Source organism: Pungitius pungitius, chromosome 13 (genome assembly GCF_949316345.1).
Source record: "Pungitius pungitius chromosome 13, fPunPun2.1, whole genome shotgun sequence".
Taxonomy (NCBI): domain Eukaryota; kingdom Metazoa; phylum Chordata; class Actinopteri; order Perciformes; family Gasterosteidae; genus Pungitius; species Pungitius pungitius.
This window is the reverse complement of record NC_084912.1, coordinates 14,096,892-14,237,872: the sequence shown is the minus strand read 5'-3', so window position 1 is coordinate 14,237,872 and position 140,981 is coordinate 14,096,892. Positions and strand designations below refer to the sequence as shown.

At 44.3% G+C, this 140,981-nt stretch overlaps 8 protein-coding genes across 21 annotated transcripts in view; 4 read left to right on the top strand and 4 right to left on the bottom strand.

Annotated features, from left to right (window-relative positions):
• The window catches only part of LOC119213881 (serine/threonine-protein kinase 32C-like), a 51,968-nt gene extending 10,461 nt beyond the window's left edge, over positions 1-41,507 (top strand). The window contains exons 2-12 of the mRNA XM_037465080.2: positions 2,715-2,770; positions 18,262-18,413; positions 25,262-25,435; positions 30,093-30,130; positions 30,959-31,048; positions 31,506-31,609; positions 31,737-31,853; positions 34,062-34,187; positions 34,440-34,568; positions 36,835-36,902; positions 37,658-41,507. Of these exons, the coding sequence (XP_037320977.1) occupies positions 2,715-2,770; positions 18,262-18,413; positions 25,262-25,435; positions 30,093-30,130; positions 30,959-31,048; positions 31,506-31,609; positions 31,737-31,853; positions 34,062-34,187; positions 34,440-34,568; positions 36,835-36,902; positions 37,658-37,847 (1,244 nt within the window). The 3' untranslated portion in view covers positions 37,848-41,507. The remainder of the gene's footprint in view (positions 1-2,714; positions 2,771-18,261; positions 18,414-25,261; positions 25,436-30,092; positions 30,131-30,958; positions 31,049-31,505; positions 31,610-31,736; positions 31,854-34,061; positions 34,188-34,439; positions 34,569-36,834; positions 36,903-37,657) is intronic.
• Positions 41,508-55,669: 14,162 nt separating this feature from the next.
• On the top strand, positions 55,670-64,304 carry LOC119213879 (L-threonine ammonia-lyase). Of its 2 annotated transcripts, none has more exons than XM_037465077.2 (11): positions 55,670-55,973; positions 58,694-59,021; positions 59,263-59,379; positions 60,130-60,371; positions 60,901-61,066; positions 61,878-61,977; positions 62,089-62,164; positions 62,372-62,497; positions 62,783-62,950; positions 63,031-63,088; positions 63,717-64,304. In XM_037465077.2, the coding sequence occupies exons 1-11, from the start codon at positions 55,678-55,680 to the stop codon at positions 63,813-63,815; spliced, it is 1,776 nt and encodes a 591-aa protein (XP_037320974.2). In that variant the 5' UTR covers positions 55,670-55,677; the 3' UTR covers positions 63,816-64,304. The 2 variants fall into 2 exon arrangements, with proteins under 2 accessions (XP_037320974.2, XP_037320973.2); XM_037465076.2 differs by having other exon boundaries at positions 55,670-56,546.
• A 1,778-nt stretch (positions 64,305-66,082) lies between these two features.
• inaa (internexin neuronal intermediate filament protein, alpha a) lies at positions 66,083-70,810 on the top strand. Its single transcript, XM_037465079.2, has 5 exons — positions 66,083-66,388; positions 66,750-66,980; positions 67,060-67,587; positions 69,465-69,589; positions 69,683-70,810. Exons 1-5 carry the CDS (start codon positions 66,098-66,100, stop codon positions 69,873-69,875), a joined length of 1,368 nt encoding a protein of 455 aa, XP_037320976.1. The 5' UTR covers positions 66,083-66,097; the 3' UTR covers positions 69,876-70,810.
• Positions 70,811-70,900: 90 nt separating this feature from the next.
• pcgf6 (polycomb group ring finger 6) lies at positions 70,901-75,501 on the bottom strand. Of its 2 annotated transcripts, none has more exons than XM_037465081.2 (10): positions 74,913-75,501; positions 74,713-74,812; positions 74,151-74,247; positions 73,810-73,865; positions 73,671-73,730; positions 73,352-73,469; positions 73,018-73,045; positions 72,690-72,788; positions 71,637-71,723; positions 70,901-71,540 (listed from the first exon to the last, which is right to left on the bottom strand). In XM_037465081.2, exons 1-10 carry the CDS (start codon positions 75,066-75,068, stop codon positions 71,490-71,492), a joined length of 852 nt encoding a protein of 283 aa, XP_037320978.2. In that variant the 5' UTR covers positions 75,069-75,501; the 3' UTR covers positions 70,901-71,489. The 2 variants fall into 2 exon arrangements, with proteins under 2 accessions (XP_037320978.2, XP_037320979.2); XM_037465082.2 differs by having other exon boundaries at positions 70,905-71,540; positions 74,982-75,495.
• A 625-nt stretch (positions 75,502-76,126) lies between these two features.
• On the bottom strand, positions 76,127-94,409 carry LOC119214447 (RING finger protein 122-like). Of its 7 annotated transcripts, none has more exons than XM_062566722.1 (7): positions 93,644-94,409; positions 81,879-81,986; positions 80,855-80,998; positions 80,423-80,465; positions 80,271-80,312; positions 79,760-79,842; positions 76,127-79,215 (listed from the first exon to the last, which is right to left on the bottom strand). In XM_062566722.1, exons 3-7 carry the CDS (start codon positions 80,962-80,964, stop codon positions 79,095-79,097), a joined length of 399 nt encoding a protein of 132 aa, XP_062422706.1. In that variant the 5' UTR covers positions 80,965-80,998; positions 81,879-81,986; positions 93,644-94,409; the 3' UTR covers positions 76,127-79,094. The 7 variants fall into 7 exon arrangements, with proteins under 7 accessions (XP_062422706.1, XP_062422710.1, XP_062422709.1 ...); XM_062566726.1 differs by having other exon boundaries at positions 81,893-81,986; XM_062566725.1 differs by having other exon boundaries at positions 93,648-94,409.
• Positions 94,410-100,263: 5,854 nt separating this feature from the next.
• Positions 100,264-121,437, top strand: xpo1b (exportin 1 (CRM1 homolog, yeast) b). Of its 3 annotated transcripts, none has more exons than XM_037465609.2 (25): positions 100,264-100,625; positions 102,098-102,229; positions 102,482-102,583; positions 105,622-105,694; positions 108,336-108,397; positions 109,154-109,198; positions 110,707-110,888; positions 111,289-111,337; positions 111,430-111,549; positions 111,832-111,960; positions 112,041-112,199; positions 112,330-112,527; positions 112,917-113,055; positions 113,193-113,374; positions 114,885-115,041; positions 115,157-115,320; positions 115,428-115,562; positions 115,672-115,864; positions 116,306-116,412; positions 117,324-117,518; positions 117,710-117,878; positions 118,255-118,389; positions 119,122-119,281; positions 119,390-119,486; positions 120,046-121,437. In XM_037465609.2, the coding sequence occupies exons 2-25, from the start codon at positions 102,104-102,106 to the stop codon at positions 120,190-120,192; spliced, it is 3,225 nt and encodes a 1,074-aa protein (XP_037321506.1). In that variant the 5' UTR covers positions 100,264-100,625; positions 102,098-102,103; the 3' UTR covers positions 120,193-121,437. The 3 variants fall into 3 exon arrangements, with proteins under 3 accessions (XP_037321506.1, XP_037321504.1, XP_037321505.1); XM_037465607.2 differs by lacking the exon at positions 100,264-100,625 and adding an exon at positions 101,010-101,252; XM_037465608.2 differs by lacking the exon at positions 100,264-100,625 and adding an exon at positions 101,017-101,252 and having other exon boundaries at positions 115,672-115,855.
• A 925-nt stretch (positions 121,438-122,362) lies between these two features.
• sanbr (SANT and BTB domain regulator of CSR) lies at positions 122,363-132,054 on the bottom strand. Of its 4 annotated transcripts, none has more exons than XM_037465942.2 (21): positions 131,860-132,054; positions 130,603-130,754; positions 130,273-130,444; positions 129,781-129,880; positions 129,083-129,321; positions 128,832-128,890; positions 128,291-128,451; positions 127,706-127,792; positions 127,471-127,581; positions 127,219-127,342; positions 126,944-127,096; positions 126,078-126,220; positions 125,897-125,993; positions 125,762-125,794; positions 125,471-125,570; positions 124,682-124,767; positions 124,258-124,286; positions 124,072-124,145; positions 123,541-123,629; positions 123,285-123,360; positions 122,363-123,211 (listed from the first exon to the last, which is right to left on the bottom strand). In XM_037465942.2, exons 2-21 carry the CDS (start codon positions 130,750-130,752, stop codon positions 123,129-123,131), a joined length of 2,166 nt encoding a protein of 721 aa, XP_037321839.2. In that variant the 5' UTR covers positions 130,753-130,754; positions 131,860-132,054; the 3' UTR covers positions 122,363-123,128. The 4 variants fall into 4 exon arrangements, with proteins under 4 accessions (XP_037321839.2, XP_037321838.2, XP_037321840.2 ...); XM_037465941.2 differs by lacking the exon at positions 131,860-132,054 and adding an exon at positions 131,283-131,782; XM_037465943.2 differs by lacking the exon at positions 131,860-132,054 and adding an exon at positions 131,283-131,782 and having other exon boundaries at positions 129,781-129,877.
• A 179-nt stretch (positions 132,055-132,233) lies between these two features.
• Positions 132,234-135,818, bottom strand: pex13 (peroxisomal biogenesis factor 13). Its single transcript, XM_037465945.2, has 4 exons — positions 135,631-135,818; positions 134,405-135,102; positions 133,523-133,645; positions 132,234-133,210 (listed from the first exon to the last, which is right to left on the bottom strand). Exons 1-4 carry the CDS (start codon positions 135,702-135,704, stop codon positions 132,864-132,866), a joined length of 1,242 nt encoding a protein of 413 aa, XP_037321842.2. The 5' UTR covers positions 135,705-135,818; the 3' UTR covers positions 132,234-132,863.
• Between the last annotated feature and the right edge of the window lie 5,163 nt (positions 135,819-140,981).

The window sequence follows — 140,981 nt, the reverse complement described above, 5'->3', positions numbered from 1 at the left end:
ACTGCACTCGTCTGAAGGGTTTGGTTGTCTTTTTGGGCAGCATCCACCGCAACCAGAGAGCTGCCGATGGAGCCAACACACTGACTACAACTTTCTGGTTGAAACGACATTTATAGCATCGGCAGTGTTTATTCACTGTTGTTTCGACCAAACACCTGGAGCTGTCTGGAGCTCGACCGCTCGAAGCGTTGGAAAACAAAATGCTTGTTGACGGCACCGGAGAAAACCTGCTGTGAAATGTTGGCGAGCAGTGAAACACAGGGGAGGTGTTTGATAGAGTCCGAGTACCGACAGAAAAACAAACATACACCGTTTGTGCTGTTCTCTAACCCACAACGTGATTTGAGTCGATGTAAAAAGGCCTGATGCGGCGGTTAAGCGGAAACACTGCGTCTGCTCTGAAGAGCTGCTCATGTCACCGTGCAAAAATTAAGGGGAGTGTGGGTTAGAGGTGGGGAAGGAGGGATAGGGGGTTTGTTGATGACTCAGACTTTGAACCGTGATATTGAGGACAATCGATGTCTGCAAAAAATAAAAGAGTTGATGTGGTTAATGGTGCTCTCTGTCGAGTAGGAATCATGTTGCCGTGCTGCCGGTGTCTGTTCACTTTTAGGCCACACGGCTGTGCTCAGGGTCAAGTCATCGCAATCATTGTGTGTGTTACACAGAATTAGTTAAATTTAAAAATGTAATTGACACCACAAGCTACATTTTAATGGATCCAGCCATTCTCCTCAAATCTGCAGGAGCTGCCGACGATATTGGTTGTGGATCTTGAGGGATTTTATAGGTCAGGTTCTGTCAACCCTCGATCAGATCTGAGGCATCAGTAGCAGAGTTGCCAGATCTTGTTACAGTTGACTTTGTTCAAACCCGCTGCCGGTCCGTCCGCCTCTTCTGCAACAACGAACAATTTTTCTTCTCCATCATATTTCATCACTTGTCGCGTGTTCACAGGCGCGGCGTCTCCGTGCGTCGGCACCAGGGGTGCAGCCGGAGCCGTGCCATGCGAGGGGATTAGCCATGTACAAGAGACTGAGCGGGGAAAATCCCTGCTGGATTAGCTTCGGACAAAAACCTAAACTATGCCTACCTTGTGTCTTTATGTCTGTGAAAAAATATTGGGAGGAGAGGAGGGGGGGGCGCCTCCCTCGGCCCGGGGGTGCGTGAGCCTCTCATGATTGCTCCTTGTCTACACAGACAGGGAGCTGAGCAGATCGGGATGTGAGCTTCACAAGCTGAATGGCTTTTAAAGAGGAGCTGCATGAGCTAGCAACGGGCACGCTGTGCCAACATCTGCCTGTGGCACACACACACACACACACACACACACACACACACACACACACAGCAGAGGCAAGTCTCAATCAGTAACACAGGGAACCAGGGGGAGGTCAGTCGGTGGCAGCCCATCAGCCCACATGTACGTGCAGCACATAGTAACAAACTTATTACTCTGTCTTAAATCCGTACCAACTGAAAGTTTTTATTAGAAAGCACCTATCAACCACTGCAACTTTAATCATAACTTAAGCAATTAGATGTGTCTGAACAAGCTGTAGCAAGTGAAAGCTAAAGTTCCCCAACTGTCGCCACTGTCACTCAGCTGTAGCTAATTACCATTTGCCCTGTCAAAATAATTCACTTAATTCCCTATAAATTAGACACTCAATAGCACGCAGTAAATTAAGATTGACTAAAGACTCAATCTTGGTTATCTCTCATCAAAAACGGACACATTATTTAGCGTTCTGCCTTGTACTGCCTAATTGAGCTGTGATTAGCTAGTGCTCGCTGGTACCACTGGTACCGCTGTGGCCAGTCCCAGCACAGCGTGTGTGTTTACTGCTTTAATGCATTCCTGCAGGTTAATGAATCGGTTTCCTTAAAAGGTTCTTTTTTTGGGGGGTTGTTTTCTCGCTTAGCCAGTCACAGCACAGTGGCTCGCTGGTGATGGTAATTAGCTCCACTAGTGTGTCCACTTAGAAAGAGGGGCAGGTCTGCCGTGTGGATTCTTTTGCAGTAGCTGGTCCATTGTGTGAGTGGCCTCATTGTTGTGTCTGTGTTGAAATCTTGTATTTTCCGTATTAAAACTGTGGCTAAAGTTTAGAAAGCTGCTTATTAGAGTTTCCACCCCACTGCATAGTGGAATTAACACAAAAGTAAATATATTATCTGTTGCTTTCTGTTATCCGGTGTTTTTCCTCAAACTGTTTAAGCTCTGTACTACGTACTTTTCTGTCTGTAAGCAGAACAACACTAACAAAGACGATGAACCAAAACAACCGTCTGCCATTACATATGTTGATGCTTCCAGTTTCAGTCAAAAGTTTGGAAACATTTTCTTATTTGATGAGAAAGTGTTTCCAATCTTTTGACTGGTACTATATCTTACGTATATTGATATTGTATTAAATAAAGATGATTGATTGCAGTACTGTTTTTCAGAAATGAGTCTCCTCTATCACTTCCCACTGTTCTTCCACAAAATAACCCGAAGACCCATGTGTTGATTTTTTACTTTAGCTTGACGAGTGTTCAAATCCGTGTTGATGTAACCGTGTAGCGTTCTACAGGATGCCTCTGCCACTTGGTTGATCACCACTTTGGTCCGGACTAAAATATTATTTTAGGACAGACTGTCATGGCCTCTAGAGGATAATCACTACTCTATTGTGATCCACACTGACTGATTTCCCTCTCTCTCCTCACAGTGACCTTTGACCACTTTCAGATATTACGTGCCATTGGGAAAGGAAGCTTTGGAAAGGTAATGTAACCTCTTATTTTTACTGTGTGTGTGTGTGTGTGTGTGTGTGGGGCCCTTCAGTCACCCTGCACAGTCATTAGCTCTGATGAAGACTCAGCGCAGGCCGGGATAGAGTGGGAGACATTACACTCCCAACATTACGGCGCTTGGAAGATAAATAATCTTCCTCTTTTAATAATAGTTATAAACGCGGGTTAGGCAATTCTCTCTGTGAAGTCACCCTGAGGAGAGCCAATTTAGTTTTCATATCAAGCCAGTGGACCCCTCAGGAGTTTTGACCCCACTCGTTCATTTAATTATAAAGATGTTTGTCATCATGCTCCGCGGTTGGGCTGAATGCAGCAGGGAGGAAAACCTGGATGGTTTGTGTGTGTGTGTGTGTGTGTCTGTGTGTGTGTTCTCCATATTGTGGAAAACTAATTCAACCTCGTGCCAATATCGTCATTGGTGGCCGGTGGACATTTTGGATTGATCTACAGGGCAATTTTTATATGAAGAATTCCTTTTGTGTTCCCATTGAATGCCTGCATGAGACTTGGTAAATGAATTGGGGCTCAGCGGTTGTGTGCGTGTGTGCGTGTGTGCGCGAGCGCCGACACACAGTCGGGCTCCAGAGATCATAATAGTTTATCTTCATTTTCAATCACAAAACATTGCGGCTAATATTTGTTCATTACTCTAGTGTCTGCACACGCATTTGTAAATTCCTTCTGCTTTGCTCTCCTCAAAAAGACAATATTTTTTTCCCTCGAAATAAGTTCCCTCTGTTATACGGGGATCCGTGGCCCGACGCAGAATACATTACCATTTGAATTTATGTAAATGTTTTACTTATTGCTTCGTTCCCTCAAGCTGCTGCCACTTCCTCATGATATTAAAGGGGAATCTTTAGTAAGCCCCACGCAGGCCCAGCCTCCGAGACTGATGTTTTCTAGGGTTTATTTGCACATTAGATCATTTACATTACGTTTCAGGTCAACGCAAAATGGAAATATTTGTTGACTCGTGTTTTTGGTGTCAAACGTTCTCACGCACAGAGCTTGAGATAAGCTGCTCTCCTGGCTGAGGACGATGCAGGAGGGGGGCGGAGCCACAATACTGACTCCCACTTGTGCGTCGCAATCGTGTTTGCGCACATTTCTTTGTGTAGACGGGGGAGCTGCTGCGCGGGCGAGCTGCACTCGCGCGGTCGGCAAGATGCTCAGAGAGGCGTCCATATAAAGTTTGTCCTCGTTGGAAGTTTTCCTGTCCCGGTGTTTTTGGCCCACTGTGGTCACGAAACACTCTCTGTTCCTGAATACTTAACAGCGTGAGTCTTGTGCTCTCGCTGCTGTGAGCAACAGGGGATTTAGTAAACGCAGACCTCCAACGGCACATGACAGAACTATCATTTTGAGATTTGAATGTCTTCTTTTTGCTCTCATGACAAACGGCATCATCTGAACTATTACTAACAATGAAATGATGCTAAGCACGTTTCAGCGAAATGTGAAGCGTGAAGGACAGAACGAAGAGAGGAGTTTACCGCACACTGTGAATCATGATCCGTATATTCCAGCCTGTGTAGGTGCTCCGACAGCATGGGCTCTTTGGCGCGTGTATGTATGTGTGTGTATGTGTGTGGCTCCCATTTGTTAGAGACTGTGCGTTGCCTTGCACAGCGGCATCTCGTCAGGGTAGGTTCGACTTGAGAAAGAAGAGGCTGTGAAAGGAAACTTCCTGCTAAAGCCATCTGCAAACCTGGCTACTCAAATGCTCAGCATTTCTCCATTCTAGTTCCTCTTCCCTTCTCTCCTTTTTGCTCAAAGTACAATACAAGAGTGTTTATCTTTCTCTTCAGCTTTTGTTGTGTCTCGCTCCTTCAACAAAGAGATTTTCTGTGATTTTCCTCATGTCATCGAGACTAAAAACCTCACAATAGCAGCTCGGCTCAAAGGGCAACACATTTTCTGTCCACGGCACGCAACTATTCCCCAGGTCCCTTATCACAATGCTCCATTTTTTAGGCTGGCCCAGATAAAAGTAGATGTTGTGTGGCAAACCTTCTGACTGCAAACGCCTCGCCCTCAAACTGCTTCACCCTTTACTAAGCTAGTTATCTATAGCTGTTGGGATGTAAGCGAGCTATTGAGCATGTGGACCAGGAAGTGGGAATACTTACTATTACTATACTATCTGGTAATAGCTGCACCTGTAGCGATGGGTCGCTGTGTGATTATCAATTCACATATCCAGGGGCGCACTACAGGGCTTCTGCTACATCTGTACCACTGGACATGCCTCAAAATCTGACAGTCCTGATACCGGCCATGGACTGTGTGTAGTATGGAGTTGGGCTTTAACACCTCCCGAAGAGATGAGCCAAAACATCCGCAGGCTGGCTGCAGTATACGTCGTAAAGCCCGCCCCCACCACATGGGCCAGAATAAAAAATGTCTGAGTACACATTGAATACACTTTCTGTTGATTTATGCCGTTGTTCACATGCTGATGAATGTTCAAGGTTAAATGGTTCTGGTTGTGTTGCTTTAATTAGTCATTTGATGCTTACGTGATTGACAGATGGTCTAATTTAAGTAGTCAGGTAACCGGAGGCAAACCCTCAAGACTATGTTTGTGTGCTTTCCATAAATCACTAGTTAGCTTTCCACTGGTTAGCCTGCTCTGTCGGACCCATCAATCAATTGAAGGAGATCTAATCTTCAGCTGTTGTGTCTTTCAAGCCAAACATGATGCTAAATGCTGTGGCTCTTACTCTCACAGGCTGCGGCCGTGCTCGTGCTCGTGAGTGGACAAATGGGACACAATACCACAGCTCCATTTCTGGCGCACACTCGGGCTCCAGTTTGCTTTTTTTTACCATCTCATAGTGTGACATACACTGAATTTGTGAGATAGTTGTAATCACACAGTGTGTAGGTGCATTTGGACAAGTTGTACTGATCATTCCATCGACCTGTAGGCGACTTTGATGGACTCAAAGTACAAGTGCGTCTGGTCTCCGTCTGAAAAATTGTGTCTGAGGCAGCTCATGTCGAGATCCGAAAACCCCTCGAACCTGATGGACTGTCATTGCATGAACGCGCACAGATTTCTGTCCAATAAGTCAAACACCTGCACGGAAAAGGAAAGCTGCCGTAGGCATTACTTGTTCTCTTATGTCTCCTTTTCCCTCATTCCTTCAAGCTCAGCTCCGATAACTCTCTCCCCTCTCTCACCCTCTCCCTCTCCTTTTTAATAAAGCAGGCCTACATTCCCTCTCGTAATCTAATTCAAACGGTTCTATGGCCTCAACAGTTAAGACACCTATTTTGGCACAAAGCAATAAAATAATATATAAGAATAAAAGATGGCATTAATAGTGCTTAAAGCATTACGCTCTCCGATAACGTTTTTGCGCATCTGGCTGAGCAGGGATCGTAGCTCGGTGTGAAGATATGGATCATTTGTTACGTGCCTGCCAGAGGGCCTGATGGCCGGAGTCAGGGATAATTGCTCACTGCCCCGTTGCTTTATCTCTCACCTCTTTGCTACCTTTTCCTCCAAGAGCACTTCTGCACTCCACCCGCCTCTCCCTCATGTGGCTCCATCTCGTTGTTTTCGCCACGGGTCTCATTAAGGTGGGGAGGAGTCGACACTCAAAGGAGGTCGTGACAGTGATGGGCAGCGATGGCAGTCGCCAACAGTCTGATGGACGGGCAAACAATCCATTCAGAGAGAAAGGAGGGGAGGCGCATGGAGAGAGACGAGACGAGTCAAAGGTCGTGCAGGAGCTCAGCTGGTGGGTTTCGACATCTCAACACCCTGTAGCGAGCGCGCGCACTTCAGCGGGACGAACCCTCATTAGGAGTGTGATGGAAGAAGAAAGACGGCTGGAAAATAAGTGGCAGTGGAAGAGCGAAGGAGAAGATTGGGGCGGAGAGGTCACATCATATCGGGAAAGGCACCTGCGTCTGTGCCAAAGTTCGAGATATAATGAAGCCTTAGTAGCCTATTTCTTAGTTTAAAAAAAAAATAAAAGCAAGTTGGCCTTGCAGGGCAGCCCGCTCTATAGAGTCCTCTTGCCTATAAAGACATCCATGCACTTTTCCTTCTAGCCGCTGTGAAGAGCTCATGAGAGTCGGGTTCACAGAGTGCAGCCCAGCCGCAGTGTAGCACTCTGCGACCTATTGGCACAAGTAGGTGTTCCTCCAATTAGAGTTCTCCTCTTTTGGCTTCACAATGTGAAGAAGGAAGAGAAGAAGAAGATGGAGATAATTAAGGAGCTAAGGCTAAACAAATCAAATTGTTCCAGAAACTCATTAAGCTGCTTGAACAAAGAGCTTTAAAATGTGAAACTGTATGTTGCCATCGCACTACTTATATGGTCAAATTCTTGCTTGTATTTGTTATCATTCGAAACGTTCTTCTGCAGAGAATACCACACGATTTAAGTATTCACATGGACTGTGTCATTATTTAACTTTGCTAAACAGGACAGAGTTTATTTCCACCTTTGAAGTTTTTTTTAAAAGTCTTCTCAGCTCCACAGAGAATCAATTGCGAAAGTGTGACGGCATCCAGTATTCTCCTTTGGATCTGGTTACATTTTCTAATGAAAATCTGATAGAGAGCTCAATGTCCTTTCATCCTCAATAGAACCACCCTATCCTGGACATCTGGATAGATGAGGAGATATTTGAATTATATCCTTTGAAAATACAGTACTATAAATTCCATTTTTTAGGTATAATTGTTTTTCAGCATAACAATCGGATAGAAAGTGCCACGGCGCATCAGGAACCTTTACAAAAAGGTAATACATAACGTCATGGTAAATCTTGTTGTCTTTTTTTTTCCGGTGAGATACTTAATAGTTTTGTAAGATCTTTGTACCAGTTTATGGAGATGACTTTTTATTACCTGGCAAGCCACAGGTGATAACATCAACTCTTTATGATCATTGCAAATTGTCACCAACTAGAAACAAGAAGCGGTCTTCGTCTACTGTTGCTGTTAATCTTCTGGTTATTGTAAACTGCTTGGTGTGAGAACGGAAAGCTTGTAACTAATGGATGCAGAGCTTCGTGATTCAGTCAATAACCTGTGAGAGCTAAAGTGCTCATACATTTGTTGGAGGGTATATATATATATGTGTGTGTGTGTGTGTGTGTGTGTGTGTGAGGGTTGCAGTCGGTCCCACTGACACACTGGAGTGACTGATGCTGCCTTTTAACAAAGAGCTCAAGGAGTGAAACCTTCCAAGCTGAAAAAGGAGCGAGTTGTCAGACACCAGAACTGAAACATGCGTTAGTTAACAAGACGGAGATCAAGGTAACAAGCCAGGTGTCAATCATTTTAATGGTCAGTTGTGAACCTTATATCCCCTTCTGACTTCCGCTCTGCCTTAATTGTGAAAGAAGTGCTTGCTTTAATAGACAGTATCTGATACCGGGGGTGTATCTGTATCATGGTGATGACTATGAATAGGATGTATTACCTTTTTATGAAACAAGCAGTCACGCCTCTTACAACCTCCAGTGAATCTGAAGGCAGGTTTACTACAGAAAAGCATTGAGGCGCTGGTTGAGCATCTTAACTCTCCCCATACGTTGTGGGGTGCATGTAGTCCTAATGATTCACCACCTTCCTGCACTTCAAAGTCAAAGTCTATTTTTAATCGTGGGGGGTTTTCTTTTTTTGCCACACACAATGATTAGGAATCTGCCCTTTTCTCTGGAAAAAATAATTCTAACTAAAGGTCTGAGATATGTGTATGGTATGCGCCACATGGATACACAGAATTGGGGCCAATAATGAAGTGTATTAGTCATTAATATCAATAGATAAAATGACGCAATCAAAATCGGTTTGAATCTAAAATGTTACAACACGAAGCCGTCCTTCGTCACACAAAATTTAAGTCTTGTTAATGCTAATTCCTGCTGTGACGGTGCCTCTTTGAGCTGGACGGAAAAAAGGGCGGCTGGCCTTGGTAAACACTTTGATTTTCCAGCGGTGTTGACAGCAGCCCGCCGTGGAGCAGAAGACATCCGACGCAACGAACCAAATGAAAGAGCAAATGATTCCCTCTTCTATCCGGAATACGTGTTCATCAGAGCCTGAAAGCGCCTTTGCCTCCCACCGTCCTCTCTCAAAAGCACTCTGGCCCCGAAACGCAGCACTGGCGGGGGTTCATGCGAGGACTAGCGGGTTTTTCAGGTTACCCGGTGCCACCGGCAGCAAGCGCACAAAGTGAGGGTTCATCTGGGGGAACGCTGGATGTCAGCAATGCAGGGTATTTCTGCTGAAGTCTCAAGCAGTGGTCTTCTGTCTGTCTGTGTGTGTCTTCCCCCCCCCCCCCCCCCCACCCTCCCACCACCCTCACGACTTGGCAGTTACCTGACCTAGAAACTGGAAAAAAATCTGCAACTTCCTGCCCGGGTCCGCTAAATGTAACACTCCGCCCTCTTTTTCTCCTCCCTGCAGGCCATGTGCTCTCAGGAGCTTTAGGCCCAGTGACAACTATTGATATGACTGCTAACTATAGCAGTGCAGTGGAGGGGATTAGAGGGAAGGCAAACGGCACGCTGGGATCTAACATGCGATGCTCCGCTTTGACCAAGCGACATGTAAAGTATTTATCTCTCTTCTTGTAGTGGCCCTTGTGAAATGTTCAGCCGATAATGATTTGGAGCGTGCGTTTGTTGCAGGAGGGAGGAACGTTGGGATGAAGCAGAGGGAGGTCGGGTGGCTGGGGAAGAGCCTGCAGGCTGAGTTCCCGCCCGCAGACCGCTATTACAGATCACTGTTTCCAAACGTATGAATGATTTAGAGCGGCAGCAAGGGAGTTTGGGCTTTATTTTTATTTCTTCACCCCCCCCCCCCCCCCCCCACTCTCCCACAGAGGACAGAGATGACCTATCAGCACTTCAACTGATACCGCAGGAAGGTGGTAAAAGAGTTGTGTCACCGTTTTTCATCCCTCGGACCACTGATTTGTGTTGCTGTAAATAACAAACATCTAATGTATGGTTTGAAGTTTTTGCATAGTCAGCCTTTTTTCCACAGCTGACATTTAGAGAAAGCGTTTGTAATGACATCACTGGTGGATCTGTTCTGTCCCAGAAAAACCTGAACGCATGACATCGAGCTAGCATGTGCGATACCAAGACCCCCGAAACTGAAGCGGCTAAATGGAATTCATGCCTCATTCACTTCATCATTTTCCTGTGTGCTTTCCCTACTCTGAACTGAGAAGGGCTTTCAGAAACTAGATCTCTTTGGTATTGCTCAGACTCCTGCTCTTCATCATACTGAGAACAGTTAGCTCTAGATTTTCAATTTAGTTTTACGCCGATAAGGATTCTGTCATAAAATATATATCAAAAAGATGATGAAATCAAAAGATAATTCCTAAGCCCTTCACGAGCATTGAATAAAAAGGTACATGCGATAAATTCATGCAAATTCATACCGCTGAAACTCTTTTTCAGCCTCTGTGTTGTAGATAGTGATTGGGTGATGTTGGTGGCTTGAAAAAACAATTTTGCTAAAGACACTTTTTTAAATGACGTATTTGTAATCATCAATGATGCCAGTGTGATGACCAAGACCAGTTTGAGTCTGTTCAACAACAAAAGCCAGAGTCAGTCAGAATGGTTTTTACTCTTTAACCAGCCTTTAAGACTAAGAAAAGACAAAAATAACCACATCCTTATTGTACACTAAACCAAACACTGTACAACAATGTTGTGTTACGACATACCACAGATCATCTGCTTGTTTACGTGTTATTCTCTGTTTCAGAGTGCCCTTTAACAAGCACTGCACTTTGACCCGTTACAGATCAATGTGGGATTGCACTGCTAGGTAGGATTTAATATCGCCTTTGTGATGGATGAACCACATTATTAAAGGCTCGTAATGAACTTCCTTGCTTCCTATTTTGAGGCGAGTTGGAGGCTCTCGCCCTACAGGCCTGTCGGTCTAAAGCAATGTTTTCCTTGTGGTACTCTGTCAATAAAAGAGCACTGAAGGAGCAGTTCCTCGTTGTTGTACCTCAGAAGGTATTTGGTATTGGCACTATTGATGCCTTCGTTGTAATGAAACTGAAGCAGACCGGACCGCTTGGGTAAAATTAAGTTGAGCTAAAGATTTGCTTTCATGACCTGACAGATGTTTTGTCTTATTTCGGTGTGCTTCAGTTGTTCTTGTCACTTTCAGAAGAAAACAATCTTAGCCCAACTAAATAGGATTCTTTTTTTAATAAAGTGACTGTCCTTTTTATTTATTTTTTTAATGTTATTAATCATTATCCAGCAACGGGCTGGAGTTGGAGCAGGACAGAGCGTCTCATGTGGAATATAGAATTATTAATTAGTCTGATCGTTTCACCCATTGGCTTCATGCACTGTAGTTTGAAGATCCACATTTCGGCCATCGCCTTCTTTACTTTTTGTAACCAGAAGAGGAGGAACTAACAACCTACAGTGAATGAGACCATTTCAGGCACCCACATGGCTTACAATTGACTTTCATTAACTGAAAACGCACAGTGGAAGCGTTAAAGTTGTAATCGAAAAGCACAAACAATCATAAGGTATCCACAGGGACTGAGGATCATTCACTAAACAAACCTCATGCTGTATTGAAGTAGACTTTAGAACTTACCCTTTGCAACTGTTTGCAGGTCCTTCTTTATTAATGATGTGTTGAATATGAATTGCCAACTTATGAATTACTGTTTCCTTTTTGAAAACAGGCTTACTTCTCCTTTCAAACTTGGTTTTACAAGTGTCTGCTCATCACGGGCCAGGTTGGATCTGCCATTGTTATCCTCTAATTGCCGCTCTTATTACCTCATTAGAGCTCCTAACACGTTTTAGAACATATGGGTGAATCTGTGGCTCTATTTAAAGCGCTAAAAGGTGTTGATGAATCACAGGAACGTGTTTCTGTGCCTGCCAGGCGCCCCGGCTGACCCCATGGCGATTAACTCCAGCAAATGGCTTGCATCGCTGTTTGCGCCGCTCTCCTATATTAGCATAAGTGAAGAAAATAATGATTATAAAAAAACAACAAGGTCAGTTTAGAGCTTGAGAGCTCAGGACTATTAAAACAGGGTGTCAAGGACGAGACGGACACACCCCCCTTTTTTTTTTGTAGCGTGGCTCATTGTGTCGTCCTAGAACACAAAAAGACACCTTTCACAGAGCAGTGGATGGGCTGGCCATTACTTTACATGGTGTATGTGTGACCACCTCTAAACGGCTCCTTTGAGGTGATATACAAAGGCGCTCTGTGCAGCTGGTGGTCAGAGATTACAGCCAACGTTGTGGCAGCGTCTCACCCGGGGATCGTCGTTCCCAGCCGCTCTGAGCCCAGTATAAACTGGACACGGCCCACCCGACATCAATTGTGTCCGTCCGTTTAGCACGACACAGTTCCCTGTTGCACGGGACCAGGGCCGCCTGACAGACGGCGACACGGCCGTCATTGTTGCCTGAGCCGTGATGGCGGCGTTCCTGCGATGCAAATACAGCTGCTGAGGAACCCTGGTGAACATTTGGGGCTCGTCCTCAAACAAGGCCCCACTCAAAATCACATCAGTGAAACGGGTGAATAGGGAAGAAGTAATATTGGTGATATTGCTCATTCAAATGAAAAGTCCAAAAACCAGCCATGTATTAAAATTAACAAATATTGTGTGTCTTAAGCCACATATGCCTCAATTCCATTGTTGTCCAAAAATGAATAAACACCCACCCCTCCCCCCTCTATTGAACTGTGTTCCTCCATTACTAAGAACACAGGCACAGCAGTGTGTTTTAAATATGCCAGATGTGGTGGATACTCCAGTTCTTTAGCCAGCTCTCTCCACAGATGCATGGTTAGCCAGCTGAGGGACTTGGCACCGTCCCTGGACTCGTCCCTGGCTTCCTAAAACTAAATGACCGTTACCTGTCACATGAACTTCAAATGCAATCTAAATCGCAGGTGTTCCCTGAAATGGAAGTTAACAACGAAAACCTCGCTGGCAGGTCAACATTAGATTGGCTCTCACCCACCATTTGCCTTTTTGTAGAAATTATTACAGATATAATTAGAACCACTTTAGTGTCTTTTACTGCTCGGACAGCCAGTGTCTCGGATGCCATCACCCTGTCGCTGTTTGGGCCCCTTTTGCCGGCACAGCGACGGCCACAATGTGCCATCTCACAGGGCCTTCACTCCAGATAAAACATCAAATGCAAATAGCTTCTATTCTCTGTATATATTCTATATTCTGCCTCCTGCCCCTCAAAAATTGTTACTTTCTTTTGCTCCACACTAAACGGGTCTAATGCATTGAAATGCTAATATGCCCAATGAATACATGAATAAATCCTTTTCAAAAGTCGTAATTTCAATCTGCTGACGGGCTGCTGTGGACTCGATGGGATACGATGGGGCTGGCGGGAGATGGTTGACAGCGTGATATCTGATTGGGTGTGAAACCCCTCGGTTTTACATTGTGCACAGCTGCCACAATCATTAGTCTTCAATAAAGAATCTAAATTTAGCTAGACGTGATTCCGTATACTGATAACATGGTCAACACAGTATAATTAGGAAATGCATGACTGCATTCCAGATGAACAGGAGTTAATGTATAAAGTCTACCAGTATACAGTCAAACTTTGTGAGGGGAACTTAAAAAAAGGGACGTGCAAGAAGATGTTTGAGATGTGCTGCTAGTTATTCATAGATGTGCGAAGAATTTCTGTAACAAACATTCACCGGTTGGCTTCCTGCTGACTCTAATAATTTCTCTCTCTGCCTCCGTCGACATTCTAATGCCATTTTCATCGTTGGTAACCACAGTCAACCATTGGTCCTTTTACAGAGCGAGGCAATGCGCTCAGAACCTTTTCTTTGTTACAAAACCATTTCAGTAACATGCTGATCTCCATCCACCGATTTCTGCAGGAGGAAGCTGAGTCTTCGCCATTCGAGCCGCCAATCACGCTCAAGCTGTCTTTGGTTGCGTGCAGGCGGACTTTCCATCGCGAGGCGGAGCGCATGGGGCCGAAATGCAATCTCACCTAAATGGGCTTTCGTTGATGCGCTGCTTAGGTAAAAAATGAAGTGGGGGTGGGGGGCGGGGGTGTTAGTTGGCTACTTGTGAAACAATTCAGTTGTAGAAGTCATCTCTCAGTTCGAACTTTCTTTTAAATTTCAGATAAGGGTCTTATCAGCCTTAGCTTTCGTCTGGCGACACTGCAGCCCCTTTAATATTGGCTGTGGATGATTTGGAGATTTGGTAACATGCAATTATAATTTCCTCATATTTGAACTCTTCAGACATACTTGTAAATCAACCAAACCTGCAGAGCAAATCACATACATTAAGTGCATAATGTTCTTTCACAATCCAAGATGATGAAAGGTTTTGAATCCCTCTGCAACTTCATCTTCAAAATAATAGAACGCCTAATTGAGGTAATGAGTTGACTAGGAGTAATTATGAGAATAGGATAATGATACAGTTGATGCGGGGTGATAATATGATTTGGATCAGAGGGAGCCATAAAAGGGACAAATGGGGCGGCAGCCTCCATTGCCACTTCCTGTGTCTAATCAGGAATCAGTCAGTAATATGTAAGACCTACAAGGAATGTAACCTGGCGGTTGGTGCATAACAGACATTTAGACATTGGACAACAAGACAACATAGATCAAGGAATAAATTATAATGCTATGGGTTACTAATCTAAAGCTATGGGTTATTTTAAAAATAAAGGAATAGAAAAAAGTGCACCAGCAAACAAAGTGACAAGAAAGTTAAAGCCACGTCAAAAATTTAAAGGGGATGAAAGAATGAAAATGAAGGATGATGCTTCATGACAATCCCCTCAACTGCGAATACGCATAGACTTTATAATACTATTGACATTTTCCAAATAAGAGATTGTACATTTTATTTCCATTTGTCTCTGTGGGCTCCAACTAAAGGATGGCTTTAAATATAATCCACCACAATGACAAAAAAAAGCTCTTCTCATATTCCATTTGGTTGCAAAGAAATGGAGTTGCGAGCAGGGTACAGTTCTTTAAAACACTCAGTTGTGCCCTCAACTTGTTGTGTAGATTCTGGTTCTGCACCAGTAATTGAAAATGCATATGATGTCCACTGAATACTGTACCTTTACTGCAAGGAGAGCATTTTAGAACGATTAAGAGGATGTTGTGGTTTTCATCTTCATATTACAATCTGGAGAGCTATTTCAACACACCATTGATGTTTCTCACTTGCGAAAGTTATTGATGTTAATATTGATGTTGCATGTAGTGTGGACAATGTAGGTCTCTTTGGATTGGCTCTCTTAGTTGTATGTAAGACTTTCTCTGTTATAAAATGCTTTTGTTCCCAACAGAGCCATAAATACAATTTCCCAAATAGGTCTGTGCCTCCTTATATAGAAAATACGGTGCATATGGGAACGAGGCTTATTTGTCTTAACAGCAGAAGGCAGAAAATGTGTCAGATAACCTTTTTGGATTTTTATTTGCAGGATCTTAAGGGAGTTTATTTAGTCTACCTTCTAGCACGGTGCAGATGGTGGAGACTGGCCCGGCTGACAGCAGCGAGAAAACTGGGTCTGTGCTGAGCTCAGCGAGGGAGGCGGAAAAAGGGAGAGCCGGGAGCAGTGTGTTATCACGCCAAGGGCTAAAAAAAGTCAAAAATGAAAGTGTGGGTTAGGTTGAATTGATAGTGAGGTTTGTCAGAGTTATAGACCGTTAACGGGCAATATGCAACAGTTTGTGCCAATATTCCAAATTTCTAAATGGAGGGATGTTTGGCTTTCATCCTCTGGAATTGCTTTGTTATATAGTGATATTGGAAGTCTTCTGCTTCAGCATCTAGCCCATTTGACATGACAACCATATAGACAGCAATGTCCTCACACATTTGTTAATACATCTGAAAGGGTAAGGAATGCATTAAGCATCTTTCTGCTTGAGCCATAACCGATTCAGTAGCAACCTTTTTTTTGTGTGCACGTCGGCATCACATATTCTGTGGTGTTTTATCTCAAAATGTATTTTCCTGGTCGACAATGGGGATCTAAAATGTATTCGTCTCTACCCATTGACTAGAGTACGGATTCTTTACCGACGGTTGGTGAACTGGAAGGGACGTCATACTATGTTTATGAAGTATGAGGAGCAGGCGGGTTTGATGGATCTCGGCTGTGATGAGCTAATGAATGTGACAGAAGTAGAGGGCCTCTGGTCTTGGAGGAGATCCAGATGGAGGAAACAAGTGAGAGTCATTTTGAGCTGTGTGCTCGGGGAAACCAAGAGCACAATCAAATAGATGGTGTTTTACTCTGTAATGTATTTCCTGCTGTCTCATTTCCAAAACTATGTCTACATTCCAAAAGTCTTAATTGTGCCCATTTAATTCATTAAAGGATGGTCACATGCTACCTTCGGTGCATCGGGGAATCCCGGCTTTACAGCCAAAACACCTGCTCAGGATTCATTACTTAAAGTGAATAATGTTGTCAGCTTCTTTTCTTTTGTGAGTGTTTCACAATAACCACATTAACACGCACACAATAGCCCCCTCTTGTCAGCAATCGAATGTCTCAAAATCAAACTTGAGTTAACCAGATTTCTCAGTGATCTCTTTCCCCGATATAAGAAACCAGGATCCATGTACGAAAGAAAACAGGTCAAAGAAATAAAGACCCAACAATCTGTGTGTGTGTGTGTGTTTGTGTGTGTGTCTTGTTAGTCATTTTGTATTTGAAGCCACTGTAAAAGTGTGTTTTCCCTGCGGCCCACTTAAGCGTTTTTACTGACAGCACAGGGCGTTGGTGGTATCCCTGCTCCACAGTCATGCAAATGAGATCTAACCACCCTGGGGAGACTGCTGAGAAGCCACATTAAAGGATAGATTTTTTTTTTTTTTTCATACAACTGTCATATGCATGTGGCTGGATTTGTTCCCTCCTCTCCAAAACGTCCATAAAGCTGTCACCCTGCAGCGTCTATAACCCTCTCTGCGTACATTTAGCAGTTTCCTATCAGTCCAAACCTACCCTATCCTTCTTCATTTCATCGTTTCACTCATTTAATCTATTAAGCAAGGAACTTTGCATATCTCCAGAACCATTCATCCTTGGGGGGGGGGATGTATCGCTGGGAAACCATGGATGAGCAGTGTTCAAGTTGGTGCAATCTGGAGATGACGTTTCAATCACCTCGTTGACTGCAGCTCACTTTTTCTGCAGAATGGACTCAATTTACACGCCATACCACGTGGCATCTGTTCCCTTCAGCAATTTGGGGCCAGAACGGGCCATGCCCTCCTCTGCTAGCAGCTACAACATTGATTAAACCTAATCGGAGGCAGGTTCACAAAAAGAAGATTTCTACTTTAATTTGTCTGCCGAGCAGGTTTTTCTCCACTGTCGTTTAACTGTAGAAACACTGACCCCTCCGCCCCCCTGAAAAGTCTGTACCGTATTTTTTGCAGTATATAGGGCGCACTAGATTACTGTCAATGAATGGTCTATTTTTGATCTTTTTCATCTATAATGCGCACCGGACTGTAAGGCGCATTAAGCAAAAAAAAAAGATAAGTCAGTCAGTCAAACATAAATGGGTTCACAATAACTCAACATTATTCAACCGTTAATGAGCGTATTCACAATAATTACCAACCGTGTTCAGTTGTAACACGTAAAAAACTACACAATACACTCACTTTCAGCTCATTCCTCGTCCACAAATCATTTTGGGGTCCTTATACACACACTGTAATATTATGGTGACGCTCCTGGCTACGGTAGCCGTAAAGCGGTGCGGCTTTGTAGTTTACCAAAGTCGTACTAAAACATTTTGACTTCGCCCAGTGAGCGCCTTGTACCACGCACACAGGCGCACTGTTGTTTAGTGAGAAAATTAAAGGCTTTTAAGTGCGCCCTATAGTGCAAAGAATACGGTAATTCAGTAAAAAATTAAAAAAAGGTTACATTTTCAAAAATGTCAGTTCAACAGCGGGGGCATAGTGACTACCCTCGCCCCCCCCACCACTTAAGTGGTAGGGGAAACAACCACAAGCAGATCTGCACACTTACTACATAACCAGGTGATTTGCTTGGGTAAACTGGTCAACTAAACGTACTAAAGAAGTTCCCAGGAGTTGCTCAGGCATGTCAGCATTTTTCACAGCATGGGTTATCAGGCGTGTGGCTCAACAATCGCATCAAATCCACAGCTGAAAGATGCCGGTGGGCTATTTTGAAACCATTCATTTGCATAACAGCGTGGCTGCGTTTGTTGAGCCAAAACTTGGCACCGGCACTTTAGCGGTGATGTAATACAATGCTGCAATTAGCACTCGGTTGTTGTTTTTATGAATTCACATGAAAATGTTGCACCCAGACTGTCTTAAAAATATTTATCTTATACCAATCTCCTACTCTTTTTCTCTCCCTTCTTCTCCTTCTCTGCAGGTATGCATTGTGCAAAAGAGGGACACGGAGAAGATGTATGCCATGAAGTACATGAACAAGCAGCAGTGCATAGAGAGAGATGAGGTCCGAAACGTCTTTAGAGAGCTTGAGATCCTTCAGGAAATTGAACATGTTTTTTTAGTAAATCTCTGGTGACTATCCTATGTTTTTACACTTTCTATGTGGTCTGCACTGCCTGTATCGGTCGCCTGCTGTGTCTGTCTATGCAGTTTGCATATTTATTATATGTTCAAGTGCATGCTCGCTCGAATATCAATGCACTCTTTGTGAGTAGTATTCTCCTAGTGTTGCATTTTATGTTTCCCTATTTGGCCGTTTGTGAAATAACAACTATTATTTGATTCTTTAAGGTTCGTCGAATATTTCTTTTGAAACCAACTGCTGTTAACTTTAGGAAACGAGTTCAGAAGTATTTCAGGATATTAATTCCGACTCCGGGCCTGTGAAGCACACTTTTGGTAATTACTGTGCTTTGAAATGACCTTATTCTTCCCATGAGTCTGATATGTGGGTGAATGAAGGCTTCTGTCATTATTCAACGCTCATCTCCGAGCGGACCACATTTCTAAATGTAATTGGGGACCTGGCACAGCATTCACGGCATATTACACAAAGCACTTTGCTCCTTAGTAATTGGTGGAAAGATATTGCACGTGTTAGTCTTCTCTGGGAAACGCTGGAGGAATATTTAATGTTTTTGCACATTCCACGATGGATTGATTATGTGCTGATGGCGAGTTGATGAAACCAATGTCGAGCTCTTTCCCCTCAAGTAGTGTAAGGTTTACGTATAACCTGTTTAATCTTTTACTTTTCCTGCTTGAGAAGCCGCTCTATTAGTAAAAACTGAAGGCATTTTAATGAGCATACAGTACTAGGCCTGTGTGTATTTTTTATCGTGTAATTCCCTGAAGGAGTGTGTGGCTGCCAAAGCATTCTGTGTTCTAGTTTTGCATGTGTTGCTCTGCTTTTTCTGTCACCCTCTCATACCATGCACTATCTATTTTAAATTCCCCATTAGTGACAAAGATGATGGTATCACACCTCCTGCCTCTGCTCCACACAGGGCCGGCCCACCGCACTGGCAGCATGTCGGAAACATGAGCTCAGACGGACGTTTTAACGTTTTAATCGCTCTCAGCTGCGCTTGATAATCCGCCGCCTTGTTCACATCCATAAGTTTAACAATAAATATGTTTAATGTCAGAAACATGAAAGGGTCTGTTCACAGTGAAAGCACAAAAACAAAAGTATGTTATGCAGCCGTGGTGATATTCATACACGGTTTTGTTTTTCTGGTACTCGCAGCATTGAGATTGGCCTTAGTTTCTCTTTATTGTCCTCTGTACAAACTGTCAACGGTTCAAAGTGACAAATCTTTTGGTGGGAGCAATTTCAGTGGCAACCGATTATTGTTGTTAATCACCTCAAGAGTTAGCTAATAAGTTAATGTACCAACTATGGGCAGGTTATTTCAAATGAGTGGCCTTAACATTATCAATATCAATAGGGACACAATTGTTGTTTCTGGATGCAGACAATAAATTATTTAAATGCTTTGATCCCCACAAAAATAAATCCATTGTATTAATGGGAATAGAAATGTCCCGATGATTGTGACCCAAGCTATTTGCAAGGCTTGATACCGCAAAAGATGGATGTTTTTCCTGCAGGTGGGCATTTCAGCTGTATGAAAACAATTTTGAAATCAATGGCTTCCCGATTCAAAAAGCTCTCGTTAGTGGGCCGTCTATCGTCGTCTAGTCCAGTGTTGGTCATCAGGACTTTTGACGTCTTTTCTTCACAACAAAGTTCCCCCTCGTTGCTCAGAGCTTGTGTGCTCGTACAGTATTTGACTGGCCCTCAAATAGCATGAGGAAGCTGTCAAAGCCGAACGAAGCGTCCTAGTGAGGCCCCAACAGGCTGTCGTCACTGCTGTCTGATTGTGTGACAAGAGCGGGATGGAACGCAAAAACAGCTGTGTGAAGATGCCAGAACGCAGCTGTTTCTATAGGGATCTGTCCACCTTCAGCAAACATAGCCAGAAATTGAGTGGCCGAGTTGACGTTGATGTTTTTAGGGGTAATACTGCATATGGAACAGATTCATACGGTACTCTCTTCTCTTCGTCTTCTGGCGCTAAAGCATTTCGGGCGAGTTTTCTAGCTGTACAAACATGTATTGAAGGAAACACGGTGCGACATAAAGGGAATCAACTCGCAGCGCTTTGATTTACTTTAAGCCGACACTCCGGCACAGCATCGTTTGGTGTCGCACCTGAACGCATCACACAAGCGGTCTTCTCCACTTGAGACAACGTCTCAGCCAGGCCATGAGATGGGAACGCCGAGAGCGCCGCTTCATCTTCCCATCGTCTCCCCCTCCTGTGCGCCAACGTGGTCCCTAATTGGTTCGGTGCGTGGGCATGTTGTTGAACCAATCCCCTGCAGGTCGACGAGTTGCCAGTGTCCATGGGCTCGTCAAACCAATCATTTCTGACTCCCGGCGCCCTGCGACTTGGCACCTCGGCGTATTATTAATGGGTGTGCGATCGACCAGCTGGGGTTTTTGGGAACTGCTTAAAGCGAGCAGCAACAGCAACAAATAAAAAAAAGTAAATGCAGTCACGGGAAACGCTGGCTTTGATGGAGCTTCATAGGAGTGTTTTTTTATTGATAGAGTGCCAGGAAGGACCCGGAGAGACGCAGCCGGAGACCGAGAGAATGGGAAAACCCAGCAAACAGCTGTCAGAGGAAGTAATGATTCTTGCAATCACAGCGAGACAATGAGCGGGTGGAGGGGGGCACAAAGACAGAGCGAGGGAAGCATCGATTTGGTCGAAAGAAAAACAAAATGTGCAGACTTAGAGGATTGTAAGGTTTTCCTCCAGCTCTCACCTACACACAAAGACACGCTTACTGTCTGGAAGCAGAGGGTTTTGTTTGAGACGGCCAGAATTCCCGCGTGCTTTTCAGCAGCCTCGTCCGTAGCTTCAGAGAAAATTCATTAGGACGCAACGTGGTGAGAACCCACACTGAAATCCCATCAGCCGAGTTACGTCTGCCTTAAGCTGGGCGGATGTCAAGTTTGCAGCCAACAATAATTGGCGCTACGCATTCCCTCGCTGCATAGATATGATGTGTAGGAGTCGAGGGTTCACTGAAAGGATTACCCCGCAGGAGGAAGAATATGCTGCGCACACTAAAATCCACACAAAATCTTGAAAGGGTTTGTGACACATGTGAAAACGCAGACTTCCTTCTTTCCGTCGCCTGTGTTTGAAACCCACCCCCCCCACCCCAGGAGCGGAGAAGACCCAGCAAATGCTGATATCCACTGCTCCGTGGAGCATAGTGCATCGTTGTAAAGGCAGCGTCTCGCCCTAAGCGTTACATCACAACAGATCACTCTCAAGCAGCCCGTTCTCCCTGAGGGCCACACGACGCAGCAGTGAATCATGGACACAATGGCGACGTGGGACACTAACGAGCCGCAGAGCGGCGAGGGCAGCCGCGCTTTGGTTGCAGCAGCTGTGGTTGCGAAAGGGTCCGAGCTTTAAGCAGTCCCTCCGGATCGTCTGTAGAGCCAAAGCAGTGGAGAGTCAGGAGTGGTATCGGGCTCTGCTCTTACCGTCCATCCCTTCATGCGAGTTTAGACAGCGGGCAAAAGGAGCAGTGAGGATGGATGTGGCGTGTCCTGTTCAGCCTCCATTAGGAATATTGATCTCAGGCCTGCATGAGAAACTGCGATACAAATTAGCCTCTCCACGGCCTGTCAGCAGCTCTTAACAGGGCCTGTGAGGGGGCTTAGCCTTAAATCATCCTGGAAAAAAATTGCATCATTTCCAAAAGCACCGGAGTCTTGTCCTCTAATATAGTGCTGTGCGTCTCCAGATGATTTTGCCCTGTATTCGCAGCCTTGAAGCACTTTAACCAAATCTGCCAGTTTTGAAGAAGAACTTTCTTTTGTGGGACGCTGTGTACCTTGTGAAAGTAGGCCAGTGGAGGTGTGTTTTACGACCTCTGGGAGGAGACGCAGCGGTCACTCACACCATTGTCGCTGGAATCCACAGAGGAGCGGGACGGGGGGGGGGGGAGGGTTGTCTCGCGATCCAGTTCCAGCCAGCCCATCGCTGTCATCGACTTTATGTAGGCCTTTAAAAACTTCTGCAGACCACCCGCAGCCAACAGGCAACACCTGCTCCTGTATCCCAGTTGCTCTTTTTCCTAAAAACTATTCTCCTCTTCCGCTGTCCCTCTCTCTTCTCCGCCTCCCCAGACTCATTAGTCATCGTGGCCTGATTATTTCAGACTTGTGCTCCTCCCAGCCGGCCAGCCTTACCTCTTATTTGCTGTGACTGTTCCAGCCTAGTCCTGTCCCGGCTGTTTGCACGTGGCCTCCTCCCGATTTTGGGTTTTGGACTTCCCTCTACTCAAGGATGCATCTCGTCTAATGTGTTAGAACAAAACAGCAGGCAAGCAGTGATGCATTCTACTTAGTGCTGTCCCCAGTTTCCTCCAGCACACACTTTTAGGGGGGAGGAGGGGGGGGGGTCAGTACCTCCAGGTCTGAAGCTGCGCTCCTGATTGAAAACAGTGCTGAACAGTATCAAGTACCTTTACCCGTTCATCTACCTCATGACCCTCACCAATGGGCATGAGCTCTGGGTTGTGACCAAAGAGAAAATGAGCTTCTTCTGGACTCTGCATTGGACATGGGGAGAAGTTGAGACATCTGGAGGGAACTGGGAGGACAACCGTGGTTCACTGCTTTGAGCTCTAAAAGCTTAAGAGGCCTCCAAAAGGAGCCATAAAGTGGTCTCTTATATTTCAAGGATTGCTCTATGCATTTGGACATTTATCTAAACAATACTGACATCTGTCACAATTCATCTCTCTTCCTCTTTGTCATCCACTAATATATGCAATCTCCTTAAAGTAGATGAAATCCTTGAAAACCAGCATCTGAAAACACATTTTCTTGAGGGGCGCTGCCATCTGGAAAGAGAAGTGTTGACCCGTCATATAAAGGAGCCAGTTGAGGTAGTTCTGGACCCTGATTAGGATTCTTCCTTGACACGTCCTTGAAAAGGCATGTCCATCTGGGAGTAGACTAAAGGTTAGGCCCTGAGAATGCTGGACCCATTGTATATCTTATCTCAGGCCTGTCATGTCCTCAAAAAACCTTTGGATCCCTGTGGAACATGCTGGAGTCAGTGGAAATGGGGGCGAGTAACCTGGACTACTTTGCTTAAGGCTGGAGGATGTTAGAAATGGACTAGCTCATACAATCAGTCACATGACCTTGTCAGGTGGCAAAAGAAAGATGGGGGGGGGGGCTGCTTTCATAAAGATATATGCACAATAGAATAGATGCACAATAATATAAAAAGACACTTTTTAAACACAAGGGAGCTTGAGAGAAACTTTCAGCCAACTGCTGTGTGAAGAGGGGTTCAGATTTGGTAAAGTTACGTTTTTACTTTTACTTTTTTATTTTTTAATCAGTATTTTCTACTCCCAATTAACAGAAGAATCCTTTAGTTTTGTCAAACTATTTAACTTTCTTTGGGGCAAAGAGTTCCCAAAGATCAGGGAATCGCTTGTGTTTTGTCCCGTCGTCGTGTCTCTAAGGGGCCTGAGGCCTTTTATTTGCTCCCCTTGTTAGCCACGCGTGTGACGTCTCCTCGTCACCTTAGCAAAAGTCGCTGAACGAATTGACAGTCGCATCGAGCAACCGCAGTCTTTCTCATGAGCACAGCCGGGTTTTTTTTGTTTTTGCGGAGCTCCGAGATGGCGAGATGACGCCTCGGAGGCAGCTCATCCATCAGCTGGATCCTGTGAATCCGACTGTGACAATGAGGTGATAAAAAGGTGACGGTGAGGAATCCCTGCCAACGGCAACAACATCCCGGGGGCCGGCCATCTGCCGGGGATGCTCTGTGTTTAAACAGCGCGGCTGGTCCTTGAAGGGTCCGAGGGCAGGTTGACTCACTGTGGCGTGACGTAGGAGGCTCTCCTGTCATTTCTCACCCAGCGCTTGCTCACAGGACGGTGGTCGCTTGGCTGATGAAAAGAGGGAAGCGCCGAGTCCTGAGTTTCTGATGGAATGATTTTCTCTCTCTAGCAAACATGGCCCCCTTTTCTTACTGATGGAGAGGAATGCACCTGGATATGCTTAGTCAGTCTCCGAGTCTTAAAGGCGAAACCTGCAAGACACAGAGGGAACCACAGCTGGCTCAGCGACAAAATTACAACAAGAGTTTCGAGAGAAGAAACCTATAAGCCAGAATCCGATTCCCCTCCTCAGCAAATGGCCCCAGGGGACCTATTAAGATATTTTTCGACCCTTTTTTTTAGATGAGAAATTGATTCTGTTATATAAACGGATTGTTCACCCGAGTGGCTTAATGTTTTTGTTGAGCGTCTGGGGCAGAGTGTTACAAAGCCCCCACCCAGATCACCGGGAGGCAGTGTGCTGCTGTGATGTGCATGATTAGTAAGCCTGATTGACAAAAATGTGTAGCGGACCACAAGCGGCCGCGAATTATATCCCTTCATGCCAAGATGGGCTGTTTTCGACAATCACTTTCTTCTCATTTCATTTCATTCAAAGTCAGAGCACAACAACAATGTCCATTCAGAGCCTGCTAGGAGGTGCACACTCACAAAGAAACCATCTCACGCATTCACCGACAAACGGAACAATGCATCATGCAGATGGCTTGCCGATATAAAGGTATTTAGGTAGGAGGCACGACGCATGAATAGATGGTGTATTCCCCAGGTTGCTCGCATGGCCTTTGTGCACGTTGTTTCTATAAACATGCATGTGTGTCCGTGTGGCCTTTGCACACGTTACCTACTTTGTTACCGCTTGCTGGTGCACACAAGCCCGTTACATTGTGTGTTTATGTCTTCTCTTACCACACTGTACAGTGAGTGAGCACTGCGTCCTCTCTGCCATCCCCCGGTCCTAGGTACTCCTTCCAGGATGAGGAGGACATGTTCATGGTGGTGGACCTGCTGCTGGGCGGAGATCTGCGCTACCACCTGCAGCAGAGCGTTCAGTTCAGCGAGGACGCCGTCAAACTCTACCTGTGTGAGATGACGCTGGCGCTCGACTATCTGCAGAACCAACACATCATCCATAGGTATGTCATCCTCAAGTCAAGGTCTCCAGCTTCTGTGCCTCTTTGGGGATACGTACTGAAAAACACAGCTTTCACAAGGGTCATCCCACTTCACTGTATCCTACCTAGAGAGGAAAATTCACATTCATGGATTCCATAGACAAAAGTCAACGTAGGAGTAATGCAATATTCGAGTATGGATAATTACCTGTGAGTAATGATTATAGTGACCCTTTTGCCTGATTGATGTTGTCTTTAATTGTAATTTATTTTGTTCTCCAAACAACAGTTTCTTGAACGTTCACCGTTGCTATTCAAAATGAAAGTAATTTAGAACCGTTTACCACTAGTGACACCATCAAAAGATCCTAAAACGTACTTCCACGGTCAAAAAACTATTTGCCTCCAAAACCCCCACCTGTGGCAGGTGATCCTGCTGATTATATGGACCTTGCGACCTGATTGAAACATAGCGGCACACCCCCAAGTGGTGCGAGGTTAACAATCACAACCACAAAATGGCTCTTGCCGTGATCATGCTTTATTTAGAGTCATGATGGACTGACTGTCTACCTTCCAGCCCCAATATTTTGAATTCATGTACCAAAAGAGAGACAAAAGCACAATAAACAAAATTTAACTGAGCATTATTGTTCTTTCCAAATTCTCTCTAGCTATTGCGATGATTTTGTCATTGCAAAATGTTTTGATCTTCATAACCGTGCAGTGAAAAGCATGACAGCTCCAGTAGCACGGCCTCTTTTGGTACCTGGTAGAAAGTGAGTCACTCAGGACAAGACAATGACACACCCAATGTGGGAACAGACCTCTTAATCTTATTCTCTGGGTTTTGATTAAATCTTGCAAACAGCAGATCAGAGAGAGACATGTTAGACTTAGATAAGCTTATTAAAGTACCACTAGCAGCACTTTCCAGATACACCCAAAGCACCAGTGTCAGGCCCTTACATCATTATGCTTTGTTTCATCAGATGCACTACACCTCAGTAGCAGTTCAAAGCATGGACTTGTTTCCGCACTGAAACAAATCCGAACATCCTCAAGGTTGCGTCTCTAACTTTTAACATTCAACACGTTTCCTCTGTTTGTTTCTCCATCTTGCAGCCTTGTTATCAGGGCTTCCAAAATGCATGAGCATTGAGAACTACAAAGTCACAGAGCCTTTCTAACTAGCATCGTGGGCAGTTCTTTAGGCTGTTTATTTATTTACACCCTACTTCATCATGTCCTCTTGACTAATCCCACCTGCCTCCACTAGCGCAAGTCAGGTTTATGCGTTCAAACATTCGGGAGCGGAAGTCCGGAACGTGAACTTCTTTGCTCGTGAGGCTGATCTCTGCTCGCGCTCAAAGGTGTTTCCTGCGCGCCCTGTTGTTCTTTCGGACAGTAAAGGGGGCGGAGCCAGTCACCAGATATTCACACATTCTGAGCAGATATCTTGCGCCAGGCGGTCTTTTGCTCGCGGGTGTTTTATGAACCCTATTTGCACTCTCAAATTTTGACAGTGATTTGCCGCTGTACTCCACTTTGACCTCATCAGTTAAGACCGCGTCCAGAGAAGGGCACGATGCCCTGCGGCTTTAGAAAGTATAGTAGAAAGGATTGGTCATGTTTCGATTTATTACTAAATAACTAGTTTTTTTTTATCCTGCTGTTGTACTCACGCTCTCCCGATTACAGTGCAAAGCCTGCTCTGTTTGTTATCTTCTATCTACACGTTGAGACAAATATATCAAAGAAGCGGAAGGAGCTGCCTGTCTGAAGGCTTTTCCATTGTCCCGGTGTGGGCTGCATTACCTCATCCCTTCACTCGAGTATCCCTGCTTTTATTTACGTTCCTTTTCAATAATAAAGACGGCCCTTGTGTTTGTTCTAGTAATTGTTAACATCCATCGTCTTAACCAGGGTGGGACACGCTGTCCGTGGGTCACTTTGTCCAAATATGCTGAGCATAGCTGTATGTGTCTGTGCAGCCTGTAAGTGAAACAGCCGGATCCCTGCGGACTGCAGATTTGCAGCCACAGATGGCTGAAAAACGATTTGAACCCCACTCGAAATCTCATTTGGGCTGCATTTCTTCCTTCAACAACTGTGTGGTGTAGGCGCGTGTGTGTTCGCGTGTGTGTTTTACCTGACTTGTGGGGACATAAAGCTTGCCTTCCTTTTGGAGACCAAAAGGGGGAAGAAATTGAACGCCCCCATTACGTAAATCATTATATTTTACTGTGGAGACTCTATTAAAGATTGGGGTTTGTTTAGGTTAAGATCAGGTCATGGTAAGGCTAGATGTTCGGATTAGGTCGGAGGCGTTTATGGTTACGGTTAGCATAACGCTTCAGGAAATGAATGGAAGTGAATGTCTTAGCAAGTAATTAAGACACAACTGCGTGCCTGTATGTGATAGTGAAGTATACCCATGTTTTCTGATATGGTTACACATAGCAAAGTAACAATAAAAACTTGAATCATTAGACACAAGGCCTGCATTCATCAGAGTGTTTGACAGTATTGAAAATAACTAAGAAGCAAAGCATAATTGTTAAATGGAATACTGGAAATGTTCTAGCTTAGCAAAATGCTAGCCTGGCTCTCTTTTATTCAAAGGTAAAAAATAGAACCACCAGCCCCCCCCAACTCCTTGGTTTGGATGTTTAGTCTCCTTTGTCTAATCTGCCCAAAATCAGGGACAAAAGTGTAGGAACAAAAAACGTCTCGGCTGTGAGGAATACACAGGTTGCCAGGCAACTTCATTGCAAAGTCAATTTTCCATCAAGACTCATTGATTGATCTTCTTGTCTAACGAGAAAGCCCATAAGTGTATATTCCAAAACGGTCACTCTAGTTAAAAGCATTTTAGGCATCACAATCATCACAAAAACATGTTTTCGCTTGTGCATTTCCGGCCTACATTTAGAAGTTGTTTGTGTGCAGCTGCATGTGAGTCACCCGTCATCTCATAATTCTCCAGTGTACCATGTGTGTGAGGAACTGGCGTTGTTCTTTGGGTGACGCTTATCTCGTGGCTCTCTATCCGTCCACCCTCCCCTGGACATGGACACTGCCTTTGGCCCCATTGCGTCTGCTCTCAGAGCCCTAATCCGATATCTGGGGATCCATAGCCGACGCCAGCTCTACAATTGGGTTCCACCGCTGTAAGTTTTTGACAGGAGAATACTATACAATTATTTGTTGCACCAACCGAAGGAACAGAAGGTCTCCGGTCTCCTAGCAACAGTCAGCCGCCACCATGCCCAAAGAGGTAAAAAAAAACGGTCCGATGATGATGAGAAGTAAAAGTCCTCTCTCCGCACGCAGCGCACCGAGCTGCTTTGTGTGTCTTCATCATGCATACACTCCACGTATTTGCTCACTCGTGGGGGGGGAAATGTTCCTGTACAAAATTAGAATTCCATTTAATATTGTTTCATGTTGGATTGGTGTTTTCCCCGCTTGCTGCGAGATGAGTGAATGTGTTGTACATCAAACAAAATGGTGCGCTGCTGTGGCTGGCACTCGGTTTCAGGCTTCCTGCTGTGAACATGTAAGCACCATCCTCCAGACCCCCCCCCCCACCACCACCTACTCCACCACTCCCCTCTAGGAATTTTGGCAGACGATATTAGCATCAGTTTAGCGTTGCACAGCCTGCTACGGCGAGCAAATGCGTCCTGCGGGAGGTGCCGAGGCTCTCTGCGGACCGTGTGTGTATTCTCCACACTAGCGAGAGGCGCGGCATAATTAAATAAGCTGTGCGCACTCTGTTAATTGCCTGTAGAGTGCTCGGAGGGACTGGGAAACATCCAGGTGTGTGTGTGTGTGTGTGTGTGTGCGTGCACGTGCCTCCGGATTTGTCGGCCGTTGGCCCTGTGTAACAAGCATGTGAGACCAGTGAGAGCCTCCAGGGGCATCGGCGAAGTTCTGTGATTGTGAAATGCAGGAAATGAAAGTGCGCTCCCCCTGTTGAACCAACATGGACAGTGATTCACACACGCATGAGGCCACAAACACCTCCTACAGGCGCTGCACACTTCCTGCACACAGCTCATCCTTCCTGCCCACAAGTCTAGGATTTAAGGCTGTTCTACTGAGGGACAAAAAAAAGCCCTGAATCTGAGACATTTTTACCAATGAAGATAATCAATTTTTTTTCTATGCGCATTTAATATTTGGAAATGCTACAGATTGTAAATATATAATCACAAAGGGGTTTGTGTGCTCTGACTGTGGTTGAGAGGGAATGCTGCAAGGAGTAGGTCGTCTGTTTGTGCTTTGGGAGGGAGGCCAGGAGTTGGTTCGAATAAGGCACCAGTTTACATTGTATTTAGTGTGTTGACATACTAATTCTATGCTATACTTTGTACACATTTTTGAACAAACACTGTTTTCAACGTTCACGGTTTGACTGCTGCCTTTTCAATTACATCCTCTCGTTGCGGCGTCTTCATTCTGCAGGAGTATAATGGTACCTGACTGGGGAATTAGCCCCACCAGCTTGAAACGGCAGACTAATAATATTCTCATCACAGCAGTGAATAGAAATGCACATGAATTCTGTTCATAAACGTTAAACCTCGTTTATGGCATAACATTTGGTTGTTTTTCTGCATCGATATTTCCTTAAGTGCTAAATCTTTCTTTTGTGTTATTTCTCCTTTAGAGATGTGAAGCCAGACAATATCCTGCTAGATGAGCAAGGTAAGGATGTGAACTGTTTGCAATCTACATGAACATTATTATTATTTTGTATATTTGTTTCAATGCAGATTATACAATATTATGGATGACCTTAAGTCATGTCAATATAACAGTATGCTTTTAACGTGTATATAAAACAGACAAACTTCAATTTGTCCTGAATGCTCATTGCCATCACTCCATTATGTTAGTTTGTGAACGCATCCTACCAAAGCTGCCTCACTGTATTACATCTCTTTAAGTAATACAGTAATAAGAACTGCTGTTCATCAGAACAGATCCTAAAACTCTTAATAGCAACCTCCCCGCATTCTGCACTATAGAAAAGGAATGAATAAAAAACATTTAATTTCCTGTGGATGGATTTTAACGTGTCATTATGAAACCTGTTTTTGTTTCTGATGCTGTTTGAATGTGCTTGTGTGTAACAGACATAGTTGTTTTTTGGCTGACATTTTTATACTAATATGTCCATAATGCATTCAAAAATCCATTCAGTTCCATTCTGATATCTACTTGTAAGTGTTTAGTCCTGTTTCTAAGTGATTCGTCATCAGGGAAAAGTGAATAGCCAAAACCTTTTAAGTACATGGTGTACAGACAGGATTGAGATGGAAATTTGGCACAAAATGACATTGAAACGTACTAATGAGGCCCACGGTCAGAGGAGTCAGGGATGTGAGCCTGACGGAACACAATCATTTATTTATTTTCTTCTACTTTGATAATGTGATCAGAGACATGTCTTTAGAAGTTCATCTATCAAAAATAAGAACATGATTTCTAATGGATTTAGTCCTGATGGATTTTGTGGTTGCTTCTTCTCAGGTCACGCCCACCTGACGGATTTCAACATAGCAACAATAATAAAGGATGGAGAGAGAGCTACGGCCTTAGCTGGAACCAAGCCTTACATGGGTGATGTTGCTTTGCTGCCACCACACAACCACCATGTCAACCAGGCCATCGCGTCAGACAGCTTTGTGCCAATAATTGTCCCCATTGGACATAACAAGCATGAAAAGGGTTGTATTCTTGAACTACATAGAATAAGATACAGATAGTTAACTGTGAGCGTGAGGCAAAGGTACACTGTCCAAATGAGGATACTGCTGGTAGGAGTTGCCAGACATGTTTTTAATGACTCATCATTAATTGAATGAAAAGAATGACCGTGTCTATTTTCGTAAAAGCTGAGGCAAAAATGTGACACCTTGTCTTGTGATTGTGCGTCACAACTAAAACAAAAAATAAACAATTTCTGCTGACATTTTGCGAAGGACCACTTTCTTTTTCTTTTTTTTACCTCATATACCTGCAGCGGTTTGAAAAGCTTTTTACTGATCCAGAAGTGGTTTTCCATTTGTGCTTTCAGCCCCAGAGATCTTCCAGTCTTTTGTAAGTGGGGGCACGGGCTACGCCTTCGAAGTAGACTGGTGGTCACTCGGGGTGACGATCTTTGAAGTGCTGCGTGGATGGGTAAGGCATCATTGGAAGTTTTTATGCTGCGAGTTTACAAAACTAAATTGGCCTTGATACACCCTGTCCCCTTTCTCTTCCTGATCGGTGTATTTCTCCTCTTTTTGTAATGCTGCTTCCACATCAGAGGCCCTATGACATCCATGCTAGTAACTCCGTGGAGTCCCTAATTCAGCTCTTCAGTACAGTCAGTGTCCAGTACAGCCCGACCTGGCCCAAGGACCTGGTTTCCCTCATGAGGAAGGTAAGGCAGACACGGCCGGGTACCATTCGTTGTATTTACTTCATTATTCAATCTCTTCTTACTTTGAAATCATTAAAGAGGTTTGTGATGGTGACTTTTATTTACCTCACCAATACAAGTGGCGAAAGTCCCTTAGATTAAGTAGAACTGCTTTTATTGAATGAACACAACTAGAAATGCCCCTCAGTATAACATCTTTGTCTTCATTATTTGTTTGTTTTCTCATGATCTTGTTTTAGAGGAGGACTTCCTTTCAGTTATTTGTCACACAGCGAGTGCCTTCTTGGTTCATGCAAGTGTAAATTTGCAAGGTACATTTTTCCTTTGACTAATGCGCCTGTTGTTAGGCAGCTGAAGCAGAGTTGTTTTACACCAAAGAGCTAAAACAATCATCCAATTGATGTAAAAAATATATATTTGAAGCCAAATTCTCCAAATCCTTCCAACTTGACATCTGGGAGGACTTGTTGCTTAGTATTAATCTTCAGTAATATTATATATACAAATATGCAAAAAATTGTTCATCTTTGAATTTTGAACTGTTTCAAATCATCACCTTAGACTTAAGGAAATTGCAATGAGCATTTTATATATCCTAATTTGAGGAAATATATTTTAATGTTGGTTAATCAAATTGAACCCGGACTCCTCTGCCTAGACACAGATGTTCTTCCCTTGAAAGAAGAGGGAGGCAGGGAGAGATGGGGGGATATAGAGGTGGTTTTGGGATTCAAATTGAGATGAAAAGCACTGAAGCCACAGGATGCAGGTACTGCTGGGGGATCGGCGCTGGAGGAGGGAGGATGAGCCGAGACCCCGGGGGCAAAGGATGAGAAAAATGACAGATGGGCATCTGAAGGATGGAAGCACAGAAACTAAGCAAGTGGCTGAGAGAGGTGTCTGTGTGTGGGTGTATTGCTGCTGATAATATGCATCTTGAAAAGTAATTTAACCTTGTATCGGCTGCTTTTGTATGACAAGTGAAAATCTGCCAGTTGAAGATAATTCCCTTTGCGTCAAACAGTAATGAATCTGCTGAGCGATTTTCATGACTCAAGTGGACTCTGTAAAAAATAATCCATTTTACTTATCCGAAACAAATCTTCTCATCTCCTTTGGTAGTATTTTTTAACACTGTTAAGAGGCATTGTTTTTTGGCCGAGTGAAAATGAGAGCATGAGTGCACACATGTGCTCTGTGTCTGAGCGACTGAGCGTCCTGGACGCAGCGTCGGTCCCTTCCGCTCTGCTGCTGATCGATTCCCGTGTCTGGACTCCACCGAGACAAAACCCAATCAACCTGTGATCAAAGGAAGAGAACACAGGATGAAGGTTGACGTGACACAAACGACACAACCTGTTATTGTTTCCAGTGTTCGCCCTGAGGATAGGGATGAAACAGATGGTACCATTGCATTAAAAATACCAGTTTTCATTTCCTCGCTTGACTGAGATGCTCCACTCGTGTGTGTGTGGCGTTCATCTGTCTTGATCCCTTCAACAATTAGACTACACACCTGATGAGCCCTGTTGGTCACTCCGTCCTAAAAGCTTGTTCATTTATACAGCATTCCTGTTTGGGTTTTGTGGCAGTGTCATAATGCACATCATAAAAGGTAAGTAACTGTGGAAAAAGAATAGTGTACAACATAAATAAATGAACAAATCCTGCATGTTACTTTTTTTCCAGTGGTACTGTTATTTCATATCACCTTTTTGTGTCAAAATACCACCTCATTACTGTGTTCCCTGGCTCTCAAGCTATCAATTTTAGCATGTTAGCATCTGTTAGCACACAGCACAGCAAAGCATTTCATGGTCAAATATATAGATTTACCAACTAGCAACGGCACTAAATAAACCGTCCACAGGCGCAATATTTAAAAGTTTGCTTTGATGCGGATTATAAGCTGGCGAATTAGGAATTCAAAGACATTTTTTATTCTTAAGTTATGTTCACTCAAGCCCAGACAGGCACTGTGGCACATCATTTTTATGAACTCTGCTGTAACCCCCCCCACTGCCCTCCACAAAAAACTAGTTTTGTGTTTTTCTGCATGCAATTTGTCAAGTGTATTTCACCTCCCAGAGAGGAGAGTCTGGCTTTGAGCGAGGAGAAAAGTTGCGAAGGTGTTGTGGCTACTCTGAAGGTGACATGAAGTATGTGACATTGCGTGTGTGTGTGTGTTTTATCCCTTCTTCCTTCTAGCTTCTGACAGTGAACCCAGAGCATCGTTTCTCCAGCCTGTCCGACATGCAGGCATCTCCGTACCTCGCGGACGTCAACTGGGACGCCGTGTGCGAGAAGAAGTTGGAGGCGGGATTTGTTCCTAACGTCAGTGCCAGGCTATCAGATATCCACATACACAAAGATATTCATTAAACACTCCAAAGTACACCGCAACACTCCTCGTAGGCTGATCTCAATGAGTATGTGTAGCGACTAAATAATCCAAAGGAATCCGACGCATCTGCATCATTGTATTCCACTACAGTGCAGACTCAAAGTAGCTTTCTGCCTGCATGGGAATGCATCCATTGGTGTTATTCAGACCAGTGTGTCTCCTGTGCACCTCCCTCCCTACAGAAAGGCCGCCTCCACTGTGACCCCACCTTTGAGCTGGAAGAGATGATCCTGGAGTCCCGTCCCCTACATAAGAAGAAGAAGAGACTGGCCAAGAACCGCTCTCGTGACAACAGCAAGGATTCTCAGTCTGTGAGTGACTTTGTCCTCGACACATCGATTTAATTATCTGAAAAAATACATAAAACGTGACATGATTTGGAATAAAACGACAAATGTCAGTTGTCATTGATCCTCGACTACAGGAGCACTCTCAAATATTTATTTGTCCTATTGGCTAATAATCTTCATATTTCTTCATCTTGAAGAAATGCTGAAATGATGCAGCCTTAAAAGCTGTACATTCATTTAAGCTGGGAGATAAAATGTCCTTTTTATAGCATTGATCATCTAAATGCTTATTTCCCATTATGCAATGCGGTGATTTGCTGTTTCCCTGTTAATTTCATATTTGTAGCCTTATGCACATTAGGTTAGTGTGCTTTTCAGTACGCGGGTATTAAAAGCAGCCGATTGTACATCATACAACCTGCCACATAGGAGGGATACTGGTTACAGATAACAATGCAGCCTAGGATTTACCTCATGCTTTCAGTTTCTGTCAAAACTGCATATTTTTAGATTGGAAGTGAGCCAGAGCCATGCATATTTTCTTTTCTCTGCTGCTGTGAATTCCCTTAGCTCAGCAGACCAAATCAATACATAATTGTGCTGCTGAATACAAAAAGAGATTTAATATACAAGCATGCTAGCTGAGGGCATGCTGTACGTAGGCTGATTAGTGGGATCTTTTGAAATCATTAGTATTCCCAAACAGGCATGTAAGTAGCATTGTCTCCTGTCATACTCACATTACATCCGTATTATTATATTATTATAACAAAATGTAATGCTAAATGACATGTTATTTAATGTAACAAATGGAAAATGGAAATCCGATTCATGATTCGGAAATTAGAGCCTCAACAGCACACCGGTGCTATGAGCAGCAACAATGCTAACGCAGCCAACAGAGTTCAGAATCACATTACACCACTGTTATATAGTTACATAGCCAATAGTTGTCTACTAGCATTAGTCATATTTATATTAATCTGAATTTTGGATTAAGTACTATGAGAAAATGTTTTACATTTGGAGGCTTTATGAGTTGGATGAGAAGTTTGCACTGACTATTCTGTCTGTCTTTTTCAGACTTAAAAAAGTCATTTAGAAAACGATTCTCACTGGGTTATGTGCCAGACTATTTCTTGGCTGGTGGCAGTAAGTTGGGCTGGTTGCATGGCAACGGCTCATTGAAGTGAATAAATTGTACATTATCATTTATACACTTCAGGTAAAAAGATAGCAAGATCCTTTGTAGGAGTTGGTGAGCTTTAGAGGTGCTGCTGGGTGATTTGTAACCTTTGGGAAAGGTAGTTCTATCACACTCCTCCTGTCCTTATGCTAAGCTAAGCTAGTTATTAGTAGCAGTAAAGGCGTTTCTCTCGTCTGATCTAATTCTCAGCATGAAAGCAACATTTAACAGCCAAGGATTAATTTATGGTAAAAAGAATGAGATACATCACCAACAATGGGAAAAATCCTGTTACAGTAGGGTGCAGCATTGTAAATGGTTTAAACCAAAGGAACGAAAGACCCCTTTACATTAGAAATGACGAATGACATAATTAATACATGATGAAGCCTGGGCCCGCCTGTTTCTTCTGGGACCAGAATTAAATACGGTACCAGAGTCTCGTGGTCTCCTTCGCCTGCTTCTGTTCAGTTGAGACGTTATTTACCACAGACAGGAAATATCCTTTTTATATTTATGAGAAGCGGCCCGTTCCCTTCAGACAGTCATCATGACATCAGTGTTATTAACGTCAGTCCTGTGTGTGTGTGTGTGTGTGTGTGTGTCACAAGCTATCAGCGCTTATCGGCGTGTGAAAGGAGTGTGTACCTCTAACAATAGCAGGGTTATGAGACTTGCTGTGTGTGTTTGAGTGTGTGTGTGATTTGAGTGCAGCACACAGGGTTGTGTGTGTTTGCGTGCAGCACTTACGGTTGTGTGCGTCTGCTCGTTTGTGCCCGTACTCTGTTATGACCAGATTATTAAATTATGAAACCTTCACTGCTGTTGTCATAGCCTCAAGTGCTTTCGGAAATATGAGTTTCTATTTTTGTCTCGGGCCAAACATCCAATTTGAGGAGGGCTCACAAACAATTCATGACTTGTTAAGAGGGGGGGGGGGGGGGGATGGAAGAAAAGAACAGTCATGGAGAAAAGGGGAAGAAAGGAAATTAAGACATTTTCACCTCAGGGTCGTGTTGAGGTGAGGTTTCATCTGTAGTTCTATGATAACAAGAATGATGTTGATGTGGGAGATGATGATGTTTTGTTGACCGCCTGCAGGAGAATGACTACCTACAGGAGTGCCTTGAAGTGGTGCAGCAAGAGTTCATGATCTTCAACCGCGAGAAGTAAGCGCACCTAAGCATATAAGTTTTCCCTTTAGAGCAACTTATTCATAATTGCAAAATATTACAAGCATTACATCAACAAATGAAAAAAGAAACTGAGCCAGGAACTAAAGCGTGGCTGAACTCATCTGTATTGGCTGCAGCATGCAGAGTGGCACAGCAAATTGTAAATTATGTCCAGTATGAAAACAGAACCATAGAGCATGCAGTGCGTCTAGACAAACTGATGATTGCAATTTTTTCCAAACTCGTACAACAGCTGAGCTCTTTTAATGAAATAACTTTGATATGTGAGTGTTTTTCAAAGCTGGCAGATGATTTTTTTAAGAGCCCATCCTTCTTTGGCGTTATAGGAGGGATTTCATCTTTTATCGGACAGTATACACAGTACATCAGATCTATGAACTCATCTATCGTTGAATGTGTGCTCTCTGCAATGTAAGGAGAGGAAATATTGGCTCGTGCTGCTCTAAATGATTGCCTCATATATTATTGATGGAATCCTGCCACTGCAGTGTTACTGAAATCCTTCAGTTTGGCAAAAGGCTTATTATATCTTTTTGCTATAATTTATGGCAATCCACTTCTATTTATAATCTATTCGTGTGTTGAATTAGAACTATATAGAACTTTCTCCCCGTCCAAATTACAATTAATTTAAGAGGGGTCCAGATGGTGCATGTATACATATACATATTCATGCAGATCGCGTGATTAAATATGTTTTTCTGTGTCTGTTTCTCCAACTGCCTCAGGTCCAAAAGGCGTCAGGAGGAAGGTCAGTCAGAGGCCGGCGGCGACGACGCCACCGACGACGGGGAAGCCGAGGCCGGGGCCACCGACGAGGATGCGCCCGAGCCAGAACCCGAGCCCGAGCCGGAGGCCGAGTCCTCCTCCAAACTGAGCATGTGTGGCTCTGTCTGCTCCTCCCCAGCCAGCTGCTAGCGCCGCACCTTCTCGCAGGTGACGGTGGTGGCGGCAGGTCTCTCCCTGGCCGCCCTGCAGTGTCCGCGGCACGTCGATGGATGCACCTGCTGTCGTAGCTGGGAGCCCAGGGGGCGCGCAGCCGGACCCAAAATGGCTCCCACTATTTCCCTCCTCTTTTTTTTTTCCTTTCTTTTTTTTCGGTAGCATCTCTCCGGCCGTGAATGAAGCAGATTTCCAGAGATTTCCCCGCCCCAGACTAAACTCTATCTTCTATGCAATCTTACGGAATAGCATGACAAATAAGGTATTATTTACTAAGAGTTGTCCTTCACAAGCATGATGACATCCCAAGCAATAGATGTCCACGAGGTTGCCGTTTTGGTGGAGAAGCCTTCACTCTTGGCCTCCATGTTCAAAATCTGGCTGAATTATTCAGCATACGCAGCAGGCACTCACTTCATGTTGTCACCCGTGTCTTTTAATTCACTGACCGGCCTTCCCCCCCTCCTTCACCCTGGCCTCCTTCATTCTCCTGGAGCTCCTTCATCCGGTTGCACTTTTGCAGAAAGTGTCCACGTGTTCATGTTGTAAACCTGTTCAAAGTGGTGCCTGCTGACGATAATCAGTATTGTAGCCAAAATGTTAGTTTGACTTTAAAAGCTTGACAAATATTGTTTTTCCGACCGTTATCTTTTTTTTAGGATGGTAAGATACTGTAATTTAAAGGAATCCTTACAGCAAACCGACTGAACAGTTTTGTTTGTCATTTGTTTCCCAAGATGCAGCATTTAAGCCCCGCCCCCATGTTCTGTGTGGACTCAGAGGATTCAAAAACTCGGGGGTCATCTGTAAATGCCAATCATTAAGAATCTATTAGCAAAGCACCGCTTACTTCTTTTAGATGTTGTGATCTCTTTGTGCTTTGGTTAGCGCCAAGGATCATCTCCCCGTAGAGCTTGTTCCTGTACTCTTAATGTGTAGCTGTGCCCTGTCGGTACATCAAATTTATATAGATGAGTTAGTCTATTGCTGCCACAGTGACAGTGGTACATTTAAAGTGACACCGTTGGATCTCAGTCTGATCGCCTGGGAACTTGTAGCAAAGGTTCACCTTGAAACCCCTAAGGCCTAATAAAATGAAAACAATGTAAATAGCATACAGAATAGGTTACTTAAACTCACCACAGTTTTATGTGGGATTGCGAACTCAACATACAAACTAAAGGAAGAGCTACGTGAAGCTTCACACTGCTTTGTTCTGCTCTTTTTTCCAAGTGTGCAGGCACAACTTGTAGGCAAAATATGCCAAAGCTTTTCTACCATTTGCATAACCATTTCTAAGGAACTTAAATGTGTGAATGTGCGTCTCTTCTTCTTAGTATAACGTAAAGTCAATTTTCCTTCTGCGAGTGAAAATGCTCTCATTTATACAGTCATTTTGTGATTATGTATAAAGTATCTATTTCAGGTAAGGTGGCGGGGGGCCTTAATATAATAGGTAACAATTTGGGAAATACACCCAGCATTGCCAGATATGATAGTCATTACATTTGTTTGATAATTGCCTCTGCTACGATAGTTGAACATTTCCCATCTGGCAACGCTGAATATGCCTATTAGTGGTTTTTACAATTATCAAATGAGAAGGATATCACTTTCATGTCTGTGCGACAAGAGGCGAAGCTTCACATGAACACCGGGAGCAGGGGAAAGCAGCTAGAATAATGCATTTAAATTATGCACAAACCGTAAAGCTGGGCTACACATTACAGAACACTTATGATTGCCTCCAGTAGCCTAGAAGTTACTTTCTCATTTCTCTATTGTGACGTATTTAAGAGGGGTTGCCCACGAAAAGACAAGCCAAATATATTCTAACATGACAACAAACTCCTTTTTTTAAATTAAAAATAAAACCTAGAAAAGAAGCTGAGTATGCAGCACGCTGTTGTCTACATTGTGATGGTTGTTGTAATGACAATAACTTGTGTAGGAGCTTGTTTGCTGGCTTAACAGTAGCTCCACGTAGGGTTTGTATTGGTTTATTCTCTCTGCGTTCGGTTGGCAGAGCGCTATGCTAGCTTGCTAGCTTGCTACCCTGCGGGATTATTAGCCTTTAACAAAAGAGGGTAAATGTGACACTAACTCACTGCCACAAGTTGTATTATTAACTTGTTGTGTGTTGTGCGCTGAGTGAGGCTAACATTAAGCTACCTAGCTAATATTTAGCATGGAGTTGTTGGAAGGCCCATCTGAGTAAGTAATACGTTATGTAGCTAATCTTCGCTGTTGAACAGTTTTTAAGTTATTGTAAATATATTTGTTATATGTGATTATTACATTTCATTTGACTAATAATAGTTTCTACCACCAATGTAGCAGCAGAATAGCTGTGAAACTGTGGTCCTGCTTCCAGTCCTTTTGCTGAGCTCAACAAATGGCTTCATTGCCACAGCTTCAAACTTAACGCACAGACACGGGAGTCGGCCCCATCTTCCCATCTCACTCTTTCAGAAATAACTCAAATAAGCGTATTTTCCAAAAGGTATGGGTATAAAACAAGATAAACTATTAGATTAAAAGTTTCTTTAAAGGGATATTAAGTTGCATCTATCAAGTTCGCCAAAATATTTGATGAATTGAGTAGTTTTGAACCCTGCACTTTTCTTTTTTTTCCTTTTTTTTTTGTTGCATGTACCTTTTACAATATAAGCCTGTTTTTGCCAAAGCCTGGAGCTTCAGCCTTACTGGCTTATTTGTGCATGCAAAAGCTTTTGGTAACACCTCACCTGATTATAGAAACAGTCCAAATCAGTATAACTTGGCCTGCATAATGTCTCTGAACATTGAGTTTTGTGAAACTGTACAACATTGTATAATCCCAGTGTTATATGGACGGCATGATATTGTTAGATGATATGCAGTACCTATTGACATCCTGTAGGTTGTCTTAATGCTTAGTTCAAGTACCCATGCTCGTACCCTTGTAGGATGAGTGGAATGAGGTCAGCGGTTGTGTCTGAATCTCCGTTGTGCATTAAATGTTGCGTTAGAAGAAGATTTGGAACTGGGGCAGGTTTTCACTTCACCCCAAAACTGCATTATTAAAACGTTAAAAAAAAAGAAAGTATGACTTTAAGACGGAATAAAAACTGTTAAGAGTCGACATAGGCCTGCACTGGATATGTAGTTATTTGAATCATCTCCAAGTGGATAATACGAGTTTGTTCATCTAAGCGTAGCTTTTATCTTAAGTTACAATACTAATCAACAGTTTTAACAGTTGTTCCTTGATGTCAGTGATTATTTCCTAATTGGACCGTGCAATTCCTCCCAACGTTTCTTTATCTGTTATAATGTCCTTGAGGCATTGTGTTAGTATTTGACAGCAACAGCATGTCTCCTATTCCATTTCCCCATGGATGCTCTCGTGTTGTACCATACTGTAGATGTCTTACCTCTGTGGATACAGTCTGAAACTCAGTGCCCTGTTGAGGAAACTCATCAAAAAGAAGATGTGATTTTTTTCCTCCTCTTGGTCCTGCTTTATGCTGCGGGATTTTGAGGCGGTAATCAGTGAGAAGCGTTGTTAATGTACCAACGGAAACTGCTTTGTGTGTTTAGAAAAATAAATGCTGCTTTAACTGCTTTGATAAAGTAATAAATCTCCTTCCAATATTTTGGATTTGCTGTGTCTTTTGTATTCCAAAATATAGCATCAGAGGCACAGTTTACCAGCAGGCACTAGAGGGCGACAGAGAGCAGGGGTATAAATTTACTGAGTAAAGAGAATTCATCTCTTTGAATGGCATAGTAAACAGGGTCTGTCCTACCATGGACGGCAGGGGTAAATGGGTCTAAAGCTGGAAAAAAATGAGGCTGTTAATGGATTACTAAGAGTAAAATAACGCAGACAAGCTTTCCTTTGGGCCTCCTCTTTTTAAAGAAAAAGAACTTCACTTGAAAAGCGTATGGTGAACATGAACACATTTTGCATTTCTGCCATCAAAACAGTTTGAACCATTAAAGCCCAGGTTTAAGAGCCCACTTGAGTGATGTCTGGTTGGTTCAGGACCTCTGCCCTGGGTCATCCAAGATATCCACCAGCACATATCCTGTATTGTCCAACACGGGGCGCGACTCTGGGGCTTCAACGGCATCCAGAAGAGCAGCCAACTCAACCTCCAACTTCTCAACCCTGTCCTCCACTTTCTGCAGCAGACAGAAGACACAGTTGTGTGATTGACACTAGAATGGTGCATTAATAATAAGTCCTCATAGTATAAATAATGGAGTCACCACCCACGAACAGTATAATTTTATTGATATGAATATTTCAGTCCCCCCAAAAAGCTGCTAAGTTCGAGGTAAGCAAGGCTCTTTGTCAGATGCATGGGGAGTAACTCATCAGCATTATTTAATCAGGATTTCTGGACAGTGGTGTTGCACAGTAAGTCACTGTGGTATTGGCATTCTCTTTCAACTTGTTTCGTGCAATATTTTTTGGGGGCTGAGTAAGATGGAAAGAAAGCCAATATTTAAGAATGAAGCCAACAAGGCCGTGGGCACAAAGATCCCGAGCCCTGATGGTTTCAAACCACTGAGTGCTGAATGTGAGTTGTATTAAAAAATCAGAAACCGCACCTTCTCCACCACATCCAAACGGCTGTGAAGGTTTGTGTGCTCTTGACAGGCACTTGAACGCACCGCTCGAGGCCGCTTGTCAGTCTCAAGTCCTGCAGACAGAAAACATGCACATCAGAGTGATTTACAGTGTGTAAAGTATGCAAATACACCACTTTAAACGAGAATAAAAGCAAGTGAACATGTGCTTTAGCAATGCTTTTCATGTTCTCCCCACATTTATTGAACAACCTATTCTGCAGACATTTATCTGAAAAACAAAATATTCCAAACCTGCCCACTAAAATCTAATATTGGATGTTAAAGGAATAACTTCAAAAACTATTTAAATTATAAATATTATTATATAAATATAAAATATTACTATTGAAAAATGTACTTTTATTTTATTCTTGACAAGAGTTTGGAGGTATGAAGCTAAAGCTTGTGTAATTAGGACCAAATGTAGCATAGCTTAGCAAACACTTCAAAGTTAACCAACATATCTCAACTGTTTAGTAAGAAATTAACTAAATGACCAAAGCCATGGCCACTTGATAGAATATATATTGATATAATATATTTATATATATATATATACTTATATTTTTTACTCACAATTGGTGAGCTGAACTGTGTCTGAACTTTCAAACAACTGAGACGTTCAGGGTTACAGTGGGCTACCGAGCTTAAAGCTAACGCTAGGGCAGTTATTTGTGGGCAGATAAACTGGTTTGTAGAATCGGTCAAATGTGCGTGACTGACTGAAGACTAACGCAAGCTGTCCCCAGTTTTCTGTCTTCATGCTACTGAAATTGAATGAAATTGAATCTTTGTTGGTGCTATGTTGGAAAAGTAATATGGAAGTAAATAATCAAACGTGAGAAACCGTTTTGTTTTGTATATATTTAACTGAAATATGAATTTCATGTGTTGCTCTTGATTCAATCGAGTAACTTTGTACGTGTGATGTTGCAGATCATTAAGACTGCAGCTGAATCTCAGATGGGTATTTGTCTGTGCAAAAGTACAGAGTACCTCCATAAAGCTGTGATGTCAATTACATTCAGAGGGAGGGGGGGGGCAGATGCATTATTCTTGCTGTTTTCCCCTCACAGTTTTGTTTTCAATTATCTGTTTCCCTTTGAAACCCACATATTCTGAGGGGAAGCCTGCTTTCTTTGGCAGAACTCTTGTTTCCTTTTTCTAGCACCTTCTGAGTGGCAGCAAGCCAAGCTCCCATTGATAGCTTTTATACTTTAGAAAATGAGCGAGCCTCTCATTTATCTGCTCAACGCCGCTGTTCGTTAAGTGAAATACTTGGAGCTTATTGGCAGCTGATGCCTGAGAATGTGTGATGTTATCAGACATTGATACCAGAAAGTCTGCGTCATAGGTCGCCTCAGAGCGCCAAGGCCCACGCCAGGATGTCAAAAAATAGAGAGTTCAATTTTCTCTCCATACCAACAGTCATCTGGTGACTTCCAGTGAACCACCTTCAGGTCTTTACAACTACAAAAACTTAAACCCTACACTCCCAAACGTCTTACTTCTTCACAGTTTTAATGGACACTTGTTTGCTTTCTGGGTTAATCCCACAGCACATTTCCCCTCCATTTCAAACCGTACTTGTTTGTCACATTGATTGTCCTGATTGGACAACAAGCTAAACGTGTGCACAAAAACACTCATTGTCTGCTACTAAAAAAACTCAGACTGCAGCTTTGTTCAGCTTCAGCTGTTAACTTTACCAAATTCGTGTCTGGCATATAAATAAGATAAAGAATTGTTTTTTTCCCCCTATATTTATCCCATTTTGCTGTTTCCTCGCCTGATAAAGCTATAGGAATTGTGTATTTTGCTGACCACACGTTCTAAAGTATCCACCCTAACAAGTCATTTAACCCAACCACCGGTCTGAAAATGGTTTCTTCCTTAAGTCATAAAAGCTGTCGGCCTACGAAGGATTCCCGCATCTTATAATTTGCGCTTTGTGCTCCTAGTACAGCCGCAGCTTAGTATCAGGCTGGGCTGATTTTACAGAGATATCCCATGGAAACATTTTACAAGCTCCATTACACCGACCGAAGGGGGGCCAAGTTTAGTACATGCAGGACGCAGGCCAAGAGGGAGGGAGGGAGGGATGGACCGAAGGAACAGCATGTACCGCCCCGGTGTGTGTGTTCGGTGATGGAGGTTTGGCCGACTGTGACGGGAGATTGATCAGCATTTCCCACACAACATCATTTTTGCATGATCGCATTTCTAAACAACCACGATCTACAGCTGCAGCAGGAATAAAATGAGCTCCTAAACCACAACTGGGCCTCCATCGACGTGTCAGCGTGTTTGTGTGATCAGTGTGTGGACACAGCTCTTTGGGAGGGGAAACTTTCAACAGAGACCCACATGCTGATGTTCATGATGAGTGCCGTGATGAAAAAGTGTCCTGTGTGCTGTGTGCAATAAACATGCGACTGGCGCCGGTGTTCTTATTGTCACCAGTTGGTGTTTGGTAACAGCACCGTGGCTGTCGTCCCTGTTTGTGTTGGCTTTTTTGCATCGGTCCAGCTGGCGTGAAGACTCCTTTCTTTCCTTTCAGGACGGTTCAAGGAGGTTCACATTGGAGCCCCCACACATGAAGGAAACACACCACAGGAGAAGAAGTGATCATCTGACATGCTGACTCCACTGTGGGACTAAGGTGAATGGCCGTGTGTGTGTGTGTATCCTTCAAGGGACATTTAAACCGCTTTCAGAGCTTATACATCAACAGGTATTGTTTCTGTTACCTGATTTTAGCTCAAACCGTCATTTCAACTGCTTTTAGTGCTTACCTGACAACTGCATGCAATGCACACACTTCACCTTCAGAGTGCCCACTTGAAATTTCAATTGCTTACAATTCAGCCGACTTTCAGCTCTTACCTTAAAAGACGTGTCAGACGCCTCGATGTGCACACACTTGATCTGTCTGCGGCACTTACAGCTCCACTGATATTGCAATGGTTTTTTTGTGCAAACAGACAAACATATATTTCAAATTGTATTGCTTATCCTGATATTTTTAGTTTCATGCCTAAAAACACTTTGTGACAGACTGGTCCACTGTTCAGGGATAGCAACTGTAAATCTAAAAAAATATTAATAATAATAATATAATAACAGTATTATCCTGTTTAAATGTTAATAATGGGCACACGTAGATGTCCATCCTAACATGAACCTCTTCTAGTTTCTTATTCTCCTTCATGGCAAGTTTAATTTTTCTAACTCAAATATAACATTTTGGACCTAGAGAGTGCCAGTTTTCCCTAAGAATGTGACCATCAAACCATAAAAAGAACTGTTCCATCTGTTTACCTTCAATCTAGCTTTTAAGCTTTAACACTAAATACTTTGTGAGTGACGGCCCCCTGTTCGTTGCCTACAGCAAGCATTCATTGTGCTTCCTGCCAGTATGAAGTCAGTATAATTTACACTTGAAGCAGTCACTCACAGATTTGGCTCTGAAGGGATTGGCCCACATTTCTGTGAATTTCCATTGCAGTTTAGTAAAACTGAGAAACAAAGCGGAGCCCGGAGGTTAGAAGCAGGCAGACGAACGAGGTGGACGAAGGAAAGAGAGTGTTTGTTAGAGGCTATGCTGACACAATGTTGGATTAAGTGTAGCCAGAGCTGCAGGGAAATTATTAACAGATGTGCCGGAGGTCCCTGAACACACCCAGACTGTGGTGTAAGTGCATGAACACCTATGATCTCAGTTCAGCCTGGTGTACAAAGATGCAGTAGATGCAATGGATCAGATCCATATAGATATATATATATATTGAGTACACTCCATAAACCCTCCCGTCTGTTAACTTAAATCAACACAGTTGAACCAGTGTGACCTCGTGAGCTTACCTGCCGCGGCGTAGCCAATCAGAAGCAGGATTAGTCCAACTGAAGAGGTGGCGGGGCGGGTCATGGTGAAACCTGGGGAGCAGCTGGTGACGAAGAGTGAAGACTTTGTTGAAAGAAAAGACCCAAACAACCAACAGCCTCTCCTTCAATTCAGAACTTCAGAAAAATGTCTCCTTTCTGCTCCACAACGTGCGCCGCTCCGTCGCTCCCTTGTGCTTCCTTTGTCGACTTGGTTTGCGGCCAGTCTCCTAATGAAAACATTAGATGCAGAACAAAAAGCTCAGTATCTGGGAAGGGGGCGGGAGGGGAGTGCTGGGGAGGGGACTCGGACCTCAGTTCAGCCTGTGGTTGGACTTGAACACGTTCAAGTGGTCGATGACATTTTAATGTACCACTGAAGTTGATAAAAGAGCACGATCTGTTCTTTTTTACATACTTTATAAAGAAAACACGATGTAAGGTATTCCAGTATTGCACTGTATCATACTTATTTTGACTTGGTAAATGAATGCAGCAAAGCATCAAATAGGATTTATTTCAATATTACACACAAGGTCAAATTAACAACTTTAAAAGTTGTTGTTTTTTTCCCCTGATTGGAATCCAGAGAAAAACTCAAGCTGCCGAGCTCTTCATGAGGACATGAGCGCCACGATTCGATGTCCTGCAGGAGGTCAGAGAAGTCAAAAATGCAGTGCTCCCTGCTCTGCTCTGATCGCATTGATTGATTCCTGTTTTTCTGGCTATGTTGACTTCTCTCTCTCTCTCTCTCTCTCTCTCTCTCTCTCCCCCTCTCACTCTCTCTCTCTCACTCTTTCTCTCTCTGACTGTGTGACTCAACACACACAAGACTATTAGGTCTTAAACACGGTTATCTTCAGTAAGCCAGGCTCTCTTCTGCTCTCTTGTGAGACGTCTTGAGCAGATCCACCGGTTAAGCAGCAAAAAACAAAACTGTAGGAAGGTAAGCAAAGGGATCAAAGTGGAGGGGAGGGTTGTTCTGTCAGTAGATAGAAGGTAAGGACGTCATTAAATGTGCTGATAATTAGTTTCTTTATTTTCACACGCAACCAACCTTCCTCGTCACTGGTTTATTCTTGGTCAAAACTCATATTTCCTTTTTAAGCGAAGCAAAAAACAGAAAGAAAAATTACTTCAAACTGCCCCAATTAATTTGATTCACTAAACATCATAAGAAAACATGTTTTCTTTCATTTAAAATGTAGACTGTTCCCCAGCTAATCAACTTAAAATGCATGTACATTTAACACGGACAGCATCCATTGTTCCTCATCGCAAACATGGCCCGATGGAGACATTGCAAAGACAACCTAAAGAAAAGGTGAATTCAAATGGTTTACAAGCATGCAAAGCTTTGTGAGGTTCTAATCAAAACACGCAAAACAGAAGCGTACAATATGAAAAGCAATAAATCAATTTGAAATGTGTGGTATTAATGTTACACAATCTTATTTTAAATTCCTATTTTCTTCTTTTTATATCATCAAAATAAAACATTTTCTTTACTTTATTAAGGAAAAAAGCATGCTATATTTCCCAAAACTCTCATGACCCCAATGTTGACAAGTTGTCACCTGACATTAGTGTGTTAACATATCCAATCAAGCGATCATATAAATCCAACTTGTTTTTGTTTTTCACAAGATCCTATCACCGAAGACATCGAAGTTAAGAAATGAGAGTTTCTTAAACCACCACTATTTCCAATGTAAATGTAAGCCAAAGTTCATCTTGTGAGGCTGTAATCCCTCGCTATAGAGCGTCTACACCCACACAGAACCAGAGGATCACGGCCTGCAGGAGGCCGCCGTCACGCTGATCTGTGCTGTGACAGGCTGCTTGAGGCGAGGTCACCTTGTCTCCATCTATTCCGGTCCGGTCCTCGCCGATCTGCTCGCTCCGGTCAATGCAATGACTGCCAGTCGTCTTGATGACCAAATGTCCTCACCAGCATCAAGAGATGCAGGACACCATCAGACTATCCAGACTAAAATTGATACTTTCACCTGGACCTCGCTCAACCTTGTTGTTGCCAAAAGGTGGGCTCAGCGGCTGCACCTGCTCTGTCTCGTGGCTTACGCCGTCTTCCTGACACTTTTTAAAGAGCTAAATCTAATTTGGCCGAGATGTGTTGTTGTGTGTGAGAAGTCTGGCCCTCATCAAACAAAACAGAACACCATGCTTTCCTCTTAACACGGATCATTAGTTGACCTTTGGTATCCCTTCACTGTCCTAATCCTCTGGTGAATGTGTTGTACTTACAGCAGCCCAACTGAAAGGACTACTTTCAGGTCAGTTAAGTGGTCTCATTCAATATATAACGAGGAGATTTATTTATATTATATTCCAAACTATGAAGACCAGTTGTTCACATATTCAAAGTGTATCTCTTTTTAATGGTCTTCATATTTATAATTTCTGTGGGAAAAACTGTAAACCGCATCAAGTCTCCATCACTTTCTTCTGTCTGAACATAGAAAGTTATACTTGAAATAATGCATATATCTTATCTTCTGTTTCTATTACTTATTTGTGGTTATTTTTTTGAGTGTGTCCTTGCAAAACATTTCTGGCGGGGCATGATGGCACACAGTGTGTTTGTGTCTATGTAGGTATTGTTTTGCTCTAATATGCCAAAATGAGGCCCACCTGCCTCTCTGTTGTGGGGTTAAGGGTCAACCCTCATTGTAAAGGGTTCAAGATGCAATATGTTATCTATCCATACATCAAAATAATCACGTAGTTGGAAAACCTCGCCCTTTGATCCTTTCTGTACCAAGAGCGAACCACTACTGCTACGACACAGCTCATGACAGACGGGTGACTGGTGAGCCGACCGCTAGCAGCTAACGGTGCTAGCAGCAACAGAAAGCTATTGGTTTCTCTTCACACCATGGATATTAAAAACAAAAAAAGCACCAGCATCCTGTTTACGATAATGATGTATGTATGCATAAACACATATACTCTATATATACTGTATTTCTTGTACAAATGGTTTAGATGTTTTCTAAAAGGCAGAGCCATTGGCTATTTTTAGTTTATTTGTCTGGAAAAATATATATATATATATATATAAATAAATATTTTTTTTAGGTCAGTTACTCTAGCCCGTGGCTAAGGTCTTCTGGGGGGAAATGTGTGTGGGAATCAGAGGATACAACACCATCCTTACAGGAGATGGCAGACAGTAACAAATTATTAATTTCCTTAGCCGTGCGTGACACTGTTACATCGCAGTTAATATAATTTGAGCTAAAACTGATGAAGGGATTATCTCTGATTATGCAGATTTATATGGTGATTTGAGTTGGGGAATACTCACTATCTTAAAAGAGCCTGTCCAGTGAACACTGGCCTCACTAACACTGTTCATTTCAGTTTTGAGGTTCACTTTGGATATCCGATCAGAGCTGAAAAGGATCCGGACCGCCTACTGAGCGTTGCTGGCAGCCCATTTATCTCTCCACGTTCCCTGAAGTCTGGTAGCCTGAATCTCATGATTGTACATGTACCTGTGGGGATACGGGACAGGGTCACAAGGGGGAGCCACAGTAATTCAGGAGGTAGCTGGTGGGACTCTTGTTCTCTCTTCTGTGGTCTAATCAGATTGATGCAGGGCAGCTGGGAGGAGTGCACTCATCGCTGGCAGCTGCTGCAAGTCTTCAGGGAGCAGTTAAAGAGGGACATCTTTCAGAGGATCGGCGCCGAGGGATTGCCGAGTACAGCCTTCCAGACACGCGTTTTCCTGGGTCCGGAGACCGCAGTGGCTTCCATTCCTACGTCACGAGGGAGACACGGGACGCCGCCGACGACGGCGGTGCATTGCCGGAAGGCCTGAGTATTTGAGTTGTTTTCGAGAGACATTCAGTTCTACGTTCGGTGCAGAGGATTGCCGGAAGGCCAGAGTATTTCAGTTGTCGTTTGGAAAGAGAGACAATAAATACGCATTTTGTGTTTATACTTTACCTGGTTCCGGCGTTTGCTTTTGGATCCCTCTCACGAGCCGTGACAGAATCCCTCGGCCAGACAACATGGATCCAGCAAACCCGGCATCCGTGCAGGAGGCTCTCAGCGCCCAGGGAGCGATGGTGGGGAGGCACGAGCAGATGCTGGTGCTGATGATGGAGTCCTTGGAGAGGCTGAATCGACGGATGGACCGGCCAGGGACGTCGGGGGCTGCGGCATCGGGAGGTCCGGATCTTCCAGGGAGAGAGGAGGACCAGGGTCCGACCAACGCCGCCAACGACCGGGAGCCGCGGGTTCCGCTGCCAGAACCGTATGCAGGGGAAGCCGAGGGGTGCGGCCGCTTCTTACTGAACTGCGAGCTCGTGTTCGACCTGCAGCCCCGGAGTTATACCACCGACAGAGCCAAGATAGCCTTTTGTATAAATTTGCTTCGGGGAAGGGCGGCCCAGTGGGCGACCGCGTTGTGGGGGGGTCAGTCCTCGGCGTTGAGCTCTTTCGCGGGTTTTTCTGAGGAACTGCGACGTGTGTTCGACCACCCGGTGCGGGGGCAGGATGCTTTGAATAGGCTGCTGTCGCTGCGGCAGGGGTCTGGATCAGTGGCGGACTTTGCTATCTCGTTCCGGATCCTTGCCGCCGAGAGCGGTGCCAACGAACACACGCTAAGGACCATTTTTGCGCGGAACCTGTCGGAGACCCTGAAGGACGAGCTGCTCTCTCGCGACGCCACCACCACTTTGGAGCAGCTTATTTCGTTGGCGATTACGATGGATAATCGCATTCAGGAACGTGAACGCGAGCGGGGGAGGCGGCCGTCGCGTCCGCAGTTCACGGGGGGGGAGGTTTCGAGCCCGGTTGGGTCGGGGGGGGAGTTTTCGGGAGGCGCGGGCGAGCCGATGCAGTTGGGGCGGGCTCGGTTGACTCCGTCCGAACGCGAACGGCGGTTTAGTCGTCGACTGTGTTTGTATTGCGGACGCGCGGGACATTATGCTAGGAACTGTCCGGAGTCCCCCAAACGGGGCTCCTCACCAGGCGGAGAGGACCTCCTGGTGAGTAACGCGGCGTCCTCTACTATCCCATCCCGTATTTCCATTCCGGCCATTCTACTGTTTCATTCCCATAATCACTCGACCACCGCCCTCGTGGACTCCGGTTCTGATGCTAATTTTATGGACGAGGGGCTAGCCGCCCGGTTGCGAGTACCGTTAGAGACGCTCGAGGGCGCCAGGGCAGTTAACGCGCTAGATGGTCGACTGATCAGCCGGGTCACGCATCGCACAGGCCCCCTCACGCTCCGTATATCGGGAAACCATTCAGAAACCATTCAGTTGCTAATTATTCCGTCTCCGGCGAGTCCGATCGTGCTGGGTCTCCCGTGGTTAAAGCTTCATAACCCCATGGTGGATTGGACAACTATGGCCATCGCGGGCTGGAGCGTGGGGTGTCATGCCCGGTGTCTGCGGGCTGCGAGGGGAACACCAGCGACGCCAGTGGTACCATCACTCCCTCCAGACTTATCCACGGTTCCATCAGTCTACCATGACCTTGCGCAGGTTTTTAGTAAGGACAAGGCTTGTACTCTGCCACCGCACCGACCTTTCGATTGTGCGATAGACTTGCTCCCGGGGGCTCCGCTGCCCACTAGCCGTCTTTTCAACATCTCCCGCCCGGAACGGTTAGCAATGGAAAAATACGTTCGGGAGTGCCTGGACGCGGGTCTCATCCGTCCTTCGTCCGCCCCGTTAGGCGCGGGGTTCTTTTTCGTTGAGAAAAAGGACCACTCACTGCGTCCGTGCATTGACTATCGGGGCTTGAATCAAATCACGATAAAGAATAAGACTCCATTGCCGTTAATCGACCCGTCATTCGAACCTCTCTCTCAGGCGCAGTTTTTTACCAAGCTGGATCTCCGAAACGCCTATCATTTGGTTCGTATCCGCGAAGGTGATGAATGGAAGACGGCCTTTAACACGCCCATGGGGCAATTCGAGTATCGGGTCATGCCGTTTGGGTTGACAAATGCCCCGGCCGTCTTCCAGTCATTAATGAATAATCTGTTTCGGGATATCACCAGTAGCTTCGCTTTCATTTATCTGGACGATATCCTGATTTTCTCCCGGTCCCTCACCGAGCACCAGCAACAGGTGCGACTGGTGCTGCGGCGACTTTTGGAAAACAGGCTATACGTTAAACCCGAGAAGTGCGAATTTCACGTGGCGTCGGTTCGTTTCCTCGGGTTCGTGATTGCGCGGGGGCAGGTGGAACCGGATCCTGATAAGATTCGAGCGGTAGCAGACTGGCCGATCCCGGGCACGCGGAAGGACTTGCAGCGGTTCCTGGGGTTCGCAAATTTTTATCGCCGGTTTGTGAGGGACTTCAGTAGAGTGGCCGCACCTCTCACCGCGCTAACATCCACCAAGGCATCCTTCTGCTGGACGCCAGAAGCACAGGGGGCGTTTAGTAAATTGAGGTCTCTCTTCACCAGCGCCCCTATTCTTAGGCACCCTGATTCCGCTCGGCAGTTTGTGGTGGAAGTGGATGCGTCGGAAGCAGGGGTCGGGGCCGTTTTGTCTCAGCGAGATCCGTCAACGCAGAAGTTACATCCATGTGCTTTCTTCTCCAAACGGTTGAGTCCGGCGGAGAAGAATTATGACGTCGGGAATCGGGAGCTGCTGGCAGTGGTCCTCGCGCTACAGGAATGGCGGCATTGGTTGGAGGGTAGCCTGCAGCCCTTCTGGATTTGGACGGATCACAAGAATCTGGCGTACATCCAGGCAGCTCGGAGGCTGAATTCCCGACAAGCACGGTGGGCCTTGTTCCTCAGCCGTTTCCAGTTTACGTTGTCCTATCGCCCGGGAAGCAAGAACGGCAAGCCGGACGCCCTTTCCAGGATCTTCCCGCCGCCGGCATCACCGGATTCCACGCCCATACTTCCGTCCGAGTGTATTGTAGGTGCGGCAACTTGGGAGATCGAGTCGGTGGTGCAGGAGGCGCAGCGGGGGGAGTCGGTGCCAGAGGGGGGACCAGCGGACCGCCTGTTCGTGCCACGGACGGTCAGATCGCAGGTACTTCAGTGGGGCCATTCATCGAAGCTGACGTGTCATCCGGGGGCGAGACGGACGGCTCTCTTCATTCGTCAGCGGTTTTGGTGGCCGGGACTGGATCGAGACACGAGGGCGTTTGTGGCGGCGTGCCCCGAATGTGCCAGAGGTAAGGCCTCGCATCAGGCCTCGGCGGGCCTGCTGCAACCATTGCCTGTCCCGGGCAGGCCGTGGTCCCACATCGGGGTGGACTTTGTTACGGGCTTGCCTCCATCCGACGGGAACACAACCATTCTGACCATAGTGGACCGTTTTTCCAAAGCGGTTCATTATGTTCCCCTCACCAAACTGCCTTCTGCGTTGGAGACCGCCGAGCTGTTGGTCTTGCATGTGTTCCGGATTCACGGGATCCCTATGGACATTGTATCCGACAGAGGACCGCAGTTCGCGTCTAAGGTATGGGGTGCGTTTTGCAGGGCTGTGGGGGCAAGGGCCAGTTTATCTTCAGGGTATCATCCACAGTCCAACGGACAGACTGAGCGGGCAAATCAAGACCTGGGGTCGGCGTTGCGGTGCATCACGGCGCGGCATCCGGTGTCATGGAGCAAGTTCCTGCCGTGGGTGGAGTATGCCCACAATTCCCTGTCACGTTCTGCTACGGGCATGTCGCCATTTATGGTCTGTTTCGGTTTTCAGCCCCCGTTGTTTCAGATCCAGGAGGCAGCAGTGGCAGTCCCGTCCGTCGATGACCATCTCCGGCGGATTCAGGAGGTGTGGGACTCGGCGCGGGCAGCTATCACCCGGTCGGGGGAGATCAACAAGAAGATGGCTGACCGACATCGAGTCCCCGCTCCGGCGTACAGGGTAGGACAGCAGGTGTGGTTGTCCGCGAAGGACCTCCCCCTGGCAACGGAGGGCCGCAAGATGAACCCAAGGTACGTCGGACCATACCCTATCGAACGGATCGTCAACCCTTCGGCGGTTCGTCTGACCCTGCCGGCGGCCCTGAAGGTACATCCGACGTTTCACGTCTCGCTGTTGAAACCGGTGGGGGAGAGCGAATTCAGCCCTCCGGCCAATGCTCCCCCGGCTCCCCTGGTCATCGAGGGGCATCCAGCACACAGGGTTTCCCGGATACTGGACGTCCGGCGTCGGGGGCGGGGTTTTCAATATCTGGTGGACTGGGAGGGGTATGGACCGGAGGAACGATCTTGGCGGCCCCGCCGGCAGATTTTTGGCTCCACATTATTCCGGGAGTTCTATCGGGACAATCCGGGTAAGCCCGGGCGGCCGCCAGGAGGCGCCCGTTGAGGGGGGGGTACTGTGGGGATACGGGACAGGGTCACAAGGGGGAGCCACAGTAATTCAGGAGGTAGCTGGTGGGACTCTTGTTCTCTCTTCTGTGGTCTAATCAGATTGATGCAGGGCAGCTGGGAGGAGTGCACTCATCGCTGGCAGCTGCTGCAAGTCTTCAGGGAGCAGTTAAAGAGGGACATCTTTCAGAGGATCGGCGCCGAGGGATTGCCGAGTACAGCCTTCCAGACACGCGTTTTCCTGGGTCCGGAGACCGCAGTGGCTTCCATTCCTACGTCACGAGGGAGACACGGGACGCCGCCGACGACGGCGGTGCATTGCCGGAAGGCCTGAGTATTTGAGTTGTTTTCGAGAGACATTCAGTTCTACGTTCGGTGCGGAGGATTGCCGGAAGGCCAGAGTATTTCAGTTGTCGTTTGGAAAGAGAGACAATAAATACGCATTTTGTGTTTATACTTTACCTGGTTCCGGCGTTTGCTTTTGGATCCCTCTCACGAGCCGTGACAGTACCACTTCACATATATCAAACTTTTCTATCGTGAGAACAACAGAAAGGTCCCTATGCATGCGTGGTCGCTTCTGACAGACGAGAGAGTGGTCATGTATTTTTCTTATAGATATTTGCTTACATTGAGATTAGGCGCAAGATTAGATGCAAGATTAGGCGCAATGCACCTAAATCATAGACAATATGGATGGAGATGAGAACTACTGCTGGTTCCCTTGCACACATTTTTCATGTAACCTCTGGTCCCCCACCCCACTTTCTTTTAATTCTGATCCCCCATCCATTGTCTTTTCCCCTGTGAGGCTGAGCCTCCAGATCACTGCTCCCTAGATAAACTTTAAATCTGCATCTATCTCCTTAGACTGTCTGATTAGCACCACGTCATAGAATGGGGTAGTAATCCTGGTCTGGGACCAGGAATAGAGCTCTGGGAGGAGCCAGGACGCTGCAGAGACACTGCAGAGCCACCATGTGCCCCGGTGTAATCCCTTCCGAAATAGCCCGAGGCCAACGAAAGCGGGAAGGACGTGACACCGTGGGAGCAGCTCTAGCCAGAGTCCTTTTACCCCTCGGACACACCACAGCAGGCGGAGAAGGAGAGGGATTCGGATATACAAACACTTGTTGGACTGTCGGAGCTTCGAGCAGGATGAACTTTGCTGCCCAGTTTTTCTACTCAAGCTACTTGAGCGAGCGACTTGAGCGTTTGTACTCACCCAGGCCTGCACTAAAAAGGAGCGAGGAGAATGACCCCTTCTGGCAGAGGTGGGAAATGACAACACGTAGCCTGCTGGATCCTCCTGACCCTTCCCCATACCAACTCAGTTCCATAGGAACAGATCTACCCTCTGCCTGTAGCTCGGAGACCGCCTCAGTGCGTTTTTCTTCAGTTCCTTCCATTCCTCCTCCTTACCTAGTTAGTTCTCAGCATACCCTAACAGAGACACCCTCAGATCTCCAATGTCTTCCTCTTCCACCTCCTCCTCACCTTAATCCCGAGAGGAAATCAACACAGTCGCCCACCTGTCTTCCAAATCTATATTTGGCTGCTGCAAACCCCAAATCAAGGTTTAACGATCTCCCCATGGACAATATTTCTCTTCAGAGGGTTCCCTGCAAACCATCTCCTGTTGAATCCAGGTCTCAAGCAGAAATGTCCTCCTTTTTTTCCATTTCCCCATATTCGGTTCCCTCCTCCTCCTCCTCCTTCTCCTTCTCCTCCTCCTCCTCCTCTTCAGCTCCTGCTTCTTTTAAAGGAGTGCAACTCCCAACCTTCCAAGCCCTCATTGACTTGCTCCTTCGCTTGGTCCTCTACCTTTTTCTCCTCTTTGTCAACAGGTAATTGTCAGAGATTTTGAGGAATTTGTGCAATATATAAATAGTATCACATCTTGGAGCTGCAGGGGAATCACCATTATTTTAAAATGTAATACATCAGTAATGATTTTGTCTTCATTCATGAAAAACAAAGTACATCTTTCAAGTACTTTGGTGTGTGGATCGAAAACATCTGATGCTGTTTGTGGTACATCAATAGGCAAAAACAAACCAGACAAAGACTGCAGAAGTCAGGCAGAAAGATGCAGAACTACACTTTCAACACCAACAATCAGGGTCATGTTGTGCTGGGAGACATTTTCTCCCTCAAGTTAACATTGTTCCGGTCTGAAAAGGAAACGGTTAGGGCTTTCAGTCATTAAAGGCACATTAACGAGCTGAGATGGTGCAATGATGAAAGCCCGGTGGAGTCACTTTTTGCTTCAACTCCACTTTTCCTCATTTTGGGTATTTAAATAGATTAGAAGAGCCTATTTCTCTGACTCTATCTTTGTTAGAGGCTCTTTGAGGTTTGATGCTGGCTTCCATGTTTCTCTTTCGCTCCTTTGATGTTCTTTGCTTTTGAACCAAAGCATAATCACAGGTGCAGGCTCCTACTTTTCTAATCCCAGCCTTGTTAAAAGCAGACTGTGTGCATGGGAAAGGGCCTGAAAGGGTGAGACAGGAAGTGCTGAGGGCAGTGATGGACCCGGCGACCAGGGGAAAGGTTACCATATTGTTCATGGCAGATCATTGGGCTATAAATAGACTAGGATGTTTTCTTCTTTCCTAAGACTGTGGCCGATGGTTACTAGGAGAACTCCTCCACCTGGTGGTCTACTGGTATTGAAACACCATAAAGCCAAAAGCACTAAATCACTACACCACTGGATTATTTTAGGTTTGACTCTTTCTCAGTTACTCAGCAAAGCGTGCATCTGAAAATGACTGCCGCTGCTCCAGTGCACAACCCCATTCTAAGTTAACCATTTGTGATCTGCTTTAGTGGCTAAGTGACCGGGTTAATCTCCAAAGGGTGTAATCCTATCATTCTGTTCATGCTGCGTAAGGGGTCTTGTCAGAGAAACTTCCTCAATTGAGTCTGAGGATGTGCAATGTCATTTTCAGAAACGTATGTAGAAAAAATGATGCTATTTTAGTAAGCGACTTGTGCTCTTTGATTGTATTGAATGGCCATTTAACTGAGTTGTTATAAATCAAACTGTTCTGCCTATGGCCCTAAATTGACACTTTAATCATCTCCTAAAAAGAACTGGATGACCCAATGAATCATAGATTGACTTCTAGCTGTAATCTGTCATAGTGAGTTGAATCTGGGATGACATGAAAGGTGAATCCATTAATCTCAGACTGAGGGATCAAAGAAAACATGTGTGTGTGTGTGTGTGTGTGTGTGTGTGTGTGTGTGTGTGTGTGTGTGTGTGTGTGTGTGTGTGTGTGTGTGTACATTTACGTTGAGTAGCTTCATGCTGGAATCTGTTCGTTTTCTAAAGTTAATCAGGTTTGAAAAATGTCCCTCCAAGCCCAAACGTTCATATGACAGGAAGCTCAGACAATGATATCTGAATCCCATTGTCCGATGTGAATTAGCAGAATCAAGGTGTGTGGGTAGGAAAGTAAGCAGCTCGAACAATGGATACCGATGACAGCAAGCGTTTCACAGATGTTTTTGGCTGGCTTTCTTCTAGGATTTCAAGCAATTGTAATTTTGTTTTGAATGACATGATATACCGTACAGTGAGTGTGTTCTCTATTTTTAGGTGGGTACTTTCTACTGAATAAAGCAGAAATGTATTCATTTTATACAAAGCAAGTACTCAACATCGCCCATCCCTGTCCACCAAAATGTGGTTCAAAATCCAATTGGTTTCTGACAGATAAATACATTTGAAAGCATAAGTTGATGTGACATCTCGCTGCCCTGAGAGCAAGCTGCTGAACACCAACTGCTTAAATTGAAGTTTGCAAATTGTTTGTCATCTGGCTTGGATTTCCGACACCATGAATTGTGCAAAATGGATTTAGAATCTCAGCTTCTTGTGCACAAAGGGACCCGAGGCCTTAGCTAGCAGCAAAAGACTAATCTGACAATCACTTGAAGGTACGTTTCAGTTTCCCTAACGCCTGTCTGTGGTCTCCTCCCCCAGAGATGAGCTGCGTCTGGGCCCTGGTCAGCCCGGCGGCCCTCCCAAATGCGGCCTCGTCAGCAACGGCACCGCGTGCAGCAGGTCCACCCTCATTGAACCTGAGCGACTCAAGGACTTTGGTGAGGAGGAGCTTGTCAACGGGAATGTAAGGGTCCGTGGCACCAAGGCGTTTGGGGATGCCAAGCTCAAGCTCATGGAGCCCCCCAAAATCAGACGTCTCAGCGAGTTCCGGATCGTCCCCAGGCCTATCATCGAGTTCCTCCGCTTCGAGGACATCAGCGCAGCGTCCTTCAGGATCCAGACGGTGATACAGAAGACGCCCTGCACGGTACGGCACACGAGGCGTCACCGTACCGTTTTATAGAAACAATCTAAAGTTGATGAAGTGTGGACACATCGGGCAATGAAATAATGAGCTAAATTAGAGTACAGTTATCCTTCTTCTAGGGAATATAGAATGGTTTAGATATAAATGCTTTGATATACACTAAGTGCAGGAACCGTTCTTTGACCTACGGCACAGTTCATTCTTATGAATGCTGCTTCTCTCTTTTTTCTGTTTCGAGCAGTACTCCAGACTGTCCAAACAGTACGGGATGGAGATCTACCTGAAGAAGGAGCACCTGCACTACACCGGCTCTGTGAAGGAGAGAGGAGTTCTGTACCTCCTCACCTCCCTGTCACAGGTGAGACAAGAGAGAGAGAGAGAAAGAGAGAGAGGGGATGATCCCTTCCTGTCCTCCAGGTCACAAGCTAATGGCATCAACTCTCTGTGTGTTCGTGCAGACTCATCTGTGAACTGACCACCACTGACACGTTAGTTGCCAAAAATAGTCAGAGGGAAGCTTTAACGGACACAGGCTTTGGAACGTGTACCTTTTGTACATTATTATCAGTATATATACTGTGTTTCTGTGAGCGAGGGACACAAGAGTGAGAAAAAATAATCATCTTGATTATATGAATGGACTTGCAGCTGAACTTGCTTTGGATTTTCAATTAGTTTTAAATTCTTAGCTTTAAGCTTATTTTAGTTTCTGGGGAGGACAAGTGATGACGGATTGAGCACACAGGTGTAAAAATGACTTCATCCTCGTCAGTAAAGCCGAACACAGATCTTCTTTGTGACGGGAAGCATTATCCCTTATGCGAAATCTTACATCAGTTTGTAAAATGTATTGTCAGCTCAGCTCAGCATAAAGACTGGAAATGAAGACCACAGCTGTCTGAGGGTGATAAGTCTCACAAATGAATGAATGAATGCTCACTTTGAAAAATTGTTCTAAAAGCGTAAAAGACAACAACGCGCCAAAAAGGAGTCTCGTATACAACCCCCTGTAAACAGTAAACTGTTCAGTGCACACTGTGGAGGATTCTTCGTTGACTTCCAACAAATCGACAGGTGTTTTCTGTGTGTATGTCGTCGTCCTGTCCAGGCGCAGCAGAGGAAGGGCGTGATTGTGGCCAGTGACTGTAACTTCTCCATGGCTGTGTCCCACCACGCCGTGGAGCTGAAGATCCCGGTGTTCGTCATCATGCCGTCATGCTGCTCCTCGCCTCGCCTCAGGATCTACAGGGACTACGGCGCTATGGTCATCTCCTACGGCAGCACGAGCCGCGACTCGCAGAACCACGCCTGCCATCTGGCCACGGAGAACGGATACCTCTACCTGGAAGAGTCAGTGCAGGGCTCACTTTTACCCAGAGGTCACAACCCCTCGGGCCGTCACGTCGCTAAGGTTTACTTGTAGTTTGCCGTTTTTGACGGACAGCTAGTTTGACTCGCCAGAGCATCACCACTCTTACACATCAAAGCCTGTCTAAGTCTGGTAAAAATATGTGACAAAGGCTATAAGCAATATTGGGCACTAACCATAGTCCATAAGACTGTTAAGAAAAGAGGTTTCTGTTCCTCCTCCATGTGGGTTTTGCCAGTGCCGATGCCCCTCATGGAGACCAGCAGGTAAACAACCTCCAATGGCAAAATTCTCTCTGGAGCCAGTGTTTTATTCTTGGCTAGTGTAGAAACATGGGGGCCATGTGCTCTAAGTGGGCCGGCTGCAGATATGTAGATAAAAACTTTCCAAGGCAACTATAACCAGAAGGATTGTTGTGTCCAGGTGATAATACTCTTAAGTAAACCTTCTTGTTAGTATTATATTAACACACACAAATCTTTCTCTCTATCTCTCTTTCCTATTGTCTAGAGATGAAAGCGCACCGTACTTGGCAGGTCTGGGCACCGTGGGCATGGAGATCTTTGACCAGGTGTCCAAGCTGGATGCAGTGGTTGTTCCCGCTGCTGGACAGTACGGTCTGCTGGCCGGCACAGCTGCAGCCATCAAGCACCTCAACTCAAAAATTCTTGTCATAGTAAGTAGATGGGCTGAAGTTACACATTAACACCTGTACATCACTGGCTACAGTTTGGTGCCTGCAATGCAAATGATGAGCAGCCTCGATCCCACACCTCGGGTGTTGTGCTGTTGTCAAAATTAGGTCACATTTCCTGTAAACTTTTACTTTTTATTGCAAAGATGAGACTCCTCCAACATTTCCCTGGTGTTGTTTTTTCATTTTTCATTCAGCATGGATTTCCTTAATAAGATAGATGTATTTGAAGTGTGCTCACAGCTGAGACTGGTGAATTCAACACGAGATAACCGCTATCATGGTGTTCCACTTGCATCCCTCTTCCATCATAAAAAATTGAATTGTGTTGATGAAAAGAAGATTAACCTTAATATTTTATGGGATTTGAGAATAATAACCTCACCAGGCCTTGATTGGTCTGCTCCAACCCTTCAATCCTCACCAAAACATCTCAATGCTGCTTGGTGGATTAATAGAGACATGTCTGTCCCCCCTCAGCTTGAAATGTAATCATTTAGTGGTCATTTAACTTGTAGCACCACCTTGAGGTCAAAATGTTTTCTTTAAAATAGCCTTTGGCTTATGACCAAATACCCGTAAAAATAAAGCAATCTGTAAATGTTCGCTTTCCTAATAGCAAATACTAGCATGCCAACATGCATCGTCATGCTCATGTTAGCATGTAGCTCAAAGCACTGTTGTGTTGCTCAGCCTCACAGAGCCACTAGCGCGGTTATCAATGTTTATCGATGTGGTGGTAATATGGTGAAATATGGTAATATGGTGAAACTATACAGGCTTTCTCCCACAGGGAATTGAACCAGAAGGTTTTCCGCTGCTGCAACAATCTCTCAAAGCTGACGGTCCCATCAAAGACATGAACACCAACCCAAATAGGAAACTGTATGGAGGTAAACACCGTTCACACTGTCTTGATTGCTTCAGATTGCAGGCGTGTGGCACAGAGGTGTCTGGTGAATGCTGAATGCACTTTGTCCTCATCTTCACGTGTCTCTTCTCAGATCTTATGGCGCGTTCGTTGGGTGTCAACACCTTCCAGCTGGCTAAGAAGCTGGTCGATAAAGTCGTCTCTGTCAGGTAGCTCATCTCCATAGCACTCGTGTGAAAAATATACCACCTGTTGAAATTCTTATTATGGTTAGTAGTAATTAAATTATGCCTGTTTGGAAAATCAAAAAACCCAATTCTAAAAAGTAACAATGTGTAAATCCTGTCTGCATTTTACTACTACATTTTAAGGTTTGTCCGTACCTTTCTATATTTGCTATTTAATTTGCCTCACAGCGAGGAGGACGCGCTGGTGGCCATGCTGCGGTTTCAGGAGTTTGAGCGCTCCACGGTGGACACCGAGGGAGCAATGGGCCTGGCCGCCATCTTGGCCGGACAACTTCCGGAGCTGAAAGGCAAAAAGTGGGTCAGACTGTTGAATATCGTTGAACCTCAATGAGCTGCATTCACTCATTGCTTTTAACATCTTTTAACTGAATCGGTTCATGTTTTCACTTCTGTTTGGAGGCCTAGTTTTGTTTTGTTTTTTCAATCATTTTTTTATTCAATGCTACGTGTGAGGGCCAAAGCATTTTCCTCCATGCATAAGAAGCTGACATTTTAGTAATACAGCATCGTGAGCAGAGCTAATCTGTTGGCTGCAGATGTAACAAGAAGCTGTGTGTGTCTGTGCGTGTGTGTCTGTAGGGTCGCCGTAGTGGTGAGCAGCGCTAACATGGAACTGGAGCTGGTGAGGCAGTGTGTGGACCGAGCCCTCGTGCTGGATGACCGGGTCAGTAAATTCTCTGTGCAGCTGGGGGAGTGGCCAGGAGACATGGCTAAGCTGCTGGACGTCCTGTCCAGAGAGGACGTCAGGTACGGAGACAAGATCTTTTACCCTGTCGTCCCAGGCAGAGGGCTGACCTTCTTTGCATTAAGTGTCCTTTTCCTCCTAGGTTGTTGGACGTCTGCCACCGGAGACAATGTGAGAAGTCAGACCTCTTCAAGGCGAAGGTAGGCAACTCGTCCTGAAACTATATGTCGTAATGCTTCATAGATGAGTTATAATCAGACTGGTTGGATCAGTTTCTGGAAAAGAGCTGCAGATGTAAGGACCAGCACTCATTTATCAGAAGAGTATTTACAACTTCATATGTTGTGGTTTGAAACCCAATATAGTATTTAATTACAAATATAAAATCAACCACAATCACTAAATGCAATGTTCACCATTAATAAAGACAGTTACAGCTCATAAAACCTTTCCAAGGGGGGCCATGTTATAGTGTTGTGAACAATTTAGCCTATGCTGTGTTGGCCAAACTTCTTATTTCTTATCTTATTTTCCTTTGAAAACAAACGAAAAAAGCTGCTGCCGGACTATGGGTGACTCCATGATTTATGAATCTCCTCCAACCAATTTAGTTTCTCCTGATAAAGAGAAGTGCCTTGTTAGTTAAACTGCCTGCGAGAAGAAGCGGCCTCGTTGTCTCCTCGGTTCAATGTTACACCCTGTTAGTTGGCCATCCGTGTCAAAAAGTGAAAGGTGTCGCATTATTAACTACTCGCTGCCCAAACACCACGGTTTGTGATGTCAGAGGCCTAATTGTGTGTGTGTGTGTGTGTGTGTGTGTGTTAACAGGTGGAGTGTGTAGTGGAAACCAGGGATAAGAACCAGAGCATCCAGCTGCGCAAAGCGCTGAGTGAGCGCTACCCGTCTATAAGTTGGCTGGAGCGGTGATCACCACAGCAACCAACATGAATGCAAACATTTACACTAGACACCCCCCCCCCCCCGCCCCCACCCAAGAAGAAGGGGAGACAAGACATCCTGTAACATGCACTACTACCATATGTGAACTCTGTTAGAGGCCTCTCGGTAAGACAACGGCTGTTGAGCAAACCTAAGTGTAAACAGAAGAGCCTTGAGATTATGTAGCAAATGCTAGTGATAGTGCTTCTTACACTACTTACGCTGCTATTGCTCTTTAATCACCGTGTCGTTACGGTAAAGTGGTGAGGCTTCGTTCAGAAGATGAGTATGCTTCATGTGTTTTAATTGCAGAGCAGGATTTGTCCGCTGTAGATGCAGGCTCACTCCTCCCGTAAACCAACAGCGTAAAAGATATATATTTTTCAATCCATATTGTTTTTCAACTGTTGTATATATTTCTGTATTTATACTGTCCAAGATGGTAGAGTCCAATCCAAATAGCTGTTCTCCAAATAAAAATGGTCATTCTACATCTTGTCGGGGTGGTTTTCTGATGTTTTGGAGGGAAGAAAAACAAATGGTTGGTGAAATCTATTAAGGGTGAAAGTGAGGCGGTGTGTGAAATGAAGTTGTCTCTACGCTTCCTGTCCCTGATTAAAGGGGTGGAGACTAGGCTTTTTAAGACAAACTAATGCTCTTAAGTTCTTGAGCAAAGGACATCATGACCGCAAGCCACTGGTTCAGCCTCGTCTGGACTACGACACACTGGTGACTCCATAAGTCCGCACTAAGTCCAGTATTGATGGGGGAGTCCTGGGTCCACAGGTCCTCTGTGGGACGGCGCAGCCGGACAAAGCCTCTGTGGCGCTCAGTGGGGAGATCAAATCTGTGAATAGACAACACACTGGACAACTCGCTCCCATCTCATCGAACACTGACACTCTAAATATCCCCCAGGGTTTAGCATTAGACGTTGCAGGGACTGCATGGGAGTTTCTACTTGTTACAGGTATGGTGTCTTTTTAAAATAAACTTCCATCTTCACAGGAAGTTAGCATCAGGCATCAAAATCACTTGAAAAAGGTTAAAACGGCCTGAGACTCAAGTGACAACCGACTGACTATCAGCTCACATGACTAGCAGGTGACAAACGAGTCACGTGACCAGTCATTCTGTCCTTCAGTCGATCTGACCATAAAGGTTTGGACTTGGTGGGCCTTGTACACAGAAGACAGTGATAGACGGCTTTATGGGACACAACACGTGTTGATGTTCTTAGACACTATGAGCCCTCAACAGGTCTGTAGTGATAAAGCTTGTAGCCTCTTTACAGAGTGAATTAGGCAGATTATTCAAAAGAATCACAAGTCTGTAGTCTCACATTGAGCCTTCAAGTCTGCGGATGTGAAGGTTATAAGGTCGAAAAAGGGTTGTTCCACATTGTATTTATATTGTGATTTAGCTCTCTCCCTGACGTGTCTTGTACTGCTCCGCCCTCAGGTGGTGGAGGTCTGCTATGACGACCTGTAAAATTTATATTTTTATATACAGTTTGATTGAGACCAATGTTACTAATGAACTTCAGGAGGATTTCAGGAGTCTATGAGTTATGTCATAACCCTGGTTATGGAAGTCCTTTCGAAATACTGTCTGATGGTAAGTGCTTGGTATGTTGGTAATACAAAATCCACTAAGATCTCAAATATGTCAAATCTGTGTGATGCTAATTTTTTGGACTCAAATCTGATCCGATGACGGTAGAGATTGATGGGCTTTATTCAGCTTTGAGAAGAGCACGTGTTAGTGGTGAAGGGGAAGGATGAAGAGGAAGACGAAGCATCATACATTGTTGAAGGAATTTGTTGGTTCTTCATCATGTGGAAGTCTGTGAAGTCGACTTGGGTCTGCAGAAAACCACAAAGGATGTGTCTGCTATGAATATATATACCATATATCTCCATTCAAGTATTTACATTCAGAAGAGAACCAGAGCTTCAAACAGCTCACACCTCAGGTATTATTCCAAGATCTTCCATCACACGCTCTCCGGGGGCGGTTCCATCATTTTACGCACGCGGAATAAAGAGTCCCGTAGTACATATTTCGTTTTCTCTTTTTCTTTTCTTCTTTTAGTGTTTATTAAAATTACTTTAAAACGTATTTCAACGTCTTCGTTGATCTCCACACGTGTTGAAAAGTCGTATACCGTCGTGCGTAAAAATGGTTCACTCCACCTGCCGCATATAAACTCCGGCAAAGCTCCTTAAGCCGCCCAGTTAGTTTGTTCTGGTCTCTGACGCACAGCAAAGATGAACCACGGGGACCGTTACACCTCATCCTCCTACCGGAAGATCTTCGGGGATTCTCCAAAGTTCCCCATCTCATCCTCGCGTATGGGGGCCTCTTCTCCTCGGGCCTCCCCGGGGCTCAGGTCCATGGCGGCGTCCCGCCACGGCGCGTCCTCTCTGGGCATGTACCGGCGGGTCGGCCGGTCCGGCTCTTACTCCCCGGTGCCCACCGACTCACTCGACCTGACGCAGACATCCGTGGTCAACAGTGAGTTCAAAGTCGTCAGGACCAACGAGAAGGAGCAGCTGCAGGTGGGTGTTTAGGGCTATACTGCAAATCATTGTAGGGATGGGAAAAAATCAAATGTCACAGTATTGTTCTGAACAAATACCAAGTGATCATCCGTCATGTGGATTTAAGTGACCGCATGGTAAAAAGTCAATTAACAGAACAGCAGAACATTAGTATGGTCAGAAAATCACATCACTTAACAAATAAGACAAAAAGGCAACACATACTGTTGCCATATTAGGATATCCAAAATCCTTCTCCTTCTCATATGGATGTAATATTAATATTCATGGAATCACATTGTGTCCCAGTGATCAGCTTTTAAAAACAACTTGATTTGGTGGAGGAGCTTCAATCACAAGCATTTGTCCCGTCACACAGGGCCTGAACGACCGCTTCGCCATGTTCATCGACAAGGTCCGCCACCTGGAGCAGCAGAACAAGGGGCTGGAGATGGAGCTGGTGACGCTGCGGCAGAGGCAGGGCGAGCCGTCCCGCGTCGCCCACCTCTACCAGCAGGAGCTGAGGGATCTGCGGACTCAGGTGGAGGAGTTGAGCAGGGACAAGAACCGCATCCTGATTGAGAGGAACAACATGGAGGACGAGCTGCAGGTAAGAACATGGTGAGATCATTTGGTTACTTTCCCTTGGATGCCCCTCTCATCTCCTATCCTCTTTTGTGTCATGTCAGAAGCTCAGTGTGAAGTGCGACGAGGAGATGAGGGCACGCGAGGAAGCTGAGCAGACCCTGAGGTCCTTCAGGAAGGACGTGGACGACGCCACGGCCATCCGCCTGGACCTGGAGCGCCGCTTGGAGTCGCTGATGGACGAGATTGCCTTCCTGAGGAAAGTGCACGACGAGGAGATCCAGGAGCTGAGCAGCATGATGGAGGAGCAACACGTCTCCGTTGAGCTGGAGGTCGCCAAGCCAGACCTCACCTCGGCCCTGAAGGAGATCCGCAGCCAGTACGAGTCCATCGCTTCCAAAAACCTGCAGTCGGCCGAGGAGTGGTACAAGAGCAAGTTCGCCAGCCTCAGCGAGCAGGCCACCAGGACCAACGAGGCCATGAGGGCCAGCAGGGAGGAGATCAGCGAATCCAGGAGGCAGCTGCAGTCCAAGACCATCGAGATAGAGAGCCTGAGGGGCGCCAATGAGTCTCTGGAGAGGCAAATCGCAGAGATGGAGGACGCACACGCCGCTGAAACCACAGCCATGCAGGCAAGCAATCCTTTTGATCAGAATTATTGTACCCTAGTCCTTATGAAGTATCCGCAAGGAACGTTCGTTGTGCGTTCACAGTGGTGGTCCCAGTGGACAGAAGTGGTAGTGTTTTCCGAGAACCAGATTTCCGACACCACAACAATTCAGTGGTTGTGGATGGAATTTATTTTCTCTCCAGAAATGGAGCCTCTGATTCTGTCGATAATCCACCAAACAAACAACTGTTTACAACAGCAACCGTGTCTTTGATAGAATGTAGGCTCATGAGCAAATTAAAAAGGAACAACATTTAGTTCCTAAATATAAATAATTTGGGTAAAGTAACTTGTTAATATTTGGTTAACTATATATATATATATGCATTTTTTTTAAAGGGACGTAAGGATTTTTGTATGGGCCTACAGTACTGGAAGAGCTTCAGGGTATTATTTGTCACAAAAGTCCACTTTGATGAGTATCCAGAAGATATTACACATGACAAATATTATACTTACTAGAATTTTAAAATTGTCAAAGTGGAATTTTCTGAAGAACTGTGCGTCGAAAGACATAATTATAAACAACTCTGAATAATAGGATTGAGGGGAAGCTGATTTCGGGGTCAAGTCCCACATGAATGATGTCACACTCGGAGTAAAGCTGTTAGCTAACGGCACACAGCAGGGAGCCGACCTTTATGTGTCAAGGACTGAGCCCAGGAAAGGAATCCACTGTCTACGAATCACTCACACGCTCTTGGAGTATATGACGTTGTTTGGCTTCAAAAGCTGGAGCTAGCATCAAGTTAATCGCCGGCTCCCCAAAAATATGTAGCGTTCATAGCTGTCCCTACAGAAAATAATTTACTGCAATTATGGATATCCCACGGAACCAATTTAATTTAATTCAATTTTAAACTAAACATGTTATTTTCCTAGACCTAACAAAGTAGTTTTGTCTGTTCTGAAAAGGCCGTAAGCAAACTAAAACTTAAAACCCCCCAAAAAGAATGAAGTGAAGAGATTATTCCCAAAAATAAGTTGTGACTTACAATGATACTGGGCTGGATGTAGCGTGTTAATTAGTTAGCTTTAGAGTTTCTGACAGAATTGTGGAATTGGGATTTTATTTGGGGGCACATTGAAATATTTTCTCGAGTCTCTGATTCTGTTGATAATCCACTTAACAACAAAAACAAGCAAACATTAAAAAAGAACAATAATTAGTTTTTCCTAAATATAAATAATTTTGGTAAAGTAACTCTTTGGAAAGAGCCACGGTAACAGTTTTCTCCTGAGGTTTGTCTTTGTGCTAAGCTACGCTAACTGGCAGTAGCTTCACATTTAACCAACAGACTCAAACAAAATCAATCTTTTCACTAATTTGGCAAAATGTCCAGCTTTCCGTGACTATTACTCTGGATAACGCTGTCCCGACTGCCGGTATCGCCGCGCTAACGTAGCGCTGACGCTCTGGTTCCCAATCGGCTAAACGACCTCAGCCATGTCGGTAGGTTTGCGGCGATAGCGAGATTAGCGGTGAGCCACGGGCTCAGGCGGCACCATGTTGAGAGGCAACACAAATAGAACAATTTAGAGTCTGAATCCTCTAATTCAGGTTCAAGGTCTGCATCCCGAACACAAGCCTTTTCTAGGTTGAGGCAGTGGCCTCAGCAAACCTGAGCCAATTGACTCTGCGTTTTTATTAGATTAACCTCTGACATGCTAAATCGTATACAGGAAGGCCTTCGAGAAGCTACAGCTAAGCCCCAAAGGCTGCTGCTTTCCAAAGGGCCATCCAGAGCCAAAGCCTGTATCATAGTGGAATGCTAAGTAAGTGAATGTGTTTAACCGTAATGATAATCCTCCCTCCTCTCCTGGTTTCCTGTATAACAGGACACTATCGGCCACCTGGATTCTGAGCTGAGGAACATGAAGGGTGAGATGGCCCAGCACCTGAGGGAGTACCAGGACCTGCTCAATGTCAAGATGGCGCTGGACATTGAGATCGCAGCCTACAGGTGCTGAGCCGCACCAAAAGATCTCTTTGGCTTTGTAGACGTTGAGTCTGTGTACGGCCGGTCTGACATTTTTTTGCTTTGGTCCCAAACGAGGAAACTGCTGGAGGGGGAGGAGACTCACTTTAACTCGGGGATGTCGTTCGGTGCCGCCGGCTACGGGTACCAGCCAAAGGGCGCGGCCGGCTCCTCTCTGGGAAGCCAGAAGGAGAAAGACGGGGTCAAGAAGGAGAGCTTCAAGGAGAGCAGCGAGGACAAAGATGAGGCCGACATCAACTCCAACAACTGAAGGAAGATAGACTGGGGAATGTAGTCGTGCTGAGTGCGTAGAGCTGAACATCCAGTCGTTTAGGGGTGATAATCAATACGTTGCTTTTCCTGGTGAGTCCGTTTTTAAAAACGAGGAGTATTACAAAAATGTAAATGTTCAACTCTAAACAAAGGAATCTAACATGAACATTTGGACCAAATGCACTGTGCATATCCAGAGGAAATGGATAGCGCTGAAAAAAATTGAGATATTAAATATGCAACAAGAATTTGTAAGTTGCGGTTTCAAGCGTCTATTTTGCTGCTCATTTTTGTTACAAAAAGATTATTAAAAAGAACCGAGACTCAAAGGTTAGCGTAGTTCCACATCTCTGTTGTATCTTTTCATGTTGCACTGTTGAACTACAGTGTGAGTAGAAGTATACTTATTATAGCGCCTCAGACCGTGCGGTGCATTGAGTTTGATTTCATGTCATTGCAAAATGTAGATGTGCTTTGAGTTGCTAACACAACAGATGCATTGTTCGGTGTTGGAAAAGTCTAATTAAAAAGAAATAGCGATCATGGTCTATTCCCATAAAGTAAAAAGCATTAGCTGTGAATATTTAGAAAAGTTGTTTGTCCACCTAGCGGCACTGTCAATGTGTACTACTGAAGAAAATACAATAAAACACTTTCTGTGGTTTCAGTTACAATGAAGAAAATTACATGACATTATGCAAGGCAGCATATGCACAACTGGGGAGGACATTTGTTAAAAAGGAGACGAAATGGAAACAATCCAGTAGAAATAATATTAAAAAAACTAGACCTTATGGCTAAAATGCTTTTGGTTGTTTTAAAGCTGGCATTCTTTTTAATTAATCAATCTAGTTTAAAGTTTCTCTAACTCACACGAGAGGGATGTGAAACGCTCATCAACATCTCAAAAGATGATAAACCTTGAACCTTGAATGTAGTCACAGTTGATAATTTACGTACATTTTGTGTATGCTGGTAAGAAATCTCAAACTTAAAAGGAATACAAAACAGGAAATATCAGTATCATGTTTATGTTTTATTAATTAATTCTGACAAAATTAAGGTGGTGAGACATTTAAGAAATCTTATCAAAAAATACACACTACTTCTGTCATCCGGTGAAAAACAGCCTGTACAAAAGCACTTAAATTAAATCAACAACAATCAAGTTTTAATTAAAACACCCACCTACCCACCACACGCTGACCCGCAGACACACACCTTTGGTAGTTGTATTTTTAAGCCCTTTAGAATCACAACTATTCATCTGAAATCCCACTCAGCCCAGATCATACATAAAAAAGGTAAACATGTCACTTTCACAGACTTCCTGACTCTGAGTTACAGACCAGTAGGAAAGACAACACCCTTTCAGCTGTGGCAGCAGTGCGTGGAAGCCTACTGCAGACACGGCTCGACCTGAACACGAGGCGACGAGTCTCGAGTGGAACATTTGCTGCCACGGCACAAGCAGGAGTCGAGGTTGAAAAATGTCTCGCTGGTGACGATCCTGACGAGGCATCTGGGGCCGCGTGGAGTACCTACGATGTTAGAAACCTTACTCCATGTTGGGTCAACAGTCTGATGAAGAGAAAGGAAACTCCTCTTGTTTTTAGGACTTTGAGGGAAGGACCAGGCCGAAGTGCAGCACCAGCAGACCGTCCTGGAGCAGAAGGGACACCAAAAGCATGACTGAAAGGTTCTCCTGGCCAACATTTAAGGTGCGCCGGTTACAATGTTGGGCTCATCAGGGGCTCACCTGCAGCGCCTCTTCGCCCACAGAGTTCTGCACGTCTTTGAGGGACTGGTAGTGGTCCAGGAGTCGGTCTCCACAAACTACATCAACCTATAGGACACAGAAAACATTTTTGTGATTATGCCATTACATTTTACGCATAACTTCAAAAATTCTGGATGCTTAAAAAAATAGACACAGAAATGACAGACTGGAAAGAAATGATGTGTTAGAGTAAAAACCTCAAGGAACAAATTGTCAGTTCTAATGATTCCAAAATATGTTATACCAATATAAGAATTTAAAAAAAGGAGCAGTTATTCAACGGTTGTGACCTCCGCTGCGACGGGTGACCTGCTGGTAGACTTTTTCTCTGTCCTCGCTGGGTTCAGTCAGACGGGCCAGGACATCAACATAAGCTGCTAATCCTCCTCCACGTGTTTCTTAAAGACCAATTGCACCCAGTCACCTGAACCCACTTTCACGCTTTTGTAAAGAAATCTAAAGTGAGGAAGACACATCGGTTTGTCACTCATTCTTGCAATCGTGAGGCTTATCTTGCAGCACTAATTATGCAACTTTAGTCAGATTAAGCATGTTCTGAACGAGTGTGCCGTTCAGATGAGGGCCCCCTGACAAGTTTTGACCCAAGCATTTATCCTCCTCATTGGGTATTTCCACTCCGACTCAGCAGGTGTTTTGTTTCCACAAATGTACTCGTTTCCTTCGTCTCCTGGCAAAACAAGTAAGTGATACAAGTCTCACACCTCGCTGTATTTCTCAACGTTCTCAGATGTCCTGCCTTAGTCAGCGTGGTCATTTTGCTAGAGGGAGATGGATAAAACCATCTTTGCAAACTCCTTTTTACAATTTGTAAAAACAGCTTACGCGCAACAAGAAGTCACTTGCAGAGGTTCAGCTCAGTTACAATACGGTGCGTTCGGACGTAAAAAGGCCCCCACTCCTTGACATCCATCATCGTGACCCTGTTCCCTGTGCATGCCTGCACTCTCTTTGCTGTCCCGTTTTCAAGTGTGTGTGTAAAGAACCATCAGGATCAAGCCCTGGCAGACTTACCTGGTAGGTGGCGCTCAGCTCCATCTTCCTCCTGATGAACAGCTCCACGTGGCGCACGGTGGCCTCGCCAGACACACGAACGTAACGCCTCTCTAACGGCTAGACGAAGACACAAAGGTCAAGGAGGAACAGACCCAATCAAAATTCTTCAGAAGAATGGAATGGAGTTCAAAACGTTAAATGATGTGAAACAAAACTACATATTCTAACAGCCTTTGCAGTTACAGGAGAGCTAGATGAGGGCTGTGCAACAGGCATCAAGCAATCACCCATTTCTTCTCTATAGTTTCTGTTATAACCCAGAAACATTTGTGTTTTAAGTTGTTACCTTAAAGTCATTGATGCCCTCTTCAGCCCTGAAAACAAAACAAGAGTGAATAAATATTGAGAACAACCTTTTTGTACTTTGTAGTCATGCTTCTAGATCAGGGGTGTCAGACACACTTCAGGTTCGGACCAGGTAGTGCCCACTTCGACCGACTGCGAGCCAGTCTATGTAACGGCACGGTGATTTCATTCATCACTACAAACTAGGTTCCACTTTTTCTTCGAAAGGAGAAGAAAAACCAAGAGTGTTATATTCTAGTCGACAGGCCAAAAGCAAAATGTCCATCCTTTAACCTGGAGCTTGCACTTAATGCTGGAGGGTCGCAGATCCTTACCCGACAAACTCCAGGAGCAGAGACACGTCCAGCTCAGGAGGAATGGTGAACACAGACTGGTGAAGGTTTTCTTTCTTCTGCCTCTTTATCACCACGGCACCCGGAGGGGAGACAACCACTGCAGCAGAGAGAACACAGGGGGGCATGTGGGTGGGGGCCCTTTGATTCGACGCAAGTGTGAATGCGGTGAATAAAACATTTGCTTCTGGTGACGAACTTCAAATATAGTCAAAGAAACAGCCTCCACCAATAGCAAAGAGGTGTGTGTGTGTGTGTGTGTGTAGCCTGTTTACTTAAACCTTTAACAATAAACTATTACCCGTTTTTGGCACCTCCAGCCCTCTCTCTTTGTAGAAGTTACACATTTGCGCCCTTTCAGCTGTTACAAAAAAGAGAATTACAGTAAGTGCACATAAACGACCTTAAACTACACTCCACTTTTTATATTCTGTACTTACATGCCTCAAGGAAGGGAACCATTTTGTAAACAATATCCTGCAGCTGTCTGTCGGGTCTACAGGAAAAAACAGAGGAAAAGAGTTTGAAGCTCAACACAGATCAACAACAGATCTCCCAATCCTAAAATCTCCAGAATTCATCATGTAAGAAAATCCAGAGCCTTCACAAGAAACTCCAGTAGGAGAAACTGAATGCATCCCGATTTCCAGAATATCCATTTAGTTCTTTCCTTCCTCTGAATAACGTTAAGAAAAAAAAAAGTTTGGCTGACGACCATCTATTAATCAGGTGCAGCAGACGATGCAAAACAGCCAAAACATTGAGAAGTAACATCAGTTACCTGATGTTGTACAGCGGTTGCGTCTGGTGGACAACGATGCTGCACGTAGGACACCGGTTGCTGTGGAAAAAGTGCTTCACGATGCAGCTTTTGCAAACTGGAAGAGAAAACACACCACAATGTCGGACTAAATCGGGACCTTATGAATGTTACATGACCATGTGGACTTTATAATCAAATTACTTTTTAACAAACATTTTTGGAAAGAATCTGTCAAATTAAAGGTTTGTACTGTTATTGTAGGCTCGCATAATTTAAAGAACAGTATGTTTTTGTCAACTTGTAAGAGATCATTGCTCAACAAGAAATTTCTGTCAGGGCTTATCAGCTGTCCTTTGGTGGAAGTCTAGTTTAATGTGACACAGGTCGTGGTTAGGTATTAAATGTTTGTATGTGCAGCCTGACAACAAATATAAAAGCATTGCATGTCAGTCCCCTTGGTTACTGAAGCCCAAGAAGTTCTGATTACCAAGAGAGGAACCCATTCAACGCTAAGCCCTCTTGTGGAACATCTTGAAGCCCCTCGTGGTCCTCGGAGAGCCGAGGTAAACATCTGACTCACATGTGTGCAGGCACTCCGTGATGGTGGCAGCATCGATGAGGAAGCCGCAGCAAAGGCCGCAGCGGATATACGGATAGAACTGATTGAGGGGGAGCTTGGTCTGTGGGAAAGTACACACAAATCAATGCTAAATGTTAACCGCTTTAAATTAGCCACGCAGCTGCATTAACTAGCAACACACAGAGGGATTGATCACAAACCCTCAGAAAGGTAGGTTGGTTTAAATGGTGAATAAAAGGGACACGTGAGTGGAATAGGAGGCTCGTCACCTCATCCTCTGACTCGCTGTCCGAGATGTGCGTCGACCCTCCATGACTCCTGCCACCGTAACACGACACAAACAGAGGAGGCGACATTCCCGACGGAAGCTAGCGACAATGTGACAAATGTCCCCACTTTTCTGGTAAAGTCTCGAGGGAAAAAACAACGAATGAATGGTTTATTTTTAAGTACAATGTAGACCTAAAAGGTCGACGTTCTGTAACAACCGTTAGGGAAGTTAGCTATCCTCAACTAGCACGCATAGCTACACAATATGCGCCTACACACTAACCAAATGTTAGTTAAGTCACTTAGTTTTGTTGCTGATGTGACCACCGTTGGTTGCTCAATTGCTCCAGTGTGAACTCTTACTACAAAACAACCACTTAACACAGAGCAAAAACGACTGTCTTAATTCATCTAAGTTGAGCTACTTTAACGCTTCCTTCGCATTCGCGTTAACTGATTCTCCTTCGCGCGTGTTCCGCGAGCGTCAATAACATGACAGTTTCCGGTTTGGATCTTTCGGAATAAATGTGATCGTACCAGGAAATCGGTGTTCCACCAATACACCAGCAATGTGGTGGAGTCATTTTAACAGAAAATGAGAATTAAACCATGTTGTAGCTGAACAGAAGTCACACATACATCATGCAATTTAACAGAGTCTATTGACTCATTTGTATTTTGGCTTCTCTAACAAGTCAAAACACTATTAACAAATCATCACATTTATTCTGAAGATATAACTACGTATTTTCCGGTGTCATCAGTACTCTAGGATAAAGGATCTAAAAATCAGACTAAAGGAAGATGATTAAAATGATATCTAGCTCTTTATATACCCACGGTATATATATAATTGTAATATTAATAGTATTAGAAAAGGAAGCATTGTCTACTTATGTCTACTGCGATGTTGCCTGTAAGGGGCAATCCAAGCACATCCTTATGGTCTGTGCAAGCTGTACAAAATGCCACGTTTCTTGAACACTAATTTTACTGTATGTCTTCGTCTATTTTCAAATTCCCCCCACTCCCTTATTTCTCACTTCTGTATTATAACACGTTTTTGTTTAAATGTATCAAAAACACGTTTTAGCATTTCACTCTAATAATGTGGACAATTATTAATAGAAATAAATTAAAATGTATACATGTATTTTTAAAATTTGTTTATTCACGGGTGGACAAAATCTTCGACCAACAAAAACCAAACAATATTTACTGACCTACAGACCTCTTTCCAGCTGGAAGTTCCAGTGAATTTAGTGTTAAATGTTGCACTGACATCCCCTAATGCCTAACGCCAGCAACGTGTCAAAGCAGCAGTCATTCCTTCAGGACACAGTTTACATCCTTTTGCTTATGCGAGATGGGAAACCCACCACTATCTCAGGCGTTACAGTGGATTTCATGCTCCAGCTTCTGAAACTAATCCTCGTGTTATTGCAGGTTATTGGCTCAAAAATGTTCCGTTTCTGCTCGATTTCTTGGCACTGAAAACTGCAGTTTTTAATTGATTTGGCTGCAACCAGATGCATTTTGAGACAGTATGTGCTTAATGTTTTACGGTACATTTTTTCATTTGGTGCAGATATATTGATGTGGGCAAACCACCTCCACCTTCTCCCAAGCATACTCTTATAACTAATCTGTGTGAATGCATTCAGATGTAGCGGTAGCAATGACAGGGACACCCCTTAATGACTGAACATTTACTTTTCGAGAGATTTCTCTGCAAGGTTGGAGTGTGGACTGCTTTTTATCTGCAAACGGATGTCTGTGGGAATGCAGAACTCCCCGCTGCCATCTGCACTGCTGCATTTTGGATTCCCACCTCTTAATTGTCTCAGCAAATCTTACGGTTCATCAATATTAATAACAGAAGATCAGCACCCTCGAAAACCTTATCATGACTCTGTAAATACCACCACTGCTCATCTTGATTTGTCTGTGTGTGTGGTACATTTTCAGTGATGTGAATCTCCATAACCGCATACAAACTTTGTGTTTAGTTCTTGTGGTGAAAACATACAGAACTCCACAATAGACTATAAACGCTATCAGCACTTCATTTTGTTGTATTTGGAACCTTGGGAAACCTTATTGAGAATTAGGTGGGATGAATTAAGAATTCACTAGTGGATTAAATTAAGTGGCGAATACAGCTCTGTGATTACTGGGAATTTACAGGGAGGATAAATCCACCTCATAAACAGCTGGTAGGGATATCTGGTCTTTGACAAGATGACTTGAACTAAGTATTCATCTGCTTTCTCTCAGAACCTCTACTCAATATACTGTATCTTCAGGAAGAATGTATTGTTACAGATGGCTCTAAGGATCCAGTCCTCAGTAAAACATGATTTAGGATGGTGGATAGGATAGGATAATTTAGGAATTGGCACCGTATCTGAGGAAATCTTTCCGTCACTTGCACACGCACACACACACACACACACAAACACACACACACACACACACACACACACACACACACACACACACACACAGTAAGACCGACCAATTAAACCCCCAAAAAAGAGCACCAACCGAACAATGGGATGACCTTCCCATAAATATTAAAACAACAGGTTACAAATAATCACTATTTAGTGTCAACATGTGGCAAAACTAGAAAGAAAACTTTAGATCCAGATGACCATATCAAAACACAGCTAACACTTATGTTTTTTAGAAAATTGAAAAGCATTTACCACTTACATAGTACTCATAATAGTACATTACGCAGTGCATACAGAGAATGATGGAGTGAATGGTGCACGTCACTCAAAGGAAACCAGCTCAGACATGCTCTTCATATCAGTGCAGTGCGTCTATTTATATCACTAAAGTACAGAGCTCATCTGTGCCACAGGCTACAATTACATCCAGCTTTTCACATATGATAATATGACTGACACAATACCCTTTTACTGGAAGCCAGTTATGATGAAAAACAATTTCTCAGTATTTGTCAAAAGTTCTCATTGAAGGAATGTCTTTCATAACAGATTTCACCTTTGTTCTCATAATTGGGGCAGTAGTGAGTTTTTTTTTTGTTGCATTACATAATTCCAAGTTCCAGGCTCTTCAATGTGCTGGCGGACATACGAAGACACATGCCGTTCACGTGGCGCTGCATGCCAAAAGTGAAAACATGTTGGTCATCCGAAGTCTCTCCAGTTGAGTAACGGCAGCGACATTTCACATGCCGAGGGGAGCGGCTACGATTGTTGAAGACACAGAGAAGTTGTCCCTCTCCGAACAAACCAGGAATCGGATGCCACGATGTTCATGCAGATTGCAAAAGTGGTGCTTTCCTTTTTTTGTAGTTTCTCCTCTATCATCCAATTAAACTTTAGTGGGTAGAGCTAGCCACACTATTCTACAGGACTGATTAAACAGAAGCTGATTAAAAAAAACTAATAGTAGGACTGGTTTTGATACCAAGATAAACTGAAAAAATGTGAATTGTCGAAGTTCAGCATGTACAGTACGTTGCATTTTAAACACAAGGATTTTACATTTTTCCCAGGGAGCAATTAGGAGTTGGTTATCTTGCTCAAGGACACTTTAACGTGGCACATTGGGCCACCAAGAATCAAACAACCGACCTGCGGTTCCCAGCAAACCCTCTCTACGCCATGCACCACCATCACTGGATCATTTTTCATCTAGCTTACTTGTGCTTGTTCCCCCATATCCCTGCCTTAAGTGGAGCCAAACACTTTAGGTCAATTGCTCACACTTCTTCAGCCATTAGTTTCTAAATAAACCATCCATAGTGAGGAGTAAAATGGGCTTACATACACGTGTGAATCATTGTGTGCCAAAGCTGCCAAAGAGACGGGTGTTGTCTACCATCGATCTGAAGTTCTAAGGCACTTAGCTGTACCATCTAAACATAGCAGTATCTGGGCTTGATGTGTTATTATACCGACTCCCTATTTAATTTGCCAGGTAAAGGCTCTTTAGCTCTGCACTTACGGTTTAACTCGGACAAATCATATCATTTCAACTTCCGGAGCAGCCTTGCTCAAAAGGATGTCTGCATTTCTGCACTGGTCTATGGTGACAGAGGTGAACTGACTGGAGAGAGTGCTGCTGTTTTCATCTCAGAGCACCAGGAGATCCTGGAACGGTTCAGGTACTGAAGGCGGGTCAGGCCGTAGGCGGCAAATGGGTTTGTTGCACATGGGGCAGACATTGCGGATCTCCAACCATTTCAGCAGACACCTGGGAAACGCACATGGATGAGCGACACATTACCTTGAATTTTCATTGCAAAGTATGGGTCAGTAACGTCATACAGTATATGTACACAGTTTAAAGGACCTGGTTATGTAGGAAGAGAAGTGTCAATCAGAGAGACACATTTTCAATATCACGCCAACGCAGTCGGGCAAGAACAGCTTGCACGGCTTAAAGCTCACTTATGTTCATTCTCAGCAAGGCATCCTAAAAAACTAGAATGCTTTTCTGGATTCTCTGACTGCTTTGTCTGTGAAGGTGAATATGTAAATCCATCACAAAGAGGCATTTGTAAGTCATTCTTTTAGCAACTGGCTAGTCAAGATCTCTTCAAAAATGTAAGGGTACCATGTTGTGTGTTTTTTTTAACAATGCAGCCTATATGGAGCGAGGGAAATTTGCAGATACAATGGCTGCTGAGAAATTCAAGTCTGTTTCATTTTCTTGTAAAATGAGAGTATCTATGATCACTAATCAGTCAGCTCGTCCACTCTGATCAAAGTTTAATGATCACAGATGTAAAACTTACTTCTTGTGAAAAGAATGGGAGCAAGGGCACACGCCGAGCTCATCCCTGCTGCCAAACTCCTCCAAGCACACTGCACACGTTTGCTGAGGAGGGGAAAGAAACAACTTTTAACAGTTTATAACTGACGCCAGCACCATGTTCAATTAATACAGCCTAATCCTGATACTAAACACTCCACAGTGTACAGCATTTAATAAGTCAGAAAGATAATGCACCCATTTGGCAGCTAATAATGTTTTTTTTAAAAAGACCCTCATTTATCTTCTGTTTGAATGGTTGTTAACACATTAGCGTTTGCTAGCAACCAAATTGTAATGGAAATTGCAATAATTGCAATAATCCAGCAAAATTACAGAGCATGGCTCTTACAGAACAGGTTGGCCATTGATTCATTTGCTACATTTTAAACACTCAGCTCACAGCTGGCTAACAGCATGTTTTCTCTTTTCATTTGAGCCCATGAGTTAACATTGCGCTCATTGATTCCCATTCACTCTGTGATGAAACTTACACCAATTAGGCTCAGCTTCTTGCCCGCTCTTTTCAAAACCACCTGTTGACGAGAATCGAGTTGTGACAAAGTTCACCAGAGAAAAAAAAAAGTATATAATGTGAGTTAGAATTTGGCGGCAAACTGGATACACATCAGTGTGAACATTTTACCTCGTTGTAACCATACTGTTCTCCAGCTCCTTGTCGTCTGAGTCTGGGAGGCAGAAAGAAAAAAGTGTCCATTTAAAACATAAGTGAAAATAAAACAATCTAAAATTGCCATTTATTGCTTTCCATTCATAAGCGTGCACTATAAAGATTATGATGTGTGATGTACGATATGAGCCTGATATTAAGATGGAACAAGAAACAAGGTAAAATACTGGTTTAGCGGTTAAAATAATTAAATTAAATAATTTCATGAAATTTACTTAGTATAGTGTTTCAGCAAGAATGTGCAATATACATGCAATGCAATTCATTACAAATATGCTGAAGCCACATTTCCCATTTAAAAAGACTGTTTGTTGTAAATCCAGAATGATGACTGTGACTGAATCCTGTCCTGGGAGATCTAACCCGTCTCCCTCTGTGGTGTTGTACCTGAACATGTAGCAGCAGAAGATGAAGGTGAGTATTAGGATGAAGAGGCCGATGCCCAGGATGGTGATGTAGAAGTTGAGTGGCAGTTGCAAGCGCTCCTCGGATGACATCTTGCAGTAGTCGTGGTTGTGCAATCTAAGGTCACTGTATTGGAACCAATACAGTTTTCTTCAAACAACTTTTAGCAAGGACAGCACAGTAAAAGGATGACCACCTTCCGTGGGACTTTAAAGTGGATTTTAAGAAAGACAAGCTACTCTGCACTCCATCACCATGGAAACTAGAGCCAAGTCAGTCAAAGCTCCAAATGAATGCACAGCAAACTACTCGCGAGATTGAGTCAAAACAGGTACAACCTTCTCACACCATGACTCTGTAAAATCACGCTCTTCACACTCATCGACTAGCTCTAGCCCGGGCTAAAGCAGAGGCAAATAAAACCAGGCTGGCCTTCACAGAAAAGAAGAGTGAACTCTAACTTGAGAGCACTAAGCTGGAAGACAGAATTGACTACATCAATCTACAAGGAGAAGCGGAGGCTGCTCACGCAGAAGCTGTGGTGCTGGAGAATGCAGCTGCAGATATGGATGGATCTGACCTTAACAAAGAACTTTCCTGCCCATTCAAGAGAGTGCACTTAAAAGAACGCATGATTCTGTCAGCGATCATGCCCTGCATCATTTCACACAGGCACCTATAAGAGGATAAGGAAGATTTGATGACCCTACCGAGCTTGGAGAGAGACCTTCATCAACACAATTAAAAACCTTGAGATGTCAGCAGGTGAATAGATGGATTTGCTGATAAAATGGGAAAGGATTCCAGTGATCAGGCACAAGTCTGTCGGGGAACCTTCCTCTTCAAACAATTTGGGAGAGATTAAAATCTCCAGAGGTCATATAGAGAGCCCTTTTTACTAAAATAGAGGACTTCCCCAGGATCCATAACAGAGACAGGAAAAAACTTAAAGAGCTGGCAGACATATTGATCAAGTTGGATGTTACAAAAAGAGATGGATACTCACCAGGGCTAGCTTACCTTGACACAGCAAGAGCAGTGCAGCCTATTGTCGAGAAGCTTCCGGTATATCTACAAGACTTATTCTTTTTCCGAGAATTTGTCTGCTGAGAAGCTGAAGACAGAAATGACCGAAGCTTTAACCTCCCCACTCTCGCTCCAACCTCTTACAAGAATGAGAAGTTGAGTCATATTAAACCGGTTTCTGTACACAAGATAAGCATGCCATCTCAGGACATAGTAACCAAAACAGAAGATCTCTGCAGATTGTGCCCCCTGCATAACATGCCCCACACACTGACGCGATGCAGAGGGTTCAGAAAAATGATCATCTAAGATGACAGGAAGAAATACTTATGTAGCCCGGGCACAAAATGCACTCAGACATCAGGATGTAACTAGTTTTCTTAAAACCAAGTTAGAAGTGTGCATAAATATGGTGCAAAAGATACAGGTGAATACAAAGCTATTCCAATAACAGCCTTATGGTTACAGTTTCAAGGTTGTCATTTATGTAAATTAGTATAGTTTGTGTGTTATGTACATGATTCAGCTCGTTTATTTACCCTAACAGTCTAACATGGTGGCAGTAGTCAATCTTTGTTTTGTTTGTGTTTAATTGGTTAGTGCTGACAGTGCAGCCAATCCGGCTCCGTTCTCAGGAGAAGGGGTGGGACTTCGTACGTATACGGTCAGGTTCAATGTATCGGAGTAAGAGAGAAGAGTCATTCACCGTTAGGTAAAGTTGCAATGATCTAAGCGGAGATCCTATTCATAACTTGACGGCTGACGACCAGTTAGCCTATGTTTTGGATTATGGTGACCTGCCCGAGGTAAATATGATGTGGTTGTGTATTGTTTGCTATACTTTGACTAAATGTTGTAGTGTAAACAAGTTTCGATGCTAATCGCGATTAGCCATTAGCATAAGCACAATACAGGTTAGCTCGGCTGTAATACTGTTAACTTTGCTGTGAATTCAGTTGATGAGACAAGTGTTGCTAGATCGACATGACGTAGCAGATGGATGTGTGTTTAGCTGATTCAGGAGACGGACATTTAAGACGAGGATCGGAAAAACTCCTGTGGACCACTAAGGAGAACGGTTTCCCGCGTCTGCGCTTCCGGTGGTAGACTGTTTGCTGCTGTTTTTTTTTTTTCCCTCCCGGGCTCTGCCTGCCGTCCATCGCCCGGATTTCGCTCATCTTCTCCTTTGCATGGGGTATGGGAGACGTGAGTACTGACTAACTTGCACGTGCTATTTTGTTTATTGCTTGTGTGAACAAGTGAAGCGGCCATTAAGTTTTAGGTCTCAACGCTCCCAAGCATCGACTCAGGCCTGCAACGAGGGTTTTGTGTGTCATGGGTGTGAGAAAGTGGGGGGCATATTATATTGATCTTCAAGTGTAATAAATGCCAAACTGTTTTGCCAAATTGTAAATGCCTTTGAAGTGTGTTTGCCATGTTGAGTGTAATAGTGTTCGGTTAAGAGCTGGTTAAAAGGTAAAAGTGGTAATACACCATTAAAACATATGATAAAAGGTTTTAATAAGAATCATTAACCTTTTGTTTTATTGATTAAATTCTATTGGAGGCACCGCCAGTTATTAGTTTATAAAATAAGGAATCTATAATTATAAGACAAATTGTATAAGACCAGGTAATTGCGCCATTATATTTACAAGTGAACCCAGGGCCCCGCCCATAGTACTACTACAACCTAGCAGATTTACTTAGTACTATATAGCTACATGGGACGGGTGCTACATAAATGGAGGCACCGCTGGGATAGTTAATATTCATTGAGTGATCAGACAACACAAGTAACAACCTCTTAGGCATTGTAAACAATTATCAGTTTTCCCCATGAAGTAAAGCTTTTCTTTTCAGCACGTTGCAAGTATGGCAGGCCAAGCAACCAGACCAACGCGGCTTGATTTGGTTAACTGGTGCAGAGGAGAAGGACTGGATGTAGAGCATGCCCTATTAATTTATGGAGTGCCGGAAAACATTGCAGTAGCGGATATAGAAGAAACAGCAGAGACAGTCAAGGCGTTGGGAAAAGTGCGAGTAAGGGGCAAAATGTTTCACTCTCAACACCAATCTTTAATGGTGCTGTGTGAGTGCCGCGAAGCCCTAGACCCCACCACAATTCCCCCCGAGTTAATGCCCATAATGGGTGGAAGTGTATGGAACACATTGCACGGCATAGTTGATACCACCAATGACGGCCCTGATGACTTCACAGCGAAGTTGTTCACACTCCTTCAGCAGGAGGGGAAAACTATGGATGATATTCAGAGATTTTGTGGCCCAAGTACCGGGAACAGTAGCACAGAGTCTATCATTCGTGCAGTTGGTGATGTGTGGAGCAGAGCCAACAAACCGCCAGAGAGCCATGCTTATAGACGTCTGAGGACCTTCTCGGGCATAATTCCCACTCCCACTGGAGAAGAAGGTTTAGACAGCTGGTTGGAGCAAGCTAAATTCCTGGTAGAGGAAGGTGAATGCTCTGTGAAGGAGAAACGAAGAAGAATAATCGAGAGTGTTAAAGGCCCTGCTTTGGAGATCATTCAAGCAGTGCGTATGAATGAACCTGATGCTAGCCCAATGGAGTACATTCATGCACTAGAGAGCATCTTTGGTACGCTACAATCAGGGGAAGATCTCTACTTTTCTTTCAGGTCCCTCCGACAACAGCCTGGAGAGAAGTTGTCCGAATTTCTACAAAGAGTAGAGAGGTCTCTTGTCAAAGCAGTGCAGGGAGGTGGTCTCCCAGTTAGCGAATCTAACAAAGCAAGAATAGAGCAGCTGATTAGAGGTTCAACCTCTGACCTCATGTTACTGCAGCTGAAAGTTAGGGAGCGGAGAGACAATCCCCCTACATTCCTTAACCTGTTGCAGGAGATTCGTGAAGAAGAAGGCCGGCAGTCTGCTAGGCAAAGCTTAGGAGTACCCCTGCGTCGAACGAATGTGCGCACCGTACGGGCAGAGAAAGAATTGGAACCTGAGTGGGCCTACCAGCGTGAACTTGGACCACAGGTTCAACAAGTGAAAACTAAGATGGATGAGAGAACAAGCACCCAGTACCAGCCATTACCTGGTTATCCGCTTAGTGCTTCCAAGGAAATGAAAAAACAGACCACTGAGTCACACAGTGAAATACAGTCACTTAGAAAACAAGTGAAAGAGCTGGAAGATAAAATAAGTGTGATGGCTGTGAGATCCACCACAGAGTCCCCGGGCGAGACTATGACCCCCTTTAATCACTATAAAGCCGGGTCAAGCCATAAACAAGTTTCATTCAAAAGCCAGCCTCCAAAGAAGAATGACGAATACTTTTGCTACAGATGCGGAGAAAATGGCCATATAGCTCCACGGTGCACAGAGCCAGAGAACCCTCAAAAAGTCATTAAAAGACTCATTGGTGTGGTGCGAGAGACAAAAGAAGGACCGAAAGAAAATCCAAAGTCCCCGGCCGAGGAACAAGTGGTAGCTAGGGTACATAAAGTGGAGGCCCCTAAAAAAGGAAACAGCCTGCCGGAGGGTCTAGTGGGTCCTTCCATGATTCATGCCATCAGAGTGAATGACCTGGCCTGCCAGGCGTTGATGGACAGTGGCTCTAACGTTACCATTATTTTTGAGAGCTGGTACAATAAGCACTTGCTGGATGTTCCTATACACCCCATTTCAGGTTTGGGTCTCTGGGGCCTGTCAGACAGTGATTATCCTTACAAAGGCTATGTGGTCGTGGAAATGGAGTTTCCCGAAAAAATGACAGGTGTGAAAGGGCCCATAGTTGTTTTAGCTTTGATCTGTCCTGAGCCGAAGTATTACAATCAAGCCCCTGTGATTGTGGGCACCAACGCGTCCTTATTCAACAGACTATGGGAACTGGTGGAAAAGAGTGGTGATGAGAACATGGTGCACTCCATGAGAATTCAACCAGTGTATGCAACGGTTCAGACTCAGCTCGCTCAGTCAATGGCTATAGACGATGTCATTGGCCAAGTGAAATGGCAAGGACCTGGTCCACTTTCCATAGCCCCAGGTGAAAAGTACTATGCCACCTGCAAAGTAGACAGGCCGACTCTAGTATCAAAAGACATTGTGCTGATTGATGCACCCCTTTCCCAGTCACTACCAGCGGGAGTGCTGGTTCAGCCCGGTGTATTATCAAACGCTGATATAGACGAAACCGGCTTAACCGTACTTATTCATAATGAGTCTCAAAAGAAAACCTCCATACCAATTGGAACGGTAATTGCCGAAATGTATACTGTAAAATCAGTCACGCCAATCCAGCCATCTAAGCCATCAAACAATGCTATAGACCCAAATCTCTTTGATTTTGGTGACTCCCCTATCCCGGAAGATTGGAAAAATCGGATTCGACAGAAGTTAGCTGAGAGGCAAAATGTGTTCTCCGTGGATGAGTGGGATGTGGGCTTGGCAAAAGGGGTCGAACACACCATACGCCTGGAGGACCCGAGGCCATTTAGAGAAAGGTCACGCAGATTGGCACCAGCAGACATTGACGATGTGCGACGTCACATACAACAGCTGCTAGCAGCTGGGATTTTAAAAGAGTCTCGTAGTCCCTACGCCTCACCGATTGTAGTGGTTCGGAAAAAGAATGGAAGTATCAGAATCTGTATTGATTATAGAACCCTCAATAAGCGCACCATACCGGACCAGTACACAATGCCTCGCATCGATGACGCATTAGATTGTCTATCAGGCAGCCAGTGGTTCTCGGTATTGGATCTACGGAGCGGCTACTATCAGATAGCTATGGCGGAGGAGGATAAAGAGAAGACCGCTTTCATTTGCCCTCTTGGATTCTATCAATTTGAACGCATGCCACAAGGGATAACTGGAGCGCCTGCAACGTTCCAGCGGTTAATGGAGAAAGCTGTTGGTGACATGCATCTCCTTCAGGTCTTGGTATACTTAGACGACATCATCGTTTTTGGCAAGACTCTGGAAGAGCATGAGCAGCGTCTTCTCAAGGTGCTGGATAGGCTAGAAGAGGTCGGTTTGAAGATCTCGATTGACAAATGCCAATTTTGTCAGACGAAAGTCAAGTACGTGGGCCACATTGTTTCGGAGTCTGGAGTTGCCACTGACCCTGAAAAAGTGGAGGTAATAAAACATTGGAAGGAGCCCCACGATCTGAAATCGCTAAAGTCATTCCTGGGATTTTGCGGGTATTATCGTAGGTTCATTGCAAACTACTCTGCTATTGTTCGTCCGCTGACCGAGCTCACAAAGGGATATCCGCCAACGTGGCATGAGAAGAAAGACCCAACCAAAACCTACTTTAAAGAGTCTGAGCCATTTGGGGAGCGTTGGACCCCGGCCTGTCAGGATGCTGTCAAAAAGATTATTGAGTGCTTGATTCATGCTCCTGTATTGGCATTTGCAGACCCCCAGAAGCCCTACATTTTACATGTAGATGCCAGCACAAATGGTTTGGGTGCGGTGTTGAATCAGGAGTACCCAGAAGGACTCAGGCCAGTAGCCTTTGCCAGCCGGAAACTTAGTGCTTCTGAACAGCGTTACCCAGTCCACCAGCTGGAATTTCTGGCACTAAAGTGGTCAGTCGTGGACAAGTTTCACGATTATCTATATGGCGCTAAGTTTTCTGTGAGAACCGATAATAATCCGTTGACATATGTGCTAACTACAGCCAAGCTTGATGCCACTGGACATCGCTGGCTCGCCGCCCTAGCCACTTATGACTTCACCATTCAGTATCGTCCTGGACGTCACAACATTGATGCTGACCTGTTGTCACGGCAATATGCCAAAGGAGAGGGTGATGGTTGGACAAACATATCACCGACTGGTATCAAAGCCATCTGTAAGAAAGCTTGTGTCAGTGAAACCATAGATGCTGCGGTCAGACTAGTGGAGCAACTAGGAGCTCCAGCCACAGCCGTCCCAGATGCATATGCCTTTCCAATGAACTTAGGCCTGACCATTTTGGATCAGCTGAGTCCCAAGGACATACAGACAGCTCAAGATGTGGATCCAGTAATTGGACCAGTGAAGAAAGCAATCGAAACTAACAAAGTACCAACTCATGATAGAAGCAACCCACCTGATACTGCATTGCTCATTCGAGAAAGCAGTAAACTTGTGGCAAAGGATGGAATACTTTTCAGAGTGACAAGGAAAGTGTCTGGAAGGAAAATTAGGCAGATTGTGTTGCCGGAGATATACCGAACAGTGGTATTAAAGTTTCTGCATGACGAGTGTGGACACATGGGAGTGGAACGAACCACTGAACTGATCAGAGACAGATTTTACTGGCCACGTATGACAACAGAGGTAGAGAAGTATATCCGAACGTGTGGGAGATGTATCTCCAGAAAGACACTTCCTCAACGTGCCTCACCATTGAATCAGATAACAAGCAATGGACCTTTGGATCTAGTCTGTATTGACTTCCTGCAGATAGAGCCTGATTCAAAAGGCGTCGCTAATGTTTTAGTGGTGACCGACCATTATACGCGTTATGCTCAGGCATTTCCTACTAAAGACCAAAAAGCTATCACTGTAGCAACAGTACTATGGGAGAAATACTTTGTACATTATGGTCTACCCGCAAGGATACACTCAGATCAGGGGAGAGATTTTGAGAGTCGGTTGATCAAAGAGCTCCTGTCTATGCTAGGGATTCGTAAGTCCCGCACATCTCCCTATCATCCGCAGGGTGATGCCCAACCAGAAAGATTCAACCGCACCCTGCTGGCTATGCTTGGTACCATGGACACTGCAAAGAAGCAATGCTGGAGCCAGCATATCAGTCGACTAGTACATGCGTACAACTGTACTAAAAATGATGCTACTGGATATTCCCCATACTGCTTGATGTTTGGCAGGGAAGCAAGGTTACCAGTTGACATATGTTTTGGTATCTCACCTGATGGAGAGGATAACTGCTCATACAATCAGTATGTCAGTCGGATGAGGACAGAATTGGAGAGTGCCTACAAGTTGGCATCGGAAGCAGCTACAAAGTGTCATCAGAGAAATAAGGCACACTATGACCAACGTGTAAGGGATTTGCCCTTGGCTGAAGGTGACAGAATCCTTATTCGAAACCTTGGACTAACAGGGAAGCACAAACTGCAAGACCGATGGAAAGCCACACCTTATGTTGTGGTAAAGAAGTTACCAAACCTGCCAGTTTACACGGTAAAACCAGAACAGGGACCTGGAGTGGTCAAAACATTGCACAGAGACCATTTGTTGCCTATAGGTTATCTGGTTAGAATGTCCGACCCTCACAACGATGTAGGACATGTGAAGAGAAAACCTGTCACAAGGTCACAGCATACCCAACCAAGTCACAGACCAACTACGTCTGCTGCTCCAAACTGTGAAAGCGACACAGCCTCATCAGATGGAGAGTTTGAAAATGTTAGTAACCCACCATCAGTTGCTTTGAAGGAGATCAGGAGATATCTGGCAAAATCCTACCAAAACTGTGAGAACGAGAACCATGAGAAAGAGGTGAGCTCTTTGGTATTGGAACATCCACCAGTGATGGAAACAGATGTATTTGGAGACCCCACTCTGTCTTCGCTGGAATCTGATGAAGGAGAGACTGGTGATGATGTTGCTGAAGAACCAGATTTAGAAGGGGGAGCAAGCTCAGACCCTGCAAGCGTTCCAGGGAGGGAGGAGGCTCCGTTTATTCGAAAATCCCAAAGAGAACTGAAACCAGTTATTCGCTTGACTTACGACCAACTTGGCAACCCATCTACGGAGCCTGTTACGATCATGCATCATGGGATGGTTATTCAGTTTAATCTTGCTCCACAAGAGAAAGAAGTTAAAGAGCCAATGCGCCAGTATAAACCATCTAGGGGGATGCCCAATGATGCAAGACAAAGGCCCACTTCAAAAAATAAGTAAATAAATAAATAAGTCCAAAAAAGTTAAAGGTGTCTGATGAGGACATCTAGACGGTTAGAAGGGGGAGGGTGTAGCCCGGGCACAAAATGCACTCAGACATCAGGATGTAACTAGTTTTCTTAAAACCAAGTTAGAAGTGTGCATAAATATGGTGCAAAAGATACAGGTGAATACAAAGCTATTCCAATAACAGCCTTATGGTTACAGTTTCAAGGTTGTCATTTATGTAAATTAGTATAGTTTGTGTGTTATGTACATGATTCAGCTCGTTTATTTACCCTAACAGTCTAACATGGTGGCAGTAGTCAATCTTTGTTTTGTTTGTGTTTAATTGGTTAGTGCTGACAGTGCAGCCAATCCGGCTCCGTTCTCAGGAGAAGGGGTGGGACTTCGTACGTATACGGTCAGGTTCAATGTATCGGAGTAAGAGAGAAGAGTCATTCACCGTTAGGTAAAGTTGCAATGATCTAAGCGGAGATCCTATTCATAACTTGACGGCTGACGACCAGTTAGCCTATGTTTTGGATTATGGTGACCTGCCCGAGGTAAATATGATGTGGTTGTGTATTGTTTGCTATACTTTGACTAAATGTTGTAGTGTAAACAAGTTTCGATGCTAATCGCGATTATCCATTAGCATAAGCACAATACAGGTTAGCTCGGCTGTAATACTGTTAACTTTGCTGTGAATTCAGTTGATGAGACAAGTGTTGCTAGATCGACATGACGTAGCAGATGGATGTGTGTTTAGCTGATTCAGGAGACGGACATTTAAGACGAGGATCGGAAAAACTCCTGTGGACCACTAAGGAGAACGGTTTCCCGCGTCTGCGCTTCCGGTGGTAGACTGTTTGCTGCTGTTTTTTTTTTTTCCCTCCCGGGCTCTGCCTGCCGTCCATCGCCCGGATTTCGCTCATCTTCTCCTTTGCATGGGGTATGGGAGACGTGAGTACTGACTAACTTGCACGTGCTATTTTGTTTATTGCTTGTGTGAACAAGTGAAGCGGCCATTAAGTTTTAGGTCTCAACGCTCCCAAGCATCGACTCAGGCCTGCAACGAGGGTTTTGTGTGTCATGGGTGTGAGAAAGTGGGGGGCATATTATATTGATCTTCAAGTGTAATAAATGCCAAACTGTTTTGCCAAATTGTAAATGCCTTTGAAGTGTGTTTGCCATGTTGAGTGTAATAGTGTTCGGTTAAGAGCTGGTTAAAAGGTAAAAGTGGTAATACACCATTAAAACATATGATAAAAGGTTTTAATAAGAATCATTAACCTTTTGTTTTATTGATTAAATTCTATTGGAGGCACCGCCAGTTATTAGTTTATAAAATAAGGAATCTATAATTATAAGACAAATTGTATAAGACCAGGTAATTGCGCCATTATATTTACAAGTGAACCCAGGGCCCCGCCCATAGTACTACTACAACCTAGCAGATTTACTTAGTACTATATAGCTACATGGGACGGGTGCTACACTTAAAAGAGAACAATATGTTCGTTGCTGTGCTTCCACAACGCTCCACTTGAAATTCTGTGAAACCCCCATTAAATGCACAGAGTGTGACAGCAATAAACACCTCTCTGCTCTTCACCCCGGCCCTGCTCCGGCAGGGAGAGGGAGGAGACCAAAGAGCCACATGTCACATCAAGGTGCACCATAGTTTGTGGTAAGGACTTCAAAGGCACATCCTGCTCAAAGATCTGCATTGTGAATGTGTGTCTCAGTGGCTACCGTAACCTAAAGAGAAAAATGTATGCCATTTTGGAAGACCAGAGCAATGTGTTTTATGAAATCCATTATTTGAATTCACAGATGGAAAAATGAACATGCCACTACCTACACCAACCGAGTGTAATGAAATTCCAAATAATAGAGCAGCAATCCTAACACCAGAAGCTCCATACCACCACCACCACCACCACCTAAGACACCTTGATCCAGGCGCTGCCATTCTCCTAACATTTGGTAGGGACATTGCAAGGGCCCAATGAAGTTCCTAAACAGCACAATAGCCCTCACGATGCACCATGCACAGTAGCTAGACCTTGGGTCGGTAATAATGGGGGCGTATGCCTCGGAGGCGCTCACAAGGCAAACACAGTCAGTGCCATGAAGACTGCCATCCTCAAAAATGGAAGACCAACTTGCTTTACTCCATGTGAGAATCAGACACGAGTGAAAGAAATCTATCGTATTGAAAATAATGGCAAGAATCCACTCCTTCACAAACCCACACAAAGTACATCAACGATACCAAAGATGGATAGCCTCGGAAAAGCAGTTTTCTGTACAGAGAATGACAACTTGCTCGCTCACTCCATCGAGGAGAACTGGGGTCCTTACAAGATGACACAAACAGCTGGGTCGCCCCACTGGATTTCCGTCAGCTATGAAGACACCTCCCTAGCAACAGAGACTATGCGTCTGATGTCGCGATGGACAATGCAGAAGAAACCTGGAATGAAAGAGCATTTCACTGAATTCATGCAAAAAATGCTTGACTATAAGCATGCAGAGCTTGCACAACCACTCTGCCCCCCCCCACACCATGGGAAATCATTAGGGGCCAAACCAGGGACAAAAGGTGGGCAGTTTTATTTAAATGCAAGCCAGTGACATTGAAGTGATTGAAACAATGACCCTCTCAAGCTTTATCCAGAGGATATGCAAAACAGCTTCGATCAGACTGGAACCAATTTTGCTTTGGATAAAAGCCTCAGCTAAATGACATGTAATGTAATGTAAAAGTACATCGAACTTAAGCAGATACACCTATCCACTATGGAGTGAACCTTTACCACCATCCTTGTGTCATACAAGAATGTGTTCCACTTCTCGCTCCGCTGCTTGCCCTGAAACGAGTTTCTCGCTGGTTTCGCCCGTTGGTTTGTACATGCACATTGGAGGGTTTTAGGAAGTGTTTGACAGGAGTTTTGGATAATGGATGATGATGTAATCTTAGCACAACGTTAGTTAATCATTTATGCTTGAGCACTGAGAGGTAGGCCACTGTGCAGATGCATTCTGGATACCACTAAACAGTTAAACAGAAACAGTAGTTTTTGGTTTGATGTGTTTTGGCTGGAAAATGATAGAAACTGATTTCATGCAAACTTCCTTTGGAGGTCTGTATTTTGTGGTGTGTGTTTAAGGTCATGTTAGTGCTCATACACATAATAAACCCATTGTGACCATGGTTCATTATTGGTCACCCTGTGACTTCTGTGCAAAGTATTTCACACTAGGCTGTGGTGAGCTATTCATGAAACCATCATTAAGATTGTGTGGAAAAACCTTCCAAAGTTTAAAAATGAATAAAATAACTAAATGAAGAAATGTCTTATCTAGTTAATACCAATGTAATGTGTGTATTGCAAATGTAAAAGCTAACTTTAGCTCTGGCAGGTAAGAAAGAGTAGTGGGCAACTGCCATTTACGCTAAGTAGAGCAGGGTCGTCCTTCAATCAGAGTCATGATACCTGACTCTGCTAGTTCATGTCAATGTGTCATTGGGCAAGGAACTTAATCCTGAATAGATCTGCTAGCTGTGCTTGCGGTGTATGAATGTTGTATGATTGTTCGGTGTGGAGGGGGGAGGTCGCCCCTCAGTATCAGTGTTTGAATGGCTGAACGATGAAGTGTAGATTTAAAGCACTTTGAGTGGTCAGGTGACAGGTACAGTCCCAGGTGTGTATGCTATCACATGATTAGGCGATGAGTGTAAAGATGTTTGTTACCTTGAATCTTCAGAAAATCTTCAGTAAACTTTTTTTAAAGGCGAAGATTGAGCTGACAAAAAAAGCACAACAAACACAAAATTAAATTTAAAAAACGCACCTACCGTTACACCATGGAACGGGATGCATCAAATATATGAATGTTTAGTTGATTGATCCAGGAATTCTTTTAGGGTTGGGACATGTCAGATAGCACAAAGTCTGAGTTCCACAAAAGCTCAAGCTTTGACCTGTTTATCCAGGACGTGTATCGGTCCAGATGATGTGCAGTGAGCTAATTCCTTGGTGTCTGGGGTAAGCAGATCTGATATCTGAGTATTCCCACAATCTTGAAAAGACAACAATACGTTAACCAGCTGCTCTTTCAAACCGCAGTCTGCAGCGGCCAAAGGCCACTAAAGGACAAAAACAACAGCCTTGTAGACGAGCCTTTTGAACCAAACCGCAATGTCACTTGCAGTATCGAAATACACTCCCAATCCCATCCAGCGCTTTGCCTCCCCTTCAAAACATTGTCACATGGCTCTCCCTCTCCAGTTGTTTCCTTTCCTCTGTCCTTTATAGATCTCCACGTGGCTTCCCCTCTTCAAAGGGAGAGGACATGGATGGGTGTCCCCAGCAGCAACGTCCAGCCAACCGGGCACACGGCCTCCCTGTGGAAAGAGCCGCGTCGTCTCGTTCCCTTGCACCGAGACAATGCTGCTTGTGTGGCTTCAGAGGTTCTCCCTCCACGTGTGTTCTCTTCTTCTCGCATTCACTCCCCTGCTCTCTCCTCCTTCGTCTCCCTACAATTTGTAAACAGATCCCTGCTCACGTGATTCGCCGTCTGCATCGCAGCTCTGCTTTCACCGCCCCGTCCTTCCTCGCTCCTCCCTCCCCCCCCCCCCCCACCCTCTCTCTCCTCCCTCCCCTTTACCTCTAGCCCCCCTTGTTTTTCTTTCCACCAGATGCCTCCCAGCCCCCTTCTTCCTTCGCAGCTGCAAGCTATTATTGAAGTAGCTGCCGAGCAGATGGTAGACAGGCAGATGTGGATCCAGGCCTCGGTGAGAGGCTGAGTAACCGGACATAATCACATAATCTTTCCTAAACTAGCTACCAAATAACTTCTATCTGAATATCACTAGAGATAGATACCAAAGAAAATAAGAAATAGTTCTATTTCTGAACGTTTCTATTTTACCCCAACAACAAAGGAAAACCATGACGAGATTGTTGGTGTTTAAGGGTTTATATAGTAAACGATACTTTACCCAGAATGAAAGAATGACAAGTAGCATCTATTATCTCACAGCAGACCCTCTGACACCTTTGTGTCCTTTTTATTATATTTAGGTTATTGAGCATGTGATCAAGTTTTTTAACTTTATAAAGTGAAAGTTGCGGCATGTGTTGAGGCAGATACACCTCTTCACTTCAAGTGAGCTTTTACCACAATCCTTTTGTCATCCAGGAATGTGTTCCACTTCTTGCAGCTTTTATTGCCCACTGTGCCCATCAGCCTTGAACCGCAGTGGTTAAATAATGCTTAAGGTGTCACACCTGTATGTCAAGTTGCGTTTTTGTTCTGTCTCCACGGTTGTTTTTTGACTTCCTGTTTTATTTTGGAAATTAACTCCCTTTTGTTTCAGGTCCCTTGCCCTTCCTCATGTGTGTCATTGTCTCCCCTAATTCCTGATTGTGTCCACCTGTTCCCACACCTCCCTCATGTGTACTTATAGTCTGCGTCGCCCCTTGTCCTGTGCCAGTGTGTCATGTCGTATTGTCCTGCACGCCAGCCTCACGCCAGCCTCACGTCACGTCACGTCACGTCACGTCACGTCACGTCACGTCACGTCACGTCACGTCACGTCACGTCACGTCACGTCAGCCTCACGTCACGTCAGCCTCACGTCACGTTACGAGTCCAGTGGAGTTTGTCCCGAACCCTCGCGGGTTTCCAGCCTTATTACAGAGCCCTTTAGTTTGTCCTTTTGTTTTTTGATCACTCCTTTATTTCCTCATTAAGAGAGATTTTGAATTTCGCACTTTGAACTTTTGAGCAACATCCTCGTTAAGAGCGATTTTGAGTTTTTGCATTTTGATTTTTTTAAGAATAAAGAAGTCCTCCTCCTCAGCCACCACCTGCCTGACATAAGGTCAAGTGGCACATCCTCTACAGTGGTGGGCTGCGATAGTCCAGAGGTAGCCGGACATAAAACATGCGTTTGTAGAATTGTGTGCTAAAGCTTGTCGGGCTAAGCAACGGCATTAATCACCAAAGCAAAGCACCTCAACACATTGACGTTACAGATCAGTGTGCCGTGAATAAGTGGCTAGGACAGCGTGGCAAGTGGCCCAATAGTTAGAGGGCAGATGCGTGTATTTGTTGGAGAAATAACGAGCAGTGAATCACCAGATGTTTCCATGCTACGTGATCTGTGGTCGTGTACAGAATGACGTGGACTCAGAGGTTTGACTTTACTGAGTGTTAAATTGGGCTACAAATAGTCCAGTGGTATATTGACCCTATGAAGCTCAGGTATCACGCCCAGTCTACATCCTGGTTAATGACATACATTTTCTCTAAAATAAGATGTGTGTTTGCATTTGAAGTTGGCAAAAAAAACAAAAAAGGGAAGGAATATCGTCAATCAATCAATAGTTTGCTGGCATAGATGCATGTTCCTGCTTAACGAGTGACATCATTGCGATAGCGGATGTTGAAAACACTAGTCTCTCCTTCAAAAATAGAAAGTACATCTGTTTATTGTCTACAACAACAATTTACTGTGGACTGAAAACAAGAAGCCAGCGGAGTCGTTATAACGTCACCAATTTATCTGCGATCTGGCGTTATGAAGCTTCACCATCTTGGTAATGGCAATCGCCTCGTTATTTCTTTTGCAACCAATGAATGGAGTTTCCCATATTTGGAATATACGGCTCTGGTAGCCGCAGAGACTCGTCAATCCCAGTAGGCCCGTCCTAAAGCTTACTTTGTTATATTTACTTTCTGTCCTGGAACTTAAGTGACCCAGAACAGGAGTTCAAATCTAATTTAAGGAATATATTAAAAATATCCAAATAGGGTGAAGTTAATACGGTGTCACCTCAGTTTTTGAAATCACTTTCAGGCTTTTGCGTATAATTTCGTTTTCAAACTATATTACAGCCATTCAATCGGTATAATGAAGATAAATAAGACAACCACAGTTGAAAAGGCAGAGAAGAATGTAAGCAGACAGTTTAACACACAATGAACATGACACAGACCCTCGGGTATCACGCCCAGCCTACATCCTGGTTAATAACATACATTTTCTATAAAATAAGATATGTTTGAAATTTGCAACAAAAAAAAGGGAAGGAATTTTAGATAGCTACTACATTTTTAGATCAATTAAAAAAGTAAAGTAAAACAAAAAAATGGTAGAAGTTAAATGTACGACAATAATATATGCAACGTTATATGTTTGATATTCTTGTTCCATAAGCAAATTAAGTCGTAAATGAAAGTGTTGTTAATTTTCTTTTTATTTTATGTGCATGACATACACATGTGAAGATTACTTCAGAGTGACCAAAGGTACATCTAGTGGTTGGTGTGCAGAAGTGCAATGCAGCATCAAGAGGTGCCGTTCATTTTCCCAAATCCTTCTAATTGGACCAGAACAGACAGAAACGATTCAATGTGTTAATTTAAAAGCCGTGACTTGAATGTATAATGAATAGTCTTATAGTATCGCTATAAGAATTTAAAGGATATTTCCAAGCGTCAGTGTTTGCAGTAAAGACAACTTAATCCAATTTTCACTAATCCTACCTATCCTGAACACAACTGACCAGAAGACATAACCCTTAAACGGTGGATTAAAGTAAGAATATAATTCAAACACACAAAAGCATGTAAACCTGTTCATCACTTTGACCTGTTGTGAAATTGTGAATGCGTATTTACGAGTTACATTCAAGCCCTAAAATTGGAAGATTGTATAGAATTTAATAGTGGAATATAATGAGTATTGTATTGCAGATTACATTGTGTGGTTGGGACATCACAACTGTACGGGTATCCTGACGGGTAAAGGTCTATGTCAGATACAAAACTACGTCTGATTGTATAGAAATCTATGAGGAAATTATTACTTCTCTCTTGATGTTTTACCTCAGTCAAAATTCTAAACCTGAGTGTATATTTTGAATTTCTTTCTTTTTGAAGTTAATTTGGCAAAATATAAGCCATTTAGGACCGGAGAAGCAGAACTATGACACGGCTCTTGTTCTGTGTTAACAGATGTTATTTCCTGCACATACTATGTATTATATTAGTTTGTATATTATATTGTATAGTTGTCTTTATTTATTTGTCTTATTCAATTATAGTTGGTTTCGTTATAATGCTATAACCTGCTATAGTAATTTTTAATTCTAAACTATACGTAAAACGTAAGTATCCTTCTATTGCTTCACCGGTATTTTCCCAGCAGAGGGCGCTGCACGATCACATGTCAAGCGCGGTAATGATTCCATTCTCCAGCAGATGGCGCCGTTATCTGTTTATATTTTTATATGTCCTGAGTGAAGCATGGACTTCAGTAGCAGGCGAAAGTCACATTCCTCACTGCACTATTTAAACGATCATGTATACATGGAATTATTCTGCAGGTTCAAAAGGGCCAGGGGGCCTCAAACACAACTGATGTCTTCACTTGTTGCTGTCAAACATGTGGATCCTCAGATCAAGAGTTGTCTGACAGCTTTGGTTTTTCTCCTTTAGCTGCTGAGATGAGCCAAGGGCTTGAATGTGGCGCCGGCATGATCCGGCACAGCTAAACCACAAAGGTGGTCTTTGAAGATTTTTTAGCCCATTGCCACATGGAAAGTCATGGCCCTGGTGCGGTGCAATGACAATATATGTAAATAGGACTACAGTGCCCTGACCAGACAGAACAAGATTTAACCAGCCTGCGCCTGACTCCAATTCGCTTACCTCCAAACCTCACATGTGTGTAACAACAGATTCCAGCACAGCGTCAGCAGAGTTTGGGTGTGTTGAGGGAGGGAGTTGTCAACTTTCAATGAATCTCTGAATGAAATCAAGTTGGTTTCTCATAGTGCAACATGTATTTCTAATTAGATCGCATGGGAACGTCATGCAACTCGGCCTACTTTAAAAAAAATGACTACTACTCTGGAAATACTAGTGTTTTTGAGAATATTGGGGGAGCAAGACATTGACTGAATCCATAAAAACCTGTTTACCTTTTTGTAAACTCTGAAGTGAGTGACCTTTCTCTCCATCCTGTATGTATAACTGTATGGTGTTCACCAAATGACACACAGAAAAGAGGCAGAAAAATTATATATATAATAATGTTAGTTAATAACAAAAAGGGCATTGGTGGGCCAACAGTGCATAAAAGCTATAGGTACTTTATAATGATATATAATAGATATAAATCAAGCTTTTTAGGTTTGTTTTTCGAATCCCAGCCACTGGTCATGTAATGCATTGCGGCCTTGTTTTTGTGGGCACAACGTGATAATGCACTTGTTATGATAAAAAAAACAAAGCTGATATTGAGGATTGTTGCAAAAAAAAACGTGCGCTTCCACAAACCGATGCATCTAAACGCATGCAAGGTGTCACAATGACATTTGTCTTTGCAAATCTCAACATGCACTTCAGAAACACTGAAACGAGGTGCACAGAGGCTACTTGTATGGCCATAAACGATGTATACGTGTTCCTGGGGGTTTCTTAGAAACGTAAAGACACGAGAGGTAGTCAGTGTTGCTGGGTAAAGTCTCAAACGCCCTTCGAAAAAAAAGAAAACCTCCCCTGAATGACTTTACAGGCTTGTGTACTGTCTCCGCTACACACCAAATCCAGTATTTTTCCATCAAGTAGCACGCTGGACCACGTGACCATAAAGGAGAGGAGAAAAAAACACCGCTGTCATGTTTGCATCCTCAGCTGACAGCGGTGGACGGCGCTCAATTAGCGACATTTTAAACCTGCGGCATCACATTTCTTATCTTCGAAGTCGTGATTACAACGTTTATTTGTTTTGTCTTAGTTGCCCATTCAGGGGGCGGGGTGGGGGGGGCCCAAACGTCTCCTCCAGGTCGCTTTTCTAACCCCTGCGTTCGTGATCGTGTAACCACTCCCACTCGTGGCTAGTGGAAAATTACCAGCTTACAAGCAACAGGCAAATGAATGGTACTTACGGTATTGTCACATTGTTCAACCCTATACGTGTACGTGCACAAGACCGGCACTTTAATTTTGAGATGTATGTTGCGTTTAAAAGTGATAGAGCTTTCAGTGAGAGTTTTGAGTGGATTTAAAAAATAAAAAAAACATTAAATGGCAATAATGTAACATGTACGTGCGTTTCAGCTGTGTGACGTTAACGTCAGTGGAGCTAATGTTCAACTTGACCCCTCCGGAGCAGCGATTAACAGCGGTCGCTTTACTTATTCGCCATTCTCGTAAACGGAGTCTTGTACAAGTCCATTCTGCACGAGAGTCTGCCCTCTTTTTCTCTCCGGGCGGAGTGGTCGGGTGGGCGCTTAAGCGAATTGAAATAGACTGACAGGTGCGTGGTGCAATGGGACGCCTAGTAGGATGTCTCGGCTATCGCCGCGGCCAATCACGTCGCAGTGTGGGTGTCTCCCCAGTCCAAACTTTACGCGGCGCCATCGGCTGAAAACTAAACCGAGATGGAATCTCCCAGTCTGAACCGGTTTCAACCGGTTGCGAGTTAGTGGCTTGAGAGAGGAGAGGAGGCGCAGGCACACAACCTCTACACCGCCCTGCTGGATAATTGTTAAGAGTAACGAATTTATTAGTGAATCAAGGTTTACTTTGTTTCGTAAAATGTTTCGCAGTGACATATTGCTGGGTTTGCCGCGGTAGTAGTTTTGGAAACCGCATCACTGGTTCATACCAGCCAGACATCACTCACTGCTGGAGCTGGATAGTCAACGCTGCAGAAATAGGAAATCTTTTCTAATCAACCGTGATACTGAAGTACTCACTAGACCTTGTAGCTTCTTCGGCAATCGCCACTCTTTTCAGTCAGAGCCTCGGACTTTAGGTAGGTAACTGGGGTGAAGTGAAAACCTGCCATGCCGTTATTAACGTTTCTTGGCTGTACCTGTACAAGGAATAAAATGCATTCTGCTTTCGGTATTAAGTTGTGCTATATTGTAACGTTAATCAACGTATCCCGTCAAAGCGCGCATAAAGATACATGCTAATTCAGAACGCAGTAGCCTCGGCGAGGATAGCCAAATAGCCTCCGACTGCCCGCTAGCTAGCTTCCAACGTGAAGGCTTCCCACTGTACCAGGATTAAGTTAGCCGAGGCTGTCTGTCATTACAAAGTCAACTAACCGAAGGCACGACTGACCGGGGCTGCCTCTCCGTAACGTTACTCCCAAGCACGGGAGCGTCATCCGTGTGTTTCTGAGACGTGAGCGGATGTCAAGTTGGAAGTCGCTAGTTTAGGCGCTTAGCCCGCGGTAACTTCGTCTCTGCGTGACGTAAGGCGTCTGAGAGGGGGACTATGGAGGCGACCGTTGGCCGGTCCCCCCGCCGTGTGGCCGCGACAACTTCTGTCGACGGCGTCGTTGAATGTCAGCGAGTAAAAGCGAATGTCTGGGCGCCGTCCGTCCCTGGCATCCTCGGTGGGAGTGGTTGTAGTCCGCAGCGGAGGACCACATGTGAGCTGTTTGTGCGACACGCTGCTAACGGCTAACGTTAGCTTAGAGATGCTAACGCCAGCACTCGGCGCGGAGGTCGCCAGTGCCGCGTGCACGTCGACGACGTTAAGGGCAAAGCTGTAACAGTACATGCTGCGGAGCCCGCTCGATGCGTGTTGTGTTGAAGCTGGTGCTTGGAGGAGTGAACTTCGTCATTTGGAGATGTAAACAACGTGACGTCGGCCAGTATATCCGGCACGTGGCTCTGTTAACCTCCTTAATATGGTCGTAGACATAAGTGCCTGACTAGGCACTAGTGCGCGTAACCCGCCTGCTTATTAGGGCTGTTGTTAAACTATTTGTTGGACCAACAACCAAATGTAATTGACTTTGAAGCTTTTAAGAATCGTATACCCAATCGTTTATAATTCAGTAGTAACCCATTTTATGTATAATAGGGTTGCTAGCCTCCCATCATTCTTGTCATTAAATGTACATGCTGCTTTCATTCAGATGGTAACAATGTATCGTTAATCGTCACTGGATTACATTATTAGGTTAATTTGCCTTTGCTTCCCGGGTCCCTAATTTCTGCTTCATTCCATAATCCAGGGTCAGACCAGAGCACGGTCCAATTTTTTTTGTCAAATTGCAGTTTTCAACAGTCAGTTGACGGATAAACGGACAAAGCGTTCCTTCCCTATGCATACTATTTGATCAGTCAAAGACTTGGGAAAGCCCACTCGTGGGGCTAGAGGATGATTGTAGTCAGTCAGCTGTTTGTTTCTAAATGCACAGTTCACATTACTCCCTGTTGAATGTATTCCCTGCACTCATGAGCCCTCCCTCCACTGTACGTGTTGCAGATCTCTATGCCAGCAATTATGACAATGTTAGCAGACCATGCAGCTCAGCAGCTGCTGGACTTCAACCAGAAATTGGATATCAACCTGCTGGATAATGTGGTGAACTGTCTATATCATGGAGTGGGACCACAGGTACGTTGGGAAGCATTTGCTTTTAATTTAATTTGCTTTATAATCCATGTATTACAAAATCTGTTGCTATACAATCCTAATTTTCAATGTTCTCTTTGGGGGGGAAAAAACCCTACACCTGACTTAAAACACACTGCATGTTAATTATTCATCTGTTTCAATTAACATATAGACTGCAGCACCGGCATGTCTAGGAATGAAGAAATTACTGCTTGCAAGGATTTGAGTGTTGCATCAAAATTTTCTTTGCAGCAACGAATGGCACAAGAAGTGTTGACGCATTTGAAAGAGCACCCGGACGCCTGGACACGAGTAGACACCATCCTGGAGTTCTCCCAGAACATGAACACCAAAGTAAGCACACTTCAGTCCAGTCGGTGGAATGACACTTACCTGTGCTTTGAGGAAGTGTATTCTCTCACAAATACAATTTGTGAAATCAAAAGGACAAATTTCAAACACTGGGTTACAGTGGTTTGCTAAAAATGAAATAAAATCTGCTTTTTGAAGCGGTTAATACGCTGTGAGGGCATATTGTCAGAGGCCCATGTCCCCAGCAGAGGTCAAATATGTATTCCTGGCTGTGTTGGCACCGTGCCCTCTCTCTTGAGCCATACAGGATCACCGTCCCGCTGATTAAAGGAATGCTGTTCTGAACATAGCGGATGATCAATTGGCCCATGCCCATCAACTCCTAGTGAGAATGTAATCCAAAACAAAATAAGCAATTTAACATTATGTCCAGTTTAGCCTATACGTAAAATAACCATCTTTATGAATCACACCAATTATTCCTGTCGGCTGTACCAGTTGGTTTGTCAAATTCGTTCCAGAGGAATGCCTCATCTGTATTTCACTGCAACATCTAGGAATGCAAATTCTCGATTCATCGCCAAGAAACACACAAATGAAAATGCTGCATGCATTCAAACCTATCTTTGTATAACTTACATTATTTTGGGTGGATGGAGTCGACTGAAATTACACTCAAGTCCAACCCATTCATGAAAAGGGCATGTTGACGTCAAATAGAAATTGATCTGCCCCAATCCTTACAAAGGTTAAATGTATGCTCACATCTGCCGTCCGCTCTGCGCAGGGTCTATGCGTAACTCCCAAGATTTGTTTCATCAGTAAAAAAAGTAGGAAAAATCGAGAAACATCTGCAGGGAATAACATTTACTTTAAGTGAACTCTTACTTCCAGCACCCCACAGTAAAATGTGTTGTCACACAAACACTGGTGCTGTGTCCACACAGCATGGGCTCTGCTCAGCAATGGCGGTTCCAATACATGATATGTCAAGTGTCCAACTGCATGCGGACACATTTTGCAATATGCAAACATTCACGCTTTCTTGGCTATTCTAATCCATATATTAAATTACCATAATGGGAAATTGTATTTATGTACCGAGTGTGAAGTGTAATACATCCGTGGCCTCCTCAAAGTACACATTTGTGACATTTGCTTTTTTGGTTTCATTTTTTGCTTGTCTGTAAAAGTGCTTTTAAAACTGACATTCATTACTAATGTCGAGTTGAGTCATAGTTTTACATTTGTAATTTGCCAAGAAATAGGGGCATTAGAGGAAAGAAATGGTCAACACCTTTTTTTAAATTCAGCATTTATCTTGTTTCATTTTGTTAAAAGAAAAGTGCATAATTTCGGAGCGCATTTGAACATTTGGCTTTTCTTAACAACTGCAGTAGTAGTAACAGTATTTGCAACAAAAAAAACCTTTTTACTGGATTCAAGCTGTGACTATTTGATATTAATCCCTATGTTCCATTATGTTTATGGCTTGTAATAGGAAGAAAAGGGGTGTGTCATCCTGTGCGTCATGACACAGCTAGGCTTTGACGGCAGGCCTCCACAAGGTCTACCCTTTTTTGAATTCCCTTTGACTGAATTCTGTTCATCCGTTTCTATTGCATCTGTTTCATTGGACAGAGGGAGGGTGCAGACGGCAGTCAGTAGGCTCCATTGTAGTGAGACACAGATCTGTCGACGGCTTCATTTCACCTGTAGGGATCACAGCTCTGAGGCTGCGCCCGCTCTTTTCTCCTGTTTTCAGTGCATCCTCTTCTTCAACTCCTCTGTTCAGCCAAGACCCTTTTTAATTAAGCGTGCTTTTGCCCCCGGCGGAAAAACAACCAAAAGGTGGCAAAGCAATTTGCAATAATTTGTCCCTTTCTTGCATCTTGTGGTGGTTTTGTGCTTTAGTGTGGCAAGTAAAGGTGAAACAACTGTCGCCGGTGTACAGGAGATTTCACCTTTAATCTTCTGTCCTCCATTGTCCGTGTCACATCCCCTTAATCCTGCTTTAATAACATTCTGTTTTTACGTGTCTTTATTCTCATTTATTTTGGTTTCATTGTAATTTAAATAGATGATCCCTACAGTTGAAACAGTCAGTTGAAGTAACACTAGGTTGTTGGTAAAATGTCAGGTTTTTGTTTCTTCTTTTGTTTACTTCATTCTTCACTATCTAGCAGAAATTAGTACGGGACATAACCTGTGGTCTGTCTTGCTGTTCCTTTATGACACACCAGTTAAAGGGATCTGATCCAGGCGTTAGACTTGAACCATAATCGTTATTTATCAAGAGTTTGTCATCGGCATTCCCCCTACCTTTTTATTTAGGCTTGTGAACTGCCTGTATTAGTCCACACTAGTGTTAGTTAAGTCTGGGGGCGGGGGGGGCGTTACTACAAACATAGACATTGAAAATGCTCCGTTTTTAATTCTTTGTTTGGACCAAAAACCTTTTTGTATAAAAACATGGATGTATTGGGGCCGTGTTGCTTCAGGTTCCAGTGACATGGTAAAATACAATCCAGGAGGTCTAGTTTAAGGAATACCTCCCATGAGTTTACAGACATATCAGACTGGTGAAAGATATTATGAGTGATGATTTCAGCAATACCTTTTGTTGCAACAACCTTTAGAAACTGGGCATTCACATTGGAAACTTATCTCCAAGGAATGTACGCTTCGATGTGCAACTACATATACATATATATATGCCAACCTGCATCCTAGCGGATGCAGAGTACTTATCGGAGACTGCGTCAGGACAGGAACATTAGACTCAGCCTTGGAGCAATGAGGGTCAAAGCTGGTTCACCGAATGTTGCATTCTTCTGCTGTCTTTTGCTGTCTGGTGTGATGCTGGGAGAAACAGCAGGACTTCTGCAGTGTTCCAGATTAATGCTACTTGTAGACATTTAAAAAAATACAAGGGGAAATCTGCATGAAAGATGTGGTTCAGCCCAGTTCAATTTAGTGTGCAAGCTTTAACAGGCTGGTCCACTGTATTGTTATAATGTAATATTAATAATGCCTCGTTATAATGGCTTTGTCCTAATGCTTCTCCTCTCATGTTCCAGTACTATGCTCTTCAGATTCTGGAAACGGTTATCAAAACAAGATGGAAGATTCTCCCCCGAAATCAGTGTGAAGGTAAGGAGGAGAAAACGGAGTACTTTTGTAATACAATTCCCAAAATGCCTTTAACTCTTAGTTTTGGTGCTTTTTGCAATGGTGTGACGTGTGGTTGCCGAGTTGAGAAGCGTTCCCCCGCTAAGTATGCTGGTTTGGTCTCCGCTCGACTGGTTTGCACTGGTAGCTGAGGGCCAGGTTGGATTAAACAAAAAGAAAAGAACAACACGTTGCTAAGATTTTTAAAAGCCTTGTGAGACGTGAAAGGGCATTTTTAAAGAAGTAGTTGAAGATATAACCGTTGATTGTAATATTCTACGTTTTTAACTCTTTGAAATGACTTTGATGTCTGTTTTTGTAGGAAGATAACACATTCACCTTTTCTTTTTTTCTTTTTTTCTTTTTATCAGCACAATGATCTCATTGTTGCTGTAACGGATAGAGGGACATGTGTTTCAATAATAGTTATCTTGAAAGGAAAGTTGTGGACCAGATAAATTCTACGTTTAGAAATGTTCAGACTTTAAGGGCAGGGTTGGTAATCCTTAAGGTTCTAGAGGACAAGAAAACAAAAACAACCATCCAGCTCTTTTCCATTCAAAGTTAGCTAGCAGCACCAAAAGTTGCTTATTCTATCAAGTCTGAAAAACACTTACAGGTCGTCCCTTCAAGGCCTCCCTCCAAAGACCCTCCCCCAAAATTAATATCCTGGCCATAAACGAAGAAACATGGCTTTTGCTAGCGCTTGCAGCTGTCAGGCTAGCAGTTTGTAGAAGACTCAGGTGATGGGTAATGAGAGCAGAGGCAGAATACGTACGGGGACGCAGCCCGTCCAACCACTACATCGAGTCGTGCTAATTTATTAGTATACTATACAAAGCTTAATTCAGTCCTGTGACAGCTATGGTTGGGTATCGAGAATCGAGAATCGATTGGAATCGGAACTAGCTTTGCGATTTACCCGGTATCGTTCAAAAGTTTAAAATTCGATTCCTAGTTTCGATTCTCAGTCCGCCGGCGCCGACCGGAAATAGAAACCGCTGAACACCAACGAAGAAGCGTCCACCGGCGTGTTGGCGTAACAGCGCGATCGAACATGTATAGCGTGCGTCGGCGTTTCAAAGTGTGGCTACACTTCTCGAAACAAACCGAAAACTCGGCAAAAAACTCCCGGTTGTTGTGAATTTGTGACGCATCGGACCAGTGCGCGCGCGGGTGCCGGGTGGCGTGAGCGGAGCGGTCCTCTGTTAAAGTGACCAGTGAGGCTGGCGCTGCAAAGAAAAAAAAAAGATTGTACTAGCCCTCCCCGCGTCGACCGCCAGCAGCCCCCCGTCAGCGAAAGTGTCCCTGATTTGGGGTTGGGAGAGTTGCGCGCGCCTCCCCCCCAGCCCCCGTGTGCCCCGTGTTTGACGCGCTGCCTCTTCCTCTGATTCCAAGGGTTCGTCCATCAGTGGGAGCAAGGTAACGTTTAAGTACCGGCAGTATCATACACTCACGAGTAAATGTGTTTTTGTGAGGTTTCAAAAATAAAGCTCTCTGGAGGAAAGTGTACCCCTGTTAAAATATATTCATAATTTATAATGTTTATACAATATTCAAGTTCATAGTTTGATATTTATATTGTAGTTGAAAACAGCCCTGTTAGAAATTCATAGTAAAGTTAATAAAAAGTTCATAGAAATAACATTGGAGAAGGTCAGACTATTTCCTTCAGAAAGACCCTTGGTTAGCTAGCTCATTTAAAATATCTTAAACTTAAACTTTTTTGACCCTGTCTCTTAAAAGAATCGGAATCGAGAATCGCTGGGAACCGGAATCGAAACCAGGAATCGAAATCGGAATCGGAATCGCTCAAATTCAAACGATACCCAACCCTAGTGACAGCCATAGATGCCAAACTTATACTTGTTAGAGATTTTTATTCATTTACTGCTGTCAGGATGAGAATTTCAACTTTGAAATCTTTAATGATTACCTACCCCGCTTTAGTTGTTGCCTATAAGTTGTTCTATTTTCACAATAAAACTTATTGACAAACTGGTGCATCCTACTGATATATTTTTAAAAGATACATTGAAGTGGGATGAAACCGTTCTTAAAGAATTTGAGAAAAAAGCAATAATTATTTAATAACCATGTCTAAATCAGTCTGCCTCCCTCCATTCTTCTATAATTTTTGCTCAAAATTGATTTTTATCCTATTGACCTAAGACTTCCCTACTTCTGACCGTAGATGCCTGAATTTTGTTCAAGTGGCAAACCCAGGGCAGGGGCGACCGGCAAGTATGTCTTTTCCCCCCCTTGTGTCAGACTATTGCCATGTTTTCGGCTCCGCCCACCACACCCCAGCACACCATTTTTTTGAGACACAGACACAGTCTAGTAAGAGATGAGAGGAAGCTGAATTTTTTTTTTCAACATAATCTGCTCAGGTTGACTGTCTCTAAGATACCTGGGGAAATTTTAATTTCCACCTAATTCGCCAACGTTTTTGCGCCGTAGCCCACAACCGTTTGGTTTATGTAGATGTGGGGGGCGGGGGGGCTCACTTGTTACAGTGTGTTGAGTAACGTGCTCCAGGCAGCCCGTCAATGTCAGGATGTGTTACCCATTTCAGCGGGGAATGCTCACGGTGTCCTCCTGATATCTCTGTGTTCGCCAGGTATAAAAAAGTATGTTGTCGGTCTCATTATCAAGACTTCATCAGATGCTTCAAATGTGGAGGTGAGTGAATTCTAATTACATCACTTTTAAGGTAGTTGCAACAAAATAGATTTTTTTTCCAAATAGAATTGCATTTTATTCGGATTAAATGTTTAGTTAACATTTAGGTTTTCTCCTAAAGAAGCAAACCTGTTCCTTTGTTTTGCCACATCGGAGGCTGTGATCATTCTGTTGACATTTCACATTGTCAGCTCTACTTGCATATTAGAGTCTTTCATTTTGTTTGGTGTTGATGTGACACCAGAGCATCCATGAGTAATGCTGGTAACCATAACGTTGCGTGGTGCAGACCAAAGACGGTGTACTCTGCTGCTTTGCGTTTTCAGCCCGACTCCACCGCTGTAGTGAATCTGCGCAGCGGGGGTCAAGTCTGATTTCAAGAAATAAAAATGATTAGCCATCACCACGTGGCTTCTAGTATTCAATGGCTAGCTTCATGCCGAGTAAGAATTACACATTTAACCTAATCAGCGCTGGATTATTATTTTTTTTTAACCGACCAGGCTGCCTCTAAATTTCATTTACTGCAGTATAATGGAAAGTATTATATTTTATTATTAGTACTACTTGCTTTTGGATTATGAAATGTTGAATGAAACTTAATCACATTCTTATCCTCCAATGACGTCATTCTTAATTATCACACTTTAGATATTTGACCGACGGGTTCATTCTATTATATTCCATTTAGAATTGTGTGATGAGAGACAGAGCTTGAACTTAACATTCATCCATGTTTTTTATTTGTATTTTTAGAAAGAAAAGGTGTACATTGGAAAGCTGAATATGATCCTTGTTCAGGTAAGCCTCCAAAACAAACAATGAGTCAAAGAATGTTGCCCCCATATTAACCTACTGTTTTTATAGATCCTCTTCTGCTGCTAAAATGAAATCAAGATGTCAAAATACCAGTTATTCCTATTTAATAAAGAAGAATTGGTATACTCTATAAGGCCATATAATCTATGGGAGCCCCCAGCTTAGAACAATCTTATTGTACTCCTGTTAATACACTACAGTTTTTTTCCCGTGTGAGTTAGTCGGCAAGAGGTTCTAATAAGTGGCAGCGAACCAGTTTGGGGACGTTAGCCACACTGACAACAAGAGAGCAGACCGATTACAGGAAACTCCCCCATGCCACTCACATCCCCACTCGTCCCCACTTCTTTAGGATCAAGATGTAGCTACAGTCAGAAATATTACATTACATTGCACTAGAACCCATGCGTTACATGGGGCAGCCGAGATTCGAACCACCAACCTTGCAGCTCCCAGCGCACCACACTACTACATGCGCCACCATCGAAATACTGACCAGATAAGCTACGTGCAGATGTTGCACATCAGTACGTGAAACACAGCGCTGTGTGTTTAGGGATCTTTCTGCTGCCTCATCTTTTACAGTGATACTTTTTAACGTATGAAGATGTCACTGTTATTATATGTCAATCTATCTTAAAGAGACGTTGCTCCTGACCGCGCCTCGTTGTGTGACTTTGTAAATGTACATCCGCTTCAGGGACAGTGAGTGACTTTGCATTAATGCCAGTGATGCTTGAGTCACTGCTTGCGTCAGCAGAGCTAACATTGTTCGGGCCCTCGCGGATTGTAGGGCTCCAGATACCATTTTGGTCCTCTGGAGGGTTCAAATGTGCACACGTATATTTTGCTGTGCCTGTGGTATTGTTATAAAAGTATTATAATAATATTATCAAAGACTGAAAAAAGGGGCCAAATGTCAGAGTTGAGAAGGGACGGAGGGATCTTTATTTTTACTTAGTCACAGATTGAGCGTCTTTTTTTCTCATTTTCAAGTCACATGTTAGTCGCGGTGGAATCTAGCAGCACACAACTAGGTTTGAACAACATTAATGTTAAATGGTGATTTGAGAGACTATGTTTTGTATTCAAGGAATAAGTTACGAGAGGCTGTACTTTATCGTCCAATAATGTAACAGTTTGAGGGTGTAGTGAGGCCTGACTCGCAGCCGCACAACCCTCGAACTGTTACATTATTGGACAATAAAGTACTGCTTTCTTATTAAAGTACCTTATTGCTTTTTATAACACGGTTACCAGCAAAATTATAAATGTTAAGTAAATAGATGACTTTTAGCACAAAATAGTTGTAGCCACCAAATGTTTTGTATCACATTTCATCAGTCTAGAGAAAAAATAATTTGAACATATCTTCTTACTTTTGCCGGTTGATTCATGCTTCAGAAATCCTTAACCTAATGTGATGATTATCTTGCTGAACAAAAACATGTAAGTGGCATCATGATTGGATGTTCTTCATGTGTCCGTAGATCCTCAAGCAGGAGTGGCCGAAACACTGGCCCACCTTCATCAGCGACATTGTTGGGGCGAGTCGCACCAGCGAGAGCCTTTGTCAGAACAACATGATCATTCTCAAGCTGCTCAGCGAGGAGGTGTTTGACTTCTCCAGTGGCCAGATGACTCAGGTCAAGGCCAAGCACCTAAAGGACAGGTCAGCATGCTGCGTCTTCACTGGCCTCTGCAAGCAGTCGTTTCCCACGGTAGAAAGTTGAGGGACGTTTTGTTGGCATTGCCAAAAAAGCTACAGTGAAATCAATTTCTGAGTGTACTACCAACATATAATAATCATTGAGTACTTTCATGGTGTATAATCTGAGGGTGACCGTTAAGCCAGTGATGTAATGCTGTGATCTGCAGACAAACTGCCCTTTCTGTGCACTCGATCTTTGCCTGTCTTTGTCACTTTTATTACCACAACATTATTGTTACAAAGTGATGCCTTAAATACAAAAAGGATTATATTTGTCAATGCTGGAAGATCTCTTAATAGTGTCAAAACGTTTCACACGGTATGTTCCATAATCTTTCTTTTTTTTTTTTTTTTCTTTAAGCATGTGCAATGAATTCTCCCAGATTTTCCAGCTTTGCCAGTTCGTCATGGTATGCAAATCTTTATCTTTTTTTTTCTTGGCATTGTTGTCTAATCAAATATCACACACACACCGCTCACATACATTTGTCGTCTCCTGTAGGAAAACTCCCAGAATGCCCCCCTGGTCCAAGCCACTCTGGAGACCCTTCTACGTTTTCTCAACTGGATTCCTCTGGGGTACATCTTTGAAACCAAACTGATCAGCACATTGGTGTATAAGGTGTGTACACAGATGAGCGCCGGGTCGCTGTTGGGTGTCTGAACAGAGCTGGAATGTGTTTTGTCTGAAAAGCAACACCATTGAACTGTTAAGCAAGCTTTAAAACACATGCACATTTTATAAGAAGATTGTTTTGAAGAGTTATTGATGAGGTTGTTTTCTAGTCAGTGTCTAACAAAGGATCCAAAGGGAAAGTTAAGTATAAAGTTCCTGTTAACAGTCTAGTGACAAACACAAGAGCAGAGATCATTTTCACTAAACATCCGCTTTCACTGTTTCCAGTTCCTGAACGTTCCCATGTTTCGCAACGTGACACTGAAATGCCTCACGGAGATCGCCGGAGTGAGCGTCAGCCAGTACGAGGAGCAGTTTGTCACGCTCTTCACGCTCACCATGTGTCAACTCAAACAGGTGGGTTAGCCTCAGACTCCCAGTTGCCTATTGGTTGTGGCAGTGCAGCTGCTAACCGAGCTCTCTGTGTTCTTCTGCAGATGCTGCCGCTGAACACGAACATCCGGCTGGCCTACGCCAACGGGAAGGATGACGAGCAGAACTTCATCCAGAACCTCAGTCTGTTCCTCTGCACGTTCCTCAAAGAGCACGGGCAGCTCATTGAGAAGCGGCTTAACCTCAGAGAAACCTTAATGGAGGTACGAGAGGAGGCCGTCAATCAGTGATGTGACGGCTGGGGGGAAAAATGAAAAATTCTGTCCTTCCAATTGAAAGGGCAGTCCCGTTCAGATAATTGTGACATTGCTCCCTTGCCCCCCCACACCCCAGGCCCTCCACTACATGCTGCTAGTGTCCGAGGTGGAGGAGACGGAGATCTTCAAAATTTGTCTAGAGTATTGGAACCACTTGGCTGCTGAGCTCTACAGAGAGAGCCCCTTCTCTACGTCCACGTCCCCACTGCTCTCTGGCAACCAGCACTTTGACGTCCCACCACGCAGACAGCTTTACTTGCCCGTACTCTCCAAGGTACACACACACACACACAGCCATCTACGTTCTGTTTCACTGCTATTGTGAAATAAACGTTCTTGTCCCTTCTTGAACTTGAACTTAAGATAAGAGTATTTAATGCTTTTAGCAGCAGCAGTATTAGTAGTAGTTTACATTTGTACTTTTTTAAAGAAACGTTTCCTTCTTCGAAGCAGTTAAGAGTTGAGTAAGTATCCCTATAGGGAAATTCAAAGACTTAACGTGTCTTTAAGAAGTCAGCTGCAGCCAAGTGACTCAATAAGACCACAAAACCTTTACCTTTACCTTTATGCCCACTGGTGCGTATACATACAAGTTTGTGTGTTAATGTTAGAACAGTGAGGTTGTCCTCTGCTGTGTGTTCACGTGTTCATCTCCTTCAACAGGTGCGTCTGCTTATGGTGAGTCGCATGGCCAAGCCGGAGGAGGTGCTGGTGGTGGAGAACGACCAGGGAGAGGTGGTCAGAGAATTCATGAAGGACACAGACTCCATCAACCTTTACAAGAACATGAGGGAAACGCTCGGTATGTCTCCCACAGGGCTGTGGGTTCTCTGTCCGTGGAGTGTTATTCCACTGTCAGAGAAAAAACGTTTAGCTCAACTCAACAGATTGTGCACACACTTACAGTACAATTCTCCTTTGTCCCCCGCCCCTCTGCAGTGTACCTGACTCACTTGGACTACGCAGACACAGAACGCATAATGACGGAAAAGCTTCACAACCAGGTGAACGGCACCGAGTGGTCCTGGAAGAACCTCAACACGTTGTGCTGGGCCATTGGCTCAATCAGTGGGGCCATGCACGAAGAGGACGAGAAGAGGTTCCTCGTCACCGTAATCAAGGTATAAAAAATATATATAAAAAGAGCACAATGCTCACAGCATTTAGGAAAGCGTATGCAGTGGAGTCTGACTGGGCTAAAGCTATAATGGCATCAATTGATTTTTCAGTATTGAGTAAAGAAAGAGGGTATCAAGTCAACATTCAAGTAGCACTCAAACATAATTCATTATACTAATGTTTTATTTCGATATATGTCGATGTACACTCACCGGCCACTTTATTAGGTACCCCATGCTAGTAACGGGTTGGACCCCCTTTTGCCTTCAGAACTGCCTCAATTCTTCGTGGCATAGATTCAACAAGGTGCTGGAAGCATTCCTCAGGGAGTTTGGTCCATATTGACATGATGGCATCACACAGTTGCCGCAGATTTGTCGGCTGCACATCCATGATGCGAATCTCCCGTTCCACCACATCCCAAAGATGCTCTATTGGATTGAGATCTGGTGATTGTGGAGGCCATTTGAGTACAGCGAACTCATTGTCATGTTCAAGAAACCAGTCTGAGATGATTCCAGCTTTATGACATGGCGCATTATCCTGCTGAAAGTAGCCATCAGAAGTTGGGTACATTGTGGTCATAAAGGGATGGACATGGTCAGCAACAATACTCAGGTAGGCTGTGGCGTTGCAACGATGCTCAATTGGTACCAAGGGGCCCAAAGAGTGCCAAGAAAATATTCCCCACACCATGACACCACCACCACCAGCCTGAACCGTTGATACAAGGCAGGATGGATCCATGCTTTCATGTTGTAGACGCCAAATTCTGACCCTACCATCCGAATGTCGCAGCAGAAATCGAGACTCATCAGACCAGGCAACGTTTTTCCAATCTTCTATTGTCCAATTTCGATGAGCTTGTGCAAATTGTAGCCTCAGTTTCCTGTTCTTAGCTGAAAGGAGTGGCACCCGGTGTGGTCTTCTGCTGCTGTAGCCCATCTGCCTCAAAGTTCGACGTACTGTGCGTTCAGAGATGCTCTTATGCCCACCTTGGTTGTAACGGGTGGTTATTTGAGTCACTGTTGCCCTTCTATCAGCTCGAACCAGTCTGGCCATTCTCCTCTGACCTCTGGCATCAACAAGGCATTTCCGCCCACAGAACTGCCGCTCACTGGATGTTTTTTCTTTTTCGGACCATTCTCTGTAAACCCTAGAGATGGTTGTGCGTGAAAATCCCAGTAGATTAGCAGTTTCTGAAATACTCAGACCAGCCCTTCTGGCACCAACAATCATGCCACGTTCAAAGTCACTCAAATCACCTTTCTTCCCCATACTGATGCTCGGTTTGAACTGCAGGAGATTGTCTTGACAATGTCTACATGCCTAAATGCACTGAGTTGCCGCCATGTGATTGGCTGCTTAGAAATTAAGTGTTAACGAGCAGTTGGACAGGTGTACCTAATAAAGTGGCCGGTGAGTGTATTTCCTTTTGTTTAAAATTGGATAGGTCAATTTATCCCAGGGTTTTGTTTTAGATTTTTGAAAACCCTTTTGTTTGTGTCTTAGGATCTGTTGGGTCTGTGTGAGCAGAAGAGGGGAAAGGACAACAAGGCCATCATAGCCTCCAACATCATGTACATCGTCGGCCAGTACCCACGCTTTCTAAGAGCCCACTGGAAGTTCCTCAAAACCGTTGTTAACAAACTTTTTGAGTTCATGCACGGTGAGAGGCGGTTGGCTTTTTGAAAAAGTGCAATGCATTTGGTTTTAAAATGTTGGATCTCTGCATATTGTATTTTCTCAATTTCAATGACTTTCGGCTCGATTCGACTCCTCAGAGACACACGACGGTGTTCAGGACATGGCCTGCGATACTTTCATCAAGATCGCCCAGAAGTGCCGGCGCCACTTTATCCAGGTGCAGGTGGGAGAAGTGATGCCCTTCATCGACGAGATCCTCAACAACATCAACACAATCATCTGTGACCTTCAACCGCAGCAGGTCAGCAAATGCACTTCCATCACCTCCCGAGGTGCGTCACTTTTTTACAAAGCGAAAGAAATCCCCACAATGCTGTTTTAAAAGTTATTTGTCCTGTTTGTATCCAGGTGCACACGTTCTATGAGGCAGTAGGTTATATGATTGGCGCCCAGACGGATCAGGCTGTTCAAGAACACTTGATAGAAAAATACATGCTGCTGCCCAACCAAGTGTGGGACAGCATCATCCAGCAGGCTACCAAGGTGAGGGACCGATTGACTACCAAATACTGCAACAAATGTGCCCAACTTACGAGAAATGTGTGTTAATCCTTTATCACCACTGCCCTGGTCTTCTCCACCCCTCGCTCAGAACGTGGACATCTTGAAGGACCCGGAGACAGTGAAACAGCTGGGCAGCATCCTAAAGACCAATGTCCGAGCCTGCAAGGCCGTGGGACACCCCTTCGTCATCCAGCTGGGGCGGATTTACCTCGACATGCTCAACGTCTACAAGTGCCTCAGCGAGAACATCTCTGCTGCCATTCAGACAAATGGTAAGGGAGGTGTGTGTCTTTTCCCATGCCAATACCACTGTGTCTGTGGGTTCATCCTTTCATGTCTTTCCACACCACGTTATCACAGAAAGGTCTGTGTAATTTGTTTTATCAAGTGCTGTTCTTACTTGTTGCCTGAAGACAACGTTGAGTCACTCAGTAGGAGTTAGAGAGAGGAGTGCAGACAAGCTTTTCATGTATGTATGTTCTTGCATGTTTGAATGTGTGTTAAAAAAAATGAATCTTTGTTAACAGTGTTTAGCTTGGAAACCACTGCCATACACAAAACAAGCCATAGAAATATACACAGCTAAGTGATCACCAATCTCTTCAAACCTTTTACTCGGCCTAAATGATGTCATGGCAGATCCCTGCAAATACTCCGTGGCCCCTCTATGCGACCCACCTCATGTAAAACCTTTCAATATGTGTCTCCTCTCTGTGTTGCAGGTGAGATGGTGACGAAGCAGCCCCTGATCCGGAGCATGAGAACGGTGAAACGAGAGACACTGAAACTGATTTCAGGCTGGGTCAGCCGATCAAACGATCCACAGATGGTGAGAAGTCGCTCAGAAAGCCTGCGCAGTGTCACTCTAAACTCACTAAAAGAGGCCATGTTAGAAATCTACAATCTAGAACAGAAACGCTATTTTTTTTCTTACTCTTGTAACCACGAGGGATTCTAAACACTCTGTGGCAACCAATGAAACAGTTGAGTGAAACCGAACCCAGCTGGTATTTTTTGATGAAATGCAAAGATTTAATTTTCTTGTGACAGGCTGGGATGTTTGTTTTTATTCATACTTTATTCTTTATTATTATTCTCATCTAATCATCCGTCGTGTGGCAGTTTAGAAGGATAATAATAAAACAAATGATAGCTGCACCTGCGTATCAATGTGTCTGCTAAAAGCAGTCTTAGTAATGTGCTACAGGGATAACATATTTTTGTTTTTATAATATTACAGAAAATAAGCTCTTTAGCACTAGCTGCCAGAGAGACGTCTAGGTCCCTCCTCTGCCCATATAAGCTTGCTTTTGCTTATTGCTGATGAAAAAGCAAAGATCCCTCACCCTGACTCTACTTCTTATATACAGGATATGATATTAATGCGTCCATATAAAACTCTTCTCATCAACCCTGATCATTTTGAAGCATAAATGCTCAATTGGCAGAAGTAGACAACGCAAACATTGGGGTATATAAGAACTTCGCGGTCACATGACTTCCCATCACCCCTGTGAATTTAAAGGAGCACTAGTCCAAAATCACCAGAGGGGATTTTTACTTTTATATTTTTAGAATCAAAATCTTAACCAGAGACCTTAATTTAACCTTCTAACCAAAAGCATAAACTTGTTGATTGTGAGCTTTGGTAACAGGAAGTGCAAACACATTGCCAGCATTAAATAGTTGCTAGTTTCTGTTTTGTTTTCCCTCAGTTGCTGATCCATCTTGTTTTCCCAGGTTGGAGAGAACTTTGTCCCGCCCCTGCTCGACGCTGTCCTCATCGACTATCAACGCAATGTCCCCGCTGCCCGGGAGCCTGAGGTCCTCAGCACTATGGCGACTATAGTCAACAAGCTGGGGGCACACATCACTAGTGAGATACCGCAGATCTTTGATGCCGTCTTCGAGTGCACCCTAAACATGATCAACAAGGTGAGGCACAGCGAGATAACTCTGTTATCGTGGTTTTTGCTGTAGCACAAACTTCCAGAAACCTATACTTTTTCTGTATCTGAGGGGGGGGGGGACCGTTCACATTGACCCCCATTAAAAGAAGAATGTTTGATCCCACGCCCTTGATGGCAAACAATCCATCTATCTACTTTTTTTGGTTTTTCTGTTAGAACTTTGAGGAGTTCCCAGAGCACCGGACTCACTTCTTCTACTTACTGCAAGCAGTGAACTCTCACTGCTTCCCCGCGTTCCTCGCCATACCCCCCGCCCAGTTCAAACTGGTGCTGGACTCCATCATCTGGGCCTTCAAACACACCATGAGGAATGTGGCGGATACTGGTAGGGCTGCCGGAACGCACACATTTTACTACAGTTATTTCATGTTCATATTGAGCAACAATGCCTGGAGCGCAAATACTAAATGTTGAAACAACCCTGGTGTTGTGTTCGATCCTGTATCACTGGTCGGGATTGTCTTCAAACGGCAAAATCTATTTGTTTAAAAGGCAAACATCTGTTTAACACCTGTTAAAACAAAAAAACATTTTACTCTATCTCATCATTTTAACTTCATGTCAAAACCTTTTGACTTTTTGGTGTCATTAGGACTTAATTTAATAAGATTGACCATGGGTGTATGTTTTATGAAGTTTTTGTCTCATGTTCTTCTACTGGTGAGGAAACTGAAGTCTTTCTCTTGTATCTGCTCGTCTAGGTCTGCAGATCCTCTACACGCTGCTGCAGAACGTTGCCCAGGAGGAAGCAGCCGCACAGAGCTTCTACCAGACGTACTTCTGCGATATCCTCCAACACATCTTCTCTGTGGTCACTGACACGTCACATACGGCCGGTGAGTTTACACGCTCACACACATACACGTGAACATGATCTGTGGGGACACCTGATATCTGCCTCTTTTAAGGATGATCCTTTATTTAGATATTTCTATTTGCAAGATGTTTTAAACATAATACATTACCAGTGCTCCATTCTACAGTTGGGTTTGGAGGATCCACCAACCGTCTCATTCCAATTGAAGTGATGTCTGTGGAAATTGTTGGGATTTCCAATCCCTCCAAATTGGTTGATGAGAAGAATCCGACATGTCAATTAAAGTTAAAAAAAGTTAACATTTATTTAGAAGAGAAAAAGATCCATTGAGCAGTTCCCCGCAGGTGCACCTGGAGACTCTTCCCTCGAAGAGTCTGTCTGCTGTCCGACTCTGACAGCCTTTATAATCTCCTCATGCCCTTGAAAACTAGTTTGAGCCGGTTCATCTTGGATGGGTGTTGCACAGGAGGATTTCACTGTGATCCCCCCTCTGTACCATTCTGTGCTATGAGCACTGTGTCAGATAGTGATTGATCTTCATGCTTCCTGTACTCCTTCGTCCCTCAGTTCCCATATTTGCCTTGTATGGTCACAGCGTCATTTCCTGCATTGTCACAACATCTGCTCTATAAGAAAAATAATGTAAAAAGCACAAAACAGGAACATACATCTCACAAAACCCACATCCGAGATTAACCCTAAAGCTTAGATCAAATGTGCCCATCTTCGATTGCTGATGTGTGTCCTGCAGGCCTGACGATGCACGCGTCCATCCTGGCCTACATGTTCAACCTGGTGGAGGAGGGCAAGATCACCACGGTGCTGAACCCTTCCAGCCCCACCACCAACCAGGGCTTCATCCAGGAGTATGTGGCCAACCTGCTCAAGACCGCCTTCCCCCACCTACAAGAGTGAGTGCCCCCTCCCTCAGTCACACCGCCTCTGCTGCAGTGAGACCCTTTTTTAAATGTATTTATTTATTTATTTTTACTAACCCCCCTGTGTGGGTTTTGTTTCAGTGCTCAAGTGAAGGTGTTTGTGACCGGGCTGTTCAGCTTAAACCAGGATATCCCTGCCTTCAAGGAGCACCTTAGGGACTTCCTCGTCCAGATCAAGGTGAGCTCGTCCACATGAACAAGTCGCTTTGGACCACATCTGCTCAGTGATGATGGAGTCTCTCCTCAGGACAAACGCCAAAAGCAGTGGAAGTATTTCATGTATTTAGTCTGCTGGTGAGCTGCACTAAGCAGAGCACGGACCCCGCCCCCCCCTGGCGGTGCTGTCTGTTGTTGTTGCCTCCTCTTGGGGAGGTTTATCAGGCCTGAGCTGCTTCACTGCCATTTCCAGAAATAACATCTCGTTGTTGTGCGACTTGTAGACCGACTTGAAACGGTAGTTTTATTTGTACGGTGGTGGCCGCGTGTTGTTTGTTTTGCCATCTGGCTCTATTTGAGCTTTGAGCTGAGCTTTTGAGAGATCCTCAAGATCAGGATAGATGCACAGATATTGATATCAACCTGACCTATGAAAACACAGTAAAGACCTTAGTTGATTAATGAAACTAAAAGAGCATCATCAGTTAATGTAGCCTGATCTAGGATCAGTGGTTTAGAGGACGATTGGAGCAGCCGATCTCTGCTGTCGGAGCACTAACCACGACGTCTGCTTGTTCCAGGAGTTTGCGGGCGAGGACACCTCAGACCTGTTCCTGGAGGAGAGGGAGGCGTCGCTTCGTCAGGCCCAGGAAGAGAAACACAAGATCCAGATGTCCGTCCCGGGCATCCTCAACCCACACGAGATCCCCGAGGAGATGTGTGACTGAGCACCCCGGCCCCGCCAGACTGTACAGTAGTCCAAACAGACTGAACCCGCAACGAAACCCGAAAGGCCCTGAAGTGCGGCGGGAGGCCGCTCGCCCTCCTTCCAGCCCGCCGTCCCACCGGATGTTTGTTTGTTGGAAAAAAATGCAAACAAGTACATGATCGCTGCGGCGCCCTGTGGCCCTTTTTACATGATCTGCGTTTTCTATGCAGATCTTTCTGTGTAAATTCTTTCCAGAAGCTTTCGTTTCGTTGGTCTCTGGCCCATCCCAAGACCTGCATGATGAGGCTCTAACGATCAACGACTCAACCATCTTATTTTTTGTTCGGATCCTTCAACGTCCCACGGTCCCTTTTTGTTTGTTCATCCCAGCTCTTCCCCCTTTTTGATATATCTGTTTATATATAAATATATTATATATATACAGTGTGAGCAGGTTTTTAGACCCGTTGTGTGACGGACAGGAAGTGGTCTTTCAGCGGCGGACGCTCATCCAGTGCCCCGCGGCATCATGGGAGAATGTGAATCTAAAGGATTATTGAATGAAGGCGGAGAGGTGCTGCTCCGCGTGTCGCCATCGGTTGCTTGTGAGTTCTGCTTCACCTAAAAATGAAAATAAATTGTGCGACCACTGCCGGAGGTTTTTTGTTTTTAGGGAAAGCAAAACCGAATATGTGCACGTCATCCCAATTGTATAGCATCTTTAATACCATGGGAACATTTTCTTTTCTTTTTATTCTGTTGATTCTTTTTTGTTGTGGGTGTGTGCTGTCGCCATGGCGACATCAGCGTTTTGTTTTCCTCTAAGAGGATTGTTCAGGATTGTTCATAAACAGGCTGTTTTAAGGAAGTGGTGGAAGTATTTATGGGTTCTTAGTTGGTTGCATCTTTATAACAACTCCTGTTAAACTCTGATGGCTTTTGAGATTTTTTTGAATTGTACTAATTTAGATTGTTTACCAGTAATAGTGTTCCAAGACACTACCTTTTAGAGCAAAGTGAAAGACAATAAAACTGGGTTTACATTTAATTTTGTATTTTTGCATTTTCTTTCAGTTCAACCTCGTTTGAGTTCGGTCAGAATAAAACAAAAGGCTTTTCTTTTTGTCTAGAACGAGTTGCGTTAGGAAAAGAATGTATAAATCCGAATAAGCACCCAATTCTTAGTGGCAAATTCCCCTTCGCAAGGTGTTACATTTGTTGTGAACTTTTTGAACTGATTAAATCTGAGAATTTTATAACCATGCCTTTGTTTGGAATTTGTTTCTCCTTAACAGGGTGTTTTTTTTTTCTTTCTACAATCCACCTTTACTCCGAAACCGAGCATTTATGTGAACAATTGTTTCATGCTGCCCTCAAAAATCAGTTAAAAAAAGTTGGTAGAGAACACGACTTTTGGGCTGTGACCCCTCTAAATCAGACCTCTGACTCGAGGAGGACAGCGGTTGTCCCAGGGACTTTTCCGCTTTGAGGCGTCTTTGGCCAAGGTCGGCGCTGTGACCCCCCCCCCCCCCCCCCCCTCTCTGCTAATCTCCACGCTAACATGCTGGTATTACAGTGGAGGTTGTGATGACGCCACAGACACGTTAAAGCCTTCATCTGATGCAACCGGAGAGCTGCTGCGTTCTCACTATGAGGCGTTCATGTGGCTCCTTCCTTGTGTTTCCTGCAGGTCTTCTGGTGTTTTTAGGGTCAAAACCTAAACGGTTGTCACTGCATCACATGCCTGCTTTTTTTTATTTTTTAAAGGAAGCCTTCCGCTTACATCACCAGTCAAAAGTTGGGACATATTTTCTCGTTCGACTGGTTCTGCATATCGGGGAAACGACCTTTGGTCTCAAGGACCATAGTTGAATCCGGCTGTAACTAGACACACACACACACTTCCTGACCCAGATCCTCTGCAATTCTCGGCATCTGCTGTCGAGGAGAAGAGGGGACAGCTGGGATACCACGGCCCCCCTCCACCACCCAATAAAAAAAGACTACTCCGACACCTTCTACTGCCCCCCTCGCTTAGGGCAGGCTGGGTTATTAATACCACTTTGAGTACGTCAGACAGGAAGAGCCAGGTTCACGCACCCGCTGGTCAGCGGCTGACCCTCTACTCAGTGGCACAGGAATCTCACACCTGATTCCTTCAGGGAAGAAAAAAACAAACGGAACCAGAATGACAGGAGTGAAATCTGCATTTACATTTTTATACATTTATTATCCCACCATCATTAAATTCTTCGACATCATCTAGAAGCGAGTGGTCTGCTGACAAACTGGGGCAAAGTTAACATGATACACTGCCCCCCGGTGGAGCGCGAGCAGAAACACTTCATTCATGTTTTCCTGGTCTCACTGTGTGTCCAGTGCAGACACGCTGCAATACAGACAGGAAGCACTAGACTTGCTCTACCAGGACTAAACCCATCTCCCCAGAGACGGCCGTCACCATGGGAACATCATTAATTGCTGATACAGGGTTAACGTGTACGCGGTGGGATCGGCGGTTTAAGCGAAACAAGCTGTGTGGGAGGTGCCTTCCTGGCCTTTAGCATCAGTGGGAACTTTACTGGATCCAAATCATTCAGATCTTGCGGGTATCGTTGCTCCAGCGCCTCCGAGACTGAATCCTAAAGACACACTTGGAGGTGGAGCGAGTCCCTGCGAACTGTGCAGACATCTTGTTTTCTTCCCCTCAGGACTGACCACAGCTGCACAAATAAGAAGCGAGCTGATTGACAGGTTGATGGTGATCGATGATGTAGTCACCCGGGTGAAGGTCGGAGGGAGAGAGGGAGGGGGCTGAGGCTGGGTATTATGTGTGGGGGGCTGTGCTTTCAGGGGAGGGGGGGGGATCACAGCAGGCGGTTATTTTGTTGCACAAAGCCCTCGCTGAAGGATCTCGCCTCTTCCTCCTCGTCTTCGCGAGCTCTCACTCAGTTCTCACGCCCGTCTCTTAGACGGCTCAGCAGCCTTTTCCCCGTCAGGTCCTTTAGGTCCGGATCTGAGCGAAGCGCATTTTAGATCTACAGAGAGAGAAGAGGTATTGGACATGATGATGGTGGTGATGATGATGGTGTCTGTGTGCACAAAGCATACCTGGGAGTTTTCTCTGAACTCTGTCTGGCTTGACCGACACTCTTAAATTGCGCTTCCAGTCTGGAGTAGATACCACCTGTAGGCTGCAGCAAACAGACACACACACACACACACACACACACCCCGAACAAAAACAATCCGACGTCAGCCAGCTGTAAAAACTAGGACATCAGGACTCGGCCCCCAAAGCGTGGCCTCACGATGTGAAACCCTCCCGATGCTAAACAACCCTTTGAACCAGAACACATTCTCTTGCCTCTTTGGTGTCCTTGGAATTGCTCTGCTCTTCGTCTCCAAACCTCATCTTCGTCAAGTGGCCAATGATCTCTACCATGCGACGCTGGTCTGGTTCATAGGAAATAAAAACACAGCAGGACACACCCTGATGTTACGGAAGCCGTATTTTCTACCCATACAGACTTAGCTTAAGTAAAAAAAACTGGCCCACTGGAACTGATTCTTCACAACTCAAATCAGAACAAAGACGGACCCTGCTGTATAATATTGAAATACAATAAGCCAAACAGTGCCCACAGTCCATTACATTTAAATGTCAACACACTTTTTTGTATCAGATGGAAATGGAAATGCTTCCATCAGCCCTGTTTTACCAGGTGGAAGCAGCATTGTTGGTCTCAATTGGAGGTTTACATAAACATTTGAATAAAGTCCCCTATTGGATTCATATGAGTTTAAAACAGTAAAGTGATTGAGCATTAAGCATTTGAATGGTCTGATGCATAATGAAATAGAAAAGTATTAATAATAGCATTCATTCTGTCTTCACCTTCTTCCCTCTGAGCGTCCTGGTTGTATCTTATGGAGCGAGAAATGTCCCACTTATTCTTCTGGACACTCACTCTACAAAACACACACATTTAGAAAATACAAGTCAAATCAATCAGTGGATACAGAAAGGTGTCATCATGAGTGAGGATTTTCTAAATGACCGTGGGTTTGCAGATGAACTCACGTGAAAGGTGTGTTGTCCCTGGACATTGTCTGAGGGAAAGTAAGCAGGATTTAGAAAAAAAATCAACAATATGTAAATATGCAAATCTGGAGGTTAACAACAAACTGCCTGCAGTGGTTCTGGTTAAATTAACATGAATAAACTAATAAAAATACACATTTATTTTATAGATGGTTTAAAGTAGTAATGGACAATTCAGTTGTAGGTATAAATTATTCTACTTTGTATACAATGCCATATATACGTAAAAGTTTAATTAAATTCGCATTAGATGTTCCGAGATATAAATAATAGACCCCACAACATTACATCATTTACCAAAGTGCATGCCTACAATTGTACCATAAAAACAAAAAACAAAAAGACTTTTCAACGTTCTGTAGTGTTTCACTCCAGAGAGGAAATGAAGAGAATAAAAGCTCACTTTCTCTGCTTTGTCTTTGCGCTGGAAGTTTGGGGAGGACATTTGTTTTTTGAGAGGTCTTTGGGCTTTCTTGGCCTTCTTAGCAGCTGGAAACAGAAGAACACACACAGAAATATAAAAAGGAACTTGGTGCATACTCTGTGTGGGCACGCGACGCCCTCTGCTGGCCAAAGAGAGGAACTGTTTTATTTTCCGTCCTAGTTGAAAAGGGGCAGAACGTACTGTGATAATAATAAAAAAAACTGTGGACTTTAAATAGACTGGACAAAAAAGGGGTGTGATTTATAGCTAAATATAGAGAAATATTACGTTATTTGCTTTGATCGAACAGTTAAAGGAACTAAATCAGGTGATTCTGAGTGATGGCAAAAGATTGTGAATTATATTAATAACTCAGCAAAGTGCAAATAATTTGTTCTTACAGGTGATGTTGATATTCTTCTATATTTTGTTGCTGCCCCTGTCTACATTAATCCATAACATTCCTCCAAACTGCCTTATGTGGATGATTTGCTGACGACGGAGAAGCACCTCATACACCCCACTTAAATTATCACTTTACACTTATATTTTGGAATAACTCGGAACGTACTTGTTTTAATTATTCTTTCCCCAAAACGTAACTGGATGTTTGATAAGATATCCTTCTGTAACTTTTGACTTCTTGCTACTTTATCTGGTTGAGAGATGTTCTTACTTTGTATTATCATTGTATCAATGATCTCATCCTACTCTTGGAAAGAAAGAGTTTTGTGAGCCATCGCAAAAAAAGCCACCAAGCTTCCTCACCTTGTTTCTTGGACACCTCCTCTTCGTCCCCCACCTCATCCTCTGTGACCTCTGACCCCGTGGTGTACTCCTCGTCCTCTGACAGGAGAGTCTGCTGCCTCTGAGGGTGAAGGTCACACATGCTACAGCGTTACCTCTCAGCTACCGCCAGGAATCTGGGTCCTTGGTGTTAAAAGGTATCAAATGGTCTCAGTTAAAAGCGCCGCAACGTTTCTTCCAGTAATTCCTACTGTTACTGTAATTGTTCTTGTACTAGTGGGTGGAGGACCAAAACGTGATGAAAGTTCCTACCAGTTGCAGACTCCAGTTTTTCAAAAGGGAAAACTGTTAGAAAGAAAAAAGAAAAGCAGTTAGAACGTGACGGAATGTACGCGCTGGTAGACGAAAAGCACGAGACAGAGGAAGAGGAAGAGGAAGAGGACTCACGGTGCCGCCGTCTCCCCTCAGCGGCCCCAGCAGAGTCGGCTCCAACAGGACGTCGCAGTCCTGAACCCTTTCTGCACTGGACGGACTCTCGTCGGTACTAACACACATAAAATCGCATAAACAAAGGTTTGCCTGGAAACACACAGAAACACGCCCCACACACACACACACGCGCGCTCACGTCTCTGCAGGCGGCGTGTTGGGCAAACACACGGCGTCTCTGTGCAGAAGCAGGTCGTTGAGGACTCGGGTCTGGGCCGAAGTTGCCTCGTCGCAGCGCTCCTCGTCGGGGACGGTCACTATGTGGTCTCGCATCTTGCAGCCCTCGACACACAAACACAATTGTATTTAAAGCTGGTGGTTGAGTTTGCTTCGTTGGGGCCCTGCTGGTACGCGTGTCTGTTTTTCTAAACTAGGTAGAAGGTAAGTATTACACTGAACAGCACCTCTTACAAGATCACTTCAAAACACCTTGACTGTCCCTTTAACTGCATCCGCATATGCACACAAAGACGGTAAGATTAAGAGCAATGTACTGAATGTTAGAATAACCTTTGCTTTTATGTGTTTACTGCATGCATTTGTACTCCCGCTCTGTCTAGGAGACATGTACATCTAACAATAGTTGTGTTTAATGCATTGTTGCATTAAACACAACAATGCCCCATCACTAAAGGAGCCCGGCTCACACAATGCACTGATACAAGTCCATCTTCTATCAGTCTCTTTGTGAAGCCGGAACAGGGAAATACTGGTCGGTCCCTGCATGCGCGGGGACGGCACTCTGAGCAGATTACTTTACAAGGCAAGTAGAGGACACAATGGTCACATTCAGCATTGACGTGGGCAACATTTCCTTAATCCAGCTGCTTACTAAAGATCACAGCGATGCACGCATGGATTTATTCATGTGAACTCAATATTGACCTGTGAATGTTGAACCAACAGGATTGGAAGTGGTTATGAAGGGTTGATAGAGTAATACCCGTAGTAGAGTGTGTGTGTGTGTGTGTGTGTGTGTGTGTGTGTGTGTGTGTGTGTCTCTACCTTGGGCATACCGGACGGGTCAAAGCGGAGAACCCTCTGGTTGCAGCAGGGGTACATTCCTGCACCGTGCCAGGCTTTATCAGGACCAATGCCGCAGTACAGCACGCTGTCTGGGTGGTACTTGCAATGGGTCAGCTCCGCACACACAAACACCTACACACACACACACACACACACACACACACACACACACACACAAACACACTAGATCATCTGGCACTCAGGTTTACCGCACACAAAGCCTTTGCATGTTGCAGACAAACACACACACACACCTGTTGGCAGCGGGAGCAGGTCAGGTAGTTGATGGTACCCCAGATTCTCCAGTAGACCAGGACCCAGGACTTGAGCTCCTCAAACAGGCCGGTAATGTATTCGTGCACATCCCAGCTCTTCTGTCTGCAAACGTGGACACACACACACAATGAAACATGACGCGTGCATGTCGTCCGTGTATTGTTGCTGAGAGCTGAACGAGGCGCATGAGCTTGTGAGTCCGGTCCATGCGGGGGACGCCGCTGTAATACTTAGTGTGCGAGTAGATGATCTCTCCGCGAGCGTCGATGTTGATTTTCCCTGGAACGCAGGAAATCTTCCTCTCCGTGTCTTTGGTCAGCAGCTTGAGGCACAAACCACACCTGGGAGGGAACACACAAATAGTGAGGCCGACACCCGCGGCAGGCTCAAGACGAGAGGAAAGCAAAGGCACGGATGATGTTCGATGGTTAACCAACGCTGGCTGCTGCCGCCGCCGCCGCTCACCTGTACAGAGTGGAGGCGTTTCCCGGTGAATCTCTGCCCCGGTGGTTGGGATCAAAGACACACTCAATCTTCTTCTGGAACAATTTGCTTTCAGGGGGAGATACAATTTCCTGCATTATTTCATGCTGTAGATAATAGGAGTGTTCATTTGATTAACATAATCAAGCTGAATGTGTAAGGGTGGCCTATAATAATAGACTTCTCTCTTCACATGGCATTAATCTATGAAGCATCGATACTTCTAATAAACACGGGGCTCGTGATGAGGATTGCCTGCTTGCCCAGAGAAAGTCAACGTCGACCGTCCATCTAGACTTGTTTTAGTGCAAGTTTTGGAGACATCGGCCGCCAATGAGAGACTAGAGACCACAGGACTCGTCCCCGCCAACTACGTCAAGGTCCTGGGCAAGAGGAGGGGCCTAAAGCACGCAGAGATGGAGAGGCTCGCTCAGGTGTCTGATGAGAGACATTGCTGTTGAGTTTTTTTAATTTTTGGCGCTTAAGCCATTGAGTCCCGTAATATAGGACAGAAGTCCGACATCACTAAGGTATTCTGACAAAAGGAGTCAAGCTGCGTAGCGTTACCTTTTGAACTTGTCTTTTTTGTCCCTGATGTCGTCGGCCTCGTTGTGGCTGAAGAGCTCGGCGATGCGCGTTGCCAGGTTGCTGTTGATGCAGTTCATGTTGCAGGGCGTGGCCACGATGGCGCTCATGTGTTTGTGGCAGTACTGGATGCACTCCTCCACCTGAGCGTGGACAAACACAAACCGGTCTTATAAGACTTTTCGCAGCGACGGTGGACTCATTTTTCAGTGGTCCAACATAAATGTCACTGAAACACTAGAATTATTAGCTTAGCTCTTCTTATCGTGCAGTGGTCTAAATAACACTTGGGGGCAAAAGAGCAGCTACAACCTTAAAAGCCATGCAACATCAACTTAACAGAGCTCTATGTGGGACCTCTGGTTTTTCCTGGGCTAGGTCACATGACCGTCATCATAACGACATTTGCAAGCTGCTGCTGGATATTACATGGTAGCCAGGCAACGCCTCGAGTAAGAATGTTTGAAATCGGAAAAACAAAAGGCCCAAAGTACGTCACCACACCAAGCGTCACAACACTTACTAACGTATCCATCTTCAAGAACTCGGAGGAGATCAGGATTGAGATCACATTGCTGGGCTCTGTAACCGACAAACACCACGTGACCAACCAAGCCAGAACCCCACAACGGACAAACAACACAACACGCAGCCGGTGGCTCGCCAAAGACACACACACACACACACACACACACACGCCGCGTATGCTGACCGGTGACCATGTGTACCAATGTGCTATTAGCTATTGTGTAACAGTTTTCCATGGGGCTTTACCGAGGCGGGGTTTTTCCCTGTTGCCCTCCCCCGCCGAGTTCCTCCTGACGTAGTTCATGAGCCAGTCAAAGATCTGCACGTCGCAGTGGACGGAAATGTCCACCTCCTCCCACCTCTGGGTGTCCACAGAAAGGTACTCAGCAAAGTAACGCATCTCTTTGACCAGGAGGTCTCTGGGACAAGTGAAGTCCTGCTTCAGGTTCTTGGTTTCGTCGCACACGTGGATGACCATGTTGGGACTGTGAGGAGAGAGTTCAAATACGGTGAACAACACTGAACGTCACACTTTCTCCAGCTGGCTTTAAAGTCTTTAGGATGTGAGCGACTGCAAGAAATACCAGATATCGGTCAGCAGCTAACAATGTCCAAATTGCTGAGAGAGTACACAGAGTTAACCATAGAGAGGGCACATTCTCGTGCAGATCGGCCATTAGCTAACCAGTGGTGCACGCTGACGTGCACTAATGTGCACTCACACTCTGGAATCAAGGCAAGAAGACGCTCTATTTAAATACACACAGAGAGAGAGAGAGACTTCATACTTCACAATATCTCAAGATTCTAATAGCTGTTAGATGGTATATTCATGCTTTGAATCCAGTATATTGCACCTTTAAAATAGAGCATACGTATGCATAAAGAATTCATGTTCCTTTCTGTAAACGTCCCTTTGTAAAGGCCGAGCTCTTGATACTCACTCCCGTGGCTTCTGAGGTTTGTCATCCTCCTCAGCCGAGACGCTTCTCTCTTTCTCCTCCACAGCACCTACACTTCCTGTGGCTGATGATTTGGAGCCTGCTGAAACCGGCAGAAAACACAATGTAAGCATATTACTCTGAATCCACTTCTCAAACAGTAACTGTCACAACTGCACAATTATTGAACTGCTTTAAGACATTTCGTAGTCCATGTCTTCTACTGGTCTGAGAACAGTTCTCTGGACATATTTAGCTGTGCCTGAATTATTAATCTGACAAAGAGGTAGGAATAGTCAAAATGTTAAAATTACTCTAATTAATGAAATGATGCATGGTATATTTGGACTGGATAGAGCTTAAATTGTTTCATATGATTAAAATATTTAAAAAAAATATGAGTGATATAGCAAACTTCTACAAGCCTTTTTAATATCACATTAAATGCAATTTAATACCTGTTTTCAGGAGTATGATGGACAAAGGTTGTCTGACCTGTAACGTTGCTGCTGCTCTGGCTGCCTCCCGTCTCCACCTCCTCCTCAGCGTCCAGCAGCGCGGTCAGGCCCTCCAAAGGCGAGGCGCTTCCTTCCGTCAGGGCGTTACTTTGGTTGTCCACCTGAGGAAAGCCCCCTGCGTTCTTCAGCTCCTCAAAACGACGTGCACACTGGGAGATCACATCAGGGACACAGTGTTATTTCTGCTCAACAAGCCAGACAAACATTATGTTTCCTGACCATTGGGATGATTGATGGATGGGATCGTTGGACAGACGAAGGGGACGGATGGATGGAAGCACTCATAGTTACCCAGCATTCCAGTTACCTCCTTGGGAGAGAATCCTGGAACTAGCTTGGCTACGTTGTCCCAGTTTATGGGCTGGGGAAATCCCCACAGAGAGCCCAGCACCATGTCCAGAACCAGCACGTTGTTGTCATAGGGAAAGTTGTTGTTGTCCGAGGAGAAGCGGCTCATTTCTACAGAGGCAGAGAGACGAGAAACAAAAGGGCAGTAAGTGCAGAATGAACGCCTACATCTGCAGCATTTTTATTACTCATCAATCAGCAGAAAATGAATCTGCAACTATTTCAATAATAGTGTAAGTCTTATTCATGTGGTTTAATGGCCCCTTTTGTTTGGTGTCTGAGTTATATATCTATATAGTGTGACTTACTTGAAATCAAAATGACTATGATTATTTCTTACAAATAAATCGATCATGCAGCTTAACTTTATGCAGTGTATGCAGAACATCACTCTAATTACATTTTAGCAGCGGCCAATGCCGAGCATTCATGTATTTGACATACATTTGTTGATACGATATAAACCCATAGCAGGTTGTACAATAGAGAAACTTCGTGTCAGGAGAGAAGTGATGCTGCGTAGGCCTCTCTGTCCTCCTGCTGCTGCATCAACATCACATGCGCGCATGGTCAAAATAGATCAGCAGCTTGTCTTCACGCAGTTAGGCGATTTTAAAGGATAAGCTATTGTTGACATACTTATCTGGTGTCGGAGATATTCCCCCCGTCTTCCCGTACAGTGAACCAAGCCGGTGGCTGCTTATGTCATTGTGTGCGGGTGGTGCTGATGCTGCGGTCCACTCCTACCGGCTACAGCAGCTAATGCTAGCTAGCTAACTTTGAGGGGACAGGATATGCTGCCTTCACGTCTATCTCGTAAAATCTTAATCATTTAACTACTCAGAAAACACGTTACGACAAAGAGGACTACCAAAGCTCAGGTGATGCAATCAGCGGCATCGGGCTGCAGTTGTCTGTGGGGTTCTGCCAAAAAGTCACAATATACATTAACTATTTTTTTCACTATTTTAATCACGTTTAAGTCTTGCCAGGTTAAAGTTAAGTAAAAGTCAATTCTGGCAAATGTTCATGAAAAATTTGACAATCAGTTTTGACTATATTGTTAAAGTAGATACGATATGCGAGGTCAAATATTTACACTTGACCACTGCTGCACTCGTAATTACAGTTTTTCTCAGTAGTCCCTGAAGGCATCATTAGCTTTAATATGCTAGCATACGAGTGGTCAAAGTAACGTTATTAAGTGGTTACTTACTAGAGTCCTTTGTAAATGCTTAGGCCCGGTAGTAAGGGGGGTTTATTGCAAATTCAGAAGTCAAGTCCTAAACAAATTGAGAACTAAAAGCTGTTCTAAAAGCTCTTCGTTTGGGTCCTGCGGACTCATCCCGGTTGACGCACTGCAGTGGGCTATGCGTCCTGTTGCTTAGAGACGCCGTAAATCAGTCCCCGGACTTCATATAAACAACTAAAACACAATACAATTACATGAATGCAATATATTCTAAATAAAATAAGCTATCTTGGTCTTAAGGGTGTATCTGAACTTCGACAAGTTCCTGCTGACTATTACCAATGAAATTTGCTTTATATTTCAACTTTCCTCCTGATAAAAGGTATTTCACAAAAACATGATTTCTAATACATTTATTTTCAAAATAATTGTATTAAATATTTACAAAATTACAATCTATGACCAACAAATGGCTTAAAATGTGCAAAGTAAGCCCCTTCCTCATTCTGAATGAATCTAATCAATCACATTTGCATGACAAAGACAACGCGGCCTCCAAGTGACCGGAAATGATTATGTCATGAAACTTTGTGCTCACATTGTCAGCGTACAATGATGTATCAGTGTGCCTCATTAACTTCAACACAATTATTGTTATTAAACAATATCAAGTCATTAGGGTACATCTTAAATCCGACATTATTTAACGGCAGAGCACGGTATTTAGAGAACAACTTACTTTCTTTCAAATGTAAGGCTAACAACCTGATTTGAGACCCACTGGTCCTTAACAGAAAAGCATAACAGGGAACCTGTGCATGGAAACCCCTCGTGGCTTTTAACCTTACCAGAAGGCCCAGTTGGCATTGGGTGATTTGAAGAGAAATTCTCAAAGGTCTATGGTGTTTCCTCAGACACCATCTACTGATCATGAGTCAAGCTTCAGAATAAATGAATACTGACTAAGCCAACCAGTGTTGTTAACTCCTACAGACTTTCACACAGAAAAACACAATCATGCACAAAAGTTACAGGTCAGTCTTCTCTGGGATGTTTAATACCATGCTAGAGGGCAAGCTGGAGTTTGATGTTCCCGGTCTGAAGGGGACCGGCGTTTCTCTGTACACAGACTCCAACAGCCCCTCCATGGAGACTGCGGCAGGGGCTGAACCGAGGCCTTGGGTGACCCCTTGGGTGGGGATGGACTGTGGGAGTGCAGCCGTGTTCACTTCCTGCACCTGAGCGAGCCTCTCCATCTCTGCGTGCTTTAGGCCCCTCCTCTTGCCCAGGACCTTGACGTAGTTGGCGGGGACGAGTCCTGTGGTCTGTCCGTCCACACTAGCCAGCAGCCAGCCGCGCACCTTGGACTGGTGCTCTGAACAGGGGGAGGGGTGGGATACAAAGGTCATGATCCAAGCTACCCTACATGGGTTAAACATCAACTATGTCAGTTATTTTTCCCCGAAAGCGTGCCTTCCATTATTGACTATATGCCTGCCAATGAAGAGACAAACTCTTACAGGCTTTTGGACTGATGTCTTTGCAGGCGACAACATGCACCAATAATATCACGTGGACAGGAAAGCCAGAGCTGGAACGCCCCCTCTTCCTGATGAGGAGAATATTCTCTCTGACTGGGTTAAATGTTGTTAAACCAACATCCAACACTTGATGAAAGAGCTCTCACCTTTAGGGGCGAGGTTGAGCATGTCTCCTGCCCGCAAGGAAATCTCCCCCTCGGACGCGGCTAAAAAGTCGTACTCGGCTCGCGCCACCACGTGGTCGTCCTCCCCGCTGGCCCAACAGGATGCTGAATGAAGAAATGCAAAAACATCGTCACTTGTTAAGTGATGGAGGAGGAAACCACCGGCCACCATGATCAGTGATCTCAGTTTGCCTTTGCGCCACAAGACGGAGAGAGTTTTCATTCCTGGTAGTTCGTAAAGTCAGCAGTCTGATGCTGAAAGCTACAAATACGTTTTTTTCCTCAGCATAAACCGTGACCTTTTCTAAGTCTCTCTTTCTTTTGTCTGCCACTTCCAAAATCCATGTAGAGCACTGAGGCAGTGGCACCAGGTAGTAGAATTATGGATCTGTAACCCCTGATGATTACACGATTCACATATGTTTATTGTTTCTTGCAGTTTGTGTGATTTTTTGTTTCTGTTCAATATTTTTTCAATTGCTGTTATTGTAATTCACAGAATTATATACACGTGTCTTTATGTTGGATTTCTTTTGTTTGTTTTTTCTTTTTCATTACATCTATGTTTTTACATTGTGATGTATTATTTCTTGGTGGGACCAAAAAGGAGAGGAATTTCTAAAATGGGAATCCCAGAAAAGTAAATACATATACATAGCGAAATGTAATCCCCTGCCAGCAGTAATTGTGGTCTTCTGCATTGAACTCCAGCCATTTCTTCATGGCACTAAGGTGAAAGCTGCTGATCTAAAGTGCAGAGACCCCCCCAGGAATAAGAGGGGAAGCTCCTAAACTTTATAGTGATGTGTATACAAATGTGGAAGTTCAACACCACATCTGCAAAATCCTATATGTCAGCCTCACCGGTCTCTTCAGAGCCAGGCGCTGAGCTCAGCAGCTTCCAGATGAGGTAGGGTCCTCCCAACACAACAGCAAAAAACAGAAGGATCGGCCAGGACTTCACGGGCTGACCCTCAAACCCTGCTCCTTCCACTCCAGACACACCCGTCGCCAGGGCGTCGGCGGCACTGTCGGCCCACAAGTCGTCTACCTCGGCGTCCGTCCTTCGCCCCAGCAGCCTCTGTAACCTCCGATAGAGGTAGCGCAGCGTGCGCACAAGAGCAAAGGCTGACAAAACCCTGGTGAGGTGTGAACGCAGCCGCGTTAGGTGGTTTGCCACATCCAGCACAGCGCGGAAACTGTTATACACCGCCGAGAAGGTGGCGTCCAGCATCATGCTGACCGAGCCGAAGGCCTGCACGATGCTCTCGATGGACTGGAAGGCGCCGCGACTGCTCTCCTCCGCCTGCTGCACGAAGCGGCTGGGGGCGACATCTTCAGTGTTGCTGAGGCGGCTGTACCCTCCCAGGCCGTAGCCCCCGCCGTGGCTGTAGCCCCCATACATGGAGCTCCCATAGGGGCTGTAAGAGGAGTTGAACGAGCCGTAAGATGGACGGTAGGCCTGCTGGACGGGACGGGGAGGCACCGGGGGAACCATACGGGTCAAGACGGGGGGGCCTGCTGAGTAGGACGGGCCCGCGGCGGGTCCAAAGTTTACAGATCTGTTTGGGGACAAGATCAAAATAAGAGGACACGGGGTTAGATTTTGGTTGAACTCCCTCAAAAACAGTAATCCGATGATAATCTTCCTCACACGGCGTCAAATCGTGCTACATTTGAACTGCAAAGATGGTGAGGAGACATCCAAGAAAAACCAGCGTTACACGAAGTAGTGAGGGACAACAGTCTACAGGTTTGAGTTATTCGTCAAAGTTTCGAGTGATGTGTCGTGACGTCATGCTACATTTAGTAAAAGATGATGACCTACATCGGGGCCTCTTTGGGCCTAGCTAACGTCAACGTGCTACTTTGTTTAAAAGGCTATCGTCGGTCAAACATTCGGTCATATGAAAAGTAATCGATAGGGCAATAGTTCAATGAGCCATTGATTGAGTTATTACACCACGTGTGTGCAGCCAGATTAACGTTAGCCAATAAAGCGAAGCAGCTTCGGTAAGTAAACACGACACGGGTCTTAGCACACCAAGCTAAGCTAACCTTAGCTAACGCGGCTAATGCAGCCCGTTTACCTGTAATTTATGGGCGCGCTCATGGCTCCTGGAACCCGCCTTTCCCACGGCTTCTGTGGAGGCTGTGAATCCATCGCTGAATGTATATAGTTATATCTATATATACGATAACCACAGGTAGACCACAATATTGTGAACTCCTTTCCGGACCCTGTCCCAGCTTCTCTTGCTGCGCTTCCGGGTCACATGGTAATGTCCCATCGCTGATGTGGGAGGGATCATAGATGTGGGAGGAGGGATACTTCACTTTTTTAGGTAATCTGACAACGGAACACAATCCAACTACGTGACACGCATATCTTCATAACAGAAGATAGCAACACAATGTAACATAACGTAGCCCTATGGATTTGTAACTATATCTATGTTTGTAACTAAACCAATATCGTTCAGATTTATTTCTTATAATAATTTTATGTTGTTTTTAATTTCATTTATGTGTATAGCTCCAGTTACACGCTCACAGGATAACGGAATCTTACATTTTCTCTACTTTTTAACAGCCTAGTTTGGCTTTAGTATAATAAAGAAACTTCATAGAGTTCAGGAATCAGGAATCAGGAATCAGGAAACGTTTATTGCCATAGTATGTTGTACATACATGGAAATTGTCTTGGCGGAAGGTGCACGAAGACAGTACAATAAAGACAACATAGTGCAAATGAGATAAAAATAGAATAAAAGTATAATAAAATATAAAATATAAGCTATGGGTTAGTACGCTAAAAATTAAAGCTATGGGTTAGTAAGTTAGAGGAGATAAGATAAAATTAGGAATAAAAATAAGGATAAAGTGCACCAGCTAAACAAAGTGACGGGTGACAAATGAAAGTGACACAGTGATGAATGAGCATGGGAGTCAGAGTCAGTCAGGGGGGGCCCGGGCTCTGTTGATGAGCCCGACTGCCGAAGGGAAGAAACTGTTCGTGTGGCGGGACGTCTTAGTCCTGATGGACAAAGGCAGTGGTCAGGTTAAACAATAGGGAACATGTACCAAAATGCCAATACCTCTAAAACGTAGACATTAGATTGTTAATCTCTATTAAAGTTGAATATGCATGCGCATTACTCGAGTCAAGAACTGTCTTGACCTAAATGAAACGTGGTGATCTACTCCCACAGGGCGGCAGTATTATATCACAATTCCGGCTGTTCGCGATATGTAAAATAAACTTACTGTTCTTCATTTGTCCCATTAAGTATTTTTTTTTTTCTTAGTGCACATATGACAGCTTGCTTGTTGTTTGTTTGAAATTTCTGAAATATAAAACAAAAGATGTAGGACTGCATTTTATTACGCATACAATAATATTACAAATGTATCTTTAAATTAATATAAAAAATCCAGGCAGGTGCGTGTACACTGATGGCCTTGTGTCATGCCGGCAGACGCATAAAAATAATAGAATATCCTACAATTTTGTAGTCTAGTGATAAAAATGTAGTTCTGTGATATCCCAAAAATTGTTCTTGTATGTTCTTTAAAAAGTCTTAGTATTGTGTTAAAGGCTATAAAGTAGATCATGAAAAAAAATGGTTGTGTATATAAGGGTAAGGGTTCAAATTGAATTGCTGACGTAACAGCTCTGAGGATTTGACTAATATTGCATGTGACTTGTGAGTTAGAGGGTGGATCCCCCTTTGGGCTCCGCTTGCCCTCGGCATCAAGTCTAGTTAACCCTGCGGTAACCCGTGGGCAGGGGGCGGCTTCGTGAGCAGAGCTGCTCTTAAGCGCAGTGGGTGCATGTTGTGGTTAGAGGAGGGAGTCCTGTGATGTCATGTGTTGTGCGTAGGAGGCACAGGAGGCCCGTCGCTGCGTGTGGCTTCGATGTAGGCGTGTGTTGGAGATGTGACGCTGTCAGGCCACCGGGCACGAGGTGGGACTCCAAAGTGTCAGCCCGCTTGAGCTGACGATAGTCATGGTATTTGGGGTTTGACCTTTTTTGTATGTGGTGAGAGCAGGTTTTTTGATATTGACATATTGATATAGTTATAATGAGTGAAATGGGAGGATTCAGCACTACAAACAAGTGTACTCGATGTCCAGCTTGTTGGATGGTCATAAAATCACCAAAATGCACTACTCAGTGTTCTCTCTCAGTGCATTCTCACATTTCCAAACGGAAAAGCTGCCAATTTATCACAGACGCAGGTATCGAAAAAAAGGCAGAAAGCCTCAAATCCATTGCGTGTGTTTCGGCTTTTCAACAACCACAATAGGTGCTGATCACGGTTCCATCACACCCATCACTTTGTGAGTACAAGTATTTCATCCACTGGCCCAACTAGTTCTTAGACTTCACTCACCCTAACGCAGCATTCCTTTACTCTCCCTTAAAGTGCACTCTTCCGCACTGGTTGTGTGTTGTTCTTTTGCTGGGCAGCACGCTGGATTGGCCTGTGATGAAGGTACTTTTCACACAACCCTGGTTCCTTGCTCCGTGCACGTCAGAGTGCGAGTGCGCAGAATGTGTGTATTGCACAGAGAGGGACGGACGGGAAGATGGAAGCAAAAGTGGGAACTGTCGAGAGAGAATATTGGCAGAATATACAGAAACCGCGCCTCACAGTATTCTGACATTGTTGTGTGGCTGCCTGTAAAAAAGGGAAGAACATTAACTAAAAGGGCCAACACGCCAACTGTAGTTACTATTATAAAACAGGAAAAAAAGACAGTTTCCTTTTCTACTTTGATTACAGCTGCTGTATGCCTATAGAATACTGAATAACTAAGGTTTGGAGCATTACTACTTTAGTTATAATTATTATTATGTATAATTATCAATTTATGATTCCACTCCCACTCCAGCTAATCTGAGGGCTGTCATTGCGGTTGTTGTTTCTTTACCTCTCTGTAGTTGATCCAAATGTGATCTGCTGTTTTCCTCAAATTATGCATTTCTATGATATAATAAATATGGAAAGCAGTTTCAACACTACAGTGTTGAAATAAATGACGTGGTATGTTTTTACACTTATTTCTATCCGCTCATCATATAAGTACATTAAATCAGCGTTCGGTTATTGGTTGAGTCGCTCATCTTAAATAAAAGATCCATAAAAAGCAATGAAATGAAAAACCTCACCTTGGAACACATGTATTCACTGCTCTGGTGAAACATTCACAGCAAAAGCTGCAGGTTTTTTTTTCCTTTGCTCTGAGACATGAGTTAGGTCTTGCATGCGGAGCCACACATGAGGTACACCTGTCATTAAAACGTGCTGCAGGAAGTTTGCAAATTGTAGGATCAGGGCAATTGCTCTCAGAGAGTGGAATTAATAACTGCTCTCCATATTTCACAGAGAGTTCTTGGCTCAGTGATCTTCAGGCGGACTATACGTGTTTATGACATCATTCCACAAGTTGATACAAAAGAATGGTTTTCCCCCCCCCAAAGTAGACTGGAAACTTACATGAGGAATTTCTTTACTTCCACGTGGAATATATTTTACACACAAATCAGCATAATAAAATATAGAACAAATCATGTTTATCTCCGTCACAGGGTGAATTGGTTGGTTGGTAGACCCAGCTGTGGCTCGTAGCAGTGATCAGCATAGCAGCTCAGGGAATAGGTTGATTTCCCCTTTTTAAAGAACCCTCGTGTGGGGTGCAGGGAGAGGACGGGAGTTGGGTGCAGGTCGGCGCTCTGTTCAACACACTACGTGAATCCCTCGCCACCTGCCAAGTGGGGAAGCACGTGGCCGGTTCTACCTGTCCTGCATGAGTCGCTGCTGGTTCCAGCCGCTGTATTCCCTGTTCGAGGGGGCAGATCCGCGACTACAAGGCTGGGATCCCTCCTTCCCGCGTCGCCGACGCGCAGCAGCGGGTGACGTCACCAGGACGGTGCCTAGCGGAGAGAAGCTGCATCGCGGGGAGCCACTAATGGACAGTTTTCGTTCTGTCTTATCGTCTTGTGTTTTGTCCCCTTGCTCCTCTATCCCAAGTTAAGGGGGTGCTGGTTAAGCTGGGTCTCAGGGAAGGGTCCCCCCCCCCCACACCCAAGTCAACACCTTACGGTGCCCAGATCTCTCTTGTTCACACGCGCGTGGTAACCCCGGCCATGATTTGATGACGTAATAAGAGCATACATTTAGGTGGAGCGTGACCGGATGGTTGCGTCATCAACAGGCCCTTTCAGTGAGCGGAATGAAAGGAAAGGGGGAGGAGACAGAGCAGCAGAGGAGGGGCCTTACAGGAAATAGGTGGCTAAACCGGTCTGGCTGGCCTTTTCCCGGACATGTTTAGGACATTGATGGAGACACACTGCATTAGTGCAACCTCTCGGCTCAGAGACATATACGGTGTATACATGTTTAACTCCAAGTCCTTAAACTAATGCAGGTCCTTGCAGGAATTAATTATCTCAAATAAATTATATAAAAAATGTAATATTAATAAAGAAAGTTTAACTTTGCTTGAGCTTTTGTGCTGCTGCTCACTGAGAAAGATACAAAATCAAAAAGAAGTTAAAGAGTTTTTCTTAAATAAAAAATAAATGCACGAATGCAAAAACATATGCACAGCCAGGTCAGATTAAAAGAGGAAACATAGTAACCAGGCTTATCATTTCAAGGAACAAAACATTTGACTGAAAAGGTGTTTGTTGATCTTTTCTAAAATTCAACCATTGTTTCCAAAAGTAGTAATTTAAGATTAGATTAAAACTTTTTGTTGAATCCAATTCTCGGAGGAAGAAAAAATAGAAAGTTCCTCTAATTCCTATTCTTACTTTTGTAATGTCAAATCCAAAAATAAATATTGTGATCTGTTCATTTTATTGGTTTAGCTTTGTGGCACGCAAATGAACTCCTCGTTAATTTGCCGCCATCATCAATATTTACAGGTGGCCAAAATTGAAATTGCAAATGAAGGCCAAGATTGCTCCGTATATAAATAACATTAATAGTTGTACAATAGTAATAGCTTCAAAAGTAATCCTCTATATCAACTCTACCATACGTTGAATGTGTCGTTATTATTCTTGGATTTGACCAAAGTTATGGTGCCATTGCTGTGAACTTCTCTTGGCAATTGTAATAGTATCCTTATCTTTTACTGCATGCACCGCTATGACAAACACTGTAGTTTCAATTGAGAGATGAACTGTAAAACACTTTTTTGAATCAGTAAATCAAAACCAAAAGAGTGGATTGTTGACCGTACTCTGTGGTTTCTTACAGCAGAGAAACAGGAAGGCTGCCGAAGCATTTCGCCTCAGTCTTCTTTATTGCAAGAGAAAACAAACCTCCAATGTCAAACATTCTTGGTAGTGTTGCCTCATGCTTCAAAAGTACCTTTGTGATTCAATGCAGATTTTTGCAAGAAATAAGATTAAAATCAACATTTA

What these genes read in the sequence shown, in the direction of transcription:
- pex13 (XM_037465945.2), bottom strand. Translation starts at nt 135,704, where the DNA reads ATGGATTCACAGCCTCCACAGAAGCCGTGGGAAAGGCGGGTTCCAGGA. An exon ending in AGCGCGCCCATAAATTACAG is followed by an intron (nt 135,103 to 135,630) that starts GTAAACGGGCTG and finishes GTCCCCAAACAG; the next exon opens with ATCTGTAAACTTTGGACCCG. An exon ending in GCCTGGCTCTGAAGAGACCG is followed by an intron (nt 133,646 to 134,404) that starts GTGAGGCTGACA and finishes TTCTTCATTCAG; the next exon opens with CATCCTGTTGGGCCAGCGGG.
- xpo1b (XM_037465607.2), top strand. Translation starts at nt 101,184, where the DNA reads ATGTCTGGGCGCCGTCCGTCCCTGGCATCCTCGGTGGGAGTGGTTGTA. An exon ending in TCAGAGAAACCTTAATGGAG is followed by an intron (nt 112,200 to 112,329) that starts GTACGAGAGGAG and finishes CCCACACCCCAG; the next exon opens with GCCCTCCACTACATGCTGCT. An exon ending in GAACATGAGGGAAACGCTCG is followed by an intron (nt 113,056 to 113,192) that starts GTATGTCTCCCA and finishes GCCCCTCTGCAG; the next exon opens with TGTACCTGACTCACTTGGAC.
- LOC119214447 (XM_037466228.2), bottom strand. Translation starts at nt 93,672, where the DNA reads ATGCATCCCGTTCCATGGTGTAACG. An exon ending in AACAGTATGGTTACAACGAG is followed by an intron (nt 80,313 to 80,422) that starts GTAAAATGTTCA and finishes TCTCGTCAACAG; the next exon opens with GTGGTTTTGAAAAGAGCGGG. An exon ending in TCCCATTCTTTTCACAAGAA is followed by an intron (nt 79,216 to 79,759) that starts GTAAGTTTTACA and finishes TGCGTTTCCCAG; the next exon opens with GTGTCTGCTGAAATGGTTGG.
- sanbr (XM_037465942.2), bottom strand. Translation starts at nt 130,752, where the DNA reads ATGAGCCGCTTCTCCTCGGACAACAACAACTTTCCCTATGACAACAAC. An exon ending in TCTTGAAGATGGATACGTTA is followed by an intron (nt 128,452 to 128,831) that starts GTAAGTGTTGTG and finishes GTCCACGCTCAG; the next exon opens with GTGGAGGAGTGCATCCAGTA. An exon ending in AACACGCCGCCTGCAGAGAC is followed by an intron (nt 125,994 to 126,077) that starts GTGAGCGCGCGT and finishes TATGTGTGTTAG; the next exon opens with TACCGACGAGAGTCCGTCCA.
- pcgf6 (XM_037465081.2), bottom strand. Translation starts at nt 75,068, where the DNA reads ATGTCGCCTCCTCTGTTTGTGTCGTGTTACGGTGGCAGGAGTCATGGA. An exon ending in GGTTCCCTTCCTTGAGGCAT is followed by an intron (nt 73,731 to 73,809) that starts GTAAGTACAGAA and finishes TTTTTGTAACAG; the next exon opens with CTGAAAGGGCGCAAATGTGT. An exon ending in AGCTGAGCGCCACCTACCAG is followed by an intron (nt 71,724 to 72,689) that starts GTAAGTCTGCCA and finishes TGTGTCCTATAG; the next exon opens with GTTGATGTAGTTTGTGGAGA.
- inaa (XM_037465079.2), top strand. Translation starts at nt 66,098, where the DNA reads ATGAACCACGGGGACCGTTACACCTCATCCTCCTACCGGAAGATCTTC. An exon ending in ACGAGAAGGAGCAGCTGCAG is followed by an intron (nt 66,389 to 66,749) that starts GTGGGTGTTTAG and finishes CCCGTCACACAG; the next exon opens with GGCCTGAACGACCGCTTCGC. An exon ending in ACATGGAGGACGAGCTGCAG is followed by an intron (nt 66,981 to 67,059) that starts GTAAGAACATGG and finishes GTGTCATGTCAG; the next exon opens with AAGCTCAGTGTGAAGTGCGA.
- LOC119213879 (XM_037465076.2), top strand. Translation starts at nt 55,678, where the DNA reads ATGTGCCCCGGTGTAATCCCTTCCGAAATAGCCCGAGGCCAACGAAAG. An exon ending in ACTCAAAAATTCTTGTCATA is followed by an intron (nt 61,067 to 61,877) that starts GTAAGTAGATGG and finishes TTTCTCCCACAG; the next exon opens with GGAATTGAACCAGAAGGTTT. An exon ending in CAGACCTCTTCAAGGCGAAG is followed by an intron (nt 63,089 to 63,716) that starts GTAGGCAACTCG and finishes GTGTGTTAACAG; the next exon opens with GTGGAGTGTGTAGTGGAAAC.